This window comes from Danio rerio, chromosome 19 (assembly GCF_049306965.1).
Source record: "Danio rerio strain Tuebingen ecotype United States chromosome 19, GRCz12tu, whole genome shotgun sequence".
In the NCBI taxonomy this organism is placed as follows: Eukaryota; Metazoa; Chordata; class Actinopteri; order Cypriniformes; family Danionidae; genus Danio; species Danio rerio.
In genome coordinates this window covers 12,605,100-12,749,278 of record NC_133194.1, presented here as the reverse complement: position 1 = coordinate 12,749,278, position 144,179 = coordinate 12,605,100, and the positions used below count along the sequence as shown (strand labels likewise).

The 144,179-nt window shown below is 37.6% G+C and overlaps 2 protein-coding genes across 5 annotated transcripts in view; both read left to right on the top strand.

Annotated features, from left to right (window-relative positions):
• ctdp1 (CTD (carboxy-terminal domain, RNA polymerase II, polypeptide A) phosphatase, subunit 1) overlaps positions 1-15,323 on the top strand; it is a 216,512-nt gene extending 201,189 nt beyond the window's left edge. Inside the window, exons 13-14 of one of the 2 annotated variants that reach the window (XR_012394537.1) lie at positions 13,271-14,493; positions 14,673-15,323. Coding sequence is in view for 1 of the 2 variants with exons in the window: in NM_001002873.1 (NP_001002873.1) it covers positions 13,271-13,430 (160 nt within the window). In the remaining variant the exon portion in view is untranslated. 2 annotated transcript variants of the gene reach the window in all.
• Positions 15,324-83,486: 68,163 nt separating this feature from the next.
• kcng2 (potassium voltage-gated channel, subfamily G, member 2) lies at positions 83,487-139,965 on the top strand. 3 transcript variants are annotated; one of them, XR_012394937.1, is made up of 4 exons: positions 83,487-83,649; positions 99,798-100,680; positions 136,597-138,024; positions 138,864-139,128. XR_012394937.1 is itself a non-coding variant. In XM_685808.9 (3 exons), the coding sequence occupies exons 2-3, from the start codon at positions 99,877-99,879 to the stop codon at positions 137,431-137,433; spliced, it is 1,641 nt and encodes a 546-aa protein (XP_690900.2). In that variant the 5' UTR covers positions 83,487-83,649; positions 99,798-99,876; the 3' UTR covers positions 137,434-139,965. The 3 variants fall into 3 exon arrangements, 1 of the variants encoding a protein (XP_690900.2); XR_012394938.1 differs by having other exon boundaries at positions 136,597-138,072; positions 138,854-139,128; XM_685808.9 differs by having other exon boundaries at positions 136,597-139,965.
• The last annotated feature ends 4,214 nt before the right edge of the window (positions 139,966-144,179 follow it).

Sequence of the window (144,179 nt, the reverse complement as noted above, 5' to 3'; positions counted from 1 at the left end):
GCTTGTGTCTATTTGGACTCTTTTTAGATTTGTTCTGAGCTGCGAGCTTAGTTTTCTCTTTGATCTATTTTTCAGTTCAAGCTGTGTTTCTAACAGAAGCTTTCTTCCGAATAATTGATAGACCGCAGTATACACAGTCTGTGTGTCGACTGTCTTTGTGAATGCTGCAGTAAACAAAATGTCTGAAGTGATCGCCTGAATAGAGATCTCAAATCTTCATTCATGTTATTCTGATCTTTGCCCGTCCTGACCTTGTGTTCAAGCTGATTCTTGAGGAAGCATCGGAACAAAACGTGACACTTATTGACCGATGCTGTCTGCTACATCCATGTATGACCGTCAATTAGCCCCCCTCCATCTTCAATCAATGCAGCCCATCACGGTGCTTAACACACAGCCGTATGAGAGCAAATGAAGCCATGTGGATTTAATCGAACACACATCATTAAACCTCCAGGGTTATTGAATGCCCCTTTTTGTGGCTTTAAAAGGATAGTTCAACCCAGCAAAATAAGCCTCTGTCAATGTTTTTTTAATCTGGATGATTTTCTTTCTTCAGTTTTCCACATTTCTCCTTTTGAGCACGATATTTGCTTCTTTGATAGCAGAAAATGCAGGTTTGGAAAAACAGGCTGGGGAGCAATTAGGTATCAAGGCTTGACCAGTGTTGGGCACGTTCCTTTAAAAGAGTAATTAAATATAGTTACTAGTTACTTCTTACAAATAGTAACAGAGTTTCATCTAAAAGTAATTTATTACCAAGGAAAGTAACTAGTGCTTTACCTTTAAAAATAATCAAATTTGTCAAATGACTATAGAATAAATATGGCGGCATGTGACGATTTAGAATTACTTGTCACCGATGCAGAGAGTCGAGAGAAAGTCTTATTTTTCCTAGGCATAAAATGCAGGATACATACCCATTCTTGCCCTTCATCTAACCAGGGAAAAGTAGTGCTCATATTTCCACTTTACAGAAGCTACCTTTGAACTTGTTGGATTTGACATCGTTCTGACTCCAGGTCATTGGTGTGTACGACTGACTGTGCATGTGCTTGTGTGTGAACATCCGCACTACTCTGTACTCTAAGCCGTAAATGTACTCACTACATGTACTCTAAGCCGTATGGAGCTAATAATATGCCAAAACTATCTAAATTATCAATAATCATAATAATAAATTATGAAAAATCTTGAATCGTTGACAATTGTAATTTAATAGATCTAAAATTGTATATGCTGTTAAAATTGTTTTGAATTGGAATTTCATAACTTCAATATTGAACATCTGCAATTGAAGACAACTGAATTTGAATTTTTTTATAGACGTACAGTATCTTCAAACTTCTGATTTTTGGGGTTCTGAATTCCTAGACTGCAGATTTTCAGTTTGTAGAAATACAGTTTCAAGTTTTCAAGATGAAAAAATTCAGAACATCAAATTGAATATTCTAAAATTAAAAACCAGAAATTCAGGCTGTGAAATTCAGATTCAGCAGAAAGTAGACAAAGACGATGACCGAAAAGTCAAACTAAGAATCACTCACCTCTGCTTGATTCATGGTTATGGACGAATTGCAGGGTGTGAATTTTGAAGGAGAACACAAAAATATGTTTGAAAATCTATCTATAAAAGATTCTGCCTTGAAAAATGCAGTTGGTTTAAATTGCAGATGTTCAATTTTCAAGTTAAGAAATTTAAAATCAAATTAAGAAATTCTAATTAGAAATTCATATTCAAAACTATTTTAACAGCATATAAAAATTCTGAGTTATTAAATTACAATTGTCAATAATTCAAGTTACACAATTCATATTGTTTTGGCATAATATTAGCACCATAAAGCCTGGGATTCTCAACCAGTGGGCCGCGGCTTACTAGTGGGCCTCAGCAATCCTGCAGGTTGGCCGGGAGATGGCTTAAAATTACCTCTCAATATTAAACTGTCATTTTTAGATTTCGTTTATAATATGCTATATTAAAATGATCGAAGTAATGCACTTTATCCTGTTCACTAATTGATTACTTCAAACTTGGCTGCAACTACACATAAGTCTGTTTATTCACAAACTATTTGTGAAGTGAAAGTCTCTCTTTGTGTATTTTTGTGTGAACTGTTTATTATATCCGCATAGTTGTCCAAATTAATGTCCTGTGAGTGTTTCATAAAGGACGTGTGCACAAACAGGAGGATCTAGTGAGGCTCAATGGTGTTTTTGACATAGAATGTAAAAAAACTTGCAAATGAGCTTTAGACATGATCTGGCAGAGCTGTTCACTGTTCCTGTCAGCGATCTCCCAATAATATCCATCTGCAAACTCAACCACTATTAGATTAACATGTCTTAACAGATTTAGGGTGTTTTACCTTATTTTACATTTGTCTGTATATTTTTGAATAGTAGATATTTAGTAGTGGATATTCAGTCAGTCCAGTTTAAAGCAGAAGCTGATCTTTTGCAATCTCTGTGTTGACCTGTGGTTCTCTTTGGATCTGTGCATGTTTTTAAAAATATATAATATATAAAAAGTTTTAATATATAATTACATTTCATACAAACATTTTAGAGAAAATGCCAGGCAGGTGGGCCTGCAAAAATTGATCGGAGGAAGAAGTGGAAAGAAGTGAAAAGGGTTGAGAACCCCTGCTCTAATTCAATCATCACTTAGTTACTCCACGTTCACAAACATCAATCATCATTACTGGTTGATTATGTGTCCCACCCCAGCCCTGAACACACCCACCCCAGAGAAAGAGAGTTCATGGCTGAGAGAGACACTCTCACATGAAAACTCCTTAAGTCTTCTCAATTATAGTAATGCACATTAGTTATAGTAACGTTAATAAAATGTTTATTGATATTGTCTTTTTTCCCATCACTGGTCTTGACACACATTGATTTGATTTCAATTCACAAACTTGCTGTTTGATTAAATTCAATTCTCTTTTCAGTTTGATTCAATATTGATTCATTTGGATGTATACCATTTACAGTACACATGAAAAAATGATAGATGAAGCATGATAATATCAGTACAATATTGATGGTTAAACTGAACAACTAAAATGTCAGTTGCTCATGAGATGTTTTGGATGTTTTTGTACTCAGTTTTCTATATTGAAGGATTTGGTTGCGATATCTTGCTTTACTAGCATAGCATTGTAAAATACTCTTATAGCCTTTTCTTTACTCTCTTATTTTTTTTTTTTAAACTGATTGATTACATAAGTTGCAGTATATTTCATTAAGTCACACTGTTTTTTTTTTTTTTTTTTTTTTGGTCTGATTTTCCATTTGTTTATTTAGTGCCCTTACTAAAGAGGAAGAGATTATCTGTCGAGCTACATTAAGGATTGTCAAAACCACATCATTTTGTTTAAATTTGTGATAACAATGGAGCTCAATTTGATTCAAATATGAAAGCTAAAAATTTGGTAACACTTTATTTTGATGATCCATTTAAGTATTTTTTTGACTTTCTACTTAATATCTGTTGATACTGCTCCTTCAACATACCTTGTTCTTTAACTGACTATAAGAAACTTTGCAAGTACATGTCAACTTACACTAACCCTAACCCCAATAATAGTCTACTTATAATCTAATGAGAAATAGTTGGCATGAAGATGCAATGTAAGTTAAATTCAACAAACAAACCATCAAAATTAAGTGTGGCCAAAAAGTTTGTTTGTGTTTTAAGAATCAATTTGGGTCATCAAAATCCTAATCAGAAATAACTGTTAAATTTCACTCTAGTTTTGTTGAACTCCCCTTTCATGTGTGCTGTTGAGCTGATGATTTTATTTTTTCTGTAAATTTCTCTGTTGTCCTTTTCCTTTTGTCTTTCATTCCTTGTCACTACACTTGTTTCTCAGCTTTGAGGACTCCCCAAGGAGTCTTTCAGGTGCATTCAGAGGGAACAGAGTCGGAGCGGGCCGAGTTTCAGTAGCTCTGCAGTCTCCTCATCCTCCCACAAGCCCATTCTCTCATTCTCACAGCCTTTTTGCTTATGTAATCTGTTTCTTGTAGACAGCGAGACACTGAGTATATAAGACAACTAGTGAGAAATGGGGAGATTCCTTCCTTTTATTCTTTCATGCCACTCCTCCATTAGAGACGAGTCTATTTACGGTCTAAAAAGAAACCTTCCGTGTCCCGCTGGTTTTTCAGCTTGACGCCAGTATTCCCTATAGAGAGCGTGGTCTTTTCTGAGGCATCTCAGACATGAATATTATTTTCAGACTTGTGATGTTGTCGAGTCAGCGGGTCACAAGCAGCTGTCAGATGTCAAAAAACTCCAGACTAATCTAAAATACTGCATTTCTTTGAAGTCTGAAGTTGCAGGTTTTTGTGCAGACTGTTAGTTTTATTTTTAATTGTGCAGATGCGAGTTTGTCAGCAATAAAACCTATTTGTCTCGCTCCAATCAGTGTCTTTTGTAGGGGCACTTTTTTTTTTTTTTTTTGCTTTCTTATAACTTGCCATTTGCATAGCACTTGCAACACCAATGTCATGTCCAATGTTCAATGTATTTATAAAGCAAGTGTTAATACAACAAAAGTTAACCACAGTGCTGTACAGAAACAATAAAAAATAACAAATTAAATCTCTTTTCTTACCTAAAACAGTACAATAAATACCCTAATAATACAATTCCACTTTCACTCAAGCTCACATCACACAGACCACAATTTGATTAATACCAATCTGTCATGTTTAAAGTAGGGCTGGGTGATACTGCAAAAAAAAATAAATAAATCATGATTTCATGTTTCATATAATTCGATATCGATTATTATTAAATATTTTTTAACAGTACATTTAGAAATGTTAGGATTTCTTTTAACAACTTTAATGTACCAACATTACTGTGGCATAGTTTTAATTGTCAAAAACTAAAATGTTTAAGCAAAATATCTGATCTCTTTATAATAAAATAAACATAAGTGTTAAAGAGACTCTGATAAATCATTTTTGATAAATAAAATGATAGAAAGTGTGTGCAATGGTAATGGTAGATCAACATTTGTAAAGTGAGAATAATAATGATACAGAAAACCTCAAACTCTGTAAACAAGACAAATAATGATAATCAAATCTGAGCTTTAAAGTAAAAGAACCAACCATCATTATTTAAATACATACTGCAACATTACAAATTTAATGATTATATTACCACCTATGCTGAAACGTCATTCAGATGTGGTGTTAGTGGTTGGGATGCACAAGAAAAGAAACCAAAAAGCCACTCAGGTGACATCCTTACATCCTTTTTTATTTTCAATCTTCTCACTGCTGCTATACGACACTCATGCTCGCATGTGTTGTTATTCTGACATAAAGTGGTAAACGTGTGGCTTCCTTTATTTTCTATGACGTCTCTCATAATTCAAATTTAGTTTGTTCATCAAATTTGATAGAGCTATCAAAATAGACCCCCAAGTTCTTCACCAAAGTTTAAGCCAGTGGAACTAGAAAAATTAAAGGATTAAAAAACTCTAATCTCCATTTTTGAAGAAGAAGAAAATAAAGAGAGTGATGGGACACGAGACATTTTTGCGTTTTTTTTTTTTGTTTGTTTGTTTTTTGAGTAAAAAATAAATAAAACAGATTTCCCCATGGGTCATGGAATATTATGGAATTTTAAAGCTCTATTTCAGATATTGTAAGTCAGGATATTATTTGGTCCAATTTATGGAATATCAGGGATTTTTGTTAGTCATTTCGTATTATTGCTGCCAAAAATTACTGATTTAGAATGACTGGCAAGCTATACAAAATATCATGTGATGCAACTGCGATGGTCAATTTGCAGATAATCATATTAGTAAGTTGTTGCAGTTGTGTGTTTGTTAGTCACGTTAAATCAATGAAAACATTTAAATCTTCTGTTTATTCTCAAACCACAATTGGGATTTAGACAGGACAATCAGTTTGACAGGAAACAAAAAAAATAGATAGAGAAGGCTTCTGCTGAACAGTATTTATTGGCTAGTTTTCACTTTCATTATAGATGACAGTGAGCTTCTATCTCAATTTTAGTTTTGACTGTACGTTTTTCTTTTTGAGCTATATGCGATGCCAGATTTACCCAGATTAAACGGCACGTAAAGAGCAGGGTTGTATAATAATGACAGTCTGAATAACACTGCTGTTCTTTGCTCTGTGCTTTTGATTAAAGATATAAGACTCCTCTTATGAAGTCCACATTTGTGTTCATTCTCATCGTACAGTACTTGCATGATGGAGAACTGCTTTGAGACCTTTTTGAGACCAATTCCTGCTTGTATTTCTTCTAATTATGCTAGCTACGTGGACACAAAGTAAAATTATACAAACTCAACGCTGAACCTCACTTCCCTCATTCTCAGTGCATAAATATCAAACACATGGCCTGTTTCATTGTCTGGTTGACTTTCTTTCCTAATGTTTTCCATCTTCTGTCCTCCCTTTGCTTTTATCTTTTATTCATGTAGTCAGACTGGTTCTTTATCAGCAGGTGGTAGTGGATTCATCATTACACTAAATGGGAGACACACACACACTATCCAGTGATCAAAGCAGCTGTCTGTACCATCAGCAGATATAATGACAGTCTCGCTTATTTTGCACTGCTAGAGGATTATTATATCTGACTTTTTTAAAACTTGCTTACAAGGTAGTCGTGTGTGTGTGTGTGTATGTCAGTGTTAATGCGGTCGGCTTTCATGCATATGAAGCTGAGGTTCCTATATTGCAGGAAGGGTCAGCCGTATATGAATAATCCAATTCTTTCCAACCCAGTATATATATATATATATATATATATATATATATATATATATATATATATATATATATATATATATATATATATAGATATATATATAGATATAGATATATATATATATTTTTACCTTCATGCAACAAAAAAGCACCATAAATGCTTCTAATGCACTGTATTATGTCTTCTGACATTAAGTGAATCACATAAATGCAAATATTTTAGGCTGTTTCTCACATTAAGTTCCCAAAATGACTAAAAACATGTTAAGCTTTTGTTTAACAAAATAAAATCTATTATTTAAGTATCTTATGATAGAGGTTTAGAATGTGAGTATGAGTGATTATGTTATTATTATTTTCATTTGAGTGAATTATGACTTTAAGTTCTCATTATCTACTCATAGAAAGATCCATTTTAAACTGTAATGTTTAAATCGAGTAACATCTATTATTCATGCAACAAATCCATTATCAAGCATTACTTTAAGGTCCATAAGTCTGCAGCTTTTTTGCAGAATAAAATGTACCTTAATTTTATATATAAAGCCATTTTTAAGATGTTGTACTTTATTTTAATTTATTTTATTTTAAAGCTGAATTTTTTTAGCATCATTAGTAAAGCAACTAAATAAGTAGGACTGTGCAAATAATCGAAAATGCGATTTTGATTTTGGCTTCTGATGATTATGAAAAACCATAAATCTAAAAAACGATTATTGCTTCATATACCGCCCCCTTTCCAGTTGTACACATTTGTTGCTCTTAAAAGCTCAAAAGACCGCGTGCTTCTAGGTGTGTGCGGCGGGCACACACGGTCAGAAGCATGCGGTCAGCATTCGGTCTCATTCGCACACTGAGACAAGCAGAGCGCACACATCTAAAGTCATCTTAACGTGAGTGATTTAATAGTCAAATAGGTGTCAAAACGCAGTGTTTAGTGATTATTTATATTAACCCTCATTTGTGTAATAAACAAATGAGTTGAGGATCAAAAGACACTTGAAAGAGAAACCATTCAAGTGACAGTGCGCGATATTTCTGCTGCCGCCTGTTTTTAAAACTAATCAAACAACAAAAGGAGAAAATCCCTCACTGCTTTTGACTGAAGGACTTTTGCAGCTAAAGCTTTATTCTTACAGTGAAGATGCTTAAAGCACAGTTTGTTTCTTTCCTTTGCAGAATGGAAAATAAATGTATATATGCAGTTAAAGTCAGAATTAATAGCCCTCCTGAATATTAGCAGCCCTTTTCCTCTCCAATTTCTGTTTAATGGAAAGATTTTTTCAACTTATTTCTGAACATAATAGTTTTAATAGCTCATTTTTTAATAACTGGTTTATTTTATCTTTGCTATAATGACAGTACATAATATTTTACTAGATATTTTTCAAAATATAAGCATTTAGATTCAAAGTGCAATTCAGAGGCTTAATTAGGGTAATAAGGCAAGTCATTGCATAACACTAGTTTTTTTCTGCAGACAATCATAAAATATATTGCTTAAGGGGGCTAATAATATTGACTTTAAAATGGGTTTCAAAATATTTAAACCTGCTTTTATTCTAGCCAAAATAAAACAAATAAGCCTTTCTCCAGAAGAAAAAATATTAGAGGAAATACTGTTAAAATTCCCTGCTCTGTTAAACATCATTTGAGAAATATTAAGTAAAAAAAAAATTCCCAGGATTGCTAATAAGTAATTTAACTGATAAACGTTTTGAATAATTGTCATTATATATATGACCAAAAAATCGTGATTATGATTTTTCCCAAAATCGAGCAGACCTGCAAGAAAGTAAAGTTTATTTATTAAGCACATTTAACTTTAGTTTGGCACTGACCAAAGTGCTGAACAAAACCATAGCACACAGTCTAAAACAGTAAAATAACAATAAAATTAATAATAGGAATAAGAGGATTACAGCAACAAAGCACAATAAAGATTGAAAGCCTGGGAAGGCAATAGAATAAAAATGTGTCTTAAGTCTAAACTTAAAATATAGAGAGAGAAGAAACCCTTGTAATGTCCGGTGGCAGCTGGTTCCACAAACATGGAGCAGTGACTGCAAAGGCCCTATCTCCTTTCCGTTTAAGTCATGACCAAGAAATTTGCGGTAAAATTTGACGACCAAAGAGACTGATGAGTTGACTGTAGGTTCATAAGTTCTGATATAAAAGAAGGTGCTTGCCCATATAGTGCTTTAAAAACAATAAGTAAAATCTTTAACTTAATTCTAAAATTAACAGGAAGCGAATGAAGGGATGCTAAAACTGGTGAGATATGAGCATGTTTTTTGGTGCCTGTAAAAAGTCTAGCTGCCGCATTTTGAACCAACTGCAATTGTGCCAATGAAGATTGAGGGAAACCAACATATAACATTACTCAATTTACAATTTTTAAGAATGAATGCTGTACTTTATTTTATTTTATTTTATTTTAAAGCTGAATTTTAAAGCATCATTACTCAATTTTTAAATCTTGCGTGATTAAATTCTTTTTAATATAATTGATGCTCAAGAAACAATGCTTATTATTATTATTAATGTTGAAAACGTTTCTGCCACAAAATAAATAAAAAAAAAAACTTTAAAAAAAAAAGACAACTTTTTATCTCAGAATTCTGACTGATAAATCAGCAATCTTAAGGTCTGACATCTTTAAATCATGCAATATTCACTGTTAGAACACACTCTCCATGCAAGAAAAATAAAATCTAGCCCTGGATGCCAGATCCTGTCAGAAAATGATTTTCTTTGAACATTTAGACAATAGCCAACAGAACCACCCAGTACCCAAACCTGTTAACCGTTATTCAGCTGAATGACATTCTTACTATCATTATAGGATTTGATTGAAAAATCCAAAGAAAAACAAAAGCAAGAGACAAAGGAATGATGATAAAGAAAGAGCAGAGTTTAATGAATAATCTTTGTTGTGTATGATTCAGTGTTTAGACTTTGTCTGGCCAGGATAAATGCAACAAGTGTTATTATACCACAAGCAACAGAAATGGAAGATTACTGCTTCACAACATTGTCCAGAGACAATACAGACCTTAAATGGAGACAATCTTTTATCTCTTACTCATGAAAACAAGTGTCGCTTTAATCCACAGTCATAAGATTATTACAATATGGAAAAATGAAATAATAATTAAGCAATATTCATAGGAAAATAGTCAAAACAAAATATAAAAACATAATGAAATGGCAAAGAATAATCAATAATAATAATAATCAAATCATTAAGTAATAATCAATAAAATGATATAATGATAATTCTATAAATGACTAATAATCAAACGTTTAAATAAAATTATAAAATTAATAATACATGAATAAATGGTTGCTTTCTTAAAGCAACACAGACATGGATTAAAGAATCCTTGTTACAAGTATTTTCAAATCCTTAGTTTCTTCATCACCATATATATATATATATATATATATATATATTTTTTTTTTTTTTTTTTTTCATCTTGTGATACAGTTTTTTTTTCCATTTGCGAGACCGTATAAACTTGGCAGTGCATATCATAGAGTCAGAACTGAATCCTTTTTCTCAGTATTGCAAGTTTGTGTTTTTCAAGTCGGACTTTATAACACACAATTGTAAGTTTTGAAGTTAAAACGCTGTCGAATAGCATATATTTGACAGCAATCTTTTAAAACTTAAAAAATTTTATTTCCTGTCATTTTTCATCAACTGAACGTGCCCTTGCTGAATATAAGAGCTAATTTCTTTCAGATGTTTAAAAAAAAACCTTCCTGACCTCCACTTTTAAACCGTATTTCTTCCAGACAGAAACCGTCAGTGATTGATGGGCCCTTTGAGACAATTAGCATTTTAACCGAATCCTTTTCGCTTATCAGCAGACCATCACATTTATTATGAATCATCTGTTCAGGACTGTGTTTAAGAGAGCAGCATTCATTCGGTTGTGAGCAGAACAGTGTTGCATCATCTTTCTGTCAGAAGCACTTCAATGCAAATACATGAGAGAAGATGCATTATTTCATGGCCAGACATACAGTAATCTCTGTGGTTGATTGTGTGATTGTAAAAGGGAGTGATTGGAACTGCTAAGAACATTTGCATTTTTGTATTTGCGTTATTTTTAGTTGGTGTATCAATAGCACTATTGTGATCAGTAGCACTTTCTAGCAAGTCCAGGTGTTTATATGTAGCGGTAAGCTGCTTAACCCTAGTGTTATATGTCTACCTCAGGAAGTCAAACTATTGGCCAGCACAGGAGTGTTTGATTCTGATTTGTCAAATGCAAGTCACATTTGTGTGTAAAGTTATGCTAAACACAATAGCTTTAGATACATATGGTGTGCCATTATATTAGTTATGGAAGGAAATGTTATTCAAATGCATCTCTTGTTATTACTTGTGTTCAGATTTCATCATGAACTTTCACTCTTACTTTGTCACAAAAATAAGACTGTCACACTCTGCATTTAGATAGCTTGCTGTAACCATGAGTGTAATCGACTGAAATAGGATTGTATGCAAATAAAGATTTCGAGTGCAACTCTTCTGTTTTTCTGCAACACAGCCAAAAAAACAAACAAACAAACACTCTGTATTGGTGTACAGTAAGAGATGTTACTTTGTTTATTCTATAACTCAAGCTGTGGATTTTTAAATGTGTAAATAATATCTGACTGCTTGTTTGTTTTTCCAGAAATGTGTCTATCGAAATGTAAAATAACATTTAACACTTGTTGTAACAAGCCAATAAAAAGTCTGAAAATCAATTAAATAAAAATGTACAGTACTTTGTTCAGGGTTTGTTTACCTAAATATCATGAACCACAGAGAATGATATCATTTAAAAAGAAATGATAATGGTTAATAACGGTTCGTAGATTGCTAGGCGACCATCAACCGTTTTCTCAGAGGATGACAAGCTGACAAAACATTGCTGTCACTCTGATACAAGTTTTATTTATAGAGAAAATTCCAAAGCACTGCGGTGTTCGTGTGTTCTGTGTTTGTCTGAGATAATTAGTCTAATGAAATGTGTATTCCATACAAGCTGTAGCTGATTGATTAGTTCTTGTCACTTGACTCGTGGGATTCATTCAACTGGGTCGTCTGGAAGGCCTGAGCACATCACACCTTTTGCGTGAGCAAGCTGCACACCTCCATTGGAAATAATGAATTGTGCAAACTCTGGAAAAGATGCAGTTTGCGAACGGCCCCTAAAGGCCACCATCATTTGCGATCTCCAGCAGTTGATCTTTTTGCGCAGACATGGTGGATTCACTTAATTTGTTGACAAATGAGTTGCAGATCCATCCCTTGGCAAGTCCTTCACTGGGCCTTTTCTCTTAGCAAAGAAACTTTCCAAAGATGTCTGTTTCTTACTAATTTTGCTGCTTGTGACTTGAATTTGGGCTCTCAAGTGACTGAGATGTAGGCGAGAGAATACGATCATTCAGAAAAAAACTTTTGTCAAAATAAAAGATTGTTCAGACTCGGGTAATAAATAAAATGTAAATAATTAATGATTTCTTGTGATACACGCTGCCAATTGATCCACGGACCAGATAGTAATCCGCAGCCTGGTGGTTGAGGACCACTGATTTAACAGATATATTTGTCCAAAGCAACTTACAATTGAGAAGGAATTCAGCATTCAACAAGAAGCAGTAATACACACAAGAAGTGCTAGTTCTACAAATGCATGGTTAGTGCTCAGAGAATTTTGTGCTCTATTAAGGAGAAGGGAGTTTTGTTTTTGTTTTTTGAGAAAAAGAGGTGGTTTGTCAAACCCACTCACCGGTGTGAAGCGTACTTCATAAATGCAGTTTCTGTGATTGTAAGTGATTGTAAAAATGTGTCTGGTGCAAACTAAAACTGGTGCTCATTTTGCACAGCATCTGAATGATAGTTTTCTCCAAGCCATTTTCTCTTTAACATAATAATAAGTTGCTCGGCATCTCCAACATCTCAATCTCAACTCAAATAATGTCTAGCGTTAGTGTTTAGTGTAACCTAGTTGTTGTTGAAATTAAGTTACTCCATTATGAGAATCGATTAATTTTGACTTCCAACATCTGGCTGTTTTCCTTTCCACTTTAAAATTTCATATTTAATTGTTATTTACATGTTATCTTTTTATGGTTTCCTGATTCTTTTTCTCTCCAGTTTCTGAGTTCTTTAGATTTATTTATGAAATGTACCCCCACGTTCAGAGTGAAAATAGTTCTGAAGCAAATCCTCCACCAAATGTTTTGGAGTGTATGTTAGGATAGCATTTTGAGTTTTGAAGTGCACTAGACTCCTGGCACCGATGCTCTCCACTGGTGCCTGTCAGATGCAGGTGCAGATGGTGACATGTGGACCAACAGCCTGCAAACCATGACAGAGAGCTGCAACCAATCACTGTCAACAGCACTCGACACTGCCATGCACAACCCTGGCAACTAAACGGCTTTGAACCAATGAGCTTCTTTGACTGACCAACGCCTCTGTGCTTTCTATCTTTAGGGGCCATAAAAGAAAACTGGAGGAGGCCAGAGAGGATGAAGATAAGGATGAAGAGGATGGCGACTCCAGTAAAGACTCCAATGAAGACGATGAGGGCAGCAGTTCGGAGGCCGATGAAATGGCTGCTGCGCTGGAGGCGGAGCTAAATGACTTCATGTGAGCTGATTGGGCGACGATGCAAATGAACTAATGTGTTCTCATGAGGTACCTGAGACAAAACATGCATTTTTGTCGCTGTTATACAGCGCAAATAAATGTGTTCGTGTGTGTGTGTGAGTGAAAACAAAAAGGTTTACAAAATAGATAGTCATGTACAAATTTGTACAGAGTTTTAGTAGAACAAGTCCAACACAAAGTTGTTTTATTGTGAATTTACAGTACGTAGCGGTGTGGGAAGTAGAGCTTCTGTGTCTGATTGATCTTATTTTGTTCCAGTTGCGAAACTCATTTTTATGTCGGTGTAAATGAAATGATATATTTCCGCTGATTGGTGACGAATGCCAAAGAGTCTGAAACGACCTGCAGATGAGACCTGTGAGCAACAGATGATGTTTGAAGGGGTTAATGGTCTTCACCAGCAGTCAAACTCAGACGTCCCAATGTGTCCGGTCATCTATTTTTTTTTTTTTCCTTTTCGTTGTGTGCGTCGTGCAGTACCACTGATGCCCCTGTGTGACTGACACTGTGCTGCACCAATCCCAGAACACCAGCACCTTTAGACACACCCACAGCCATTATTACCTTAAAAACACAGCAAACAAGATTGGTGTTGTTTTTGCAAGTTAAAGGAATAGTTCACAAAGAAACTGTCATCATTTACTCATGCTTATGTTAGGAATCTACATAATGAGATGAACTGTTGTTTTTCATACAGTGAACATTAATTTTGAACAGTGAAAAACAACCTTATTATGACGTATACACATATTTTCAAGCCATACAAGAGATTTATTTGAGAAAAGTCATTGTTTACTTCAAATCAGGGGCTTTTGTAGTGGATTTGACATCGTTTGATCAATAGCCATCGATTATAATGTCAGTGCACCATTTTTATAATCCATTTGACTTCTTCAGTCTTTTTTTTTATTTATTTTTTTTTAGCTTTTTGGAGTGGAAGATTTCTGTTGTTTATTGTATATAAAAATGTATGGTTTTGACCACTAGAAAGTATTCTCATGAATCATATGGACCACTTTTATTAATATTTTGTTGTTGTTTTTCTAGCACAGGGGTGGCCAACCCTGTTCCCGAAGACCCACCTTCCTGCAGATTTCAGTTGCAACCCATATCAAACACACCTGCCTGTAATTATCACGCTGTTCAGGTCCTAATGGTTCAGGTGTGTTTGATATGGGTTGCAACTGAAATCTGCAGGAAGGTGGCTCTCCAGGAACAGGGTTAGCCACCCCTGTTCTAGCAGTTTGACATAAATCACTATCCAATTTTGTTGTCGATAAAAGGGCTGCTCAGACATTTAAGGATTTGTAATTCTGTTTCACAAAAAACAGGAAATGACACTTTGGATTGGCATGAAGGGCAGTAAAGGATGACAGATTCGTTGCGTTTCTGTGAACTAGTCCTGTAACTGTCAAAATTTCTGTTGGTTTTTTTTTTTAAGACTTTTCACTTTGTGACGTCATCAGCATACGTACATCATCATCAACATCTTCATCATTCAGCTTCAGGTGCTGATATTGAACACTGTGGCAGCATTAAACCGGGTGTTTGGTTGGCTTTCGCGCCACCCTGAACCGTCACTGTACACACTGGTCAGATCTGGACCTGTAAAACTCCCATCAAGACTGCTCGTCTAAAGGCCAGTTTTTGGATTCATGCTAAACTTGTTTGAACCACTAGACGTCCAGATCTAACACGTTTTGAGATGTTTCTCCGATTGTTTGTGCAGTTCTGGCACCTGTGATGTTTTTGACTGATGGGTTTTCCTTCTGTTTAATTGTGTTGATGTTTTCGACAGTGTAAAGTATTTGTATATTCTATTTCGTACCTGACAAAGAAATGCTTTTCATTTAATAAAGATTTGTTTTATAAGCCAGTGTTTTGAGCTTTTTTGACTTGTTTTGTTTTTAATAATAATTTACATTAAAACAAGTGTGCAATAACACCAAAAGTATTTTGTTCATCTGTTGTCAAATTATTTACCACATTTGTTTATACTTCAGGACTCTCATATGTATTTAAACCAGCCTGATCTCACGAGAAAACGTAAGTATTTTACGTTTTGCCAGTTTAGTGGCTAATTCGTACAAATTCGTACAAGTTCAGTCGTATGAAATTGTACGATTTTAAAAAGGAGGCGTGACACCTAACCCCACCCCTAAACCCAACCGTCATTGGGGGTTGAGCAAATCGTACTAAATTGTATGAATTAGATCATACGAATTCATACGAATTAGCCACTAAATCAAATTGTTACGAATTGCCTTGAGATTGTGTTGATTTAAACGCTACATTTTATATTACGTTTTATAAATAATGTTGAGATTAGTGTTTTATTTACATGTGTTAATTTAGCAGATGATTTTATGTAAAACAGTTCATGTCAGAATCAAAGAATCATTTCAAATCATTAGAGAGCAGCATTATATAAATGCTATGACAAAGTTTATGTTGGTTTAAAAACAATCTTTTGAGCATACAGAAATGAGAGAGTACTGTACTGTATGTCTTACAGATTGTTTGTCAAGGGCACTTACCTGTGCTTGAAGTGTGCAATGTTTTCAATGTGGTGCTTGTAAAAGGGTTTCTGGTGCAGGAAAAGTGTGTTTACTTAAATTTATCATAGGCATGGCAAGTTTATTTATATAGCACATTTCATACACAGTGGCAATTCAAAGTACTTTACATAAACAAGAATAAAGACAAAACACTTTTTTTTTTTACCAAATTGTTAAAGCAACAGCCAGCAGAGAAGTCCACTTGGTTTTAAAGTCTTCATTAAACTTGTTATTGTAAATTGTCATTTTCACAATTTGTGATAGCATAGCAGTCAAACTGTAAACTGGTCATGTATAGGACAAAACAAACAACAAATTCTGCATATTTTACAATGGGGTGTGTAGTTTGAACTTGGAAAGGAAGGAATAATGAAATAATATAAAAATTAACGGAGGAAAAGAAAAAATAATATATAAATGAATATGAAAGAAAATGAATGAATATGAAAGAAAATGAATGAATGAATGAATATGAATGAATGAATGAATGAATGAATGAATGAATGAATGAATGAATATGAAAGAAAATGAATTAGAATGAATAAATGAATATTAAAGAAAATGAATGAATAGGAAAATGAATGAATGAATGAGATAGAAAAATAATAAATTAATAAAGAAAATGAATGAATAAGATAGAGAATGAATGAATATGAATATAAATGAATAAAAAAGAAAATGAATGAATAAATATATATGAAAGAAAGAATGAATGAATGAATAAGAAAAATGAATGAATAAATGAATAAGATAAAAAAATAATTAAGAAAGTTAATGAATAAGATAGAGAATGAATGAATATGAATGATTGAAAAAGAAAATGAATGAATAAATATATATGAAAGAAAAAGAATGAATGAATAAGAAAATAAATGAATATGAATGAATGAATAAAAAATAAAAAGAATGATTGAAAAGAATGAATTAATAAGATAGAAAAGAAGGAATGCATGAATGAATAAGATAAAAAAAATAAAAATGAATGAATAAAAAGAAAATGGATTAATAAATAAATAAGACAGAAAAGAATGAATAAGAAAGAAAATGAATGAATAAATAAGATAGAAAAGAATGAATATGAAAGGAAATGAATGACAAGATAGAAAAGAAAGAATGCATGAATGAATAAAATAGAAAAAGAATAAATGAATAAGAATGAATGAATAAGAAAGAAAATGAATGAAAGTGTAAAGAAAATGATTGAATAAGAAAAAATAATGAATAAGAAAGAATATGAATGAATAAGAGAAGGAACGAATACGATAGAAAAGAATAAATGAGATAAAAAGAATGAATGATTAAGAAAAATAATGAATAAGATAGAAAATGAATGGATGACTAAGAAAGGAAGAATGATTGAGAAAAAGAATGAAAAAGAAAGAAAAAGAATGAATGAGAGAAAAGACAAATATCACACATTACATATGCAAGCCTTTAAACATGCATGCAGAACACTACGCTGAAAATGACTTTTTCGGCTGGAATCATGACTTTCCTATTTGAGTTACATGTCTCAAGTGCATATTTGCATGATTTGTTATTTGCGTTTGCCATCTGATCAGTGCACCCGGAAACAGTGACATTAGATTTACCAAGCTAATAGTCTAATAAATATAATTTATACTAAAGCATTACAGTAGAATTGCAAAACCCTCATCTGTCAACATCAGTGCTGATGAACTGCAAACATGTCCTTAACTTTTATCCCTAACAGCTTTATTTTCTCATTGCTGTCATTTTGTTGTTGGTGTGTGTTTTTGTTAATGAGTGCACAGTGGACTGCACATACAGTATTAACATATTCATCTAAATGTCGCTCTGAGCAGCAGCAATATATTACATTTCCCAAAGCAAAGATGAAAAACAACTTTACTGCTTGAACTGAACATTGCCTTTTGAGATGGACAGTTTAAAAAGAATATTCTGTCATCATTTACTCCTCTTCCACTTTTATCAACCTTTTTTTTCTACTGTTAAACACAAATGGGGGTGGCTTAGTGTTTAGCACTGTCACCTCACAGCAAGAAGCTTGCTGGTTCGAGACCCGGCTGGGCCTGTTAGCATTTCGGTGTGAAGTTTGCACCTTCTCGCTGTGTTGGCTTGGATTTTCTCCGGGTGCTCCTGTTTCCCTCACAGTCCATAGACATGCGATGCAGGTGAATTGAATAAGCCTGGCTGTAGTGTATGATTGCGAGAGTATATGGGTGTTTCCTAGTACTGGGTTGCTGGAAGGACATCCACTGCATAAAACATATGCTGAAATAGTTGGCGATTCATTCCGCTGTGGCGACCCCAGATTAATAAGAGACTAAGCCGAAGGAAAATAGATAAAAGATATACTGAATACTGAAGATATACTGAATAATTCAACACAGGGTCATTGTGAAAATAAACCCTTGCAAATTATGTAGCCAGAGCTACAAATGGCTGTTTCGTCTTTGAAACGAAGGCTACAAGTCGGTATGACACCGCTGATGGCTTCTGTTTCTTTTCGCACTACCAGCTGACCGCTGTCCTCCATGTGAACGGCTTTTCCATTGTTACCAGTTTGCTCAGTAGCTCACCACGTACAGCGGCCGACTTGAGATGCCGTGAGGAGTTGACCATGACGACTGGGTTTGAGTTCTGTGAGGAACGCTTCCAGAAAGCAGGTAAAAAAAACCTACAAAAAGCAAAAATTTAAATAAACAAGTAAATAACAGGGTAAGAACATTGTAAGATCTGAAAATGTGGTAAAATCAGGCAGCCATGAAGGCTTTTTTTGGATAGCTTTTGAAACACTGTCAGTTGGGTTTAGGGAAGGGGGTGGCTGGGTGGATCGGTTGGTCAACGGTGGCCTCTGGTGCATTTATGTGAGAACAGCATGCGCAAATGGCACTCGCAAAAGAAATTTGAGATCTGAAAATGTGTACACTAGAGATCTTCTCCGGGCTAAATTTTGAATCTCGCCCGCACCCGCCAGGTTCTAGCCCGAACTCGACCGCTCCAGCTTATGTTCAGCATTCGCTGTCCCGCTGCCTGACCCGCTCCCGTTTTATACCCGCCACGCCCGTTTCTGCTAATGGGAAGAGGGGAGAACAAAACCGAAAACCTCCCAGCTATACAGAGTCCAGACAGCCTATAACACACTGTCTGTATAAACACACACACACACAGCGCCAAGCAAGTGACACACACAGACAGCAACACCGCGCTCTCTCATTTACACACACACATACACACACACACACACACACACAAAGCACCAAGCATGCCAAGCAAGTGACACACACAGACAGAAACATCAAGCTCTCTCATTTACACATACACAAACACACAAAGACACACACAGCACCAAGCAAGTGACACATACAGACAGAAACATCAAGCTCTCTCATTTATACACACACACACAGACAGCAACAAACAAGCTAAACACAGCATCACGGTGTCTCATTTACTCACATACATACGCGTGCTCGCTCGCTCGGGAGTCGGGAGCGATATTGTTAGACCTCCCAGCCTGATCTCACGAGAAAAGGTAAGTATTTTACGTTTTGTTAGTTTAGTGGCTAATTCGAGTTCAGTCATTCGAAATTGTACGACTTTAAAAAGGAGGCGTGGCACCTAACCCCATCCCTAAACTCAACCGTCATTGGGGGATGAGCAAATCGTACTAAATTGTACAAATTAGATCATACGAATTCATATCAATTAGCCACTAAATCAAAAAGTTACAAATTGCCGTGACATTGTGCTCCCGTCCAAAAGTACAAATGTTACTGACCGCTCCCACGCTTTATTCGGAAATTTATTCAGACCTCTAGTGTACACCGCGGCCTCTGGTGAATTCGCGAAAACAAAAACTGCAAAAAACGCACCTCTTGGGATGTATTTTGCACTCCAAAATGTATATGTATCAATAATGAGCCTGGGTGGAAAGAATTGACATGGGGAATTGACTAAAATACTATTTTTTGTTTCTATTGATGATAATGGCTGCATTTTTCCAAAATATATTATTTAGTGTTCAACAGAAGAAATAAATTAATGAAAGTTTAGAACCACCTGAGTGTGAGTAACGTGTGGTGAGTGATTTTTAATTTTTGGCTGAACTATCCCTTCCTAAAACAGCTAGCCTAATTAAATGAAGACCAGTCATAAAAACTATTGTGTATAAATAAATAGCCTCAGTTGGCTTTCCCTAAAGTAAGATTATCTGAAAGCTGCTGTTTCAGTTGTGGTTTGGACTAGTGTTGTGTTGTGTTTGATGAGATGCTCTGCTGTTTCTATGATCCCGTTTCATCCACCCGCTGAAAAAAGCGTTCAATAAAACACACTCGATAGTCTCTCAGTCCAGTGAATGTAGCATTACTGTGAACAAACACATCTGGAATACTGATGATGTTGACTTATGTTGCTGTCCGACGAACGAATTTCTCAAATGTCTCACAGGTCTGAAAACACTCCAGTGATTTTGAGGATTGCACTTGAGTTTCAGCGATTTACTAAAGATCTCACTGCTTCTATACTCAGTGGTCTGAGGTTTTGCTGAAATCTCATGACACGCCAGTGAATTAATCCTGAGATTACGGATTTGATACCTCAGTGGGCTTTTCAGTCAGATCATCCTCTCTGAATAATCATCGTAAGCCCACTAATCTTTTAATTGTGTCATCTATGAGATGAGAATTAGCTTCTTTGTGTTTGAGTTTGAATATAATTAAAAGCACAGGGCACAGTTTTGACTTTTCTCTCTGCAAATGCTTTCATATATAATGGATTACTTTACTTCTAGTATAGTGGCCTGAAAGGATTTAGACACTTCAAGCTGACTTGAATCTCTGAATGTCTTTGCATTATGGGTTTAAAATAAAAGACAAACATAGACACATGCCATACTGTATGTTTTGAAGGATTATGCACTTTTCAAGTAATTCAAATGGCAAACTAATAATAATAAATGTAGAAATATATACACAGGGAGATTCTTTTTTCTTAGCTTTGTTTTATTGTTATTTGTATCAAAATAGGGTAGCACGGTTTCACAGTGGGTAGCACAATCGCCAGTTCGAGCCCTGACATGGCCAACTGGCATATCTGTGCGGAGCTTGCATGTTCTCCCCATGTTCACGTGGGTTTCCTCCGGGTGCTCTGGTTTCCAAAGTCCAAAAACATGTGGTATAGGTGAATTGGGTAGGGTTAGGAATGAGTGTGTATGGATATTTCACAGTGTTGGGCTGCAGCTGGAAGATATGGGCTTGCGTAGAAAATATGCTGGATAAGTTGGTGGTTCATTCTGCTGTGGCGACTCCAGATTTTTAAAGGGACTAAGCCGAAAAGAAAATGGATGAATGACTGTATTGAAATACCACTGCTAATAAAATTATTTGAACTATGATTTATTCTTCTAACTTGCAACTCGGCATCATTACTCCAATTTTCAGTGTTATTGTTACTGATTAATATTATTACAAAAGCCTCATCATCTGATAATACATTCAAATATCTGATTTTAAGGTGGCATAGAATGCAGTGATTCAGTATTTTAGATTGTTGTCTAATATTCACATTGTAGATATGTGGTTTAGGTGTGTTTTTTTAATGGTTTTAAATACTTATTTATAACCTAAGGAATTGCCCCTAGAATTAAAAGTTTTGTTTTGACCATATTTGGAATGGTCATGAATATTAATGAGGTCTGCTCATGTCCTCAGCTCATGTCTGCCTGCACTCTCTCTCTCTCTTTCTGTTTCTCTCTCTTTCACACACACTGTGATATACTCTAGGGGTGCTTTCACATCTGTGGTTTGACATTGTAGCATTTTTCTGCCATTTTTGGGTCATGTGACAAAATCCACATCACTCATTGGCCAGATGTTATTGAAAGTATTTCCTAAACTGCTTTTTGATTGGTCAAAATTAATGGTTGGGAAATGCCAGTGGAACTCCTGCAAGTAAACAAACCAGCAGACACAAAATGTCGCTTTTTTTCTATGGAGGGAGGACTGCGCTGGCTGATTGTATTTCTGCTCATAGTATACTATGTAGTTTGTATACATTACATTAATGCATTGCAAATGACTAAGGCGCATCGCTAATCACTTCAGAAGGAGGCGTGAATTAATTTAGCTAAACTGGGACATGGTCTACTTTCGGAAATATTACCAACAATCCATCGCGTAATGTTTTTCCTCTCTCTCTTTTTAAAATTGCTGGTAAAGCGTTGTCAATTAATATTTTTCCCATATTGCAGAGCGCATCGGACTACGGCAGTTTTATTATTCTAAAAGGGCGCAGTACCTTTTGCAGTTGGGTCTGTTTTAGTTTGGATCATGTACACAACAAACAAACTGCTCCAGGGTTTTGTTTTGTTTTTGAAAGCGTACCGAACCCCAACTCTTCAAGGAGGTCTTGTTATGCTTTTTTGGTCTGATTTTGGTGCGCACTTGAGTGTGATGTCTACATTTACACCTGCCCAAATAAACCATACCAAGAGGGGGAATAAAAACTCTAGTGCGACTAAATGAGGCTGATGTGAAAACACCCTTAAATACACATGCCCAAAAATAATACTTAATTTTCATTCGTTCATTCATTATCTTCCCGGCTTAGTCCCCTTATCAATCCGGGGTCGCCACAGCGAACTGAACCACCAACTTATCCAGCACATTTTTACCCAGCGGATGCCCTTCTGGCCACAACCCATCTCTGGGAAACACACACATTCACACACAAACTCATACACTACGGACAATTTAGCCTATGCAAGTCACCTGTACCGCATGTCTTTGGACTCTGGGGTAAACCAGAGCACCCGGAGGAAACCCATGCAAACACACGGAGAACATGCAAACTTCACACAGAAACGCCAACTGAGCTGAGGATCGAACCAGTGACCTTCTTGCTGTGAGGTGACGCCACTACCTGCTGCTCCACTGTGTGGCCAATACTTAATTTGTCAAAATAAATAAATAAATTGAGTCGATTCATTGTAAACTATTATTTCAACCAAGGTCGTGATGTTTGTTTTACGCAGGAGTCAGTGAGCTATCCACCAGAGTAGCCTAGTTTGCTCCCGAGTTGTGTTTTGGATTATATATGGGCTTAAATACAATTGGACTAAAGGGACCAGCGGAGATGTACTTCAAATAGAATGTTGAAGTTTTAACTCGTATGTAAACACATGAAGGAATTGATTTCAACCTCCAAATAAACAGATGAGTTTAATAAAGTTTATGCGAGTGCTTTCACTCAAGAAAAATCACAGTAAGAGCTACAGTAAAGGATACATGAAAACTTACTTTAGCAGTTTACATGTGTCTGTTGCTCTATTACTGTATAAACAAACACTTGTATATGTTGCCTCATTACCAACATTCGAGGCAAATTTCACATTATACCTGTTAGACTAAAAAAAGATACATTTAAACAGATCATCTGCTTCAATTGATGCTGAATAAATGTGCAATCTTGATATCCTGTGTTTTGCATTCTGTTGAGCTGTGAACACATTTAGGTCATGCATGGCTGCCTGTTTCATAAAACAGCTTCTTTTCAGTCTCTCTGCCTTTCCCATTTGCAAAATAAGAGTCCCACATACATAGGAAGTACACATACTGTACAAACATTGTAATTTTGATACAAACTTAGATAAGCTTGGATAAGGCAAGGCAAGTTTATTTATATAGCACATTTCATACACAATGGCAATTCAAAGTGCTTTACATAAACAAGAATAAAAGAAACAAGTAAAATAAAAATAAAAACAAATAATAAAAATGTGTAAAAACAAAACAAAACATAAAAACAGGTAAAAAGTGATTTAAAAGAATGAAGAAGAAGAGAAAAACATGATAGTGCAATCTGTCGGACGCAGCACAGTGCTCATTCAGTAAAGGCACAGCTAAACAGATGTGTTTTCAGTCTTGATTTGAATGTGCCTAATGTTGGAGCACATCTGATCATTTCTGGAAGCTGATTCCAGCAGCGAGGAGCATAGTGGCTAAAAGCCGATTCACCCTGCTTTGACTGAACTCTTGGAACTTCTAGTTTATATGATCCTAATGATCTGAGTGATCTGTTGGGTTTGTATTCAGTGAGCATATCTGTAATGTATTGAGCTCCTAGGCCATTTAGTGATTTATAGACCAGTAATAATACTTTAAAATCTATTCTGAATGTAACTGGCAGCCAGTGTAAAGACATGAGGACAGGTGTGATGTGCTCTGATTTTCTGGTTCTGGTTAGAATTCTGGCTGCAGCGTTCTGGATGAGCTGCAACTGTCTGACTGTCTTTTTAGGAAGACCAGTGAGGAGTCCATTACAGTAATCCACCCTGCTGCTGATAAAAGCATGAACAAGTTTTTCTAAATCTAAACTAGAAACAAAGCATCTGATTCTTGCTATGTTTTTGAGATGATAGTATGCTGATTTACTGACTGCTTTGACATGACTGTTGAAACTCAGATCTGACTCCAGAGTCACACCAAGATTCTTGACCTTTTTTTTTGTCGTTTGACCTTTAGTGCCAAGGTACGCATTTACCTTGAGAACCTCATCTTTGTTTCCAAACACAATCATTTCAGTTAACATCTGCCTTTATTTTAAGGGCAGCTTAAATAAGCTTAAAGATAAGGGGGTATTAATGTTGTAATCTTTGCCTGCATATTCTATCCTATGTGGATTGTCAGAGTCTGCATTTGTTCATATTTCCCTGATACATTCATTGGATTTACATGAGAAAGAGGATGCAATGATGTTTGAGACTCAATGGTTTTTCATTTCCATGTACTGCTGTATCCAGATATTCGTACTATGGCACCTTTAAACGTTTGATATAACTGTATGTCTGTATTATTGCCTTTGTTAGGTTTTCAAAGACGTGGTACATCTACCCTTTCTTTTGCTGTTTTGGTCTGGTCTCAGAGGTTTGCTGTGGTAAAGGTCAGCATGGTCCAGCTGAAGCAGCTGCTTCATGTTTTGATGGACAGCTGCATGAATGGAGAACTGCTGCCTCTCATCACTGATTTTCTGCCTTGTAAGCTTGCCAGTTTTCACTGGGGAAATATTATGAATGAAGCTAGAAAAGCCAATAAAGATTTTTGTGTTGTTGATTGGCAGGTGAGGGTCGACTCTCCTGTCATGTACACTGGCAGTGCTGCAAATCCCTGATGACAATAGAAATGATTAGATCCAGACAGGTGGGATTTTTTTTTTTTTTTTGGTCCAATTTATGATTTTTGAATTTTGCACAACAACATTGTACCATGGGAGCCGATCACATTTCTTGCGGTACAGGAATACATTTCCGAATAAAACTCTGTATCGGTCAGTAACTCTGGTGTAATTTGAATCGGAGCGGGCAGTCTAACAATATAGCGTTTCCAAGTCCCGATGTTATTTCAGAACAGCATATCTGTGATTTCCTGAGAGCACCGGTACAGCCAGTACTCATGACTGTTACACATGAAGAACGTATCACCAGTGCTTTCTGCACAGGGAGACCCGGGAGGTACGTATTTTTGCAGTTTTTATTTTCGCAAATTCGCAAGAGGCCCCTATGTGCACTTTTTCGCATCTCAAATGTCTCTTGCGAGTGCCGTTCACGCACTGTTCTCGCTTAAACCCACCAGAGGCTGCTTTCGACCAACTGAATGATTGACTGGATGACTGGCCAATCGACTGACACACCCTCCTCCTTCCCTAAACACAACCAATTTTACGATTGACTCGTCCACTCACTTACTTTCCCTAAACCCAACCGATGGTTTACAAAAGCCGTACAGAAAAAGAAAATCCCTCATCTGATTTTAACCACGTTTTTGGATTTTACCACATTCTCACTCTCGAATTGAGTATCATCTACATAGGAGTGAACGCTGTATAGTAGCTTGTATATTGTAAACAGCAAAGGGCCTAAAACAAATTCTTGAGGCACCCTATACTTTACTGGTCTGACTTGTAAAAGCTGTCTATTTATATTTACAAACTGGTAATGATCAGTTAAGTATGACTTAAACTATTGTAAAGCCTGTACCTGGACACCTGTAAAATTTAAGCGATTTATGAAAATATCATGGTCGAAGTGTCAAATGCAGCACTGAGATCAAGTAAAACTAGTAACGAAATTCAGCCTCTGTCGGCGGCTAAGAGTAAATCATTGGTTATTTTTACTAACACAGTTTTTGGACTGTGATGAGGCCTAAAACCTCACTGACCCACTTTAAAAACATTGTTTATCTGCAGAAAAGAGCATAATTGGCCAGAAAATGTTTTGCCCAAAAATTTGTGGATTTATGTAAAAAGAGAAATCGCGAGAGAAATGAGATCATCAAAAAGCATACACAGCAGCCTCTAGTGGATTTGCAAAAACAAAAACTGCAAGAAGATGTACCTCCGGTTATGGATTCCGATGTCCCCAAAAAATGTATACCTGGGTACAGCAATTAGCATAGGTTGATTTTTGAATAGCGCAGACTAAACCAACTAAAGTTAATAGCTGTATATTTTACAGAAATTTTAAGAAGTCATTTAAACAAATATAAAAGAAACGCTGAAAGAATTGTATTTTATCTTCTTACTAGACATAAACAGTTGAAGTCAGAATTATTAGCCCCCCTGAATTATTAAACCGCTTGTTTATTTTTTTCCCCAATTTCTGTTTAACGGAGAGAAAAAATTTTCAACACATTTCTAAACATCATAGTTTTAATTACTTATTTCTAATAACTGATTTTTTAAATCTTTACCATGATGACTGTAAGTAATATTTTACTAGATATTTTTAAACACACTTCTATACAGCTTAAAGTGACATTTAAAGGCTTAACTGGGTTAATTAGGTTAACTATTGTCACACAACCAGCGATCGCTTCCCAGAGGATCGCTGGTTCTCACACGAACTCTCATGACTACATTTCCGCATTTCCCAGGACTACATTTTCATACATGCACTGCTCCCAAACACGCACGCCTGCTCATTCATCTATCCTGATTGCAATCACCAGCTGGACCTTGTTCACAGACTGATATCACTCCATTCATAAGCCACTCATTCACGCTTCCAGTTTGCCGAGTCTTGTTTGCATCCTTGTGACATTACAACGCATTTCCCTGTATTGTTTTCTCTGTGTTAGACCTAAGCCTTGTCAACCTTGTTCTCTAGTTTAGCCGCCTGCCTTTTGACCTGTTGCCTGTTTATATCGACTACGATTCTGGATTGTCTGTACATACCCGTTTGCACCTGATGACCACTGCTTGCCTGACATTGAATAAACTTGCATATTGGATCTTACCTTCTGTTGTGAGTGTCACTCCCCCCAGCCGTGGTAACAACTATGCAGGTTAGGGTAATTAGGCAAGTTATTGTATAATGATGGTTTGTTCTGTAGACTATCGAGAAAAAAAAATAGCTTAAAGGGGCTAATAATTATGTCCCTAAAATGGTGTTTTAAAAATCTAAAACTGTTTTTATGCTAGCCTAAATAAAACAAATAAGACTTTTTCCAGAAGAAAAAAATATTATTAGACATACTGTGAAAATTTCCTTGCTCTGTTAAACATCATTTGGAAAATATTAAAAAAAGAAGAAAAAAATGTGAAGGTGGCTAATAATTCTGACTTCAACTGTATATGTCAGTGGTGTAATTTCCATCACATAGCACAATTAAAACTTCAAATCAGATCACTCTAAAGTGTTATTAACAAATTAAAAGTTGTATATAGCATGGTGCATGGTAGGGATGGAAATTGTGACACAAATCATTGTCGTAAATTGCTCTAGCTATTATAATAACGTTATTATTATTGTTAAATAACAAAATGCATATAAAAAGGTTTTTATGTTTCAGAAATGGCATGTCATATTTCAGCTACATAGACAAACATGTCAGTTCAAACTCTACTAATCTATAATTAATCTATTAAACTCTAATAATCTGTTAAACTTTATTAATCTACAAAGCTAGAAAAGTGGTACACACTTTATTTTGATGGTCCGTTTGTTGAATTTAAGTTACATTGCATTTACATGCCAACTAAATATCATTAGATTTTAAGTAGATTGATGTGCTTTTCTTATAGTCAGTTAAATGTCTGTTGAAGAAGCAGGATCAACAGATATTAAGCAGACTAATACTTAAATGGACCATCAAAATAAAGTGTTCCCGAAAAGTGTAATTATTTATAATGCTCAACACTGCAATAAAAAAGGTGTAAAAGGAAGGTTTTACAAACAAATTTGTAAAAAGCATTCACATCCCAGTAAAACTCACTGCAAACTTTCTGACTTGTACCACATGACAGTAGATTCATTGCAGTTTAACCACACAGTATACTTTGGTCATGCACTTTTCACCTGTCTGCTCACTGTTTTTGTGATGCAATTTTTGATGGTGCTTGTACGACTAAAACAAAATGAGTACAGTAGGTGATACTAAGACATCTGGAGTTGAGAAAACTTTTAGTCATAGGGAATTAATTTTAACTCAAGCAAATACCATCCTGAAACATTAATGCTGCTTCACGCAAGTGACTGACCTATTGACAAACCACCTGTAGGAGACGCACTCTATACATTGCTGCTCTCTGGTGATTGAAATACTTCTTTTGAAAAGGGTTTTCTAAATGAATCAATATGTGACATGACTGACCGATTGTGATCCGGTCAATGCAATCATTATTACCAGGTGAAATGTGTCCTAACAGCATGCAACTCCACTGTATCATCACTAGAATATCTTAGGGAGCATCCATGAATTCTTGTTTGTTTCTGGGTTCTTGTTTATTTGGAACTGGTGTAAATTTCATGTAATTAATTTGATTCATCCTCCAGCATTCACAGACCAGCCTTTTCTCTCTCTCTTTATTTATCAAATGTAACTGCCTGACAAATCAATCACCAAGTGGTTGGCCAGCGTCCCATTCAGGACATTGAAAAGTCACAGCGTGTTTGCGCCGTGCTGTTATTTATTGCCTCTGTTATTATTCAGACATACAAGTCATGAATGTCTGCATGTGATATTTAATGGTGCCTCTGCGAGAGGGTTTATAAGCAGTGTTTTTAGTTATGCTGTGGGAGATCATAAAGTGGCAGAAACGCTGAACAGATTCTGTAGTAGCTCCCCCAAAAAGGCGAATGGAAATAATGGTGAAAGTCAATTACCCCACCATCACTCATAAAGATAGTGTATATGGCCCACGGCTGTAATTTCCTGAAAAAGGGAAAGACCGTGAACTAATGAATTCAGAACCACTGTTCTCAATATACTGTTGAAATTTCACAAAAACCTCCCGTTTGAGGTCTTTCCCACATTCTTCTACACACACACACACGCATGCACATGCATGATGGCCACTTTATTAGGTACACCTTTCTAATGCCAGGCAAAGATCCATCAAGGTGTTGGAGACATTTCTCAGAGATTACATGAAGCAAATTTCCTATTCTGTCACATCTCATATGTGCTTCATTGGTTGGAGGTTTGTTGTCTGTGAAGGCCATGTGAGAGTAGCGAATTGTTGCAGTCTCAAAAAATAGTTTGAGATCATTTGAGCTGTGCAAGGGCGTACTCACACTATGTACAGTTGCCTTGAACCGGGCCGAAGCATGTTTGTCCTCCTCTCTAATCTTACCTGACGGCCTGCACTCACTGGGCACGTTACGTCATCGATGATGTGCAGTTCAGTAAGCGATGTCGCTTAGCACAGTGGATATTTCTTTATATTGTTTTAGACGTTTGGGATGTGGTCACACGCAATCAAATACTTCGCCGAACAGATCCGCCACTTTTGACGCTCATAAACAATCAAAAACTCCTTCTGCTGCATGAATTAGGAGGTTTGCTAAAGGTGCAGCTGTTGTGCAGTAAGGGGTTTGCGTCTTTAATAATCTACGACAGTTTGCGTTTATTGAACAGTAAGAATGATTAATAAATGCCTATGAAACAGTCCCTTAAAACTCACATCTCTCTTTCAGGTTTGGGCTCAAGCGCGGTACGTTTGTGTGTGAGTGCAAAACGGGCCTGAGCCCAAACCTGAAAGAGAGACGTGAGTTTTAAGGGGCTGTTTCATAGACCAAGTAAACCGTGCTCTGGCACACCTCTTCCAATCGGGCCAGGGCCAGGGCTGGCCAAGTGAACCAGGCCTCAGCCCGATTCAAAGCGCTCACACTTCTCAAACGATCCTGGAAACAGGCATGGGTACGGTTCGGATAGCATAGTGTGAGTATGCCCTTAGTTGAGCCGCTATCCTGGTGGAAGCAGCCATTTATGAATGTGGTCATAAAAGTGTGAACATATTCAGCAACAATTTTGCTATGCCTTTAGCTACAATGGGGGAAATAAGTATTGAACACGTCATGTTTTTTTGCTGGGAATAAAATTTCTGATTTTGGTAAAAACCCAAACAATACAAAAATAAAAATAAAATAAAAACATTGTTAAGTTTAATAACAATGAAGTGACATAAGGAGGAAGTACTGAATTACTGAAATGTGTTTAATGCTTCATATAAAAGGCTTTTTGGGGATGGCAGCCTAAAGACAACTCCCATATGGAGAAGGAAGTCACATGAATTGCTCAGGTCTGAGCTGACTTCAACAACGTGTAAAACTCTTAATGGTTCTGTGTGTCTTTTCTCTCAAATCTGATAATTCTTTGTATTTTATATTGGGTTCAAATCAGGTAATCGCGTTCACCATTCTACAGTTTGATTTTCTTTCTTTAAAACCTACTCAGAGTTTCCTTGGCTGCATTTTGAATCATTGTCTTGCTGAAATGTCCACTCTGGTTTCATCTTCGTCATCCTGGTAATAAAGAGGCAAAGTCTTGCTGAAATAACTACTGAGAGATTTCTGCTGCTGTCTGGGCTTTTACTACCGTTCTGCACCTCCCTTTCTTCATGTGTTCAATATGTTTTACCTGTGTCATTTCATGTTATTACACATAACTTAATTGCTAAACTAATATATGGATTTCTTTGCTTGTTACCAACATCCAGTGAACATTTTAAGTCTACAGCACCTTTAGAAATATGCTTTCTGAAGAAAATGTTGACATGTTCAATACTTATTTCCCCCATGGTAAGTGTAAATGTTTCATTTATACTAAAGACACATAGCCTGATCTGTTTATTTTTATTATTATCATTTCTAATCAGTATTTGAAATTAGAAATAGTATTTGAGTACGGTTTCACCCAAACTCAAAATTGATTCTCTGTTTTTAATCTATCCAAAAGCACACTCACACAAACACACTTTGTGAGCACATTCCTGGAGCAGTTATTGCTTCGAGATAGTTCTAGTGCCCAGGGAGCAATTAAGGGTTAGGTGCCTTGCTCAGGGTCACCTCAGTTGGGTATTGAGGAGAGGAGAGTGTTGTTCATTTACTCCCCCACCTTCAATTCCTTCCAGGACCAGGAATCCAACTTTCAACCTTTGGATTGCAAGTCCAACTCCCTAAGCCATTAGGCCACGGCTGCACTCTGGTCAGTATGGCCAACCGATACTGATCAAGATCTATGGTTTTATTTTTGCAGCGATTTCCTACCATCTAAATGTTGCACCAGACTCGTCAGACCAGGCAACATTTTTCCACTGGCTTGTTTTCCAGTTTTGGTGAGCCAGTGAGAACTTTTAGCCCCAGTTTCCTCCAGTTTTCAACTTGACAGTCTTTCCATCAGCTCAAACCAGTCTGGTCAGCTCTCCTCTGACCTCTGGCATTTTTTCCCCACAGAACTGCCACTCACTGGAGATGCTGTCTTTTTCTCTGTAAACCCAAGACATGGTTGTGTATGAAAATCTGAGTAGATCAGCAGTTTCTCAGATACAGGAACAGCTTGTTTGGCTCAAGCAGTCATACCACTTTCAAAGTCATTTGAATTTCCATTTCTCTCTCATTCTGGTGCTCGGTTTGAACTTCAGTAGTTCTTGGCATGCCTAAATGCTGCAGTCCGATTGGCTGATATACCTAATTATTTTAGCAGAAGTTCCTCATATTTAACATGCTTTTACATTATTCAATTGACCCTTTGCTAAGCCCTGCCCTCCTTAGTTACTGTTGCTAAGCCTGTCAAGCTTTCGTGCCTGGCACATCTATTACAAAGTGTATGCGCCGATGTCAGACATTCCCAGGCATATAATTAGTCATTTTTGGCGAACAGGTGAGATATCTGAGAAAGACAGACAAAAAAGGACTGCAGTATGCATTACAGGGGTATGTTCACCACATAATAGGCTACCGATTAAAAATTAATTGAATGAAAATTGAAGCTATGTTAGCCTAGCCGCCTCATACACCGAGCATTCGACAGCTTAGTTCATGCACAACAGAAGGTGAAATTTAACCTAATAATAAATAATTAAACCGTGATTTCTCTTTTTTAGGCAAAAAGCCTGATAAACTATTGTTGTTCAATGAAATATATCGTTACTAACAGACAAGGAAACACGCATGGACAGTGCTTTTACATCATTCACAGAAAGAGCTGGCAGAAAGGAGCGGGGAAACTGATGGATTTGTGCTGAATATTAGCATCATTGACTCATAACAATGCACAGTACAGCACATATAACTGTCAGTGTGTTTATACAGTTTCTTTTCTAAAATGCAGTTAAGTGGAAGAAATAAATAAATTGAACTGCAAATCAAAATATAAATAGCGGAAGTGAACAAATAGATTTTTTCCTACTAGCAAATATTAGTATATGTATATAAGTAAATTGATCGCAAGTGCTCAATTTGTGATCACATCTCTGATTTGTTCTGTTAATATGTCCTTTTAAATATTCGTAGCTTGAAACAGATGAAAATATGATTGCTATTAGTATGACTACTATGGCGAGGGCTTAAACGGAGCAGTGCCCATAATATCGAAAAGAATAAGACAGCTGTGAAACATAACCAGCTTTGTATTTTTTGTAGGAAACACAGTTTAGATCTGTTTAGGGTAAGAGGTGTGTGAGTTATTACCATTGGTTCTAAAACTGAATTTGAATATCGAAATATCGGTTTTGAAAAGGGAAAAATTTCCACCACCCTGTCCAAACTTTAAGGATACCGGATATCAGATTTGCACAATCCATATGTACAGAGCCCCTGTGCATAGCTCGGGTTCCTAAGCCTCGATTGGTGGGTGGCGGTTTTTGGGTGTGGCTTAGCGAAGGGTCAATTCAATTCATGTTTATTTCTCTAGTGCTTTTACAATGTAGATTGTGTCAAAGCAGCTTAACACCAATCAATACGCAGCTCCACAAGTCCCAACCAAGCAAGCCAGTGGTGAGGAACAAACTTTACCAATGAAAGTGAAAGTGAAAATGAAAGAAAAAAAACCTAGAGAGAAACCAGGCTTCATAGCGCTGTCAAAACTGACCGTTGGAGGGGCGTGATTAATGTGTTAGCTCCACCCAATACCTCAAACAGACGTAATCTGAGAATTTAACTGAAAAGAAATAGGAAGTGCAGTTTAAGATTTCAATTATAGATTAAAAGGGCAAAATAATTTTTATGGCTTGCACAAATGAATTATTAACCTTAAAACTATGTGAGCTAATAAAATCAATATGTTGGATTTGATTCAACCCAGGCTCACTCTGGAAACCCGCGAGGTACGCATTTGTGCAGTTTTTGTTTTCGTGAATCCGTGAGAGGCCGCTGTGCGCGCTTTTTCGCATCTCGAACGCCTCCCGCGAGCACCATTTGCGCTCCCGCTGTTCTCGCGTAAAGCCGCCGGAGGCCGCTGCCGAATGATCGTCTGTCCCTAAACGTAAGCAACGATTTACAAAAGCCATCCAGAAAAAGTAAAGCCTTTGTCTGATTTTGACCACGTTTTCAGATTTCCCCGCATTCTCGCCCTATTATGAACTCATGCGTTTTTTTTTCTATTCTATTTTTGTCTTACGTGATTTCTGAAACCGATCTTCCCCGTACTCGAACTCGGTCGTCGCCATTGTCGCGGCCAGTCTCCGCTCCGCCAATGTTCACAACGAGCTGACCGGACAAACTGGTTGTGGTGGTAAAGCTCTTCACACGTAGGTGAGCCGTCAGCCAGCGATCGCTAAAAGGAGCAGCGTCACACCGCCTCGTAGCGTTTGCTTGAAAAAATGAAATACAGCCATACGTACCTCCGGCCACGTAAATCCCGTTCTCCAGAAACTTCCGCAGGACTACATTTTCACTGTTTTGGCAGCACAATTTCATGGTGATTCGTAACTTTTTGATGTAGTGGCTAATTCATACGATCTCATTCGTACAATTTATTACAGTTTGCTTATCTGTCCAATGATGGTTGGGTTTTGGGGCGCGTTGGGTGCCATGCCTCCTTTTTAAAATCATGCATTTTTGTATGACTAAACTCATACGAATTTGTATGATGACAAAACGTAAAGTACTTATGTTTACTTATGAGATTAGGCTGGTTTTGGACACATTTCATTGCATTGTTTGTAGCCATGGCGATCATTAACCGTAGAATTTAATTTGCAATGTACTTGGATCTATTACCATATAAATAAATTCCAGTATCATACTATACAGTGGCAACTGCAGCAGTTTGGCTGTACGCACTGTGCTTACCTACCGAGGACACAAATTAATACCACTTTTTTATTTATTATTATTTTGTTACATAATTTAAATTGATTATTAAACAGTATACACCACGATAGTTTTTCCGCACACTAATTACAATTCAAATAGCTATTGTATAAAACATGGTTCAAAATGAGTAAACGCTCTTTAAAACAGCTAAACTTAACGAGACATTTGCCAAAAGGCCTAAAACTAATGAGACAAATATTGCTGCCCCACACAGGGTGGAGACTGCAGTCTCATCAGCACCTGAGCCGGTGGAACTCCAGGCTCAGCCCGTGTCTCTTTCATCAGAAACTTCAGGTCCAGCTTCCAACTGCGCAGCCTCTGCTACCATTAAAGGTGTTTTAAACAATTTTATTGACAGACTGGCACAAATAAGCAGATATCTCTATTCTCACAACGAGTTTCTGAGTTCCCTCACTCTTCCAATCGAGTTCGTTATTCTGAGGTCATCTGGGAACACGTTCAGTGCTCCTGTGAATACTTTGTAAATGCCTATCCTGCTTATTCAAATTACTTACTTGATTAAATTAATTAAATTGTAGTTGACCGGCACAATGGATGGTTTTGTCATTAACAGTGAAAACAGCTTAATACAGGCTTCTCAGAAACTGTGAATATTTCACTTTCATATTATTTAAGCTAGATTATTATATTATTTAACTAACCAGTTCATGGTTTGGCACTGAAGCAAATAGCAAACTTGTTTTGACGCACCTTAATTGTTATTTGTTCTTCTATTTTATCTGGTAGATAACTGACCAACAAAAATATAGTTAAATTAACATACAAAAATAGTTTTTCCAAGTAAAAATATGCAAATTATATTTTTGTTTGAGCCTGTCCACTTGGCTACTCAACTGTGTTGGAGAATGATTTGTTTTGTTCAGTGGAAAATAAGGATTTAATTAATGCTTTACTGCAATTGTTGTAGGCCTATCACAAACATGTCATATATTTGCACATTTTTAACATGTCATAGTTGTAAAGATTACATCTTGAGCATCTGATTTTTTCTTGGTGCTGATGTGCTTTCATTTTCTCTGTGTTACTCATGGCAAGTTCAGGTGAGGGAGTGTTTACGCAACTAAGGCAAATATCTTCATATTAAAAAGGAAAGAAGTTTGATCCTATTAATGTTGTAACAAATGCCCTTAAATAATGTTGCCTTTGACAGCAAGCATAAGTGTTTCTTGAGATTGAAATAAAAATAAGAGATGATGGGGCGAGGCGATGCTGGATATGTGCGTACATTGGTATAAAAACATGCAAACACCCCTGGTATCAAATGTGGCTTGTTTTTAAAATGTAATGTGCAATCAGTACATTATAAATAAGTCTGTTTGTCAGTATTTCATTTTGGATTCTGACATTCTTCTTAAACTGCAGACTTTGTCTGGTCCTGAAACATTTATAAGTGTCTCCTTTATAGGATGTAATCTAATTAACCCAAAGACATAACCAATAAATGTTTTCATTTATTGTGTTGGGAGCTTTTCTCTGCCCACTCCCCTCTGCCCTGATGGTGATTGAGTTTTGGCAGATGCCATGTGTTTATCGCTCATCTCTTCCTTTGCCAAACCAAATTACACACAAGCCACCTCTGCCTGAACCGACGGCTTTATTACAGGACTGCTGGACCCACACAATATCCGTCCGCTCGGTGTCCTCATTGAGAATATGTGCTGATGGATGAGTTCTCCCTCTTAGACCCTGTTCAGGAAATCATCTTTTTAAATGGAGCAATATACCGCAATATAGTTGATGCATTTTATTAACATATGATGATGAGCAGGTGCTCCTGTAGCTATATCACCATATATAACAATAACAGCACAACAATCATTGTCAGCAAGCAATTTTATGTTCATGTTAGTCAGCTTCTGATGTTTTCATCTTGTCATTCAACTAGAAAATAGGCAGAGGGATATGAATTTAGTGATTATAAAAGGTGACTCCAGGATCTTTGGACAAATGTGTTTTAGATTTTCATTCACTGATTTCTCAAGGTTCCCAGCTCTTCGTTGAATTAGAAGCATGCGGCTGTAAATACATTTCTTATTGATGTTTATTTGCACTTTGCACCACTGGCAACTTGTTGACAGAGTATGTTATTAAAATTAGACTTCATTTAAAGCATATATGAGACTATAGATTATCCGGCTCTGACTGTGTGAGATTACATTGATTGAATTTCTCTCTTCTTTAAATCACATATTGACATTACAGTGCTGAATTGCTCTTTCTTTATTATCCTTAAGATTGTAGGAGCATTTAAAAGTACGTGGAAATGTCATATCATTTTAATTTCACAGAAAAAAATTATCATTTTGATATTTTAGTTGTATTTTTAAGGACACCTATGATAGAAGTCAAATGTTGTGAGCTGTTTAGACAGAACTGTGTGTATGTATAGTGTGTCCACGCTTATATTGGAGTGATTTAAACCCAACAAATCTGTTTTTTTTTTTTTAATTTCCTGACGTTAAAATAGGACACAAAATTCATACACAAAATCCCAGTGATTTTGAGGCCCACCGTGACATGACATAGGAGTGTGGTTTTCCCTGCTCACCGAATAGATTGACAGGCACCATGTTTCTATAATGACATGTATACACACGTCCACACAACATTATTTTTTGCAAATAAACTGGGATTAAAATATTTCCTCCAACTCTAACTGTGAATTTTATAAGTTTAAATGTTTTTAATGCAGAGCATGTTTGTAATAAAGACGTATCATTTCAGAAAGGCTTGAATAAACTCCACCATAAATACATCAAATAAACTTACTTTTTTGACTTATGAGCTGTATTTTAGCTTTATCCGAGTCTGTCTCTGTGCTGTTTATCTGACGTAACGCATGATAAGAAGCAGACATGCTCGTGGAAACGGTGGGCAGGGAGAAGCAACTCATTTTCATTGCAAGCCACAGGCTACAAAAACAGCTACAATATACTCCAAAATGGGCAGATTGTGTAGGCTATAATACATTTTCTGAGGTGTATTTTGAGCTGAAACTTTACAGACACATCCTACAGACACCAAAGGCTTATCTTACATCTTGTAAAAAATGGGCACATACTATAAAGAAAAATAGGAGAATGTAAGTTTAAAATGTGATACATAAGGCTTTTAAGGAGCTTTTGCGTCAGCACCTGTTCCGATCAGATTTCATTGAAGCATTCACAATCCTTTGACATTTTTTCACTCACTGCAGAGTCCGAGTCAACGGCTAATGAGATTAATACTTACTACTTCCTACAGCCATACAACTTTTTATTTAAGGATGTTTTCGCGGACACCTTGTTACGTACCCCTGTGGTGGAGTGATGAGGGGGTGTTTTGGTCTCTAATTGATGTGACTTGATCTTCTCCTTGCCTATACAGTATCAATGTATGTATGGTAAATCATTTTTTTAAGGGAGGTGTGTTAGGACTGCGTTGTTTTAGTTTATATTTTTGTATCTTTTTTTTGTCTGTTGTAAGTTGGGGTGTGACTTCAGCGCACATGATGACTCTCATCGCACATGATGACTCTCATCGCACATGATGACTCTCATCGCACTTATTTAAACAGTGCGAGAGTTTGTTTGGGCCGATGTTCCTTCATTGTTTGGGCAGTATTTTGGACATTATGTTTTGTTTTGCATCTACGCACTAGAATTGACTTCACTTACCATATCCATTCAGTTGCTTTTCACACTGATTGAACCTGCTGATACTGTTTTGATTGATATTTTTAATAGGGTATATGCAGAAGTATGAGGAAGGACTCTTAATTTTTCAGTAAACTGGGCTTCTGGTGAACTGTCTGCTGTTACAAAATCGGCGAATTTAAGGTCTGCTTTCTTTAAAAATATGTGATCTTCACTGCCTGATTGATATGCAATATAAAGTGGGTCTCAGAATGTACAAGAAGCACTGCATTAAATTAAAAATGTTCACGCCATGTCTTTAAAATATGAACATTTAACTAATTTTACTGCAGTATATTAAATGTAATTTAATATATGTAATTTATTAAATGTAATTCCTGCTAATCCTCACGAGTGCGTGCCTGTAAATAGCTTTTCATCTCGTTTAAAACTTGAACAACTAAATGAACACTGAAGTTTATTTAACTGGCTGTATTTAACTACATTACAACAATAATGCTGTAAAAGGAACCGTATAAAACTGCAAAAAAATCACATTACCTGTTCACCTGAAGTTTATCAGTATGGGATGAAAAACTAGTTGTGCATATACCCTATTGTGTTAGACTAAATATTATGTTTGACTTTATTTAGCTGTGTCATCTCCCTTTGTTTCACATCTTTGAGCCAGGTGACACATTTACATGACTTAGCTCATTAAACCTAATTGGCTTAAGAATGTGCATATAAACACAATCGTTGTCAAAACATTTCATGTGACTTCAGGGGTTCAACTATAATCATACACAGCTCCAAGAACCATTTTGTGTGCCAAAAGAAAACTGTAAAAACAAATTTGGTTGCCATTGTCTCCTGAATCAGAGTGCACCTTTACTTTGGATGATAGCTTGCGTGTTGACTCTAATGGCAAACATCACACTCCCTGTAGTATAATTTGGGTGGTGGTGGTGAGCCCAGGTGTGAGGTCCCTTTTATCGCTGCCTGCAGCTTTAATGTATAAATTGTAATTGTTTTAAAAAATGTAGTAGAAATCTCTTCATATTCGTATGGAAAAGAGCAGCTCAGGCATGGCAGAAGACTGAACATCAAACTAATTTGGAACTACTTGATTCTCTGTAGATTACAGATAAAAAATCTATCTCTAAAATTCACTGTTAGCGCTGCAGGATTTAAAGCTTAGTGATAAGAATGTGTCGCTTTTCACCAGTATCTGCCATCAGTAGCAGAAGCCAGACACTGCTAATAAATCATTCGGAAGGTTTCATTTTCATTTTAAAGATACTCCGCGTGTTTGATTCTGGAGATTCTCTGCTGTGACTCCAGGGACTTGTGTGGTTATATTTGCTTTTGCACTAAACGGTTATTCCAATCTGACAAGCAGAAACCAGTGGTGAGTATCATTTGAAATTCTATCACTTATCTTAAACATAAGACCTCAACCCATATTTGTTATGTATTTCTCTTGAGGTGTGTAAATTGAACTGAAATTTCTCTTTCTGACTTCAGGGAGTGAGATTACAAACCTTTAAGATGCTAAAAATAATTGAATATGTATCCTGTTACATTATTTTGATTTGTTTACTACATTACTACATTATTTTGATTTGTCTACTGTTAAAAACGTGTTTTGTTTCCTGGCAACATGAGATAGTTGTATTAAAAAGATGTCGGTGCACATATATTATAATAGAGGTTATACAATATACTTTGACTGAACTTTAAATCTGTTAAATCCGTTAAAACTGTTTCTTTAAATCTATTATTGCATCAAATACATTTAATATGATCGTATTATATATAAATGAAAATGTATATACTTTTAACAACAAAAGCTTGCATCTCAGAGCTAGTGCCTTGTAGACCTTATGTGGATTGTATTTAATATATAATCCATATAATGGTGCCAGATGGGCTGGTCTGAGTATTTCAGAAACTGCTGATCTACTGGTATTTTCTCGGACAACCATTTTTAGTGTTTACAGAGAGTGGTCAGAAAAAGAGAAAGTATGCCCCGCAATGCCTTTTTGATGCCAGAGGTTAGAGGAAAATGGCCAGACTTGTTACAGCTGATAGAAAGGCAACAGTATCTCAAATAACCACACGATACAACCGGGGTGTGCAGAAGAGCATCTCTGAACTCACAACACGTCCAACCTTGAGACAAATGGGCTACAGCAGCAGAAGACCACTCCAGGTGCCACTCCTGTCAGCTAAGAACAAAAAACTGAGGCTACAATTTGCATAGGCTCACCAAAATTGGACAATAGCAGAAGATTAGAAGAATAGAAGATTGTAAAAACGTTGCCTGGTCTGACGAGTCTCGATTTCTGCTGCATTTAGATGGTAGGGTCAGAATTTGGCATCAAGAATATGAAAGAATGCAATCATTCTGCTTTGTACCAATGGTTAAGTCTGGGCCCATTAGTACCAAGTGACCATCGTGTCAACACCACAGCCTACCTGAGTATTGTTACTGACCATGTGGTATTCCTTTATCTCAATCTTCTGATGGCTATTTTCAGCAGGATAACGTGCCATGTCATAAAGCGTAAATCGTCTCAAACTAGTTTCGTGAACATGACAATTAGTTCACTATACTCTAGCCTCCACAGTCACCACAGCTCAATCCATTAGAGCACCTTTGGGGTGTTGTGGAATGGGTGATTCGCATCATGGATGTGCAGACAACAAATCTGCAGCAACCGTATGATGCTATCATGTCAAAATGGACCAAAATCTTTGTGGAATATTTTCAATACCTTGTTGAATCTGACCTGTATTTTACCTGTGTTTCCTTGACCTGGATTGTTTAACCTTTTGAAGCTCCATTGAAACTGTTAAATGTGGAAACTGTTATATTTTTCCCTTCACTTCGTCAATTGGTGAAGTTTTATTCCTCGCAACTGTTGCCACTGGCTTGTTGGATCGGGACTTGTGGATCTGTGCATCGATGGATTTGCTCTTCAGTGTTTGGACCTTTAGCAGTGAAATTTAAACCACACTAAACTGATCTAAACTTCAACCTTGAAATCTGGATTTTACTACAGCTATGTTAAGTTGCTTTGACACAATCTCCATTATAAAAGCGCTATAGAAATAAACATGGATTGAATTGAAGTAAATTAGGACAGATGTTAACTTTTTTTGTTAGGTTTTTATTCCCAGTCACTGTCTTCAAAAAGAGGTGCTGCACTGTCAGTATATGGCGTTCAGCCTTTGATGTTGTGTCATCCTTTTTGAAGTCTTTGTAAAATTCCTTTGAAAAATTATTTGATTTGTTTATTTATTTATTTATTTATTTATTATTATTATTATTATTATTATTTTATACCTTTGAAATCTACAAGGCAGGGATGGGTGGGAGTGGGTTTTAAATTTACACTTGTTTTTTCTTTCCGTTTTATATTGTTTCCTGAAAAACTCAATGAACAGTTGTTAACAAAAAAATAGAGGTGGTGCAGTGATAGCGCTGTTGCCTCAAAGCAAGAACCATTTCTGTGTAAAGTTTGCATGTTCTCCCCGTGTTCGAGTGGATTTCCTCCGGGTGCTTCGGTTTCCCTCACAGTCCAAAGATGTGCTAAATTATCCATAGTGTGTGTGTGTGAATGAGAGTGTATGGGTGTTTCCCAGTAATGGTTTGCAACTGGAAGGGCATCCGCTGCGTAGAACATATGTTGGATAAGTTGGCGGTTCATTCTCTTGTGGCAACCCCAGATTAATATAGGCTGAAAAGAAAATGAATGAATGTCTTTAAAAGAAGAAAACACACACCAGCAATGGTCCCAAGATGAAGAACTCCAGAAAAGAAACCAAAATCAATGTCAAAATATTTCATGTGACTTCTGTGGTTCACTTAATTATTCTGTATAATAAGCTTTCATTATGTGATTACTAACATGAACTGATTATGAACAATACATCTATAGCAGGGGTGTCAAACTCAATTCCTGGAGGGCCGATGCCCTGCACAGTTTAGTTCCAACCCTGCTCCAACACACTTACCTGTAGGTTTCAAACAAGCCCGAAGGACTCAATTAGTTTGATCAGGTGTGTTTAATTAGGGTTGGAACTAAACTGTGCAGAGCTGCGGCCCTTTTGGAACTGAATTTGACACCTGTGATCTATAGCATTTATTACTGATAGTTCAACATTTACTTATGCATTTTTAAAATCCAAATTTGAGCGTGTTAGGATTAGTCAATGCACCGAGAGTTACCATGAACTAACAATGAACAACAGAATTTTCACTAACGTTAACTAGCGACTACTGTAATAATGTATTATTCACTGTTATTGTTAGTGAATGCATTAACAAATGCAACCTTATTGTAAAGTGTTATTCTAAGCTCCAAGGAAAAAAAGAAATTTATCAAAAAACTCTAAAAATGACTCTGAAATACTGTGTCTAAAATAAAATATCCAAAATATTCTAGTTTGTCTTTGAAACTTCGATTGGAACGACATGAGGGTGACTAGTTTTTTTTTTTTAAAGTGTAATGTATCATGAGAGCTAGCAAGTGTGAGTTTGCTTTTAAAGTGAGATTCTGGACAGTGTTAACTTGAATGTCAGCCAGGATGTGATTTTGGTCAAATATAGCTTTATGTTCACTCCATAAAGCAGGTTTATATAAACTCACATTTTTTGCAAGCACAAATGCGTGCATGAACATACATTTGACTGCAGTTTTTAGGTAAAATGAATACTACCGAGCAGTATGACACTTTTGACACTAATGATATTTAATGAAATACAGATAAAGTCTGTAAATAAGTTTTTTTTCACATTTTTAAACAGTTTTAATAACTTATTTCTAATAACTGATTTCTCACTGCCATGTTGAAAATATACAATATTTTACTACATATTTGTCAAGATATTAGTATTCAGCTTAAAATGCAATTTAAAGGCTTAACTAGGCTAATTCGGTAGGCAGCTTAGGGTAATTAGGCAAATCATTATATAACAGTGGTTTGTTCTGTAGACTATCGAAAAAGCTTAAGGAGGTTAATAAAATTGACCTTAAAATGGTTCAAAATAAATATAAACTGCTTTTATTCTAGCCGAGATAAAAAAATAAGGCTTTTTCCAGAAGAAAACATATTATTGGAAATACTGTGAAAAGTTCCTTGCGCTGTTATATTCACAGGAGAGCTAATAGTTTTAACTTCAAATGTATATTATCAACAAATCAAGGATTTTGTGCAGTATTACACAACACTTAATTAATAAAACAAACAGGGGCATAGATTTTGAGTGGACAGAGTGGACGTGTCCCCACCAATATCCACCAACTATTGAAATGTCCCCACCAATAATTTAATTCACCTAAAAAAATTGCGCTGTCAATATTAACCTACATGCTGAAGAGGTTAAATCACGTTCTTGAGTCGCACTGCCCCCCAAACACATATGAACTGTGATTGGCTGTGCCTTTTCCTGCTGTCATGTGAGGTTGTACTCTAGCTGCGTTCAGATGTAACAGTGCCAATACTGTGCAAGTGAATTTCCAGCTGATCTCACGAGAAAACGTAAGTATTTGACGTTTTGCCAGTTTAGTGCCTAATTCATACGAATTCATAAGTTCAATCGTACGAAAATTGATTTTAAAAAGGAGGCGTGGCACCCAACCACACCCCTAACCCCAACTGTCATTGGGTGATGAGCAAATCGTAGTAAATTGTACGAATTAGATGGTATGAATTCATATGAATTAGCCACTAAATTAGGGATGCTCAAAATAATCGATTAACTGTTAACCGAAAGGGTGCGTTTGTAACCGATTAATGCTATCAGTTAAACGATTAAAATTATTATTTTATATATTTTTAGTTTGACTGCATAAGGGGCCGATTGAATGCGCCTTTGCGTTAAGAGGGGCATCTTTTGCACGCAGCTCATCCCAGAGCAGCAGTTTGTGTTGTCAAGACAACTACATAGAACTTTTAAAGAGCATGGTTTGCGCTACATTCATTCTTCCATGGCGGGGACCAAAATGCATCCCTCTACGGCTACATTACACATTCAAAACATTCAGTTATTGTTGTTGATGTTTTTAATCGCGGATTATAATCACCGTTTCGCTTTACTTTAGGACGCATTAATGCCGCTGTGAAGGTCTAATCGCTGTTTTAAGTTATCCAGAGCTGTATGAATGTACAAATCTTGAATATCATAATATTATTAAATATTACAATTTTATCAACATATACAGCAACACTTTTGCACAATCGATACCCAGCTGATTCAGTCGTTTCATAAGAGGGCCGCGCTTCGTCTCTTCCTTTTTCCTTGTCAACATAAAGGCAGTGATGTGCGCCTCGCGTTTTTGGAATGGAAAAAGCACTTTATCTGTGGTCGGCCACTTGTTCAACTGCAAGACATAGCCTACTTAACTTGCGGGATGATAACGTATAACCCGTGCCTACAGACACATTTGCCAAAGAAGCAAAATGGAAGAAGAATATTGCTGTTTGAAACAGACGTGTTGATGCCAAAAAAAGCGCCGATGTTGACCTGGATCTGCATCATAAACGCAACAAATAGGCTTTACCTTTTATTTTACAGCTTATAAAGCATGTATGCACATTAATGCAATATCATATTTAAACAACAAAACTGTTTACAAAAAGTTAACATGCGCGCGTTGTTGTCTTTTCATCACACAGCGCGCACTTGAGCCGTGATGGAGAGAAAGGAAACCATAAGACATAATCTTAAAAATGTAAAAAGATTTTTTGATTATAATAATACAAGCGGGGCATTAAATAAATGCATATTTTCTGTGGAGCGGGCAATTTGAGGAAGTCTGCTATTTTATTTGATGGAAAAAAATATATGATTGGAAAAAAACAGCCTATGCTGGTTATTAAAAATAATCAGTCAGTGTTTTCAATTTGTAATATAAATTAATTATTTGAGTGGAAAATAATTTAGGGCAGTCCTATTTATTTTATACGTTTTATTTAGTTTATTCTGTTCTTCTATGCTAAATACTGCAGGTGCGTGAAAATGCTCTGTTGTATTGTTCTATTATTAATATGCTAGCATATAAAAATAAATCAGTATTTTAAAATGCAATATTTAATGTGTCAGACAAGTCAATTTGTTTAATATAAAATTAATAGTAATCTGACCAGTTAACCGTTAATAACCGATTAATGAGCGGCGGTTGTCGGTTAGCAAAATTAACCGAAATGAGCATCCCTACACTAAATCAAAAAATTACGAACTGCCATGAGATTGCGTTGGAATTTCCTGTGCAAGAATAAGGTGTGTGAGGTGTGTGACACACAAGTGAGGATGGCGGCAGCAAAAAAATAGGTGGACAGAGGAACATTTTTCAATGAAAAGAGTAAGTTACATAAACGCAAGTTCGTATCATAAGTCCATCATGATAATGCCATTAATGCTCATGTTTTACCCTGCTATAGCTGTTTTCCTGTTATAGCAGGCTGATTTAGTATGTAAATAATATGCCATGAAAAATATTTCACCTATTTACCCGTCCCCAATGTCAAGAGCAGGGGTGCCCAAACTTTTTCATATGAAGGGCCAAAGCCAAATAGAGAGAGCTGTGGACCACAGGTATTTATGCCAAAATATGTTACATTAAAGTTGCCATGGGAAATTTCCTAATTAATTTTTATAATATTTCAAAATAAATAGAAAATGTTACTTTAAATGATCTAATGTAGTAATGTCAAACTTTTTAAATGATTACTTCTTGCAATAAAAACAAACTATTACATATTATAAATACTCCATTATAACACTGTGAAGTTCAGTGCTGAATACATAGGTCAAACAGAATCTGTCTTTAACTTGATTTACTCGCCAAATTCTCTGCATTGTTTGGTGTCAGCAGTGGCGGTTCTAGTTTAAATGGCACCCTGGGCGAAACCACCCCAAACATACCCTCTCCCCATCCCCCAAGAATTAAAGAGACTATGTGGTTGACTTTATATATATTAAATATTTAAATATATATTTTAAATATCTACATTTAAAATAATTACTATAAATACACTTAAATATATTTATTTATTTTCATTAAATATAACTATTTGTTTACTATTATTGTTATTATTACACAATTATTATTATCATACAATTATTATTCTAAACAAATAACAAAAATCAATCCTAAATTTAAAAAAAAAACAAAAAACTATGTAAAGACACAACTAGAGTAATATTCTAAGACTTTTGCATGTATAGTAATTGACATTAAATGACAGTTCTGTAGAATACAAAAAAATATATGTTTTATAGAGTTATCTGTTGTATTAGATTCGATTCATGACCGAGAATTAATGTATGAAGTCTTAGTTACCTCCCTGACTCATTATTTCTCCTTTCTGCTTCACAGCCATGCTTAGTCAAAGTAACATTATCGTAATATGATTAAGTTTGTCAACTTGCATGTTGATGCATATCGGCATGCATGTAAACAACCAGGATCAGGACCGTCTCACCATGCCCCCCCATACCACCCACCCCCAGCAAAATGTCACCCTGAGCGTTCACCCATATTGGCCATGCCTAAATCGGCCACTGGGTGACAATATGTACAATTAGACAAAATCTGATTAATTCACATCATTTAATTGAAACATTTAATTTCAGTTGGCTTTAAAAAATAACAATAAAGCAAACAAACAAAGGTTTACATCAAATTTGAATTGTCAGTCTGAAAACCATCTCCATCACTCTCCCTCAGATGGAATGGTGGGCCAAATCAAACCCCCAGGCCCTAGTTTGGGCACCTACGGTCAAGAGCAAACCTACGCCTTTGACCACAAAACAACTTAATAATCTCTATGATAATTGAATATGTTTACCTCACCATGCTAAACCCAGCCTTCTTGTAGACATGTATAATAAGTTGTGGATCTGAAACGTACAAAAGCCTACAACAAAACCTACACTAGTTAATACATTTCACATTCGCACTAATATACACAGCGCCCTCTAGTGGATTTGATATATGAAACTTGCAGTGAAACGTACCTAGAGCAACGTTTTTACTTTTTGCAAAAATGAAGGCCAAGGCATGTATTTCCAATAAGCTGGTTTTATCTTCGTTAGACCCTTTCCTTTCAAAAAATCTTCATGTTTTTTTGCTTTCAGCAAGCTATAACAAACTCAAAGAACTGTCCTTCTTCAAAATGTCTTTCTTTGAGCTGTTGAAGCGTAAAGGCCTCATGTGTGCAGCCCCATTGGCCTCTCGCTCACATGTCTGTCAATTATCCTTCAGGCTCAGTTTAATGTCAGGCTTCTAGCACGTATTTATCATTTTCTCAGCACAGCCCTCACTGCTCTCTAACAAGATGGTTCAGCTGTACAACTTTCTTCAACTTTTTAACCACTAACAATTTCATCTTTACGCTCCACAGGCAACTTCCTGATCTTCATGACTGCTTGACTCAGTGTAACTGTGGTTTTACTTCAGTTTCCTGATAGTTTTGGTTTTGGTTTGTTTTTTTAAACCAGTGTCAAATGAACTCCAGAGCCAATGATCTCAACTTACTTTCATTATATGGGTTAAAAAATGGATAGAAAATAGAAATCATGCTGGAATGATCTCTTATTGGCATATCATTATTTAATGTAGGCTATCATTTAGAAAACACCCGGCATTGATGACTATAAAGTACATTGTGATGGTCAACTAATTGCGATTTTGTTTAAATTCTAAGGCAGAGATACCTTTAAGGATGGATGGATGGACAGAATTGAAGGCAAAACCTTATTGGCATTTAAATTATTTTTGTTTTAATAATTTAGATTAGATTTTTTTCAACATATTTTTTAATAGTACTAACTTGTAGTAACTCGTTTCACTTAGCAAATAAATAATATTTTGCTAGTTATTTTGTAAGTTATAAGAACTTATAGTGCAATTTAAAGCTTTCACTACTAGGCATGGGACGATAACCTGTTTCAATGTTTACCGTGATTTGACAAAGTCAAGGTTTTAAAACCCCAAAAAAATCTGGTTATACCGTTTCTAAAGTAAATGTAAGATTTTTTTCAACATGTTTTTTTTTGGGTTTTTTTTTTTACATGTATCTATTTTTGAGACAAATGAAAAGTCAATGATTTCTTAGAATTATTTAGCCTGACATGTTCATTACTCCAAAATATTTTAAATGTTTCTCAAACTAAAATACATTGTGCTTAAAGGGGAAATCATTTAGTTTTTTAACCTGACATTTAAAAATAACTTATTTTAGAGCAGAAATCACAATATCATACCATCAGACTCTTATACTGACCCATGCCTATTCTAGAGTAGGTTGTTAGAACAAGTCAATGGACAACAGTAATCACAAGTAGGAACTGAATTTTCAGTGATTTAAGCCTGTGGTAGCAAACAAAAGTTTTTTTCAGTTGGGTTTGTGTGTAAAAAAAATATATATTGCTATGTACAGTTGAAGTCAGAATTATTAGCCTCCTTCAAAAAATTTTCTTCCTTTTTAAATTTTTTCCAAATGATGTTTACCAGAGCAAGGAAATTTTCACAGTATGTCTGATAATATTTTTTCTTCTGGTGAAAGTCTTATTTGTTTTATTTCGGCTAGAATAAAAGTAGTAATTAATTTTTTAAACTCCATTTTAGGGACAAAATTATTAGCCCCTTTAAGCAATTTTTTCTCAATAATCTATAAAACAAACCACTTTTATACAATAACTTGCCTAATTACCCTAACCTGCCTAGTTACCCTAATTAACCCAGTTAAGCCTTTAAATGTCACTTTAAGCTGTATAGAAGTGTCTTGAAAAATATCTAGTAAAATATTATTTACTGTCATCATGGCAAAGATAAAATAAATCAGTTATTAGAAATTAGTTCTTACAACTATTATGATTAGAAATGTGTTGAAAAAAAATTCTCTCCGTTAAACAGAAATTGAGGAAAAAATAAATAAGCGGCCTAATAATTTAGGGGGCTAATAATTCTGACTTCAACTGTATATAACAATCTTTTAATAAATGTATGTGTGCATGCATAGATTTACTGTGATGTGCGTCTGTGACAATTACAGTATGCAGATTAAACCTTCAGCTTAGATTCTTCAAAACATGGATTTTAATTATCTCTACATGAGTTAGTTTGTCCCTCTAATAGGACTTATGTTTTTTCATTTTTTTGGTGAAACTAATGGAGCAGAAATGACACACTTCACCTTTTAAATCTCTCTCTCTCTCTCTCTCTCTCTCTCTCTCACACATCATGCTGATAGATAAATTTTTTATTATTCAAAAAAGCCATAGGAACAAAGAGTGAAATCCACCTGACTCTTGCAGAACTCTTGTCCTGCTGTCTGAAACTCTGGACACCTGCAGCTTCTGCTGTTTGTTCTTCATAATACTCTCCTGAGAGAGATTATTGACAGAACTTTTCAGCCCTCATTAATCTCTAAACCAGCTTTACATTTAATAAAACGCTCCCATTTCAAATCAAAGGAGTGCTCCATTGAGGATTACCAAACAAAACTCCTCTTTAAAATCTAGTTTCTATTTTCAGAAAGAGCTTGAACAGCAGGGAAAAGAGACTTATTCACTTAAAATTTTTAAAGCTCTTTTATCATCTTCTAAAGAAGTGTTGAAAGTCTTTCTAACAGGTTTTCCAAATAATCCCTTCCAACCCATCTCCATTTGTCTTCTTAGTTAGATGTTACCCCCTTTTTAAATCCAATTTTGGCGTGGTATTTCTGAGAGGCAGGATCACCCTACTGTCAGACCGATATAAAGAGAGCACAGACACTCAGAAGCAATAACCTGTTCAGTCGTGCCTGTATAATGAGCACATGTTTCATTTTCTGTGCCTAATGCGATGGAACAAAAGTTCTGCACAATGTCACTATTAAGACAAATGCCACTAAAACAGATCCTGGGGTTTAAACTTCCCATGTTGAGGAGACTCCAACAAGTATGAGCATTTTATTTAACAAACATATTTGTAACTAACTTTTGAAAGCTGTTTGGACAGAAGGTGTAGGTAAACTGTGTTCACAGTCTTTCATTCATTCATTTTCCTTCGGCTTAGTCTCCATTTCAGAGGTCGCCACAGTGGAATGAACGGCCAACTATTCCAGCATATGTTTTACGCAGAGGATGCCCTTCCAGCCGCAATCCAACACCAAGAAAAACCCATATACTGGCCAATTTAGTATATTCAATTCAAGTATAACGCATGTCTTTGTACTGTGAGAGAGACCGGAGCACCCGAAGAAAACCCACGCAAAGACTGGGAGAACATGCAAACTCCACACAGAAATGCCAACTGGACCAGCCAGAACTCAAACCAGCAAACTTCTTGGTTTGAAGCGACAGCGCTACCCATTCCACCACATTGCGCTACCCTGTTATAGAGAAATGTTCATTTATTCATATATTTTCTTTTCGGCTTAGTCCCTTTATTAATCTGGGGTCGCCACAGCGTAATGAACCGCCAACTTATCCAGCATATGTTTTACGCAGCGGATGCCCTTCCAGCTGCAACCACCCAATTCACTACCCAACTCACCTGCACCGCATGTCTTTGGACTGTGGGGGAAACCCCCGTGAACGCAGGGAGAACATGCAAACTCCACACAGAAACACCAACTGACTCAGTCTAGACTAAAACCAGCGACCTTCTTGCTGTGAGGCGACAGCGCTACCCATTCCGCCATATTGCGCTACTTTGTCATAGAGAAATGTGTATTTTAACCTCAGGTGAGGAAAGAGTTAAAGTGACTCATTTGCTTTATGCCTTATACAATGTCAATCACTCCACATTTCCATCCGCCACGTCTCATTTTAGCTCCATCAAGATGTCTGTAAAAGAGCGGAAATCAGTCGTCTGTTCACCCTCAAGACCTCCGACAGGAGACTCAGAAGCAGCCTCATGAAAGCACTCAAGCGCAGAGTCATTATGAATATGACATTTCCCCAGAGCGGAATGAAAAGGAGTGAAACAATATCGCACGGTGAGGACTAAATGGCCATTGTGTTGCGTTACTGCATTATGCTGATAAATTGCACGTTAAAGCATCTTTATCTAATAGTTTTAGAAATCTCCCACTGTGCCACTGAATGCAACTGAAAATGGAAACGAAGTGAGAAGGATAACATATTTTTCCTCCATATCAAACAATCATACCATCATGGTCAAACATGTTTGTTTTGCATATTTATATATGTGTGTGTGTCTGCATATAAATATGAATTTACTGCATATGATTACATCCAGTGGGCTACCATTGCATTCAAGATACACATTCTTTCAGATTTTTTTTATTTCTTGGGATTCAAAGCCACGACCTTGGTATTATTATAGAATCTGCTCTATTGTTTGAGCTACAGAAAGGACTTCACAGTAAAATTAATAAGCAAACATGCTTGAGACATCTGACCCAGCAGCTCAGTCAGTTCAACAGGAAACTAACCAATGTTATGAAGTTACGTAAGGGCGAATTATTCATTAGCGCTCGTTTAGGTAAAGTGCGCCCTAATTAGGGGGATAATTTGATCATTTCAGAGCAGACGCTGAATTAGAAAGGAGAGACCTGAGTCATATCGAGACCAGAATAGCATAGAAATTTGGATGGGTGTAATAGTACACAAAATTGATGGTTTGATACATTCTCTGGCTTCAAAAGTGCATACACCACACAAGTAAAATACAGATACTCATCTTTAAAAATACTGGTAATATACAGTAATTGATGCACTGGTTATACTTTTTACTCAAATACTTGAGTAAAAGCTTGGAATCAATACTATCTGTTTTAATCTTGTGTTGTTAATTATTATTTTTGTTTAAAGGGACTTATATTTGAAACATTGTTAGGCAAAAAATCTATTAGAAATGTAAAACTATTAAATATGGACGTGGACATTCCAAGCACAAAATAGGTCCTCCTAGCATGGCAGAGTTTCTCACAGTTCCAATACACATCACTGCCAATTGTCTTACAGAAACCATGTGCTTTTCACTATAATTCATCTGCTCGTGATCTTTTTTTTTTTTTTAATAAATTCATCATGTTTGGTGTCTTTTGGCAGTTTAAGACAAGCATTGTAGTGATGTAATCAACAAAGACATTGATGTATTTCAATTTACAATTTGATTACTATTGTTTACTGAGGAAGGCTTTGTGCCGAAACGTCTGTTTGTCTGTTATCACCTGTAAAATGTAAGAAAAAGTAAAAATAAAAACAGTATGAAGCAATTGAGTGTGAATCATTACCTTCTTTTGAATAATAGTAATGATCAGATTAACGCACCAAACCAAAGAATAACTAAAAAAACCGCAAGTGCGCAGGACAAACTTCAGTAACTCATTACTATTGTTTAGTCATGGCCTGAGGAGAATACTGTATGTTAATCTACCTCTCTCCTACTTTATCTCCTCAACTTTGCTTTTTTATGTTCGGCTGATTTTGGGGGTGGGTGTTTCACTCATGTTGCTCAGGGTATAAGAAGGAAAGGTAACTGTTGATGGGGGTGAATCGCTGTTACCCATATGCAGTTTCAATGTCTTTATTACACAGCAGTTCATATGTTACAGTTAAGTTTCTCTATACAGAATATTAGTTTGTTTCATTCAACTGTCTTTATATTCAAAACATGTAACTTAATAAACACCTTTGCCTGTTTTAATTGGTTGAGATTCTTTCTCTTTATCAATGTTAATAAGTTTAATGGAGTCAGATTAATTACATTGCGGTCAGATGAATGATTTAAACGCCATTCTTCAACTGCTTTCTGTTTTGATTGTTGGTCCTCTGGCACTTTCAGAGCCTGTGGCGTAGAGCACTGATCCTGCGAGCTGGTACACATACGGCCATAAGTTAATGATATTGGTGTCCGTGTCTCCGCCAGGGAAAGAGCAAACCTTTTTTTCTCCGAGTGGACCTTCTCAGGGGCGCTTCACTGTCTGTACCAGACTTAGCGGCGCCCTGAAGCAGGGGGCGGTAATCGTCTGTGGGGTGCTTATCGCTGCCATTTAACTGGTGGAATGGACAGAGCAGATTTTGGAGACATAAACAAGCACCCTCGGCAGGGAGCAGCCAAAGTCAATGGGGAAAGCCAGCCAATGGCACTTGACTGCTCTTTCACCGTAGTGAATTCCTGGGTAAACTTCCCCTCGGTGTCGCCGAACAGGCCAGCCTGGGATGTGGATGTGTTAAGAAAGCGAATTTTGTCAACGTCACAAATATTTGCCAGGTTTTAGCCAGAGGTGGTGTTTCTGGACCACTAGTGTGGTCATCGTCCTTGCCTGGGCACTCGCAGCCGACTCGAGTGTTTTCAGAACAAAGTTGGTTGCAGTGTGTAAATTAAGCCTGGGTTGGAACCTTCCCACTGGGCCAACGCCTGCGCCGACCATAGCAAGCAAACGTAAGCAGCCTTGCCTGCAGCAGTGTGGACTCCGGGCCCGAGGGACACAGATAACCTACACGCTTTGGACAAAACCGAGGCTAACCATGCCAGGAAGGGGCACCACACTGGCAATATTGACCGTGCTAGCACCCTCGTCCTAGGAATTCGCCTTATGCCTCCTGACTGCTCCATCATCAAGAAAGGTGAGGGTGGATCGCACACAGACCGGGTGGAAAAAAGTGCCCTCAGCACTGCGTGAACTTATTGTGCACCTCCAGGAAGAGGGGGATGGGAGGCTTAGAGGGTTTCCCCTTTTTATCCTCCACGTCACACTGCTAATCGGTCTGTAGGCAGAGCTGGGGGACAAGCCATCTCTTGCCTCGCTTACTGAAGCAGCCCGGGTTAGCACGGCCATCATCTCAGTTCAATATCCGAACACTTACCACCCCTGAGGGAGGGAGCAGGTCCGAATTGTCATCGAAAAATGAAAGCCCAACCTCCGATGCAGCAATGGACATCGATGACATCAGGTGTGAGGGCGATCCTCCCAGAGAAAGGAGCATTTCTCTCACTCGAAGCTTGGATAGAGTGTGCTGAGGAATGGGAGATCCGCAAACCCGATGTTACGAACCCTTTTTTAATCAAATCAAAAAAATAATTAAGTCATGAAGGGAACGCAACATAAAGAGTACACATGAACTAAGTTGTCTAAATTATTAAATTTATTACAACCAAAACAATCCAACAAATCATGTGTCACAACTAAATAAGAATGAATAAAGAATCAATAACTCACGTTCTCCAACAACATACAACACTAACCAAAGACTAAACAACCCAACAATTAACAAATTAGAGCAAAGTAAGACAAAACAGTAAATTAAAGAAACGAAAGAAGCTTGATGGCTGGCTGTAAAGTCTCCTCTGTCTCTGCTCAAGGATGGTCCGTATTTATAGCCAATTTCAATAAGCGCAACTCGCCGCAGGTGCGCAAAGGCGGACTCTATAGGAAACAAACAGTGAGTGACGTCATGACACACACGCAAGCACAGAGACAGGCACTAAAGAGAAAAGGCAACAGCCGTAACACTCCCCACCTAAAAGAAAAATCCTTTTTCCTAAAGGAAGAGGATTCTGGGTGAAGCATCCAAGCCAACAAGAAAATAATAAAATGGAAAAAAAACGATTACCTTTTTTAAAATATTTACCCCCTTGAGAGGGCATCCGCAACGACATTATCACGCCCCTTTTTGTGCTGGATCTCAAGATTATAACGTTGGGCCATCAACGCCCAGCGCATTAATCTCTGATTCTGATTGTACATCTTATTTAAGAAAACAAGCGGATTGTGGTCAGTGTAGACCATGACGGGAGAAGAACTGTAGCCAACATATACATCAAAATGTTGCAAGGCAAGCAACATCGCCAGGGTCTCCTTTTCTATAACAGAATAGTTAATTTGATGGGGATTTAACTTGGCAGAGAAGTAAGACACTGGGTGAGTGATACCATCAGCACCATCCTGAAGCAGGACAGCTCCAACTCCAGTCTCGCTGGCATCCACCTCTAACTTAAAAGGTCGATCCACAGCAGGGGCAGACAAGACAGGTGCACTACAAAGGAGAGACTTATCACACAAAAACGCATCCTGACATTCATCAGTCCAAATAAATGCAATTTTAGAGCTGCACAATTTCGTAAGTGGAGCTACCACGGTTGAGAAGTTCTTACAAAAACACCTGTAGTACCTGGCCATCCCCAGAAAGCGTCTCAATTGCAGCAGATTGACCCCCACTGTAACACCTCAGATCTGCCTGAGTGCCAACCACTACTTGCAGGGTACAACAGGGGTGGTTCGCCCTTTTGCATGAGCGAGCCATGGTCTTAGCTGCGCAACAGACCTGCCATAGCAATGATACCATGAGCTGCCCACGAACACTGCATTAACATGCTGAACCCCCAGACATGCAACACAGTGCTCGTTCCCATCATCAGTAGACAGGGAACCATTGCATCCAGAAAGGCACAATTAGAACGACGTCTTTAAAAAGACATGCTTCATGACTGTGATTTTTTTTTTTTTTTTTTTTAGGCAACTTGCTCCATATAAATACCGCTCTAGACCGGACCTAGAGAATGCCCAGGCAAAGGAGATTAGCCCAGCTTGACTGTCTGCCACTGCGTGTCACACACTCTGGAACCAGGAGAAGTAGCCTGTTCAAACACCGGCAGTTTTCTCATTACACGCAGCCATATTGACAATGATCGGATATTTCTGTTTTGGGGACACCGTTTTATAAAATTAAATAAATAATATGACTCTGCATACCTACACTGTTAGCTATTGTTTTAAATACACAGTATTTAACTTTGAATATTCTGTCAAAATTACTGTAAATTTTACAGTAAATATATGCAATACCATAAATCCATATACAGCAAGATGAATGGTGCTGTAATTCATTTACAGTAAGTTACTGTAGATTCTACAGGAAATTGTTAACAATGTAACCAGAGTGGTGGCATCACACATAGTGTCACACACTCTACCAGTCCAACACGTTTGTATATTAATCTTGCCATATCGTGCTGTACCAGGTTCACATGGAAAGACAACTGAAACCATATATGACTGTTCTTAGAACTGTTCAGCATGATAGTGAAAATCGGCCTACAGTATGTTCTCTGTGTTGAATTATAAATTCAAAAAGGCATGAGAATCTTTGACTATCAAAGTCAAAATCAAAAACTTTTTAAATAAAAGCAGATGACATTTTGACTGTTGTGATGGATACATTAAAGTCAGCAAAGCATAAATCAGAAAATTTTATAACTTGCAGTATAATTTGCTGCTCGTGTACTTGTGTACTTGTGATTTACATTGGCATTTGCCAGATCCATTTGCCAGTCCTCTTGATGTGAAGCAAGGCAATTGACATTAATTCCAGTCTACAAGCATCAAAGTACTTGATCAAGATTGCATTTCTATGTTTGTACCCATTTCTTCAAATGAATGGGGGGGTTATTTAAGCTTACTCGTTCTGCTGAAGCGAACATCAAACACAGAGACTCGTAATGCATGAATGCAAATGGAGGGCTGTTATTTAGGGATAAATCTGTCAGATCTTTCAGTCTGAATTCCTCTAAATTAGAGGAAGTCCATTTGCTCTGTCAGGTTAGACTGTGTCCGGAAGCCTGACATCTCCGTCCTGCACACACACACATGAACTTCTGAGGTTTGACACACTATTTCTCCTCTTTCCATGTGTATATTCACTGCAGGTTCTTGTGGTTAACATACAAATGAGATGATAAGCTCGTTACAGCTGAAGTTCCCTTCGGCGCTGGACTTCAACTTCATATTCTGTTCTGCATGACAATATTTTTGAGAGTTTTTTTTTTTTATAGAAAGACAGATAATTAAACTGCAAGAGATTCACAGTTCTAGCAAAAAAAAAGATTTATTAAAAGCAAAAATATCCATTATTCATTATGCATTGGTATCCACCAGAGTGAGGCTAAAATTGTATTTACACATGAATAGCGTGTAAATGATGTTTAAATATTTATGATAATTTGTATAATAAACACAAAAATAACAACATGGTAATGTTATTAACATACTTTTAAAAAATATCAGCCGATTATAATGTTATCACTCGATTCAATGGGCATTATCAGTGGTTATCAGCTGATAGATAGGGGCCAGTAAGAGCCTTCTGCGCCTACTAGTAGGCTCAGAAAGCTGTTATTATCCATCCACATGGTTAATCAGCTATAGATTACATACGGCTGCAGCCAGAAGTTAACAAGAAATATTTATATTATTCATTCAATTTTCTATTGATTGTATTTTATTAATTTATTATTGACCCCTACCCCAACCCTAAACCCAACCGTCACAGTAATGTAAAAACAGATCTGGATCTGGAGTCTGCTCTTTAAGTATTACTGATTAGCCATGTGGATGGATGACAGCAGCCTTCTGAGCCTACCAGTAGGTGCAGAAGGTCATTACTGGTCCATATCTATCAGCGGATAACCACTGATAATGGCCGTTCAGTCGAGTGGTAACTTTCAAAGCGTGTAAAAAAATAAGATTTTTTTTATTGGTATCAGTGATATCCATTGATCCTTCTATTCCACAAACGGCTCTTCACTGCTAAAATGCTTTTCTTAATTAGAGTTTTTGTTTCGTATCTAGTCTAAATATTTAAAAATTCTTAAGTCGCAATAGCCAAGAGTTTTACAAAAAAAAAAAAAATCTGTTCATCCAGCCTGATCTCACAAGAAAACATAAGTATTTCACGTTTTGCCAGTTTAGTGGCTAATTCGTACGAGTTGAGTCGTACGAAAATGTACAATTTTAAAAAGGAGGCATAGCACCAAACCCCACCCCTAAACCCAACCAGTTTGGATGAGCAAATCGTACTAAATTGTACGAATTAGATTGTACGAATTCATATGAATTAGCCCCCAAAAAAGTTACGTATTGCAGTGAGATTGTGTTGGTTCATCAAGGCGGCATTTATTAAATGTAAAAAAAAAAAAAAAGTTAGATTGTTCAATATTCATTACAATTTTAACTAACTGCTTTCTTATTGTATGTTGTCTCAAGGGAAATCATTACTTCAGTCATTATTGCTTTTATTACCATTACCAATAGTAATATTAATCGTCATTATTATTATTGATAATACTAAAGTGATATCTGAAGGATCATGTGACTCTGAAAGCTGGAGTAATGACGCTGAAAATTCATCATTTAAATCACTGAAATAAATTATTAAATTAAATGATAAACTACTTTTATAGCACAATAGCATTTCACAATTTTACAATTTGGACTGTTGTTTTTTTTATGTGAACAATTGTTTTTATTATTTCAGATTTTGTTTAATATAGAGAGCATACAGAATATGACCATATCATTAAACAACCCCGAATCCACACCCCCCACCCAGGTAGACTTAGACCAGGTAGCCAAATACAGAGTAGAACTTAGGTAAGTACATAATTTAGACTGTATTTTTGATTAAATAAAAGCAGCCTTGGTGAGCAGGAGAAGCTTAATTTAAAACATTTAAATATCCTACTGACCTTAAACTTTTGACCGGTTGAGTATATTGTCTTGTTTTTAGAAATAATAAATAAAATTTTGCTCTTCCTTTGAACAAGAAAAATAATATGCCAATGTGATCAAGAGCATAGCACAACGAAAAGATTTTTTAATGTCAAATATTTATTGATTGTTAGATTATGGTTTTTGATGTTAAGTTTGTTAACTTGCTAGCGGACTAACCTTATGGGAGTCTAACCTCATAGAAGTCTAACCTCATTGACTTTCTGAAATGAAATGTCTCTAAAAAATTAATAATAGTTGGTTGCTCTTTATACTGTTGGTTATTATAATTTTTTTTATTTACTAGGATTTTAAAAAATGTATTTTTAGTAAAAAGGCTACATTTATTTCATAAGGAAAAAGCTGCTACATTATGAAATATTATTACAATTTAGACTTGGTTTCTGTTTGATTATAAGGGGCTTTCCACACCATTAACGTTTAGAAAATGGTCCTACTGTATATCTCCTTTGATTAAAAATAATGGGTTGTGTAGTAGCCATAATATACAAAAACCTTTTAACATATGTCGTTATGAAGTCTGAAATGAGTTCCTGCAGGAGGAAAATATGTTTTAGTCGCTAACATCTGTTAAGATAGAAAAAAAAAAATTAGAAAACACAAAATGTGCAAATCTGGAAACCAGGCTACTGTTAATAATTATATTATTCCATAAGCTGCAAATCCGGAATAAATAAATCTTAATCTTCATAAGCCTGTGTGTGTTTTTAAAGCACAATATTGATGTTTCAAAGCATTCATGTTGCTTTTATGTCCCTAGTGAAGGGTATATAATGGTCAGCATATCTGTCATGTCCACCGTGACTGTTCACAAGACACTGCTTTGTCACTACCGTGAAAACATTTGACAAGCAGAGAGCGAATTAACAAGCATGGGAGACGCTGTACAGCACATTAAAACTGCACGACATCCCACAAGCAATGGCAGAGCGTTGTGATCAGAGCATGAAGCGCATGACAGCATTCTGACAAAACACACTTCATCAGCTTCTCCACAGCTTCTCGCCCACTTGCAGGACCGCACAGTACATTAAAGCAACTGTGTGACTGTAAACTAACAGCGGCAGACCCTGATTGTTCATTATGTGAATGCAAATGAGAGGGTTAAAGTGCAAGCTTCAGGGAACTACAGCTATTTAAACCAGAAAAAAATCCTTAATGAAAATTCCAAAGCCTCAACCAGTCACAATCATTAAATCTTTATATAATACATGTATATCTGAGAGCTATATGCTTATGGTAAACGGAAAGGTTCATTATATAACAATAAAGATTCCAAGATATTGATTCCATGGGGGGGGAAATGGAGTTCCGCAAAGAAAGTGGACAGATAAAAAATATGAACATTGCGATGCTCTAAAGCAGGGGTGTCCACTCTCTGTCCTGGAGGGACGGTGTCCTGGGGAGTTTAGCTCCAACCCTAATCAAACACACCTGAACCAGCTAATCAAGCTCTTACTAGATACTGTATACAAGAAACTTACTAGCATGTGTATTGAAGCAAATTGGAGCTAAACTCAGCAGGACACCAGCCCTCCAGGACTGTGATCGGATCTGTGCTCTAAAGGCTGTTGAATAGGTAAATAATAGTAACTATTTAAGGAGTATCCATTTTATAAATACTATCATGTTAGGATATGAATTAGTATCTAACGCTGTTTTGTAATTAATAAAGTACTGTCTAATTACAGTTTTTCTCAGTCGCTTTGGTGCATTTCTCACAAGTGCATTTCTGCACAACAGTTAATGCATTTCTCAAAACAATTAGTAGCAAAACCTAGCTGATACCCTGCAAAAACGCGTCACATGCTCAAATCGGATATTTAATTCCTCAAAAGCAAGTATTCATGTCAATGAAAGTGTCAGTGTCATCAAAATGAAAAGTCCTGACAGCATTGTTTATGAACAAGATAGTCAAATGGCTTAGTCATGTTTTCATTATGACAGTTTACTCTGTACATTTTTTCAATGTAAAAAAAGTCAGATTTTGGTGACACCTCCTGAAAATGCTCAAGACAGCCCTATATACTATTAGCACACCCATTTGAAAACTACAGTAATGTTAGCCATCACTGCTTAGTGAGGTATGTGAGTACGAGACACTGAATATGTATGTTTCACATTTTTTCTGCATATACTCTTTGCAATTTTAATTTATTCACATCATTGTGCAAAATAATAAACACCCTTATTTACAACAAACATAAACTTCCTTTAGGTAGAGCTGTGCACAACTGTAAACAATATTGCAGAACATATTGGAACTGAGCCTACAACATACACAGGTCTGTAAATCATTCATCAAATTGTTTAATTTTTAAGACATTTTCAGGTAAATAAAGATTTTTTATATATAAAATTAGCTTGACAGATTTTGACAACTGGTCTAACATTTTTGTATATAATGACTCAAGTAATGAAATAATGACTATTAGTTTTATATGGAATGACTATTAAGCATTTACAAGTTTAGTTCATTTTGACTGACATGACATAAGCAAATGATAATGTTATAAATAGCAGAGAGTTGTAGTTGTATGAAAGCAATTGATGCATGTCCAAAAGCATTTGCAATGTGTTGGAAGGAATGAGAAACTGCTACTAGGATGTGCACAAATGACTAAATGTTTTGAGAAATGCATTAACTTTTGTGCAAATGTAAATAGTGTTGTGAGAAATGCACCAAAGCGACTGAGAAAAACTGTAATAACATATCTAACAAAGAAGACTGATTAAGAACTATACCATCTAATAATAGCAACCCAGGCTCATTCTGAAAACGTAGTCCCGTGGACGTTTCTGGAGACGCGAAATACGTCCCGGGAGGTATGTATTTTGCAGTTTTTGTTTTCGCGAATCCACGAGAGGCAGCTGTGTGCGCTTTTTTGCATCTCGAACGTCTCTCGCGAGTGCCATTTGCGCCCGTGCTGTTCTCGCATAAAGCTACTGGAGGGCAGCTGTCGAGTGACCGTCTATCCGACTGACTGGCTGAATGATTGACTGGGCGACCGGCCAATCAGCCGACCCACCCTCCTCTTACCCTAAACCCAACCTGTTTTACTGATTGACCCGCCCGCCCGCTCGCCCGATTGCTTCCCTGAACCCAAGCATCGATTTACAAAAGCTGTTCAAAAAGAGAAAAGCCCTTGTCTGATGAAACTGAACTGAACTTAGACACTAAAAACTGAACTACCCTGATCCAGTTACTATGACCATTTATGTGAAGCTGCTTTGACACATTCTACATTGTAAAAGCGCTATACAAATAAAGTTGAATTGAATTGAATTTTGACCACGTTTTCGGATTTCACCACATTCTCACCCTGTTATTCACTCGTTCCTTTTATTTTTTGGATTCTGTTTTTGACTTACCTGATTTCTGGAACCGCTCTTCCCCGGACTCGAACCCGTTTGTCGCTGTAATCACAGTCAGCTCCTCTACGAATCTCCACTCCGCCGATGTACACCACAAGCTAACTGGACAAACTGGTTGCGGCGGGAAAGCCCTCCACATGGAGGTAAGCTGTCAGCCGGCGAGCGCGAAGAGGAACGGCGTCACACCGCCTTGTATGGTTCACTTAAAAAATGAGATGCAGTCATACGTACCTCCGGCTACATAAATCGCGGTCTCCAGAAACATCTGTGGGACTACGTTTTCAGAATGAGCTTGGGTTGAATAATAGGTACTATAGTATTTCAAAAATTAAATAGTGAATAATGATTAACTGTTAAAATTTATGCTAGTCCATACACTATACAGTACCAAAAAGTAATTTTAGTTGCTACTCAATTGAAACAAGTGCTGGTATCAAATGAATAAGTACTAATATATATGTAATAGCATTGACTATAGAATACTTAAGACATGTCACTCGTATAGTTTTGAATGGGGAAAAATGCAACGGTCAATATGGCTGCTCTATAAGGAAACACCGCCTTCTAGTCAAGGAGCCAATCATCAATCTCTATCGACAAACAATTCTTTGGAGGAGGAGCTCAGTCCAGCCATATGTTTTTTATGACAGTTTCTACCGCTTCATGGATATGAATCCTCTGGGGTCGGCAAATATGTTGCTATCTCTGTGAATACTTGCCTCACAGACATGAGAAATATATCTACATAGCTTGAAATCTTTACTTTAAAGGGTATCCGTCATTACGATTCAATCATACAACAGCATGTCTCTGTTTGTGGATGTTAAATCAGGTTTGTTTGTATAGCTTGATGGATCTACATACAGCATTTGCTGTGTGTAGATGTACAAAACAGTGCAAAGTTAAACATCTCTTTGTGTGTTGCTCATTCATCTTTGCAGAAAGGCTTGAGTAAATTTTATTAGGAAATGTCCTGGTTCAGTCTTACTGTGATATTCTTGACCTGGAAACTGGATGTCTTCTTCATTTGTCTGTCTTTGTTGTTGTGCTGTGTTTATCTGATGTGACACAGGAAAAGCACAAATGCATGTTGGAATGGTTGGTGTTGGTAACCAGCTCATTTTCATTTAAAGGCGCAGGCTGCAAAATAATCAGGTAATAACCATTCGTTCATTTTCTTTTCGGCGTAGTCCCTTTATTAATCTGGGGTCACCACAGCGGAATGAACCGCCAACTTGTCCAACTTATGTTTTTATGCAGCGGATGCTCTTCCAGCTGCAACCCATCTCTGGGAAACATTCACACACACTTATACACTACGGACAATTTAGCGTATCCAATTTACCTGTACCGCATGTCTTTGGACATGGAGGAAACTGGAGCACCTGGAGGAAACCGTCACAGGGAAAACATGCAAACTCCACTCAGAAACGCTAACTGACCCAGCAGAGGCTCATACCAGCGACCTTCTTGCTGTTAGGCGACAGCACTACCTACTGCGCCACTGCGTTGCCTTATTGTCTATAGTGCAAATATAATCGCATCATTGCCCACAAACATGAAAGCAAAGAGGTGTTGTGCCTTCCGGTCATTCCATTAGGTAACCATGCTCAGTCTCGAGGTTTTCAATACCAGAAGAATAGACTTTAATAAATAAATTATAAAAAGCTGAGAGGCTTAGAGCAGAACCCCAGTGCAATCTGAAGTGCTGAGCACTCTTTATCCTGTTTTTCACATCAGATTTACTGTTTGCAAGATTAGCATAATGTTTTACATTCCATGCCCCCTAAATGGAAGCTCCTCCTCACCTATACAATTTATGCTTGCATTGCAGTTCAACATTGTGATCATTACATTATATCACTTCGGATTTTGTCATTGTCTCAGAGGCCTCTTTGCTGTGAAATTTCATTTAGTTGCCATTTTCCTGTTAGCTGTTCTCTCCAACACCCTTTCTTTTCAAACCATTTATAGTGGTTCTAATTCTTCTATTAAGAATGACAAATTGACAGTGAATTTTGTATCCCTACAATGCATGTAAACTACCTTGATGTCAAAATGACAATCTGACATTTAGCGTTGGTGTCAAAAACATGTCAAATATTGATTACACGTGTCAAAATTCTTTTACAGGTGTTTTTGATGCCAAAGGTAGAAGTTTGATGTGAATTTGACAGGAGTTAACTGATATCAAATCAATTTGCATCAAATGTCTTTTTGACTTCAAGTTGTACAATGGGTTGCATCGCCCAAAGGCATTTCCAAGTTGGCTGCAAAAACAATTACTTGCCCAATTACTTGAGAATCTAATGAATAACTACCAGTTATAGTAACTAATAAATTAGAACAATTATCTAATGAATAAGTAATATTTAATAAATTATCTAAGTACAAGCTTTGTTAAAAGGGAGCTAGCAAAACTGTACAGCAGTATTGTTTAATGGAAAACTAACTAGTATCTAACAAAGTGCTTGTAGCATAAACATAGATACTAGCATGTTTTATACAACATTTTGTTGTGAAACTCTAGCAGATCTATGCCGCCTAGACCAAACATTTCCATATACATACTCATTACAGGTGGCACTGTGGCTCAGCACTGTCACCTCACAGCAAGAGGGTCGCTGGTTCAAATCCCAGCTGGACCAGTTGGCATTTCTGTATGGAGTTTGGATGTTCTCCCCGTGTTTATATGGGTTTCCTCTAGGTGCTTCGGTTTCCCCCACAGTCCAAAGACGTGAGGTATAGGTGATTTAATTAAACAAAACTGGCAGTAGCGTATGAGTGTGTATTGATCCAGCAGGAACAGGATTTCAATATGACATCAGATTAACATTGTGCCCCAACATCATGGTATGTTGCATTTTGTTTGGAAATGAAAATCGAGTTGACGTCATAACCCAAAATCAGGCTGACATCAATGTCCAACATCTTCAATACTTTCCAATTCATCCTAAAAACCACCAAAAATCAATGTCTAATGATGTTACAGCTTGATGTTGTGTGGACATTACCAATATGACGTCTATCAGATGTTGGATTTTGGTTGCCATATCTGACAAATAAATGTCCCTATTTGATGTCAATATGATGTTAATTTAAGACGTTGGCTCCATGTTGGACACAACCTAAAATGAACAAAATATCAACTTCATTTCATGTCATTATTAGACATCAAAATAACTTTGTCCTTGTACATATTTATTGGTACAATTACGGGTATTATGGATACAATTACTGTATGGGTCGCAGCTGGAAGGGCATCCGCAGTGTAAAACATATGCTGGAATAGTTAGTGGTTCATTCCACTGTAGCGACCCCTGAAATACTAAGATGAAGGAAAATGAATGAACGACTGAATATTTAATCCTGTACTAAATTTCTCTGAGAGTTTTCTTGAAAGATATATTAAATGTAAAAAAGGGCTTTCAAACATGTTGGCAAAATGTATTAAGCAAAAGTTGTTGGCAAAAAAGCGTGACGCCATTTTAAAGTACATTAGAAATGTTTAAAACTAGAAAAACAAAACAGTTTTGTCAACATGTTAATTTGATTAAAAATTGGATTGGAGTGTAAAGTGTTGTCTGTGAATTGTTTTCTGCAGTCAGTAACCTTGGCAATGTTTCTGTCAAAAAGACACATTATTAATTTGTTCTCTCTGGTTTATGGAAACACAATCCGTCAGCCAGTGCTTACATTCACAACTCACAACAAAAAAGCAATTTCCTGCTAATTGTGTGGCAGGAAAATGTTGTGACAATAGATCAAAATTGACAATTTTGAATGCATAAATTATTATTAGAGGTGGTATAAAGCTCTAAAACAATACAAATGCTAATGAATGTTACAAATGTTAATCAAACCCCATGTTCCTGACACACGTCACATATCACTTCACATTGCGTTAAAACCCTCACAATGTTTTCTGTGTTCACTTTAATTGAACAAGATTGCAGCCCTGAAGAGACACAGCGGATTTAATCATGCATTTACATTTACTGTGACAGTCAGCACACGCTCACACACATCCATCACTGTTCAGTCTTACGCAAAATTCATTAACCATTACAGCACAAACCATCAGTAGTAAGACTAGTAATGGTTTCTCCTTTGATCAGATATGTCCTGCTTCTTATCCAGCAACAAATCATACTCCTTATACAGTTTCTTATAAAAGGTTATATAAATATAGGGATGGATAGTTGGTAAAGTAGATTTTTATTTAATAAACCTATATGAAAACACATTTAATTGGCTGAGTGGAGGGCCCTATGAATCTGCCATTATATGTCTTTGAAAACAGGTGACAGGTTAAGGCAAAAGGGTCATAAAAGAGCACGACAAAGGACTTGGGGATACAATGAGAACCATCTGTGTCAGAAAAGCATGAACTGTACACAACATATGTAGAAACTGTCATGTTTATTTGAAAAGACACAAACTGTATAGAATAGAAGGGTTCAGTTTAGATGTTTGAAAACATGAACACTAGTCATGATTACCAAATGTGAACTGTATGTGGAAAACCAGTGATGACTATATTAGATATAAACATTATAAGGGCCAACAAGACGAGGGGGCTTTAAATAGGGGTCTGTTGAACCAGTAAACAGCTCTGAAAACACAAAGGTGGGAGGAAGCAAGGATAAAGGGGATAGCAAATTTGAGGGACATTGAATTTGTCCTGGGGAGAGACTGAGATGGGTCTGCTCCAGATTGTCTCTGCTTTTTTTTTTTAAATATTCCAATAAAGTAAATTTTTCTTGATATTCATAACCTCCAGACTGAGTTTTATTCATTAAGAGAAAAGCTAAAAACCACAACGATGGATGGATGGATGGATGGATGGATGGATGGATGGATGGATGGATGGATAGATAGATAGATAGATAGATAGATAGATAGATAGATAGATAGATAGATAGATAGATAGATAGATAGATAGATAGATAGATAGATAGATAGATAGATAGATAGATAGATAGATGGATAAATGTTGAAATGTTATATATTATTTATTTAACTGTGAACAAATTGTTTGTGTTTTGTTAAATTCCTGACATTCACTTTAAATTTCGATAGATGAAGTATATTTTATCCACCCTTCTTCCAGTAAGGTTCAGTAATTCCTTTACATTAAACATTAAAGTGGACCTTTTATGCAAAAATCACTTCATAAGTGGTTTCATCACTGTTGTGTGGCAACAGTGTGTGAATACAACCTGCTTCTAATGGTAAAAAATGTGTTAATTTTATGGATTAATTAATTTTATGTTTTACTTTCACACTTGAAAAAAGAAACACTTTGATTGACATTGTCCCAGCATTGTACATCATCAGAGGGGAATGTCCCTTCCATTAGTGACCATCTTCCCACATTAGCAAAGGGTGTTAGTCTTGTTTTTGAATCTGTCACTATGCTGACATTTTTAGCTCTGCCCTCTTTTAAAAAGAGAACTGGGAGCACAATCTCATTATTGAATTGAAAGGCACAGTCACCAAAATGGCACAGTTAGAATCAAAGACAAAAGAGAACAATTTCAAAAAAGAGAGAAAAACAGTATTTGTGGGGTATTTTGAGCTGAAACTTCACATACACACACACACACACACACACACACACACACACACACACACACACACGCACACACACACACACACACACACATTCATTCATTCATTTCCTTTTGGCTTAGTCCCTCTATTATTCTGTGGTCGCCACAGCGGAATGAACTGTCAATTTATCCAGCAAATGTTTTACGCAGCGGATGGCCTTGCATGCAAACTTCACACAAAAATGCCAACTTACTGAGCTGAGGCTCAAACCAGCAACCTTCTTGATGTGAGGTTATCACATGAGGTATCCATAATTTGTATCCCTCTAAGTTTGCTGGGCAACAGACCATTACAGTAATCCAGCCTAGAGGTCATAAAAGCATGAACTAGCTTTTCTCCATCTGAGATATACTTTGTAACCTAACCATATTGCTCAGATGAAAGAAAGCGGTTTTTGTGATATCGGAGATATGATTTTAAAAGTTAAGTTGCTGTCTAAAATGACATTTAAATCTTTTACAGTAGATCTAATAATAAATTTGTATTCCTCTAATTGCAGGTCGAGTTGTGAGATCTCCTGTGTACAGGATTTAGGTCCAATAAGTAATTTAATTTAAGAAAAGAAAATTGTTGGTCATCCAGTCTTTAACATCTTTAATACACTCAGTTAGTTTAGACAGTTCAGATGTTTCATCAAGTTTTGTTGAAATATATAATTGAGTATCATCTGCAATGCAGTGATAGTTTTTTTCCCTTCACTTTCGTCAATTGGTGAAACAAAAAGTTTGTTTCTCGACGCTGTCGCCACTGGCTTGCTTGGTTTGGGATTTGTGGAGCTGCGCATGGACGGATCAGCAGTGAAATTTAAACCACACTGAACTAAACTAAACTGAACTTCAACTCTGAAAATTTAACTGACAGTTTTAATTTACTAGAACTTCAATGTTAAGCTGCTTTGACGCAATCTTCTTTGTAAAAGCACTACTGTATATAAATAAACATGAGTTCAGTTAAATGCCATTGCATATGATGAAGACAATATTATTTCACAGTGTCTCATTACTAGTAATCATTTAATCTATAAAAAGTAACTGTACATTTTAAAATGCAACATAATCTAATTACAAGTATGTTTAAATTTTGGAGTAAGTTTTTATGTACTGTAATCTGTTATTAACTCTGACTGCTTGTAACAAAGTCCCTTGACTCAGTTTTAGCATTAAGCCAAGCAAAAAATTGTAGTCTTAAAAACCAATGTTCTTTAGCGACGTGATGATGAATGTTAATTTTCAATACATAAAAGTTTCTTTACAGTGATTTATATTGTAAAAATGTTCATCTCGAAATGAAAAAATGGTTCTTTGATGAGGTTTTCACTGAGTGAAGTTTATTTATAAACTAATTTCTAGAGGATCACGTGCTTATGATTTCACCCGGCCTCGCATTATTCAATTTATGATTCACCAATCAGACGATTCCTAAGCCACTATAAATACCCCAAGTTCCATATGACAGCCATCTTCATTTTAAAGAATCCCCCTTCCACCCCTGCTTCTCCTTCTTTCCTAGATGGGTGGCACGGTGGCCCAGTGGTTAGCACTGTTGCCTCAAAGCAAGAATGGCATTGGTTCTAGTCCTTACCAAGCCAGGCGAAGTTTCTGTGCAGAATTTACACGTTCTCCCCATGCTCACGTGGGTTTACCCTGGGTTCTCCAGTTTCCTCCCACCGTCAAAAAAAACATGCAACCTAAGTTAATTGACTAATTCAAATCGGCATCATAGACATGCTACTAGTAAGTAGTTATCTCTTAAGAGCAATCAATTTCTGTTCATTAGCTACTACAGCAGGGGAGTTCTCAAGATGTACCTGAGCTAAAACTCCCCTCTCACCTTGCAAAGGGGAGGGAGCCTCGAGCTCGAGGATCTTATGAGCTCAGGGCTCTCTCTTGGGACAGCATGCCAAAAAAGCTCAAACAAGTCATCAGCTAAATGTGAACTCTTGAAAAGAGTCTAAAAGGTTCTTGGTGGTACTGTACAGTATCACTGTGAAAACCTTTGGTTCTCCTTCACAGCTTATTTTTCCGAGGCCACTAAAATTAACATTAGAAATAATAAAATCAACACTAAATGTTCTCTGGATGAACTAGGCCTACTTTTTGATTGTAATCCTTATTCTGCTACATCAAGTTGTTACATAAAACTGATTTAAATATGCATAATTAATTATAACTAGTTATGATTAATTATTCATGTTTTCCCTTTGAGCTAATTTGCTAAAATTCTAATCCTTGACTCTCCCTGTAATACCAATAACCCCAATCTGATATCGCCTACAGAAATGAAACGCTTCAGCTCGGAAACTCAGAAACCATTCAGCAAGAGCTCAGGAATGAGAAATGAGTTCTGCTTCGGGGCTTTAAAGTGTTTTTTGTTGAGCTGCAGAAGATTTTGAAGTCCTCAAACACGCAGGTATAGCAGACACTGAAGAGACATGACGCGAACATCATCTAGCAGCTCGAGGTGAAGAAAGAGATGAACACGTTTCCTCTACAAGAAGCGTCAGCGTATGTAATCGTATGTAATCACATTTTACGGCTGTCTAAACATCATATGTGGCCTACTTCCATCAACATACACCATTATCGATACTACGACAGATACGCCACCGGACTCTCTTGATTGAATGTTTGTTTTCGGCCGTAACACTTGCTTTCTCCGTGTGTCATTAGCCTGTGTTTGTGACATGAGTGAAGCCCTCCTATCCACAACACCGCTCCTCATTATGACACCGTCAGCGGGAAACATCGCTGTCAGAACTTCAGGAGCAACATTCGGGAGAAGATTCTGCGTTTGCGTCACTTTTGGTTGTGTGGGCAAGTACTGTGCAGCTTCCAGACAAAGCTTCATATCATGGCCTGTAGCTGTACATGTGTTACTGCAAAACCTACGAGGCAGATTCTGCTTCATACGCTTTTTTTTATTGCAGAGGACATTTAAATACTACTGGCATTGCACATTTTTATGTAGGTGGTCAGAAATTACGAATAATATTCATTAATTACCTGATTGATTGACTAAAAGAAAAAGAAAAAAAACTTTTATTTAATTTGAAATACAGTAATAAGAGTTCATTCATTCATTCATTTTCCTTCTGCTTAGTCCTTTTATTCATCAGGGGTTGGCACAGCCAAATGAACCATCAACTTATCCAGCATATGTTTTACACAGCGGATGGCCTCCCAACTGCAACCCAGTACTAGGAAACCTTCCCAGCAGACACACAATGTCATAAAACATTGATTTACCAGCGTCTAAGGACAATTTTATTTTGATGTCCAATAATCACTTAATGATTTTGTTGACTTTAGGTTTTGTTGGAAAGTGACCAAAATCCGACGCCAAGCCAACATCGTTAATCAACGTCATATTGACATCAGATACTTACATTTATTTAACGTCTGATAGACGTCATATTGGTAATGTCCACACAACGTCAAGCTGTAACATCATTGTTGATATTTTGTTGTTTTTAGGTTGCTTTGGAAAGTATTACAAATTCAACATCCCGACGTTGGGTTCTGTCGTCAACCCAATTTTATTTCTAAACAAAATGCAACATCCCACAGTATTGGGGTACATAGTCAGTCTGATGTCATGCTGACATCCTTTGGGTGCTGGGTCGATACACATTCATACACAGACGTTACGTTTAGTTTATTCAAATCACTTATACCTTATGTCTTTGGACTGTGGGAAAAACCGGAGGAAACCCACGCCAACACGGGAATAACATGAAAACACTGCACAGAAATGCCAACTGACCCAGCCGGTGTTCAAACCAGCGTCCTTCTTGCTATAAGGCGACAGTGTTAACCACTGAGCCACCCTGTTGCCCCTAATAAGAGTATATTTTATTCCGGTTTAAGATTATTATTTTCTATTTTAATATATTTTAAAATATAAAGTGATTTTAAGATCTTTCAAAAAAATGCTGTTTCTTGGAATTTTCTATTTGCCAAAGAACCCTTGAAAAAATACACTGTAAAAATGATCTGTACATCAACAGTTTTACGTATTTTGTTAATAATTTATGTTTTTGAATTGCATTATGAGACCTCGATCTTTCCCCTAACAACTTTTGATGTCGAAAAGTTTGGCAAAGTGACATGGAGATTTTAGATTGGAGTAAAATATTATCTGGATTGGTGAGGTACTCAACATTACGATACAAAAACTTGGTAATAAACTGCCAGTTATTTTATGGACTTAATTCTACATACAATTTCTTATTTGATATAGTGACTCAAACTAGTAAAATATCAAGAAAAGTCTTATCAAAAGTTGACAGAGGGTGGCATGGTGACTCAATGGTTAGCACTGTCACATTTCTGTTTTCCCCCACAGTCAAAAGACTTGCGGTATAGGCAAATTGAATAAGCAAAATTGGCCGTAGTGTAAAGGTGTGAATTTAAAAATGCACCCCTGATGAATAAAGTGATTAGGCAGAAGGAAAATGAATGAATGAATGAATGAATGAATGAATGAATGAATGAATGAATGAAGTTGACAGCAAAGATCAAGGTCACATAATGGAATGTATACAGTACATACAGAAAACACCTGTGAATCACAAAATACGGAAACTTAATACAGTGTATATGTATCTTTACAACATTAAAAATAAGCAGTACCATTATTAAAACTGAGCATAAATTATCAATGTCTTCATCATGAATCAGAAATAATCTAAAAAAGAAATAAAGAAATGTGACAACAAAGACTGGGGTAATAGATACTGAAAATTCAGCTTTGCATAACTTAATTACATCCCAAAAATATATTTTTTGAACAACATTTTTTTTATTTTAAAACATTTTCATACAGGTTTAAGAAAATATACTATAATTTTTAGTTTTTAGAACTGAATTGCATCCTCCCACTGTCTAAAGACATGCGCTATAGGAGAAGTCAAATTGTCCTGTAGTGTATTTCTGTATGTCCTGGACAACCAGGTGGGGGTTGAGCATTGGGCTAATGACCCATCTTATTAAAATAAGAGGCCCTGGAAGTAAGTAGGTAGAGTAGTGCATTTTTTGTAAAAATGTATTTGCCCTCATAATCTTTAATCAAAAACCATAACCTTCCTTCTCTGATAAAACGACTTTTCTTCACTTCTGGTCACATGGAAAGCCTTTAGGGTGGAGCTATCCCTCCATGTCTTGTTTCTGATCTGCATCTGATCTGTCTTCATCTACTTGTAAATCTTCTTTCATTTTTGTTATAGAAACACCCAACTTCTAACAATCCAATCAGTTCGCAAAGGACAAAATTGTGCACTGGCCAACATTTCAGGACTTTTTTCTATTTGATGTTGGTCACGATATGAAAAAAGAACAATCTTAACTTCTGTTTCATGCCAACTTCTACAAATATATAAAAAAATAAATACACACCCGTGTTAACGTGGGTTTCTTCCAGGTGCTCCGGTTTCCCTAACAGTCAAAAGACATGCGCTCGACTGTAGGTGAACTGAATGAACTAAATTGGCTGTAGTGTATGAGGGTGTGCATATGAGAGTGTATGGGTGTTTTCCAGTACTGGGTTGCAGCTGGAAGGGCATCCACTGTGTAAAAAATATGCTGGAAAAGTCGGCGGTCCACTCCACTCTGGCGACCCCTGATGAACAAAGGGAGCAAGCCAAAGGAAAGCGAATGAATGAGACAACAAAGAGTAATAAAACATAACATTACAGCAATAACATGTCCATCAATTCAACAAAAGATTCATATTTTATCACTCTAAAGAGTCATGAAACACTTTCCATATGGACCAAAACATGATTTCAAGAGCTCATTCCCTTTATTTACTGAAAAACACCAGGACTTTTTTTTCCCCAAGAACATGCAATTACATGCTTAGCTTCAAGCAAACATGGAATTAACAACCATTTTTCATGCTAGGTCCCTTTGAAGTTCAGAGGACAAATATGTGTTCCCCTTCGGTTGGGGAACTTCAGTGCCATGAATGGGAGGATTCGGATCAGAAGCCGCTTATCTGGAGAGTATTGAACGGGCCAATGAATGAAATTAATTGGCAGCGTAAGCTTGCGCAGGTGTGCGACATCTGCCATTATCTCAGCATATAAGCACACCTGAAGCCAGCAGACGCCATTCTTTTCGCTTCAGATCCTTTCTGAGTGAGTCGATGAGGGTTCCTCTTGCTGATCAGCACTTCAGAGCGAACGAGTGTGTCTCCCGGTCCAGAGTGGGTCTTCGCGGTGGCAGACGGTCGAGCTGGGTTACTCCCTTGCCTGCGGTTCTTTGGGTCCGGTCCTCCAGAGCGGTGCGTATAGTTGCAACTTTCCTAAAAGAGCAACACAGTCGTGCAGCACGTCCTTTTCAGGATGGCGCTCCGACTGTGCGTTTCTGGATGCGGGGGTGTCCTGTCTCCGGATGATGGACACGATCACTGCATTGCATGGTTGGGGGTCCAGCATGTTAATGCGGTGCTCGCGGGCGGTTCATGTCGTCATTGCAATGCCATGACCGTTGCACAGCTAAGATCGCGGCTAACTTTCGCAAGAGAGCGAGCCACCCCAGTTGCCTCCTGCTCTAAAAAAGCAGCGGGCGCTCGGGCAGATCTGAGGGTTTCAGCGGGAGCTAATCCGCCGCCCACGGGCTCGCGGACCTCTCGCTCCTCACGGCGCTCCATCCAAGCTTCGGGTGGTGAGAGTGATCCGTCTAACCAGATGGTAGCTCTCACACTCGCTGACACCGGAGATCAGATGTCCTCCGCGGCATCGGAGGGTGGGCTTTCACTGTCCGACGAAGATCCGGACCCGCTCGCCCCCTCCGGGCAGGTGAGCGCTGTCAAATCGGATCCTGAAGCGGACATGTTAGCCGTGCTTTCCCGGGCTGCTTCGGCCGTGGGGTTGGAGATGGTTTATCCCCCAGCTCCGCGGCCGGACCGACTAGATGGGTGCTACGTAGAGGACCAGAAGGCGAAGCCTTCGAAGCCTCTCGTCCCCTTCTTCCCGGAAGTGCACAGTAGGCTCACGCAGTCCTGGAGGGCACCTTTCTCTGCCCGTGCTGCGAGTGCCTCCGCCCTCACCGCCCTTGACGGCGGAGCTGCCAGGGGGTATGAGGCGATCCCGTCAGTGGAGCGCGCTATCGCGGTCAATCTTTGTCCGCGCGGCGCCTCTACGTGGCGGGGTTTGCCCCGCCTCCCGTCCAAAGCCTGTAGGTTGTCTGCCTCCCTCGGAGCCAGAGCTTATAAGGCTGCGGGCCAGGCTGCTTCTGCTTTGCACGCGATGGCCACCTACCAGCGCTACCAAGCGCAGGCGCTGGCCGAGCTGCACGAGGGCGGGTCCAACCCAAGCTTATTACATGAGCTGCGCACCGCGACCGACTATGCTCTTCGGACTACTAAGTCCGCCGCGTGTGCGCTGGGGAGGACGATGTCCACACTTGTGGTTCAGGAACGCCACCTCTGGCTAAACCTGGCCGATATGCGCGACGTTGACAAAGTTCGCTTTCTTGACTCGCCCATATCCCAGGCTGGCCTGTTCGGCGACACCGTCGGTGAATTCACCCAGGAATTCAAGGCGGTGAAAGAGCAGTCGGATGCGATGGGCAATGTCATCTATCGGCGTGGCCGTAAGCCCGCTCCGCCCGCCGAGCCATCCACTTCCGCTGTTCCTCGCCGAGGGCGCCCGCCAACGAGTGCTGCCCCGCCCCCGCCTGCGCCTCCGGCCAAGCGGGCGCGGCGTTCACCTCGAAAGCAGGCAGCCCCTCCTGCCCAGGGCGCCGTTAAGTCCGGTAAACGGACCGCGAAGCGTCCCTGAGACAGGCCATCCGGAGAAGAGGAAACTTGCTCTTTCCCCGCTGGAGGGCGGGGCCCCGATAACAACGGTACTTTTCAGTGCCACCAAAACATCAGTAAAAGAGCACTTTTTCCCTTCCCCGGATGTGACTGCACGAGTTCTGCCAGTCCGGGACACGCTGCCTTCCGGCTCGCAGACTCTACGTGCTTCGCCAGTGGCTCACGAGCGCTGGGGGGACGGTCTCCCTTTCCTCAGCCCTCCAGCCCCCTCTCCGGAGTCAGGGTGCGGAGCCAGAGCGAATCGTTCTCCTCCAGCTCTTCCGCGGGACCCTCGTGCTTCCCGGATCAGCACACCCACTCCGCGCTGCCCCACCGCTGGTACGTCAGCGATTGTAGCGATGACTCCATTAGCGAGGGCTCTGCCTGCCTGGTTAGCGCGGGCCAGCCCCTCGCGGTGGCTCATACGCACAATCAGACTCGGTTACGCGATTCAGTTCGCGAAACGGCCCCCCAAGTTTACGGGCGTGTATTTCTCCAGGGTCAACCCCCTGTCCGCCCCTGTCTTGCGAGAGGAGATTGCTGCCCTCCTGGCGAAGGGTGCAATCGAGCCGGTTCCTCCAGCCGAGATGGAGAGTGGGTTTTACAGCCCATACTTCATCGTACCCAAAAAGAGCGGTGGGTCACGGCCAATCCTAGATCTGCGCGTTTTGAACCGCTGTCTGCACAAGCTGCCGTTCAGAATGCTCACGCAGAGGCGCATTCTCCAATGCGTTCGTCCTCGAGATTGGTTTGCAGCCATAGACCTGAAGGACGCGTATTTCCATGTCTCCATTCTTCCACGCCACCGCCAATTTCTGCGGTTTGCGTTCGAGGGTCGAGCGTGGCAGTACAAGGTCCTCCCCTTCGGGCTCTCTCTGTCTCCGCGGGTCTTCACCAAACTCGCGGAGGGTGCCCTAGCGCCCCTTCGGCTCGCGGGCATTCGCATGCTCAATTATCTCGACGACTGGCTGATTTTAGCCCACTCGCGGGAGCAATTGATTATGCACAGGGACAAGGTGCTTCGGCATCTCCGCCTACTGGGGCTTCAGGTCAACCGAGAAAAGAGCAAACTCGCCCCCGTGCAGAGGATTTCTTTTCTCGGGATGGAGCTGGACTCGATCACCATGGTAGCGCACCTCTCCGAGGAACGCGCTCGCCTGTTGCTGAACTGTCTGAGGGAGCTCGACAGCAAACTAGTGGTCCCACTGAAGTTCTTTCAGAGGCTCCTGGGGCATATGGCATCCGCAGCCGCCGTCACGCCGCTCGGGTTGCTCCATATGAGACCACTTCAGCACTGGCTTCACGATCGGGTCCCCAGACGCGCATGGCACGCGGGCACACACCGGGTCTCGGTTACTGCGCTGTGTCGCCGCGCCCTCAGCCCTTGGAACGACCCCTCGTTCCTACAGGCCGGTGTGCCTCTAGGACAGGCGTCCAGCCATGTTGTTGTTTCAACAGACGCTTCCAACACGGGTTGGGGGGCCGTGTGTCGCGGGCATGCGGCTGCGGGCCTCTGGAAGGGTGCCCAGCTGCATTGGCATATCAATCGCCTAGAGCTGTTGGCAGTGTTCCTCGCTCTCCACCGCTTTTTACCGGTGCTGGAGCGGCAACACGTGCTGGTCAGGACGGACAGTATGGCGGCGGTGGCGTATATCAACCGCATGGGGGGTATGCGCTCTCGCCGCATGTCTCAGCTCGCCCACCGTCTGCTCCTCTGGAGTCACCCGCGGCTGAAATCGCTGCGCGCCATTCACGTCCCAGGCACGCTCAATCGTGCAGCCGATGCGCTCTCACGACAGCTGTTACGCCCTGGAGAATGGAGACTCCACCCCGAGTCTGTTCAGCTGATATGGGCGCGATTCGGGGAGGCCCAGATCGATCTGTTTGCTTCCCCCGAGAACGCTCACTGCCAGTTGTTTTTTTCCCTGACCGAGGGCTCTCTCGGCACGGATGCACTGGCCCACAGCTGGCCTCGGGGCATGCGCAAGTATGCGTTTCCCCCAGTGAGCCTGCTCGCGCAGTTTCTGTGCAAGGTCAGGGAGGACGAGGAACAGGTTCTGCTAGTTGCGCCCCTTTGGCCCAACCGGACCTGGATATCAGAGCTCTCACTCCTCGCGACGGCCCTCCCCTGGCGGATCCCTTTGAGAGAGGACCTACTCTCTCAGGGACAGGGCACCATCTGGCACCCTCGCCCCGATCTTTGGAACCTCCACGTGTGGTCCCTAGACGCGATGAAGACTTAGGTAACCTACCGACTGCGGTGGTTAATACCATCACTCAGGCTAGAGCCCCCTCCACGAGGCGCGCCTACGCCCTGAAGTGGAGTCTATTCACTGAATGGTGCGTCTCTCGCAGAGAAGACCCCCGAAATTGCCAGATTAGTGTTGTGCTCTCTTTCCTTCAAGAGAAGTTGGACAGCAGGCTGTCGCCCTCCACTCTCAAGGTTTACGTGGCCGCCATCTCCGCTTATCATAGCGCGGTAGCTGGCGGCACCGTGGGAAAGCATAACCTGGTCATCCAGTTCCTTAGGGGTGCTAGGCGAATTAATCCATCTCGCCCCCCTCTCATGCCCTCTTGGGATCTCGCCCTCGTTCTCACGAGTCTGCGATCCGATCCCTTTGAGCCACTCGAATCAGTATCTCTAAGATTTCTGTCCCTGAAGACAGCTCTGCTGGTTGCGTTGGCCTCCATCAAGAGGGTCGGGGACCTGGAGGCATTTTCGGTCAGTGACTCGTGCCTGGAATTCGGGCCGGATTACTCTCACGTCATCCTGAGACCCCGCCCCGGTTATGTGCCCAAGGTTCCTACCACCCCCTTTAGAGATCAGGTAGTGAACCTGCAAGCGCTGCCCCCGGAGGAGGCAGACCCAGCCCTTTCTTTAATTTGTCCAGTTCGCGCTCTGCGCATTTATGTGGACCGTACTCAGAATTTTAGATCATCTGAGCAGCTCTTTGTCTGTTATGGCGGTCGGCAGCAGGGAAGTGCCGTATCAAAACAAAGATTATCCCACTGGATTGTGGATGCCATTTCACTCGCTTATTCGAGTCGAGGTCAGCCGTGTCCCCCGGGAGTTCGTGCACACTCCACTCGGAGCGTTGCATCCTCTTGGGCGCGTGCACGCGGCGCCTCTCTAACAGACATCTGTAGAGCTGCGGGCTGGGCGACACCCAACACATTTGCAAGGTTTTACAATCTGCGAGTGGAGCCGGTTTCCTCAAGGGTATTAGGTAACCCTTTGGTGATTGAGGAGACAACTCGGTAGGGTGTTGAAACACGCTTGCGGCGCCATTCTCCCTAACACGGAGGTACGTGCGCCTTTTTTATCTGTCAGTAAAGTTCCCCGTCAGGTGAGCCCTGCAGATTCCTCCGTGGCCCCCAGCACTGACTCAGCGGAGGAGTCACTTGCTGGCCCACTACGTTGTAGGTCTGCCCGCTGGTCAGCCCGCGTTTTGGGTATAGGTGCCTGCTATGCGTGATCCCCACTAGGCGATCCCATATGCTTATTCCGCCACGGTTAAGTCCCCCCCCTGGGTGGACCCGTGTCTTCCCTCTCCGCTAACCACTCTTTTGCTATGCGTACTCCCCCTTTTTAGGGCTAGTCCATAGGTAAATTCTGCCATCTATCCCCCCCTTGGGTAACGGATGGCCTCCGCAGCGTCCTCCCTATCGGGATTGCACGCTTCCCAACGTACTGTCGTATTTCCTAGAATTATCTAGATGCTCACGACTTCCCAAAAAATATATCTAAATCCGTAAAACTTCTGTTGAAGTAGGATAAATTAGGGCCAGGGACACGTTGGAGGACCGCGCCCCCCATGATGTGGGTGCGTCACGCTTGCTTGACTATCTCCTCATCGGGGGTGTTGGTAAGGTGCAGTCATTATGGCGCTTTCCATATTCTCCCATTCATGGCACTGAAGTTCCCCAACCGAAGGGGAACGTTCGAGGTTACAGAAGTAACCCTTCGTTCCCCGAGGAGGGGAACGGAAGTGCCATATTCCGTCGCCATAATGACTGTCCCTTAGCTGTTTGAAAGTCTCTTCAGCTTAAAAGGATGGCGTCTGCTGGCTTCAGGTGTGCTTATATGCTGAGATAATGGCAGATGTCGCACACCTGCGCAAGCTTACGCTGCCAATTAATTTCATTCATTGGCCCGTTCAATACTCTCCAGATAAGCGGCTTCTGATCCGAATCCTCCCATTCATGGCACTTCCGTTCCCCTCCTCGGGGAACGAAGGGTTACTTCTGTAACCTCGAACGATATGTACAACACACTGTCCTCAAGGGGACTTTCTTCACCAATTATTTGACTTACTCTGTTGTTCAGTACTTTATCTCAAAAACATACTTTACTACACTCTTATATACAATGAAATGAAGTTCCCTTGTTTACAAGTATAGCGACATTCAGTTTAAAGTGATGTAACTTAACTTATTCTGTCTACTTAGTCATTTATACTGAAGCAATCTCAAATGGGTGCTTGTTGTCACGTTGTAAAATGAATTTAAATAAAAAATGGCTATTACATTTATAATAATATTTAAAGATATATGCGACACGGTGGCTCAGTGGTTAGCCCTGTCACCTCACAGCAAGAAGGTTGCTGGTTCAAGTCACGGCTGGGTCAATTGCTTCTTCTATGTGGAGTTTGCATGTTGTCCCTGTGTTGGCGTGGGTTTCCTCTGGGTGCTCCGGTTTTCCCTACAGTCCAAAGACATGCACTATAGGTGAATTGAATAAACTAAATTGACTGTAGTGTATGTGTGTGAATGAGTGTGTATAGGTGTTTCCCAATACTGGGTTGCAGCTGAAAGGGCATCCGCTGTTTAAAACATAAGCTGGATAAATTGACGGTTCATTCTGCTGTGGCAACCCCTGCTAAATAAAGGGACTAAGCAAAGTAAAATAAATGAATTTAAAGATTTTTTTATTGCAGTTTTATCAAATAAATTCAGCTTTCAAAATTCTAAACCATCAAAAATCCTTGTTATTTCACATTTTTTAAAAAGTCTGTGTAATTTGTGAGTGCATCACTGGTAAAACATAAAAATAATAGAAACTGCTGAGTCACTTTGAAGGCTTTAAACTTGCTTAGAGAAGCAATGAAACATTTATAGGCCATCTAGATCTCATCAAAAATTTGTATAGTCACATAACGTCAACTTTGCAGATACAGTACAAAAGAAAACCGACATTCAACATCGCTACAAAAATAAACAACCAGTTGGCTCTCATTAAGCTCAGATGATCTGCATAATGTTGCCTGTTTGTCTGCTATGAAGTAAACAAGTTGAGCATCTGACATGGAAAAGTCTTTCCACATTTCAGCTTTCAGTCTTTAATTACAAAGCTCTCTCGACGTGTAGTTAATTGTGATTTCTGTCCGAGCAAAGCAACATGATTGTGAACATGAAATACACAGTCCATCTTGAGCCAGTCATGGGAATCATTATTTCACTCTTTAAATGTGTTTCACTGACAAAATGCTTATTAACTGTGCCTTTGCGTCTGGCTCTATTTGCAATTAGCTGCTAAAACCATACTTAACATGTTCATATTATTACCTGACTTGATGGTCTCAGATGATCCTTGGGTAATGAGCAAAAGTCCAAACATAATTAAAATGACTGTAATTTTTTATAGGGATAGTTTGCACATTCTTATTTAACTGAAATTATTTGAAGACAATTCTTTTCCTGGTGGCATGGTGGCTCATTGGTTAGCACTGTTGTCTCACAGCAAGAAGGTGTAAAGTCCCAGCTGGCCAGTTGGCATTTCTGTGTGGAGTTTGCTCTCCCCGAGTTGGAGTGGGTTTCTTCAGGGTGCTCTGGTTTTCCCCACAGTCCAAAGATATGCGCTATAGGTGAATTGTACAAACAAAACTGGCCGTAGTGTACGAGTGTGTGTGTGTGTGTGTGTGTGTGAATGTGAGAGTGTAAGGGATCTCAGTTCTGTATTGGGGCTAAAAGGGCTGCAAAATCTGCTGTATAAAACATATGCCAGAATAGTTGGTGGTTCATTCTGCTGTGGTGACCCCTGAGAGACTAAGTCGAAGGAAAATGAATGAATGAAAGAATTCTGCTCCAAATCTTTTGACTTTCTTTTGCTCATCACAATGAAGCAGATATATATAGGATGCCCTTCCAGCTGCAACCTATCACTGGAAAACACCCACACACACCCATTCATACACAATTTAGCTTACCCAATTCACCTATAGCGCATGTTTTTGGCCTATGGGAGAAACCTGGAGAAAACCAACACAATCTCACGGCAATTCGTAACTTTTTCATTTAGTGGCTGATTCGTACGAATTCGTATGATTTAATTCGTTACGATTTGCTCATCCCCCAGTGACGGTTGGGTTTAGGGGTGGGATTAGGTGCCACGCCTCCTTTTTAAAATCGTACAATTTCATACGACTTAACTCAAACGAATTTGTACGAATCAGCCACTATACTGGCAAAACGTAAAATACTTTCGTTTTCTCGTGAGATCAGGTTGAGAAAACCCACACGAACACGGGGAAAACATGCAAACTCTAAACAGAAATTGCAACTGACCCAGCCAAGGCTCGAACCAGCGACCTTCCCACTGTCACCATGCCGCTCATATGTATATGCGTAAAAACGTGCTGGATAAGTTGCCGGTTTATTCCGCTAAGGCGACACCGGATTAATAAAGGGATTAAGCCGAAAAAAATGAATGAATGAATATATATATATATATAATTAGATACAATACTGCATATTGTAGTTTATATACTTTGTATATGGTTAAACTTTAGGACTTTAGAATGCAATCACATAGATAAATGCATTTTAGCCAATGGGTTAGTATCTTAAACATGCATGTTAATGAGCAGCTACGTAATTGAGAATGTCTTTTCTCTATACCCAAATTAGTATTTTGATGTTAAAAAAAGTAATGTATGCTATTTATTTATTTATTGCTTCTGTTTTCTCTTAAAATTTAATGTCAAAAGTAATCTAAAAGTAGGCTGATCTAAAAGAAGTTAGTTAAAATGAGTAGATTAAATTGATACTGATAACTATTTTCACCATGTCATTTGTTATCAGGAACACACTAAAAGTGTGCGTAACCTACCCAGCACGCTGGCAATGATCACAAAAAGAAGGATGTGAACATGAGGGGACAAGTGGACATTACGAGGCATTGATAATAAGTGTGATTGAAGAACAAACTTCTCTGTCTCCCCTCAGTGGCCAGACCGTGTCCACTTCACAAGAGATGAGATCTGAGGAAAAAAACTAATCAGCGAGGTTTCAGTGATACAATTATTCAGTTAATATTTTTAACGCAATATACTGTAGTTAATATAATGTAGTTTTCTAATTTTTTTTAACTTTTACATATCCACTTTAGCACCTCACTATATCGTATTTGTTTTCACTATTTGAGAAAAAGTAACTATTTACAGTAGCTATAAATATAAAATTGTTTTAGTGTTAGGCGACATTAAAAATGTAATAAAATAATTAATTTATAATTTCTAATAATTAGCATATTAGCAATTCGCTGGTTTTAGTGATGAATTTGTCATCCAACTAATTTACATGACTAATATGATGAGACATGGTGTGTGTGATGCATGACGAGCAATAACAACTGATCTGATGTTTTGAAACTCAGCTCCTTCAGATCCTCTCAATATGCATCCATTCTCAACTGGGCTGTTCTGCGGTATGGGTTACACGTAATGGAGATAATTAACTTAGTAGCCTAAACTCTTGAAATCGGAGAGTGCAGTGTATGAATGTATTTCTGCATGGTAATAATGCTCTGTTATTAGTAAGCAGCCCGGCTTGGGGTGAGACGGGGACTCGAGCTGGTGCGTGCGCGCGCGCCAGAGAGAGAGAAACAGCAGAAACACCCATCAACACATCCGGATCTGACACGATGAAGACTGAGCAACTTCAGCAGTTGTGGAGGAGCTGCAAGAGCTCGAGTCAGTCTGAGGCTGGGGGAAAACCGTAAAGCCATGCGGAGAAAGGAAGAAAAGTAACTGCAAATGCAGTGAAGCACAATTTACGCGTACAGAGCTGAGAATGAACAGCACAGATTCAGTGGGCTTTAAACGGGTGAGTCGACTGTTGGTTATTAATTTTGGAGTTTGAATTTGTTTGTAATGAGTCTGTTTATATATGCAGCTTGTTTATGTGTGTTTTATTATTACTCTAATAGTATCCAAATCGCGTCAGGTTGTGAAGCTGCAATTCTGGTGTTCTTATATATTCGCAAAACGCATGGTTTTCTTTCTACTGCGTTTTATTGCTATTACCTGTACATTATTTTATGTGGAGCTGAAATGGTGATGACACCGAGTTCATGTGACCAACTATAAAGTTAGCCTACATATAGGCATATTGACGATACATTTATAAACTGAGTAAATTTGTTAAATTAGAGCAATGTTTTTTTATTAAACGTTTATAAAAACATTGCTCGATTTTACCAAATAATTTATGAATATATCAGTTATGGCAAAACTGTAATATTAAGAATTAATTAAAAATCTGCAAACTCTAATTTTTTCACTTAGTGTGAGCTATATGAATATTTTAAATCTTAATTTGATTAAATGTGATCCAAACCATCCACTCAGAAAAAAGCTTTAATATATATATTAAAGTATATATATATATATATATATATATATATATATATATATATATATATATATATATATATATATATACATATTTATTTATTTATATATATTTTTATATATTTTAATTTTTATATATTTTAATTAATATTTTCATTTGTTTTATATTTTTTATATATTTTAATATTATATAAAATATATAAAACTATATATATATATATATATATATATATATATATATATATATATATATATATATATATATATATATATTTTTTTTTTTAAATAAAATAAATATCTATGAATATTTTGGTAGACAGGATCTTACTGGGTTATTCTGTTAATATGTCTTGTACCATTTCATTAGAGTTTGCCTAAATTCTGCTCCTGACACATCAGCTAATTAATGTATAAAATATAGTTTAATAACTCTAAGTCTAGTTACCAGTGAAATGGTTGTCTGATTTTCTGCAAAGAAAATAAATATAAACTTAAACTGTACCATACAAATCTCACGTAAAGGTTTTAGACACTGCATCAGTAATGTGATTGATTTTATTTGAGATACAATTGGTTAATAAGTGCATTTTACATTTGCTCACAAACTCTGTTACAATCACCCACACCGCACCAAGGGGACAGTTGTAGCTCTCGGACTTCTTGATTTTAATTTATTATTATAGTCTTGTCCTTGTGTAAGTATTTTAACTGTATCCATAATTTGCGCACCTATATTGTATAAAAAAAATTTGACAAGTGTATTTCAGGTAATCTGTGAGTTATGAAGAAAACCTAAAGAAAATGTTACAAATGCATCTCGTTCCCTCTAATGCTTATCAGATAACTGCTAGTTTGTTCAGTTGTTTAAGATGCTTTAATATCACATTTTCAGAAAAAAATCTACATAAATAATTGCCTATTATGATGTAAAAAATACGTGTCGTACAACAATAAAAGTGTAATATAAAGTAAATATATAATTAAAAGTGTGTTAAAAGTGAACAAATAGCAACATATCTGTAAAGTAACAACAGGAATCAGTCCAAGGCACTCAAAAAATGTGCCTTGGACTGATTCCTGTTGTTTTGATGATTACCCCTGAGCGCTTTTTGTTTGTTTTTCTGTAATAATGTCTATAAATTAATTTTGATACATTGTTCTGCATGTCTGTTGATAAAGTACTGCACATTCGGAAAGATCACTAACCTCCTATAGCGTTCCAATTCAACTAATGCTGATTTTGGTAGATTGGATGGGTGGACGACAACTACAGTAGATCAATCAGTTAGATGACTATGACAACTTAGTCTGACTCATGACTTTAACATTTAGTACACTGGCTTTTAACAAACAGCATAAACAGCTTCATAAGTAATGCTCTGTTTGAAATATGTCTGAAAATGATTTTTAAAAATAGTCTTTAACATCTTAGGATCTACTGAATGGTGCTGGAATGAATATAACTTTTCTTTATACCACATGAGTCACATTAGCTGTGAATTCAAATGTTGAAAATGAATAAGAAAGCAACTCTTGTTGACATTTGTTTTTTTCTGTCAAACGTCATGTATTTCATTAAGTCATAAATGTTTTTAACCCAAGGAATTGGCATTTGTCTGCATTTCTGCTGCAGAGTGAAATGGCCCCTTAATCAAATGAATTTGTACTGTCCGGGTCAATATAATAGTCTTACTGTGATATGCACATGTTTGCTTTCTTAACTTCTCTTCTGAAATATAGAGGTAGCAGAGTTATTATAGTTAACCACAATTGTAAAACCTTTAAAATTAAATGAAATAAAATACATATATTTTAGCTGTTAGGAAATCAATTAAATTAAGTTTAACATTTTGTTTGGCTAACATACTGTATATAACATACATAAACTGACAGAATACTGAAAATTGACAACTTTTAAAATTAGTCTGAAATAAAACAAAAGTTAATAGAAATAATAAAACAAAAAAAATCATTCAAACTTACTCACTTTCTTTTGCCTTTGCTATATCAGAGATTGCCACATCAGAAGGAACCACCCTCATTCAAAGTATTAATACAAACTATAAAACAGTAGTATCTTAGAAATATAAAAAATGCTAAAATACTGGGAGTAGGGCTAAGAAATATGTCTAAAAATATTACTAAAAATGTAAAAACAATATATTTTACTTTTTATATTTAATCTCAGATCATTGTCACTTGTGCACATCAGAAAACTAGTTCCTCATTCCTTTGAACAACATCTGGTTTTACATGCAAAATGGCTGAACAATTTGTCAAAATATTTCACCATAATGCAGTTTTTTTATACAAATTTGTAAGACTTTTTTCTAAATCTGTCTACAATTGCTAAATTTTTCTCAGGTGATTTTTTTTATAATGAAGGTCTAAAAAGGAGATTGTTCTATGCTCACATTTCTACTTTTGTTTATTTTTTCTTTGTGCAATGTAGTACTGTATTTTCCTTTATGTATCACAATGACACGATCAGTTCAAACAGAAAAAATCAAATTTTCTTTGCCATAGTTTACATCAGAACATCCTTCCAGTGTTGTATTGATAAAATGACGATGTAATTAGGCTGCCTTATCCATACACAATGACACATTGTCACTCTGATAGCACTGACTTATTCATTGACACAGTTTTGAAAGAAAAACTAAGGATTTTGAGCAAGAGTCTGGCTTTTGCAAGGAATCTATGGTGTTTTGCTATTTGTAAGTGTTGTTTTTATAAATGCACAAATTTCAGTACTGATCTGAGAAATGTACCAAAGCGACTGAGAAAAACTGTATTATTTGTTATAGAATTGTTATCATTTAAAGTAATTTTCTAAATACTTTATTTTGTTACATTATATTATGGATTATCTGTTTTATGATTAAACACTAATTTATAATCTAAATGGTTTAGAATTAAATGAATGAATGAATTAAACGTTAACAGTTAAGTCTTTTTAAAATGAAGTCAAATGAAAAAAAATTAAGCATATTTTAAACATTGTGATATTATTTTAAAAATCTTATTTTAATAAAACAGAGCTATATAAATGTATTCATTATACATTAAAATATCTGTGTTGTATTATAATTTTACTCTACAATACACAAAAATATTATGAAAAAATATATGCAGTGTTCAGCATAATTAAGTACACCCCATTTTAAAAATGAATATTTGTATTCATTTCAGTAAATATGGGCAATGTATTTTGGTGCATTTAAACAAAACAGATTTATTAAACAGATATATTTAATAAAATAATTTTTTAGTCACCAAACATATTTAGAAATTGAAAAATAATACAATTAAATTCAAGCAAAATATTGCAACAAAAATTACAAACTATTTGTATATTTTTTTAGCTTCTCTTGATGTTTCCCCTTTTTAAAATTTGTATTTAATATTTTTCTAGAAAAAATAAATTTGGGTGCACTAGTTTTTGGACCACTATCATAAGTTATTTTGTTGGATAAGCTTCAGATTTGGCTTCAGTGCTGACTAACTAATGTATATGCACAAATATAATCTTGTATAGCTTCCTAATAAAAATATGAATTTAAGATATGGATATGTAAGGGGTGTACTTATATATGTTGAGCACTATTTTTAATTTTGCTGCCAGTGTAATTTTGAATAATGTTATGTTTTACCGTATCCAAATTATCAAGAGGCAGTTTTATCATAAACACAGAGGGTTGCCTAGCAGCATAACTCATCGCTGCAGACATAAAGCAAAAAACTGAGTGACAGAAAAACAGCATGCGCATTGTCTCTCCATTGGTTTTATAGTGCAGTGATGTGAATAATGTCACCATCTATTAAGAAAAATCACAAATACCTCATATTGATTCATGAGTACCTTTATAGGTCTCTAACTCAAAGTGGCATAGCAGAAATCGCCCATCAGCACTACTGAATTTGATGTTTGGCTGGAGACGCAACTCTTATCATAACTCACACACACACACACACACACACATGCATGCATGCCGTTCTTCATCTCTCTTCTGTGCAGAGAGTTGTGTGGCTCTGCTTTAGTATGTCTATAAGGAGACCTTCAGCCTCCTGTGGGCTGTTATGAAGTTCACAAAAAGGAAATCAATGTTACAGGCATCTTGGAATGGATCTGTGCTGATTGCTAATAGTGATGACAGCCTCCGGGGTCTTTAGTCATTGCCTCTATAGAACTACAGATCAGCCTTGCTCTTCAATTCAGACACACAGGATTCAAGGAATTATCTAGATTCTGTGGATTCATTGAGCTTGATTCATAGATTCAACAATAGCAGGAAAGAAAGATCACTCTTACACTTTTTGCCTTTAGGGAGATCCATCTACTGCTTTCACTTCTTTTATGCGTATATGCGTGTACATGGTTGCATTGTACAGTAAATCTGTTTAGAAATAGGGCTTATGTAATGTATTCTATACTGTTCAAAAGTACAGAGCGGTAAGACTTTTGAAACAAGACTGTTATGCTTAAAAAAGCTACATTTATTTAATCTCAAATATGATTAAATATTGTGGTAGTAATTTTTTTACTTGAATATTATCCAGTGTTTAAGGCACAGTTCACCCAAAGATAAAATGTCTGCCTTTATTTAGTCACCCTTCCCTTGCTTAAAACCTTTCTGTTGTAGATTTCTATAGTTAAATACAAACATTTCTATAGTTGAACACAAAAGAAGATATTTTGAAAAATGTTCTTGCTGACACCTTTTGACTTCTACAGGATGTGTTTTCCTAGGACAGATTTAGTCGGTGGATTTAGTTTCCTACTTTGATAAAAGTGATGGGTGCCAGCAACCGACATTCTTCAAAATATCTTCTTTTGTTCAACAGGGAAAAAAAAGATATTCACAAAGATTTAAAACCACATGAGGGAGAATTAATCAGGTCATTTTATTTTTTGGGTAAACTACACCTTTAAACAGCCATACTATTTAAAAAAAAAGTGAAAAAAAAATGCAATGTGCTCTCCAAAGGTTTTATTCTTTGTTAAAATTTTTCAGATTTCTTTTTGGAAATGTATGAATTATAAATGTAATGAATCCTCACAAATCTTTATTTGCTATTTTGACAGAAACCATAAGATCAGTGAGCTCTCCATCAAAATCTCACAAAAAAATCTGCCCATTAGGCACACAACATCATAAGACATTAATATTAGGTTAGATTTAAGTCAGGTGACCATGTCTAGCCAGCGTCTAAGGTCTAAGTTTTTTTTTGACATCCAATACCAAGGTCAATTGATGTGTATATTTAGTTGATTTTAGGTTGGAAAATGACCAAAACCCAACGTCATATTGTCGTCACACGCTTGACATTTATTCAGGTATGTCAACCAAAATTCAACGTCATATTGGCAATGTCCAAGCTGTAACATTATTGGATGTTTGTATTTGCTTGATTTTAGGTTGGACGTTGGACATTGACATCTGACGTTGGGTTCTGACGTGAACCTGATTTTCATTTCCAAACATAAAGCAACACCCCTAAAATGTTGGGGTCAATTTGTTGTCTTGCTGATGTCCTGTGCCTGCTGAGAGATTATTAAGACCACACCAATGAACAGATTGAGCCAAAATGGCAAGTCATTTGCTATGTATACACAAAATCGGTTGCAGTAAAGTTTCCACAAAAATAATTACATTCCATTTTTTATACAATGTATTTTTGCCATTTTGGGTTTTATTAGACAGGACAATAGGTTGACAGGAAGTAAAGATGGAGAGAAAGGGAGGTGGGGGGTAGGGGTAAGATCACAAAAGGTCTACAAGCCTGGATAACTTGGGAGGGCCAACTAACTACTGGGCTATCATGCCGACATTACATTCTCATTTAATTAATCTATTAACTTTTAACAGTGAACTAAAACAAACCAAATGTAACCATCATTACTTAAACTTTCATTAAAATGAAAATAATAACTAATTCAAGCTATTATTACAACTAAAAACTAAAACCTAAGAAAAGAATTCTCAAAACAAGTGAACTAATTCAGGGCCAATTTCTCAAACAAGGCTTAGTTTAAGTTAGGGCTAGGGCTTCTGTAAATTAGGTAATCAAGCAGCTTGTATGAAATGGCTTAAAACACATTACTGTGGTGTGCCTTGAAACTATTCTAACGCATTGACATATTTATTATTTATGTCACTGCAGGTTATTTTTAGTTAAGACAGCTCATACTTGTAATTTAAAAGACTTGCCTCAGAAACCACAGGTAAGCAAATATTTAAAAATTAAATTCATACTTCAAAATGAAGTACAATTTAGTTGAAAGTATAAATGTGCTTCAGTAACTTTATAACTTTTATAAATAATAATGATGACTATACACACATACTGTACAAATTAAACAGTTCCTTCATTATAAAATCACAGTATGCACTCTGCCATACAAATCTTAGTAGATTTTTTAGTGCACTTAATGTCTATCAAATTCAGTGAACCTTCAGTAATGATGAGTGAACTGGAGTCATTTCAATTAAACTTATTTCACTTTCCCACTTCACAGAACTCGACTAAAATAAGCCTGGTCTTGAGTGTTGTGTAATCTTTCAAAAGTTATTCAAACACTGTCTTGCTGCTCGAAGAAAAACGTCTATTTCTTAACCATGTTGAAAAGAGTTGCCCTCTTTATTATTTTGTGAATAAAACACTCATAAGACATTTTTTGTCACATTATAAGTTATTGTAATTCAGTTTTAAATAAAACTTTATCAGTGGAAAAAACTATTAGTTATGTTATCTAAAAAAGTGAGTAAAGCTGTTGCTTTAAAAGGTGTGAGAATAAACCCATTGAAACTCGGAATTGTTATGTTAAGTTTTCATAATTATAAACATGGGTTATTTACTTAATAATTTATGGCCAATGGCTCTACTCACTTTTTCAAGTAAATCCCTTTAAGTGCAACATGTTTACACTTTTTTTATTTACGTAAAGTCAACTAATAACTGCACTGATATAACACAGCACTGCAACATATAAATTCACTGATTCCAACCCTCTGTCTGGACAGAGAAACCGGCATTCAATTCAGAACCGCTTTGAGACACAACTGTCTGATCACAGAGCGATCCTCAAAAACCACTGCAGTTCAAGCACTTCCCTTGAGCGCTCGCTGACATAAAGAAGCAGAGACTCTTTTACACATTCTCTCTATTTCTGACCTTTCTGTTACCCCCCAAATCCACACACATCGCTTTAATAAAGCAGCTTCCTCTGCACTTCCATCCAGAATTATTACAGTTAACGGGACAGCTCAGCCAAGCATGAAAATGTAGTCACTTGTTTACTCACTATCAAAATATAGCAAGCCTTTGTGAGTTTTTTTTTCTGTTAAACACACACAACCTTGTGAAAACATCATTCTTATTGTTCACTCAAAAAAAAAAATAAAAATAAATAAAATAAAATAAATAAAGCAACTTAAGAATAAAGAGTACATTTTAATTCTTGAGTGACTGTTCCTTTAAATTAAACTGAAACCATACTGGTCCAACAGCTGAAATTGTATTTGTTACTTGTAATAAAATGTAAAAAAAAAATCCTGCTTATTTAAATTCTATATATAATTCACATATGAAAATTCTAACAATATTTCATAAAATTAATATATATATATATATATATATATATATATATATATATATATATATATATATATATATATATATATATATATATATATATTAGGGCTGTAACGATACACGATATAAAATCGAAATCGCGACACTCAGATCTACGATCCTGTGTCGCGGTGTGATAAGGGAGAATCGCGACACACCCCGTGATACCTTTCCAATAACGTCACGCGTGCCTGCAAAAGTTGAGCTAATTAACACTTTTTTTCGTTCGACATTACGAGCACTGCTCCGTTTAAGCCCTCCAATATTTAGCCGGGTGAGCTCACACGGAGCTCTTAGTAAGGGACCGTCTGAATGGGATATCAAAAACAAAACCAACTTAACCCCGCTTGACAACCGACAACGCCAGAAACATTGCCAATGCTGTCAAAGCGGCCGGATTTTCAGCGCATATATGATGATTTGTTCACACTGTTAATGTGGCTGCGCAGAGAGGGATGGGCGTTCACCAGATGTCAGGTAACAGCGCAAACTTTTCTGCAACCGTGCTGTGCGCTTTCTGTTTGAACCTTTGAGAGTGCTGACTGACAGGTACTTTCAGTTAAGATGAACACAGTTTCTACAGTTATACTTTATTTAGAGATAAAGGTATATGGCTGTGCATACAATCACTCTATCTTGCTGGAGTTTATAGCCGTTTCGCTTTACTTCAGGACGCATTAATGCCGCTCTGAAGGTCTAATCGCTGTTTTAAGTTATCCAGAGCTGTATGAATGTTCAAATCTTGAATATCACAATAGTATTAAATATTACAATTGTAACAACACAGACAACAACACTTTTGCACAATCGATACCCAGCTGATTCAGTCGTTTCATAAGAGGACCGCACCTCTTCTTTTTTCCTTGTCAACATAAAGGCAGTGAGGTGCACCTCGTTTTTGGCCCCTTGTTTAACTGCAAGGCATAATTAATTAGCGGGACCATAACATGTAACCCGTGCCTACAGACACATTTGCCAAAGAAGCAAAATGGAAGAAGAATATTGCTGTTTGATACAGACCTGTTGATGCTAAACCAGCGCTTATGTTGACCTGGATCTGCGTAATAAACGCAACAAATAGGCTTTACTTTTTATTTTACAGCTTATAAAGCATGTACGCAGATTAATGCAATATCATATTTAAACAACAAAACTGTTTACAAAAAGTCTGAGCGCATTGTTGTTGTCTTTTCATCACGCAGCGCGCGCACTTGAACCGCGAGGGAGAGAGAGGAAACCATAGGCTATATCAGGACATAATCTTTAAAATAATGATTTCTATTAAAATGTAAATGTTTTTGTTATTATTATAATAACAGCGGGGCATTAAATAAATGCATATTTTCCGTGGAGCGGGCAATTTGAGGAAGTCTGCGATTTTTATTTGACGGAAGAAAAAAACATATGATTGGGAAAAAAAGCCTATGTCGGTTATTAAAAAGAATCAGTCAGTATTTTCGTTTTGTAATATAAATTAATTATTTAAGTGAAAATAATTTAGGGCAGTTATATTTATTTTATTCATTTTATTTAGATTATTCTGCTCTTCTGTGCTAAACACTGCAGGTGCGTGGAAATGCTCTGTTGTTATGTTCCGCTATTAATATTCTAACATACAAAAATAAATCAGTATTTTAAAATGCAATATTTAATGTGTCAGACACAAAATAGACACGTCAATTTGTTTAATATAAAATTAATAGTAATCTGACCAGTTAACCGGTAATAACCGATTAATGAGCGGCGGTTGTCGGTTAGCAAAATTAACGAAATGAGCATCCCTAGTAGCCATTTAATTTACTTTTTCTATGTAAGAGAACTTGATTGAAAAAGAATTTTCAACATGCTTGAACCATCTACACAATGGAGTTTAGTTCTGTTTGGTTTTTCAACAGTATTTTGTTACAAAGAAAACAGAAGTGAGCTTTGGCAATTTATTTATTTTATATATGGCTATATTTATATTGTTAATAATTTGCATAGTTAATATTGTTCTTTGATGTTTAGTTTATAAAGATTTTTCAAATGTTATTTAATAAAAAATAGTTTTAAAAATCTTTTTTTTCCCACCCCACATGAAAAAAATAATAAAAAATCGTGATACGAACCGAATCGTGGGTCAAAAATCGTGATACAAACCGAATCGTGGGTTTGGTGTATCGTTACAGCCCTAATATATATATATATATATATATATATATATATATATATATATATATATATATATATATATATATATATATATATATATATATATATATATGTAATATATATATTTCATAATATATAATGTATAATATATAACTGCAAACCTAGTACGTATAGCTGACTTCTTTCAAACTGAAAGATTTGTTTAAGATTGGACAGCTGATGGTGAAAAGGTTAACCCATGTTAAGAATATTTTCCAGTTATCTGAAGTACATTTATTTGATTTACTTGAACATGTTGTGTTGAAATCATTTATCACTGTTAGATGTTATTATATTGTCATCGTTTGACAATGAAAAGTTTGCCTCATTTACATTTTTAAATGCCTTGGCACCTACTTTAATTGGTACATTGTGTGCAGTTTGAGCTTCATGCAGGAAATGCTGGGTCATGTATTGACTCATTGACTGAGTGTGAACACATGGCATCTTTCTTCTGTTTCAGTTAGACAGTGACTCATTTGAATTTTTTTAGAGCCCTCTGGCCTCAAGCAACATGCTAAGCAATAAAATTAAGCTCTAATGAGACAGAAGCGGCATCTAACAAAGTTGGAAAATTTTAGACATTTAATTTTTCTTAGAAATAATGTAATCTTTATCTTATTTTAGTTGTGACTAAATCATTAGTTAAACAGTGTTTAAAAACAATGAACTCCTTTATTTTGTGGTAAAAAGGGTCTAAAGTTGGAGAACAATAATGACTGTAACACAACAAACAATTACACCAGATATTTCTAATGGTTCAGTCAGAAATCATCACTAGTCGCTCGTCTCCCACAGGGCATTACTAGTTTTTCTCCTGTGATCTTGATCAGCTCTTCTTCAGTCTCTTCCACAGTTGTGGTTTCTTAGTCATAATATTGTTTCTACTAGAGATTTTCAATCAAGTTTAAATCAGGACTCTGTGCAGGCCATTTTATTATTCAAGCTTTTTCAATTTAAAGGTAATGCTTAACCCATTTTATTGAGTGATAGGGGTTATGTTCCTAAATGAAAATGGCTGGCTGACTGGGCAATGAATGAAGGGAACTGCATGTTGACAAAAGAGCTTCTGATTAGCATTTACATTAACTCTGCCATCTACTTTATAGGCCAAATCCTGCTGCAGAAAATACCACCAAACCAAGACTCTTCCTCCTTCAAGTTTCCTTGACTTATTTACACATTTTAGGGTTTATCTTTCATCTGTTTGACTCTGAACATAATATTTCCTAATGGACCCTTATAAATAAAACCTGGTTTTATGACAACAGTGAACTCCAGGCCAATTCTCTGTCCCCGCAACATATTTCTCTGCAAAGCCTTATGAATATTTAACTGATAACAGATTTGTCTTTCAGTCCAAATTCTTTTAAATGACAAGACATTGGACTGTACATAAAGATACTGATTTGTTCATTGCTGAACTGATGGTCAATTCCAGTTGCTGTGTAGAACTGATTATCCTCTTTATCCTGTTCTCTCTCGCGTTGGACTGAGATTGTGAAGATGCAATATTTTATTCACAAACACTATATCAAAAGACACCAGCTGACCCGCTTTTCTTGGTAGGGTTAAAAAGAGTCAGTTTTGTTGGGGCATTTCAGGCACAGACCAAAATTCTTAGATTGGTGCTCCCACCTTGAACACCATGCCAAAAATGTATAACTTTCTCTCTAATTATATGTAACGTTGAGCTCATGAACGTTCAGTCATATTCACTGGGATAATTTCTAGCATAATAGTAAATATCATGATGAGGGAGACAGCATACTGAAATTACTTTTTGCTTTTTGAATAGATTATGTTTCAATTTAACAAAATGTTGAACAGCCTTTGTAAGACGTAATGGATGATTTTCAGAATTACAACCTGAATCCTCTGGCGTGAGAAGGTCTGTTTCATAAATCTCCTACTGCAGTCAGACTAATTATACTCATGTTCATTTGAGAGCACTGGACCTTGTGTGGAGAATATGGCTCATTTAGGAACTTAGCCATGAATAGAAAAGAATACATCATAATTAATTCCCCCGCTTTGGGATTCAGCTTGTGTTGTGACATGAATTTACTGCATCCTGAGACTTGTGAGCAATTAAGACTTCCAAAGCCACGGGAGCACCTATTTTCACCCCTGTTTGATAAAATATAAATATGGAGTCAGGAGAATGTGACGTATTAGAAAGTTAGTAGGAATTTTACAGCATGATTGTTGATGTTTATGTGTTTGTCTGTAGGTATTTTTGTTGAGAAGGATTGCCCTTAATGATCATCATTATGAAGCTGCTTATCATTTTAAATCTAGAGCTCAAGGAATAATTGATTATGTAAGGTGGATGGATGAAGTTGCTAAATTCTGTACACTTTCAAGTGTTTACTTGTTTTCAATCAACATTTTAAGTAGAGTAGCATTTCCCATTCATTTACATGACAATGTTTTAGGGGCTGCAAATGCAAACTTTGAAAGCTAGTTTCAAAGAGCAAACATAAAAATATGCCAGTTAGATCTCTATGTAAACTACAAAAAACATGATATTGCATAATATACTACTGCCCTGACATGAATAATACAATAATTTTTTCTAAATCAGTGTTAACTGGCATCATTTTGACAGAGTTGTCATCTCTACACAAAACTTGCAAGCAAAGAAAAAACCTTTTAGCATGTCGTTGTGTAATTGTACCCTTTTTTGGTGGTGGAATTCATTTACATATTGGTTATAATTAGGCCCACATGGAATCTGCGCGCACAGAATTCCACAGATTTTCTGCAGAATTTTGCAGATTTCTGCAGATTTTTAGCCCATCATTAATTCTGTTTATTTACTTGAGTAAATGTGTAAATCAAAAATTATTAAGGTTTTATTCAGTAATTTATTACTTTTTATTTTTATATATTAAGGTTTTAGTTATGATACTCCGCTGGATACTCCCAAAATAATTCCGCAGAAATCCGCAGATTTTTACCAAAATTCTCTGCAGAAAAAGCAAAAAACGTCCGCAGATTCCGTCTGGCCCTGGTTATAATATAGGTAAAAATGTTGCCCACTTTTCAATGCAAATAAAATCAACATACAAATGTGGCAAATGCACAATTAAAATATCCATATGACTTCCATATTTGCATGCTTTCACAACTTTCAGAGGAGGGTCCAATCTCAATTCGATTTTGTACCCCTTCCCCTTTCCCTTGGCCTTTGAAACAGAGTGTGAAGGGGAAGCACTTCAAAGTTTACCCTTAAGAAATGGGACAACACTACAACACAGACACACGTCATCATATGTCATTGCAATAGATCTGCCAATCGCGACTGCTGTAGTTATTCCAGTTGCGTTATTTTTTGGTTTTTATCTTCAGGAAACCACTGAAGGCAACGATATCATGTTATCATTATGATAAAATGTGGCAATAAACTTGTAACTACTGTGTATTTACACTGTGACCATATTAATCTACTGTATGTAAACACATGAAAATAACACTAACGTTACAGCATACACTGTAAAAAGCTCATTTCCAGCCACTAGACCTTTCTGACAGGGGATTTGAGTGTCATCGAGTGTCAGATGTGAAAACGTTTTGTGGGACTACTATACGGGGGTTATTATTATGGTTTATAGATAGCGAAAATTAGTGGCTTTTGTTTTAGCGTTTTTTTTTAAGTGGTAAAACTTAGACTCTATTATGAATGTATTAAAACATACTTATTTGTTATAAAAATTCATAATAATGACAAAAAATACTAATTTATGCATCTCTTTACTTCCGTGTGCAGCCATGCTGCCGTTGTAGATGGTGTATTCTGGGAAATATTCTTACCCCTCGGTTTCAAGTGTGGTCCTGAAAAATCAGTTTCAAGGGGTATCTAGCCCTTCCCCTCAGCCCTACGCCTTCAAACTAAAGAAAATTGGGACACCCATACCCCTTTATGTGAATGCTCAAAATCTAAGTATTGATTAAATAAAGACTGAAAGAGTTGTCAAAAGCTTTCTGATTGTGACACTGTAGTTATGAAGTTGATGTATTTCATTTATTGTTTATAATCTTTCATTCCCTTTTTGCCTAATGAATGTTATATTTAAGCCTCAAAGGTTGTGTTAATTTGTGAAGATTATCCATAAAATAAGTGTGTGTAAATTATAACATTTAGATTTGCAACAATCCAAAAGCTAATGAAAAAGTGTATATTATTATTATTATTAATTTTTTTTTACTAGGAATTCAGAATCAACTGAAGGGCTGGACCACAAACATGTGTCATCACTCCAGTGATTTTATTTAGATCAGCAATACAAGACAACAAACAAAGATATACTTAAAAATAAATAAATTTCTAAAACATTTGTAATGTGGTGTCTGAAAATGGATTTATACATCTGAAAATTTTTTGTTGTTTTTTTGTGTTGTTATTATAACAGTTTCTTTTTTATTTTATATTATTAAAACAAATGTTCTTAGTGGTTTGCGTAACAAAAACTATGTAATTTGTAAATACTGTAAATTTGTAATTTGTAAATCCAGAGACACTGAAAATTTCCAATTAATTACGGTTGTATTTTCACCTGTTGTTTGTGTTCTTTCTTCTGTGCTGTTTTCTGAGTAAATCCCAGCTCACTGTATGAACTGTAAGATCTCAGTTAACATAATGTCAGACTGAATGAAAATCAAAATGTGCCAAATACATGCAAGGCTCATCTGAAGTTTGCCATTATCAATCAACACATCATCAATCCATGACACATTCAGTAATCCAGATTCTGAAATAATAACACAGCAAACATAAACAATCTGTAACTTTAATTTTACTCATACCTTTGTTTTTTTCGACATTTTCCAGCAATGGTTTGAAGTTGTCTCGCTGATTGCTTAACTGAAGTCACACTGCAGGAAAGTGTCTGAAATCTTCTGACACTGCCAGAATTTCATTCAAAGAAAAGTTTGATTTGAACAGCTATTAAATGCCTGTCAGTGAATATGTCAAACATTCAAAGACCACAGATTTTAGGCCTGCTTTATTGGAATCTTTTAGGATTTCCAAAATTTGTCTCAGAAAAATAATGGCCGAAATTGCACATTGTGAGCTGGAACTATTGACCATATTCTTCACAAATGAGTGGGCGCAGCCATTTGAACCTTTTTGGCTCGGGACTTCTGGCCTCATTCACTTCCATTCATTTATAGACATTAAAAACAGCTTGTTCTGCTGCTTGATGTTTCAAACAGATATTATTCTACTTCTTATGTATAGTCATGTGCACACTTGTTTGTAGAGCAAGTAGTTTGACCATTTTCTGCCGTTTAATATTCCTAGTCATTTCTCCTGTAGGAAACAAAATCGAAATTTCTAAAACATTCTCAAAAACCAGCGCACTTCGAAGAATAAGGTCAATAGCAGAAGTGCTAAATTCAGTTTTGGGGAGTCACTGTCCTGTAGAGTTGCATTCCCATCCAAATCAAACTTATCTGAACTGGGTTTCTTTAAAGCTACAGGTAGTTTGGACCAAAACTCTACAGCACAAATGTCAAATCCAGTTCCTGGAGGGCCGCAGCTCTGCACAGTTTAGCTTTAACCCTAATTAAACACATCTGATCAAACTAATTGAGTCCTTGGGGCTTGTTTGAAACCTACAGATAAGTGTGTTGAAGCAGGGTTGGAACTAAACTGTGCAGAGCTGAGGCCCTCTAGGAACTGAGTTTGACACCTGTGCTCCTCAGGACCGTGGCTCTCCGAGACCAGACTTAGCTTGCCTTGAGCCATAGCATAACTCTTTATTAAAACCTCCCTGTTTTATCTCTCAGAGCTCAGCCATGATGAACACCATGACCCGGTAATCTGTGATTCTGTGGAGTGTACAGCCCACACATCCATGTGGCAGAGATGTACCAAGAGGTCGCTTTCCTAGCAGGCAGCACCGATCATCAGTTTACCTCCTTCCACTTTAACCCTTTGGAAAACAAGCATGAAATCAGCAGTAAAAAGGGAGTGTTTTACAAGCGCGCACAAGTGCAACGCAAGGCCACAGCACAGGAGGACGAAGTTCACAGAAATCGAGGAGCTGGAGCAGACGAGGGTTCTTTATTTGACCGTACTGCCATCATCAACGTAGGTGGCATTCGTTATCGCATACCGTGGTCCACTCTTGAGGAGTTCCCATTGACACGTCTTGGGAGGTTGCATAACTGCAACAATGCCGAGGAAATCCTGGACTTGTGCGATGACTATGATGCTCGCTGCAACGAGTTCTTCTTCGACCGAAGCCCCAGCGCCTTCCGGTCCATTGTCACGTTCCTGGCAGCCGGGAAGCTTCGGCTCCTGCGGGAGATGTGCGCACTGTCCTTTCAGGAGGAGCTGTCGTATTGGGGTGTGGAGGAGGCCAGTTTGGAGTGGTGTTGTTTGAGAAAGCTCCGTCTGCGGCAGGAGGAGCAGCGGGAGAGACTACGGCTAGAGGAGGAGGAGGCCGAGTTGACTTCTCCCCATTCTTGTGAGGAGGCGCCAGCAGTTGGGAGCCCAGAGGAGGGTCGTTTGTCGGGCTGCATGCACAGCCTAAGAGATATGGTGGAGAATCCTCACTCTGGTATTCCTGGGAAGATATTCGCATGCCTCTCTGTGGTGTTTGTGGCCATTACTGCGGTTACACTGTGTGTCAGCACCATGCCTGACCTAAGGGAGGAGGAGGAGAGGGTGAGTGTACACTTCAATGTTCTACAAACTATGGCTTGTGTCACTACATGTGTTTGTTCAGAAAATAGACAGTCTAGTAGATTATGAGATGCCTTGTCTCTCATTCTCGTGCTGTAGATGCTCTGTTTCACTGTTTCCTTGCTATTGAAATGCTAAGTTTTTACACTTACACTTATACTTTACATCATGTAAATAGCAAATGCACCATGGCGCGATGCAACTGACTCTTAAAGGTAATGGGAGATGAGACTCTGATTGGTTTATTCTCAAAACTCATTAATAACTCATTAAGAAAATAAACTCAACCCATTTAGACCATGCGCCACGGCGCAAAGCGGATTTTTCTGTCCTTAAATTAGCAAAAGTGGATTCTGACACGCCCTGAAAGCGTTTGCACCCTGCTCTTTGCACATGGACCGTCAAAATATAGCCCACAGTGTTCATATTGTTGTGTTCCTAACATATAGATCATCACAGAAAAGTTATATTTTGTATAGACAAACACTATGTGTGTTTCTATTACAAATTATTTAGCAAATCTTTAGCAATTATTTTAGCAGTCTATAAGAAAAAACTTTGCAAAATGACAACATTACCATTGACCATTGGTTGGTGACTAAATTTGTCATTAGGTTTATTTACACAACACACACCATTGAGTTTTCTGAATATTACATTTCATATTTTCAATTTTCAATTTAAATTTGTGCTATTTGAAGGGTAAAGGAAGCACATCGACTGATGTCTAAGGTAGCAATCGTTTGCAGTTGTAGTTACTATTAGTTACTCCTAATGGTAACTCAAACCCTTACCTGAAAATCCTATAATCCCTAACCCTACACTTACATCAAAATAGTAATTGTATGAATTTTTAAGAACAAAATCTAGTCATAATAGGTATGGCAAAAAAGCTAGTCACGGTCTTGTAGGTACAGTTGAAGTCAACACTGTTGGCCATTCTGTGATTTTTCTTTTTCAAATATTTCCCAAATGGCGTTTAAGAGAGCAAGGAAATTTTCACAGTATTTCCTATATTTATTCTTCTGGAGAAAGACTTATTTGTTTTATTTTAGCTATTTTAGCTAATGTAAATATCTCAGCTAGTATCATCAATAGTCTGACAATCTTGAAGTGTCTTTTATCAGCCGAGAAGTGAAATCTCTACATATCTACAATGATGCAGGTTGCATTGACATAGATGGTGCAAAACAGACATGTCCCACTCACTTACAGTTTCTATCAACCTCCGAATTGCACATGGATACTTTCTGGAGTCTGAATAAATTTTGAAGTTTGGAATCTTATTTTTTAAATATGGTTGGCTTATATTGTTGTTTGTGAAAGCAGTTATTCTATTCCAAATGTATTTGGCTGTTACAAAAACATAATGACTGATAGTTCTCTAGAGCATTTTGAAGTTGTTGCCATATTAATGACAGACACTAGGCATAATACAATTCTGTTAATTAACAATTAATAGGATAGTTCAGCTAAAGATGGTGAATGAGTTAGTGATGTTCTAAAGAAGCAATATTCTGGAAATTATACATTTGGATTGACTAACTTGGTTGAAAAGACAATAAATTTTGCCTTCATCTGATCAACCCAACGTAGGCTCATTTTGACAACGTAGCCCTATATACATACTGGAGATTGTGATTTATAGCCATGTATGGCTGTATATCATACCTTCATGCACCACTCCTTTTCTTGTTTCCCAGCTGACCACTTTCCTCGGTATAGACCGCTTTTCCACTGTTACCAGTTTGTCTGGTAGCTAGACATGTACATCGGCGGGCTTGAGATGCAAAGTGGAGTTGACCCTGACAATGGGGTTTGAGTCCAATGAAGAATGATTCAAGAAAGCAGATAAAACATAAGCCAAAAAATTTAAATAAACAATCAAATAATGGTGAGAACGTGGTAAAAGTCAGGCTGCCATAAGCATTGTGTGGTTGAGTTTAGGAAAGGGGGTGGGTGGGTCAGTCTGTGCTTTTTAAAGCACTATTGGTTGGGTTTAGGAAAGGGGGACGGTGGGGGATCGGTCGGTTGGTCAGTCAGTCAGTCGGTCAGTCAGTAAGTCGACAGCGGCCTCTGGTGGGCAGGCACGAATGATACTCGTGAGAGAAATTTGAGATCTGAAAAAGCATTCACAGCTGCCTCTGGTGAATTCGTAAAAACAAAAACTGCAAAAAAATAAATAAATAAAAAATACCTCCTGGAACGTATTTTGCTCTCTGCACAAATGTATATAGGGCTACGCAATCAGAATGAGTCTGGGTTGGATCAACCTGATGTTGGAGGGTTTCAGTCATTTTAGGAGGCTTCCCATCTTGCAAAAGTGAAGAATGACTAGAATGTTATGCTACCACTTAAAAAGAGTTTGTCAGATTATTAAGGACATTACCACTAGCTGCTGATTAAAACCTGTAACTGTACAGTAAATAAAGAAAGGTTTTTGATTAGATTTTTTTTAATTAAAATAATTTTGTTTTCCCTTAAATAACAACATTATTTTGCTTACCCCATTGGCAAATTATTGTTTAGGGAAAAACTCACCTAATTTTGGCATTTTAATTATTAGAACAAGACAATCTTTTTTGCTTGTCTAGAAAATGCTTTTTGATTTAAGGATTTTTAGATGTTTGGACTTGAAAAAAGACCAAAAAAAGCCTTTTTTCAGCGTGTGAGGGTCTGATAGTGTTCTCCTATTTTTAATTTGTAATAATTTTTTTATCATTTTTTATACTGTGCTTGAACAACTTCATAGCACTAACCATTGACCTTGAAATTAAGGAAATTAGAGTAAATGGAAAAACGACATTAGATCCGTGTCATCCTTTTTTTGCGCATAAAGACAACCTAAACCTCCTAATTTAGAGTATATCAAAACAAGTAAATAAAAAGTGCCTTTAAAAAAGAAAAGGAAATAAACAAAAGAAACACATTAAAATGAATACATACACTGTAAAAAATGCAGGGTTGCATATATTTACAAAAAGAAAAATATACATTGGAACTAACCAGTGGTTTGACATTTTCCCAGTTTGACAGTCGTCAGGTACAGTAATTGAATAATAAAAATAAAATGAATCATTATTAAGTTTACAAACAGGACAATTTCTTATTCCTGAATAAATTTAACGCATTATACAGTCACAGGCCTCAAAAGCACATACAAATGATAAATCATAAGACAAGCTCAACATTGCATATCCTATGATGTGACTATTGTGAATGATCACATTGCAATATCGATGCTGAAACGATATATTGTGCAGTCCTGATAGGTCATTAAGGTCATCAAATCAGTCTTTTCTGTCAGTACCAAGAACCTGATTTAATTGAAAAAAGGGATCTGGCTTTCAGTGTTATTACTCCAAAGTGCTGTAATAAGCTTCCACCTCACATTAGACGTGCTTCAACCTTACGGGCTCTATTTTAACGATCTAGGCACAAAAGCTAAAGCGCATGGTGCAAAAGCATTAATCCAAATGCACTTTTGCTATTTTAAGGACAAAAAAATACACTTTGCGACGCAGCATATAGTGTAGCAGGGTTATGCTTATTTTCTTTTGAGTTAAGGGTGTGGTTTGAGCATAACATGCAGTAAACCAATCAGAGTCTCATCTCCCATTCTCTTTAAGAGTCAGTTACATTACGCCATGGTGCATTTGCTGTTTACATGGCGGAATTTGTAAATGGAAGAACTGAACGCTTCACAAGCGAGAAAGCAGTTAAACAAACCATCTGCAGCACGAGAATAAAGAACAAGCCTCCTCCATTCGGCCTGTTTACTTTCTCTTTACTTTTACTCTTTACTCCTATACTTTAGTGGATAAGGAAATGGTGTCGTACGCACTCCACTGAAGACATCTATTAGCTTACATATTTAATTTCATTTGTTAAGCTCAAAGATTTGTTTAAAACCTATTTCTGAATTCAGTTCTAATTTTCAGCAAACTAATAAATGAACAAAAATACCAGAGTGTGGTTATATCCAAACGCATGTCCTATGCCCCATATGGTGATGCACATCCCAACAGATGGACAAATCTAAACTGGTTTTTATTAAAACAAATGTAAATATGCAAATACTACTACTAATAATAATAATCACATTATACAAAAGCAAATTGTTATGAATAAACTGAAAAAATCGCCCCAGACATGAAGAAGGCATGGAGGCAGTGGTTTATATATTTATGTAGAAAATAAAACTTTTTGTAATATTTTAATCCTTTAATTCTTTTTCATTTGTAAAGATATTTGCATATTGCGCTTAAGGCACACAATTAACTGCACTGGACTTTAGACCTGCTTTTAGCTGGTCAATTGCTCAGTCTATTTTAGTTCCTCAAAATAGCAACGCACCAACAATGTGCCTTAACATACCTCCTTTTAAGACCAGAACACCCATGAGTCCACAAAGCGGTGCAAATAGGTTTACTATTTAAACAACGTGGTGCAAAACGGGAAAATTAGGGTTGCTCTGGTCTGAAAACAGCAACAAATCGCGCCAAACACGTCTTGCACTAATGCAATCATTAATTTCATTTCATTTTCTTGTCAGCTTAGTCCTTTTATTAATCCGGGGTTGCCACAGCGGAACGAACCGCCAACTTATCCAGCAAGTTTTTACATAGCGGATGCCCTTCCAGCCGCAACCCATCTCTGGGAAACATCCACACACACATTCACACACTACGGACAATTTAGCTTACCCACTTCACCTGAACCACATGTCTTTGGACTGTGGGGAAAACCGGAGCACCCAGAGGAAACCCACGCGAAGGCAGAGAGAACATACAAACTCCACACAAAAACGGCAACTGAGCTCAGGTTCAAACCAGCGACCCAGTGACCTTCTTGCTGTGAGGCGACAGCACTACCTACTGCGCCACTGCCTCGCCATGCAATCATTTGTTGTAAAAAAGTGCTATATAAGGAAAATACATGCTTGCATACATAGAATTCATTTTACACATAGATATACACTGAAAATCACTCACTTACTTTACTTCGCTGATCTCCTTCTTTATCAGGGGTCGCCAAAGCGGAATGATTCAGTCACCAATGAGCCAATTCACTGAAAATAAATTGAAGAAATTCATGTGATTCAGACTTCACTGATAAAAGTTTGTTAAACAAAACTTCAGAATTTGCTTAAAGAGCAAAGATAATGATCTTTGAGTTAAAGTAGCCATTTAAACAGCCCTGGACATAAAAGCAGCCCTCACTTTGGCCTTTGACAAACACTGAGCTCTCCTTCATCTCTGCATCCCTCTGCGCTTGATGATGTGAATCATTTTCTCTGTAAACAATTGAGATACTTGAGATGTTTGCGTAAGATGTGTGTGAGAAAGGGAGAGACTTTCTTACTAGCTCAACTGTGTACTGTAGGGGGATTTTTTTTTCTGACAGAAACAGGCATGACAGCCTGGGGGACAGCATCTCAAGTCCAGGGCCCAATCTCATGAATACCAAATTAGCCATATTCCACAGAACTATTGTAAAAGCCTGGCAGCTGTTCCTCTATCACACACACATGTGCCTACTCACTTTCACATAAACACACACACAAACACACACTCAGAAAACACACACAGACACATACTAACACATACATGCCAACACTCACCTGGCTTTGTTTCAAAATATTCCTCAGGACATCCTAGTGAGTTGTATTGCATAAAGACAATTATTAAAACAGACTAAACTGTTTATCATTTAGACTTTTAATTATGTATTTACTTAATCAGTTTAGAGATTGTGGAGGACATATCCAAAGAGTGTTGTGTTAGCTTCAAGGACAGTTTTTTTTGACAAACTATGAAAGATTACACACATTCTTTGATTTAAGGAATGCTTTATAAAATCATAATTGTTTGTTTGTGTGTGTGTGAGTGCGTTTGTGTTTGCGCAATATGCACCCTACCCCTAACCGCAATCCTCAAATAACATTTTTATCATTTTTACATTTCAAAACAATTATCCTATTTTGTTGATGTTAATCAACAAAATGTCCCTGTTGGATAAAACATGATTCATTGTTTTATAATTGAATATTTTACCAATTCGAGGTGACGCGGTGGCGCAGTAGGTAGTGCTGTTGAGCCTTGGTGTGTGAAGTTAGCATGTTCTCCCCGCGTTCGCGTGGGTTTCCCCCGGGTTTCCCCCGGGTGCTCTGGTTTCCCTCACAGTCCAAAGACGAGGTACTGGTGAATTGGGTAGGCTAAATTGTCCGTAGTGTATGAATGTGAATGAGTGTGTATGGATGTTTCCCAGAGATGGGTTGCAGCTGGAAGGGCATTTGCTGCGTAAAACATGTTGGTGGTTAATTCCGCTGTGGCGACCCCAGATTAATGAAGGGACTAAGCTGAAAAGAAAATGAATTAATTAATTTTACTAATTCTTGTAGCATCTTCTTTTATATTTATTTAATGTTTACTCAACTTGTAGCAGGTTATTTTGGGTTTGCTCTATTTTTCCTATTAACTATTGTATCTTTAGGACTCTGCCTTAAAGTTTTAAAGAAATCAAAACTAACCATATGATTTTGCGGTGGACAATCCATCTGTGCATGTCATTTTTAAAAAATAATTGTTTGCCCTTATAATCTTTCATAGAAAAGGGCTTCCTGCTTTTTTTTTCAATTTAACTGTCAGATTACATATATCTTAGGAATTGGGCATGACTACCATATTTAGCCACACCCCTCCAACTGTCCAGTTTTAACAACAAACAGAAATGGTAAGAAGGAAGTTGTAATAACTCTCACCAAACCCTTTTCTAAATCTTTCAGAATAAAACGCCTACTTTACTACATCCATTCAGCCAATGTCTGGAAAAACAAGCCACGCCCAATGTTTGCTCATTTAATATTCCATTTCAGGAACTGCATCACAATACAAAAAAAGATTCTGGTTCATGTGGACTTTAAACGTACTAGGTTTTTGGAACAGATCTTGCATCTACTGTTTACATCTACTTATAGCACACTGACTGGCCACTTTTTTAGGTATACCTTCCTAATGTGTTTAGATCCACCTTTGGATTCAGAAAATGGCACAAATTCAGTGGGGGTGGGGGAATAAATTGTGGAAAAAAAATTTTTTTTAATTTTTTTGGCTGTTGCTTCGGTGTGACTGAGGAAAGTTGAATGTGCTGTCCAGTTTGTGTTTGCCTTATAAATGACAATAGGCTAGTTTTTAATTTAAAACTTGAACAGCATCCCTTTTTGTTTCGATAAATAATGTAATAAATCAAAGTATTATTCTCATTTTTTTTCTAAATCTTTAGGAAATGTTTTTGGTACATCAAAAAGTGTGGTTGATGACCATCTGACAAGCTAATCCAGCAAATAATAGTGGTTAAAAAGTATTTAAACCTCATAATTAAATAGAAAATGAGGCTAATAACTGCAAAAAGGTCAGTTGGTATTTCGCTCCGGGTGCTCCGGTTTTAAGTCCAAAGACATGCTTTATAGGTGAATTGTGTAAGCTAAATTGTCCTTCAAGAGTTCACACTTAGCTGATGATTTACAAAGCTTATTTGGCATGCTGTCCCGGGAGAGAGCCCCGAGCTCAAGGGCTCCTCGAGCCCGGGGCTTCCTCCCGTTGGCAGAGCAAGAAGGCAGCCCGAGCTCGGTGGACCTCAGAACTCCCCTGCTGCTGTAGCTAAGGGAACGTAAGGGATTAGACAAGCTTAATTGTTATGTATGTTGAATGTCTTTGGATGGTGGGAGGAAACCGGAGAACCCGGGGAAAACCCACGCGGACACGGGGAGGACATACAAACTCCCCACAGAAACACCCACCGGTCCTATGGAACTAGGGCCGGCAGTATTCTTGCTGTGTGGCTCGCAGTGCTAACCACTGGACCGCCGTGCCACCCAATCACAGGTAAAGGAGGAGAATAGGGGAGGAGGGGGGTTTCTTCCAAACGAAGATGTGGCTTAGGGCTCATATGATTGGAAGATTAGTGATTAGCAAATGCGAGACTGGCCGTGATAAATCATAAGCACGTGATCCTCTCGAAATTAGTTTATGAATAAACTTCACATAGTGTGGGAATGGGAGTTTATGGGTATTTCCCAGTGATGGGTTGGTGCTAGAAGGGCGTCCATCCAACATATGCTGGATAAGTTGGTGGTTCATTCTGCTGTGGTGACCCCACATTAATAAAGGGACTAAGCTGAAAAGAAAATGAATGAATGAATGAATGAATAAATGTTTGTAATGTACAGCAAACACAATGCAGTATTTGATTATACCTGAATTTAGCTAGAAGACATCTTTATTATTTATTGATTTATTATATCTTAATTTGTATCTTTTTCTTAATGAATGTATTTGTTCTTGTCGGTTGTTTATTATATTTTATGCAGAGGTACAGAATCATTCCAATCAATCTAAAATGATCAATTCTTCCAAAAAGTCATCTAGTGAAATTGTTATCACAATATGTATATTACAGAATGAAAAAGTATTGCATTGTTGGATACTTCAAATATTGTGCAGCTCTACTGTAAATCCATAATTGAAATTTCTCATTTCAGTACATTACATTGCAAAAGGGCTTTATTCTGAGATGAGATCTTTTGACAGTTGAAGCTCAATATAGTGAACTAACTGTCATGGTAAAGAAATCAGTTTGAGATGACTTGAGCATTATGACAGTACATTATCCTACTGGAAGTAGACATTACGAGAATTTGGTTATTAAAGGATTAAAATGATAGGCAAGATTAATAATTTAGGCTGTGGCATTCTACAGAATTGAGTTGAGATACTAATCGACTCAACGTGCGCTATGAAAAATACCACAAATATTATAGAAATATCTTTTGATACAAGGCAGGATGAATACTGTACATCTGTTCATGTTTTCACACAGTATTTTGACCTTACCATTCAAATGTTTTAAGCTAGACACACACACCACAAGATAACTTGTCTGATTTCCGACAATCTTTGATAAACTCTCGATTATCTTAGTGGTTCTAAAAATGATCTTAAAGTATTCTCCTGTGGTGTGAGGTGTTGACTGACTTAATCTGCATGGAAAGATGACAGAGGCACTCGGATGATGAAACGTGAATATTTCACATGTTCAATATTTATTATCAGTAATCCTGATGCGTCAAGGGAAGCCGAAGGACAAATGTGCAAATAAGCCGGAGATTATTACCTGAAATGACTCAATATCCAATATTGACAGAAGCATAACAAACACAGTCGTGGTTCAACACAAAGTGAAATGGATTTGTATATCAGCCATCAGATTTTAGGGGATAAGTTCAAAGTTCATGTTAAGTTTAGATTTACAGTTAGGTTTATTTGCTCCTTAATTGCTATACAACTATTGTTTCCCTCTGGGGATAATTAAGGTAATTGCACACTGAATCTGAATTTTTTCCTGTAATTTTCACATGTTAACAAACACATTTGATGACATGTTGGGTCAATTGTGTTTACACATAGCCTCCGAAACATTCTCCGGACAAAAAAATGAATCGGTTGTATTTGTTTCTGTTTTTTGCATCCACAAAGGTGTTTTGAGATGTGTTTTGACAATTAAGGTTTGCCATACAAGCAAAAGGCAAAATCCAAAAGGCATTGAAAAAATTTATCCACATGGTGTCAACACAAATCCTATATTATCTAAAATGCATTAACAGATTAATTAATACACATTAATTGGATTCATTAATATGCATCGGACTTGGGGTGCAAGCACTGTAAACACAAATAAGTTGAGACTACTCAAATGATTTAAGAAAAGTGATTCCCTCAATTCATTTAAGTAATGGAAAATCGACAACTCAATTTATTGAGTTGACCAAATGTGGTCTCTTCATTGAATTAACTTAAATGTTTAATTATAGATGACTTGAAATTGGCTAATAAACTAAACTTTCAAATCAGCTTTTATACACTTTACTCACTTACTCCCTGGGCCGTTTATATCGAATTCGATATTTAGCAGCACTATGTTGATGTTTCGTAACAACAGATTTTTACAAGCTGAGTTGTTAGCCCAACGCTCAACCCCGAACCTGGAGTATCAGGATATACAAACATACACTACGGACAATTTAGCTTAGACCCACCTATAGCACACGTCTTTGGACTGTGGGGGAAACCGAAGCACCTAGAGGAACCCCACGAGAACATTTCGACTCCACAGAGAACCGGCGACCTTCTTCCTGTGAGGCGACAGTACTAATCACCGAGCCACCATGTCGCCCCTGTGTGTATATCATTCATTCATTCACCTCCAACTTATCCAGAATATGCTTTTTACGCAGCAGATGCCCTTCCACTCGCAACCCATCACTGGGAAACATCCACACACACCAGTTGACACACACACTATGGACAATTTAGCTCACCCAATTCACCGCCACCTTGTCCTTGGACTTTTTGGGGGAAAGTGGAGCACCCAGAGGAAACCCACGCTACCGCGGGGAGAACATGCAAACTCCACACAGAAACGCCAACTGACCCAGCCGAGGCTCGAACCAGTGACCTTCTTGCTGTGAGATGACAGCACTACCTATTGCGCCACTGTTTCACCCCTGTGTGTATATCAATTAAGAAAAATGTATATAAGGATTTAAATCTCTACTTACTAATTTACTTTTCTCTTTCGTCAGATGGGTTCAGTTTGTGCCTCTGTCCTGCTGCGCTTCAGCAAAATTCAGCATCACAAGCAAAATGATCACCGTGTGTCATATAAAATATAATGACCAATCAGCGTGGTTGTCAAGGCAGAATTTCAAGTGCAACCAATCATTTTAAACAAAGACATGGTGAAGTATTTAAAGAAATTAAAATGTTAATTAAAATATTTTTTGCTGCCTAATTAGTTTGTTAAATACAGCTGTTTAAGTTTTAATGCCAAAACTTTAGGTAATGTCAAGTTCATTCATTCATTCATTTTCTTGTCGGCTTAGTCCCTTAGTCCCTCAGGTTAGTTTTTACGCAGCGGATGCCCTTCCAGCTGCAACCCATCTCTGGGAAACATTAACACACACACACACACTACAGACAATTTAGCCTACCCAATTCACCTGTACCGCATGACTTTGGACTGTGGGGGAAACCGGAGCACCCGGAGGAAACCCTTGGGAATGCAGAGAGAACATGCAAACTCAACACAGAAACGCCAAGTGTGCCGAGGTTCAAACCAGTGACCCAGCAACCTGCTTCTCTACCTGCGCCACTGCTTCGCCTGTAGTGTCAAGTTATATTAACTTAAAATCTTTAGTAATGACAACCCTGGCATTGACAGTAATATTTGTGCCCATTTTTTTAAAAGATTTGAATAGGAAAAAAATGTAGCCAAACCTTTTGTACTTCAGTATGCAAAAATCTTTATAGTTAGGGTTTAGGTACAAATTTCATTTTTAAAATAAAATGATCTTCCTGGGTAAACAAACATTTAAGTTTTAAATGTTTTAATGTGTACCCAGCTTTAACAGAAATTGAGACTCAACAGGCCAGACAATGTTTTCCAATTTTCCATTGTCAATTTTCAATGAACTTATGTGAATTGTGGTTCTTGGCTGACTGGAGTGTCTCTTGTCCTATTCTCTGCTGCTGTAGCTCATCTGCTTCAAGTAAAGTTGACGTTCAGAGAGGCTCTTCTTCAGATCTTTTTTATCTATTTGAGCTTCAACAAGTGATTTTTGCCCACAGAACTGCCACTTACTTGGTATTTTCTCTTTTTCAGACCATTCTCTTTAAAATCCAGTGATGATTGAGTGTAGAAATCCCAGGGGATCAGCAGTTTTAGAGCAGCCCGTCAGATAAAAACTACCAAAATGACTCAAGTGACCTTTCTAACCCACTCTGATTCTCGGTTTGAACTTTAGCAGATCGTCTTGACTATGTCTGCATGCCTGAATTGATTGAGTAGTTGCTACTGTATGTGATTGGCTAATTGGATTTTTGCATATTTGCATAAATTAGCAGGCATAGGTAATAAAGTGGCAGTGGGTGTTTTTGCATTAAAGACCCCACATATTCACCTATTTTTGACGAGTAGCAACAGCGTAATTGTCCCCTAACAGTTTAAAACATTAAGCTTTTAAAAATGTAGCAGCATTGAACTTTACAACTCAAAAACACTATAAATAACATATTAATCAAGCTTAGTACATGTAATAACATAATTATGACCCTATATCTGAAACCCCTTGACTATTAGTGATGGTACTGACATCAGATGTGATTAGAGGTTAAGGGGAAGCCCAACAAACATAACAATTCTCCTGTGCCCAGAGCATTTGTCAGCCTCTGAGTTCTGAATTAGGAGTGTTTGTGTACTGAAGCACAGCCTTTCGCATGACATCAATAAAGATGGAGAGATTAAAGCAGAGAGAGAAAGAAAGAGAGAGCGAGTGAGCGAGGTGTCTTCACAATCAAAGGGCCACACTGAAGAACAGCAGGAGGAAACCAGGGAGCTCTTTATCTTCAAAGAGACAATCAGTCACTGCCTGCAATGAATTCTGCTCCGGAACCTCTCTCTCAGCACACACACTGAAACAGATCTTCTGTATGAATATACATGCAGACACATGCATAAACAGTCACAAACACAAGCACAGGATACAGGCAAACACACAGTTGTCTCTTATAACCTGCAGGAACGGACTGTGAGGCATATTGCAGGGCTAATCAATTATAGTTCAGAGAGGTCCATTTTCTTTATTTACTTCCCAGTGAATGTCTGGAAAATACATTGTGGTTGTTGCTGTTGTTGTTTGAATAGTTATACATTTTAGTATGTGTAAAATAAAGAAAAAGGTAAACTAAACAGTCAAAATAATCATCAAAAACAACACTGCTCAAAAATCTGTGCATCATCATCCTGACACAAACTCACAGAATTCAGCTTTTAGATCAAGAAAAACTACTGCCATTAATGTCCATTCATACACTCTCAAAAAAAAAAAGAAGCCTTTATCTTTACAAATAATAAACATCTTTAATTAACATTTAATTTTGTCCCAAAACTTTTTTTACAATGATAAAAATTATATTATTTTACTTAATATATTTTAATATTTGGGGCATTTGGCTAAAGCTGCTTCATTATTTTCAAAACTAAAATCAAAATATCCCATGTTTTAGTGTTTCTTCATTTTTTTCAGAGTATTGTGGATATTTTCTTTCATAGCTACAGTCAATAATGCTGTTAATACATTTATTCTACGCAAAAAAAAAAAACATCATACAAAGGCCTCCAAAACTTTTAGCTTGAACTTTTTTTATCGTGATGAATTCCTGATGCTTTTCACTGTAATTTTATTCATAAATCACCCAGTGCAAATATTTTTTATGTTAAAATGTTTGTTAAAGTAATTTAAATAAAGACAACAGTAAAACTGTATAAATCCCGTATTAGGAAATATTATTTAAAATTAAATAAATAAACCTCAATGCGTACAGCATTCATAAAGGATTTAACTGTTGAACTGTACAAATGTTGACAAAAAAAGCACATGATTGGTAAAAAAAAATTTTTTCGCAGTATTACATTGAAAGATTTATTCATTTTCTTTTCGGTTTAGTCACTTTATTAATCTGGGGTCGCCACAGTGGAATGAACCGCCAACTTCCAGCTGCAACCCATCTCTGGGAAAATCCATACACACTTATTCACACTCATACACTACAGACAATTTAGCCTACCCAATTCACCTGTACCGCATGTCTTTGGACTGCGGGGGAAACTGGAGCACCCGGAGGAAACCCACGCAAACGTAGGAAGAACATGCAAACTCCACACAGAAACACCAACTGACCCAGTCGAGGTTCGAACCAGCGACCACATTGAAAGATTAATTAACATTAACTCATTCAAATTTATTTAACATTAAAGAGCAAACACAAAGTGAGCATTGTGAAAGACACCGTTTACGCTGGTGCGTTTTTTTTGTTTTACACTATTTTGACATTTTAGACTCCAAAAAACACTGGCTATGTTACTGGATCTAATCCATAATGGTATTGAATGAACAAAAACAATCAACAAACTGAAAAAAAATTTAGCAAATTAACACTGAAAATTAAGAGGAGCAGGTGAACAAAATCTTTAACCATGGTAGCAGATTTTTAGTTGGGGAAAAAATGAAAACAAAAGAAAACTAAACACCTACATACATACATAAAGTACAAACAAACACTAGCTGTTTCCCTATTCAAAAGCTGCATCATTCGAAGGGAACAGGCAGTGTCCAAGATGTAAATTAAAAAAAAAGATCGTTGCATTATTATTGTCAAAAGGTCTGAGTATTTTCTAAATATGTGACGCCATGAGCCTTTTTCAAATCCAGCCACTTTGCCGTTCCCAGAAATGTTTTTGTAGCAGCTTAAATTTTGAACCCTGTGCCAGTACAAAAGCCAACTCAAAGCCTGACCAAACTCTCAATTCATTCATTATACAACAGCAAACAATTACATTATCACAACAGAAACATTATCTGTGGCCTCTGAGGAAACCTGCTGTTATCTGTAATGAGTTTGCGATGTGCTATAATGCCTCAATTAGAGAATTAGTTGAGCGACTCAGAAACAAACTGAAGAGAGAAAACACTTGAGTCCCGTCAAAATAAATGTCATGTTTTTTTTGTGTTTTTTTTTTAGCACACTTGATTATTGCACAGATTGAAGAAGTGCACTTGAAATGTTAAATAGTGTTTCTACTGAATGTTCCTTCAAATAAAATACTTGAAATAAAATTAAAGCTACTGAGAGTTAAATATTTACTCTCAAATATTTAAATATAAATATTTACTCTCAAATATTTACTTATCATGTTAGCTATAAGTCTCCTTTTTTTGAGCATAGAGCTTATAATGACATTTTCAAATTGCTATAAATCTTGCATTTATTGAACCAAAAAAACTTATTTTGTTCTCATTTTAGATACTTGGCAAATTATGGTAGAATTAAGTTAATTTTTTAAAGAGAAAGTCTTATTTGCTTTATTTCGGCTGGAATACTCTACTGCAGCACCCGGAGCTCGAACACCATTTTAAGGACAATATTATTAGCCCCTTTAAGTTATATTTGTTTTCGACAGTCTACAGAACAAACCATTGTTATACAATAACTTGCCTAATTACCCTAACCTGCCTAGTTAACCTAATTAACCTAGTTAAGCTTTTAAATGTCACTTTAAGCTGTTTAGAAGTGTCTTGAAAAATATCTAGATAAATGTTATTTACTGTCATCATGGCAAAGATAAAATAAATCAGTTATTATAGTGATGAGTTATCAAAACTATTATGTTTAGAAATGTGTTGAAGAAATCTTCTCTGCGTTAAAAATAAAAAAAATAAACAGGGGGCTATTAATTCAGGGGGGCTAATAATTCTGACTTTAACTGTATATATAACTATATGTTTTTAAACGTCCATGTAAATAATATTGTTTTTATAAATTTTTTGTATTTTATACATATAGATAATGCACACATATACACTTACTGGCCACTTTATTAGGTACAACTGTACAACTGCTCGTTAATGCAAATTTCTAATAAGCCAATCATATGGCAGCAACTCAATCCATTTAGGCATGTACACATGGTCAAGATAATTAGCTGTAGTTCAAACCAAGCATCTGAATGGGGAAAACTTTAAACGTGGAATGGTTGTTGGTGCCAGATGGGCTGGTCTGAGTATTTCAGAAACTGCCGCTCTACTGGGATTTTCACGCACAACCATCTACAGGGTTTACAGAGAATGCTCAGAAAAAGAGAAAATATCCAGTGAGGAGCAGTTCTGTGGGCGCAAATGCCAGAGGTCAGAGGAGAATGGCCAGACTGGTTCCAGCTGATAGAAAGGCAACAGTAACTCAAATAACCCATCACAGCCGAGGTATGCAGAAGAGCATCTCTGAACGCACAACACGTGCAACCTTGAGGCGGATGGGCTACAGCAGCAGAAGACCACAGCGGGTGCGACTCCTGTAAGCTAAGAACAGGAAACTGAAGCTACAATTAAAACACGCTCACCAAAATGGACAATTTAGAAGATTTTACAAAATAGAAGATTGGAAAAATGTTGCCTGGTCTGAAGAGTCTGGATTTCTGCTGTCACATTGGGATGGTAGTGTCAGAATTTGGCGTCAACAACATGAAAGCATGGATCCATCCTGCGTTGTATCAATGGTTCAGGCTGGTGTTGATGGTTTAATGGTGTGGGGCATATTTTCCTGGCACATTTTCGACTTATAAGTACTAATTGAGCATCGTGTTTACGCCACAGCCTACTCAAGTATTGTTGCTTACCATGTCCATCCCTTTATGACCACAGTGTACACATCTTCTAATGGCTAATTCCAGCAGGATAACGCACCATGTCTTAAAGTGCGAATAATCTCAGACTGTTTTGTTGGACATGACAATGTACAATTCACTGTACTTAAATGGCCTCCACAGTCACCAGAGCTCAATCTAATAGAGCACCTTTGGGATGTGGTGGAACGTGAGATTAGCATCATGGATGCAAAATATTTCCAGCACCTTGTTGAATCTATGCCACAAAGGATTAAGGCAGTTCTGAAGGCAAAAAGGGGGTCCAACCTGGTACTAGTAAGGTATACCTAATAAAGTGGCCAGTTAGTGTATATTTTATAAAAAAATACTTTTATTTTGGACTTGATTAATTGTGATTAATCTTTGCTTTGCACAAATTTTTAAATGCAAAATGTTATATAGAAAAATGTAGTATTACAAAATAAGTAAAAGCATACCAAAGTTGTCATTTTTTCTCATTAATTGGTGTGGTTTCCATTTATAACTTTGAAATAAAAAGGTTTGAATGAAATTTGTCAGTGTACTTGAGTTTCAAGCTTTTTACCTCACTGCATGTATACACAATTTACAACAAGCACATCAGAACTGTCGTAAACATTAATTTAGCCTTTAACAGGGATCTCAAAGTGCCAACTAATGTTAAGAGTGTTAACACTCAAACAGTTATCGACAAAACGAATGATTTTGCACTCTCATGCCTTTTTATCACGGGCGACTGATCCCATCCATCTCAGTTTAAATGCCCCTCTGAGATCCTGGACCGACTCTCTGACAAAGAGGAGAGAGCAATATTAGAGTTGTCAGTCTATTTAGCCTCTAACGGAGTGCTTGACCCTGAGTTATGATGTCTAGCAGCTGCTGAAACTGAGAAAGCAGGACAGAAGGTCTCACCCAACATTTTGTTCTCATGTCATTCTAAATGAGTGTTGACAGAATGACGCAAGCGACGCAGTCATGCTTGATGAATGTTACAAATATTGATGGTATGATTAAAGCAAGAGGACTTAATTGCTTCTGTCAGTCCTCTGAATCAGCTCGTTAAGGAGTAACATACTGTTTCCGGCTTCATGCCATGAATTGAGAAAACTCGTACCACCCATTTACAGTATGACCACTCTTTAGCAGTATTCACACATTACCCAATCTTTTAAAAAAATCATGGTCTCTGGATCTCTGGATTTGCTGCATCCCAAAATTTTAATTAATTATAAAAGATAAATCAATTAGGCATGCATATCCTGTTAAAAAATACAATTTTGATTTTCAATTATATTACAACCAGTGCTGAGAGAAATGCATTAGAAAAGTAATGCATTAGCTAATTAGTTTTTACTGTAACCCAATAACCCAGTGGCGCAGTAGGTAGTGCTGTCGCCTCACAGTGAAAAGGTTGCTGGTTCAAGCTTCGGCTGGGTCAGTTGGCGTTTCTGTGTGGAGTTTGCATGTTCTCCCTGCATTCGCGTGGGTTTCCACCGGGTGGTCAAGTTTCCTGCACAGTCCAAAGACATTTGGTTCAGGTGAAGTGGGTAGGCTAAATTGTCCGTAGTGTATGAGTGTTTATGGATGTTTCCCAGAGATGGGTTGCAGCTGGAAGGGCATCCGCTGCGTAAAACGTGCTGGATAAGTTGGCGGTTCATTCCGCTGTGGCGACCTCGGATTAAAAAAAGGGACTAAGCCAAAAAAAAAAAAAATGATTGAATGAATGTAACCCACTAGACTAAAGTAAGACCAAACTGATCCAAACTTGGTAATATTTCACCTAGTTAGATTTATCAATAAAATATAAACAAACGTTGTGACTGCTGTTTAATGTTTATCAGTATTAATTATAATCTTTAAATGTTGCGCATCCTAAGTGAAATGGAATGGTGGTTGAGTTCCCACTAACATTGCTGCTAGTTATTGTCCAACTAATGCATCGTTTTCACATCCAGCACAACATAGGCCTTGTTTCCACTGAGTGGTACAGTAAATAATTATACAGTTGGCCTGCAGTATGATTTGGTCCAAGTCAGTCTAACATGTGAATGTGCACAAAAAATGAACAACGGAGGACATTGATTCTTTTCTTGCTTCTTACCATGTGGCTTATTTTATTTTATTTTTGCAAAATATGACTAGCTGAAGATTTTTGCTTTGTCATGCAAACCATGCTTTGTTTAAGCATGGTTTATTGCTGTGTCATTGTACTACTACAGTGTTGTTTTTTTGCTGAGCATTTAAAAGAATGGCACTTGTGTTGTTGTTCTCCTGCTTTGTTGTATGTGCTATTGACGATTCTCTGTTAACTATACAGCATTCAGCAACAAGTCTAGCTCCACTCTTTTGGTACTGTACTGTTGTGCTAGATAGTCTTCTGTGGAACTCAAGACCGGTGTGTCACACAGGTGACACTCATCAGCATTTTTGTCTGTTTCCATGTTTCTCAATATGCATTTTTAAGGGACCAACTGCCAAAATTCAGTTCCAAAACTCAAGAGCACAAGCACAGAAGACACGTGAAGAACCTGGATGCATTTTTGATTTTAAGGGTGCATTGATGCAGACTTGAGTGTAGTAGTCCCTAAGTCCCAGATGTCATTGTGGCCAAATATATAGGAGGTGAAAAAATGCAGCATTTTATAAAACTATTTATTATTTAAGTTTAAAGATATAAGTTATTTATCTCAGTAGTTTGTCTAATTCAGATGGTGAACAATCATAACCCTTTGACGCACAAGATATAAAATAGGTATAGAAAAAAAACCTACTATGCACTTATGCGTAGTGCATCAAAGGGTTAATAAAGGCATAAACACATTAAGGGTGTTTATTAGCTTAAATTCATTTTAAAATATGTTTTGTTTGTATTGTGCAAAGTATATTTGCAAGAGTTTTGTGCATGTTATTGAAAAGAAAAAAACTATAAATTGTTGTAATGTTTATATAATGTTTTGTTAAAATGCATAAAGGTCACATGATTATCAGAAAAGAACACAGAATCGCATTTCTCAAAGGACGTGTCTTCTGCGTTTGTTCTTCTGGGGGAACTTGGGAAGAACGATCTCCATGCGGATGTGTCCATTCTCTGCATTCTAGGGATTGAGAAACAACCCATAGCTTTTGGCAATGCCCCTTCCCCTATTACCGTATAAAAGATTATTATTGTTTAAACATGCCTAATGGACAGTCATTGCATGTAACAGAGGCCCTGTTTATACCTGGTTTTAGGATGCATATTTGACGACCTGATTGCAAGTGGAGAATGCTAAGTACAGATGTGAATAGTGTCTGAAATGTTTTGAGATTGTCCACCTTAAAAAAAATAAAAATAAAATAAAAAAACACATTTGGTCAGATTGCTCTTATAGTTTGAATGCACATGTGGTTGAATGTGGTGGAACAGCCTCTAAATACTGCACTCTGTCTGCCCACTGACTGCGCATGTCATCAGTGTGTGAAAATAAAATGAAATGAAAGTGCTCGCTCTCCTCGTCTTTCTCCATTGTCTTATTTTATGATGATGTGTTAGTTGCACGTTTTGTCCACTGGTTTGAAATAACTGAAAAAATCCGATACGTAAACATTCTCAGTGTGTTGTGCAGCATCTTTAAGACTAACAACACTAACAGCTGCTCTCTGTGGTAATATTACTGCGCATCAACGTGACCCTTGTGATTCCCTCCCCCTCTAATGGAAGAGAACCTCTCCTCAATAAAATCAGTAGAGAAGTGGTCGAAAATGAGCAGAAGACACACAGTTAAATGGTAGGTGTAAACGCTAATGTGTCTGCTTTGTCTTTGGGATTGGTTCGATAAAAAACGCGTTTTAATACCAGGTGTGAACAGGGCCAGAATTACCTATTTGAAGTAATATGACAAATAAAATACATGTCTAATTATTTTATCATTATTGGATCTTAAAGGTTCAGGACACCCTGGAGAACTTTTTTTTTATATTAACAGATTTGTGTGTGTTGAGCATCAGTTAAGACAATGTTAGCACCTGTCAGCTTTAATTGTGGGGAAAACTGGATAATTTTGAGCTTTTGTCAGCTAATTTCAGCTTTCGGGTTTAAAATGATTTTTGGGGAGGGATCAAAATCGGCCACGTAGCGCAGTACTGCAAGTGCAATGATGACGCGTCGGTTTCTCATTATTATTCATAGCGGAGTTTTCTTATCCTATGAGAAGAGCCGGCTGCTTAATTATTCATGAGAGCACGTGCTTTCCGAAGGCAGACCTGCCAGTTTCAAGCAAGCTGTGAGTGAGACGCAGACCAACGGCACGCAATAGCCATTCATGAAGGCTCGTATGTGTTTGTTTCCATGATCCACAGGGTTTGTTGCATGTTTTTCCCTGCGATCTTGTCAGGGCCGATCATAAAGCTGTGTGTGTGCTACAAGGATTTTTGTCGGGAGAGCAGTGCGAGAATTGAAGAATGGCGGACGTTGACTTTTATCAGGAGTTCGTTCGCATTCAGACACATCGCCGTGCTGCTGTGTTTGCCTAAATCCTCTATATTACCAGCAGGGCTAATGGTTAAAATAGGCAGGTCAGGAGACCTGCTGCACTGAGTCTGCATTCAAGATTTATAATTTAGACCCGGGGATCGAGGAAGAATCCTCATTTATAGTGTTTACATGAACACACTTATCTTTATAATGTTATAAATTATGGTTATGTGTATATGAAATTACGAATAACAAATGTAGCAGGGCATTAAATTACTGTTTATTTCTTTGCATATTAACTTTGTGAACTATAAACTCATGCGTCTCCTCACGGTTTGTGTCTCAGTTTGTGAGCTAACTGTCAACAAAGTTGTTCGCTCCCCTTCTCCCCTGCTGGCCACACCCACTCCTGCCCGATGCTCGCGGAGCTCCACGCCCATTAATCATGCATCTTTTGAAAAAATTCTGAAGTAGACTTTAACCGAAAGTGGGGGGTGTCATGGCCCTTTAAGGGGAGTGGGGGTAACACTTTAGTTTAAGCAGCAATTCTGACTATTAATCATAAATAAACACAAATGAGTAGTTTATTGAGGCAAAATTCAAAGTTAATGGTTTTTTAATAGCGAACATTGTACCTTTAAATAAAATGTGACGTGACTAGAATGGGAGATGAAACTGTAAAGTGGTTTATTCCATGTTTCTCTCAAAATATATTTATGATTCATGAGAGATAATTCACCTAAACATTGAAAATTCACTTATCATTTACTTACACTCAAGTGCTTCTAAGGTTTTATGAATTACTTTCCTTTTTTGAACAGAAAACAAAATATTTTGAAGCTTGTTTGAAGCCAGCAGCCATCAACAATCCAAAAAAAAACTTTTATGGAAGTAAATAGCTGCTGCTTTCCTACATTGTTCAGTATATCTTGCTTTGTGTTTAACTCAAACTGGTTTGGACAGCCTTTTTGGACCATGCACTTGGAGCACTGACTGTTTCTTTCCATTGTTAAACTAGCAGAAGTGCATTCGGATATGTCCTTAGTGAACCTGCACTATGCACTTCAGACTATGCACTTAGATTAAAATAAGGCCCAGTATCTCTATGCGGTATAGGACAGGCCAATCATATTGATGGGCTCTAGAGTTCCAAAATCCCGCTCCGAGCACTCAGACACTGAAGCCCACACACTCAGACAGAAGAGCACTGGAAACACTGACCCTCACTGAGAGAATGAGAAAAAGCAAGAGACTTATGAGAGCACTGTCAAAGATGATTGCCGAATTGCTGCCCGATTTAGAAGGAAATAAAAAGGCGATGATGGACAGAGGGCTTTTAATCCTAAGAGCAGTTATGTAACCACAACAAACTGCTTCTACCTGAGCAGATCAGGACAGTCAGATGTGCTGTATGTACTGTACGACCAGATTTATCAAACAGTGAAAATTAGTGTGAGAAGTACTGATGAAATTGGAGAACTCTGCAGATGATTGACTGACAATGATAGGCTCATTTCCATTATACAAATACAGTCTACAAAGAGTAAAAACGCAAAAAATTGTGGCTTGATCATTGATGGTATGAAGCAGAAACTGACAGGCTTGCAGATTCAAAAGTAGTTTATTAAAGGCAAGGTGAGCTTCAAGAACTGTCATAATGTATACAATCTTTTGTGTGAACCTCCTATGGCCAAGCATCCTCCAGGGAGGAGGATATTGAAATGAACATTTCAAGTGATACTTGGGAAGAGAGGCTGAAGCGTATTCATACCTGTTCTAGTAATGCAAGATTACAACTCATACAGTTTAAAGTGGTATAGGCTACATTATACCAAAACTAATCTCAATAAAAATTTCCCTTCAGTTTCCCCTTTTCAGTGACAGATGCAAGATCTAGGAGGAAACGTATGCTCATACTTTTTGGTCTTGCTCTGAGATCTCCGAGTTTTGGAATAATATTTTTCAGTTTTATTCAAATATTTTAGGAGAAAACATTAGTCCAGATATTGAATTATCCCTGTTTGGGTGATCTGACCCTGTGTTAGCATGGTCACATAATCAGCAAACATCTATTGTGTTTGGTATGGTGGTGGTTAAAAGAGAGATCTTGATGGATTGGAAGTCCACTTTACCACCTACTTTTCATAAATGGCTGACTTAAATGGTTGCTGCTCTTAAACTTGAAAGAATTTTTGCTAGGGCAGATGCTTCTAAAAAGTTTTTAAAAATCTGGGGCTTCTTCCTTGCTTGTCTTTTAAAGTTGAAGGTAGGGCGCTTATATTGCATGGACAATTTTACTCTGGGTTTGATCAAGTAAAACTTGATGTATATTATTTACTCTATATGGTGCATGTTTGGGGGCGAGGCAGTGGCACAGTAGGTAGTGCTGTCTCCTCACAGTAAGAAGGTCGCTGGTTCGAGCCTCGGCTCAGTTGGCGTTTCTGTGTGGAGTTTGCATGTTCTCCCTGCCTTCGCGTGGGTTTCCTCCGGGTGCTCCGCTTTCCCCCACAGTCCAAAGACATGCGGTACAGGTGAATTGGGTAGGCTAAATTGTCCGTAGTGTATGAGTGTGTATGTGAATGTGTGTGTGGATGTTTCCCAGAGATGGGTTGCGGCTGGAAGGGCATCCGCTACTTAAAAACTTGCTGGATAAGTTGGCGGTTCATTCCGCTGTGGCGACCCCGGATTAATAAAGGGACTAAGCCGACAAGAAAATGAATGAAGGGTGCATGTTTGGATGGATTGGTACTTGTTTTTTATTTATTTTATTATTGATTCACTTATTTATTTATTTTTTTCGTCTGTATTTTTTCCTTATTTTTATAATATAATATTTTTTATAATTATTATAAACTATATTTTATATTTTTATAATTATAAAAATGTTTTTTAGATTGTATAAATGTTTTTGTTCTGTTTTGGACTTATAAAAAACTGTTATAAAAAAAGTAATAAAAAATAAAGGCAAGGTTGTACAGGAAATGAACAGGAACAGGAATAAATCAAAAGCACAAGGGTAATCCAATGGTCGTGGTCCAAACACAGGCGAGAGGAAAGACTAGGTGGCTATGAATCAACACGAGGAGCTGGGCAAGAATCAAAACATATGAAAAGAAACTGGAAAAACCGATGCGTAATGTTCAGTAATAAAACAAGACTCGGCAATGTGTAAGTGGAAGTGACGTGTACTTATAGTCCTTATAATCAGTTCATCATGAGCCACAGCTGTAACTGTGTGTCAGCTATTGTATTATTGTCAGCTGCTGTAAGAGTTGATGAGAACAGAGTTTTAGGAGTTGTAGTTTATTAAGAATTAATCTCTAACAGAGACAACACCGCTGGCCATTACAACAATTGATATGTTGAATAAATGTTTTTTTTATTCGCACGACCATGAAGCATATGCCTAGTGGAGCATCACACCGCTCACATGTTCTGGCTGCTACAGTATATCAGTTCAGTATGTTCACTATGTTACATAAGTGCCCCCTGCTGGTCATGTCTTTCTTGTGTTAGACCATTTTGTGCTGTGCCGCGCAGCACTGCAGCACTGCAGCACTGAGTGTGGTAACGTTCCTTCACTTGCATATTATCAGTAGCCACATCTGTATCTCTTTTATTGTGTGTTGCCATACACCTAAGGTTTTTTCAATGATATGGCCGGGTCTGTCCACACCACCACCCAACACAGTACCCCTCTACCCTCGTGAAAACGTACCCCCATATACATTTCTGGAGAGCGCGAATTATGTAGCCAGTACTAAGTATGGGTGCCTTTTGTCTCTGAAACGAATGCTACAGGGCAGTACCACATCACAGCTGGCTTTTGTTTCTTTTAGCGCTTCCAGCAGACCGCTTACCTCTGTGTGGATGGCTTTTCCACTGTTTGCCCAGTAGCTGGCCTAGTACATCAGCAGACTTGAGACACAGAGAGGAGTTGACTACAAAGACGAAGTTCAAGTCTGGTGAAGAACGGTTCCAGAAAGCAGGTAAAACGAAAATAAAAGGCAAAAAATTAAATAAGTAAAAAGCGGGGTGAGAACATGCTAAAATCTGAAAAGGGGGTAAAAATCAGGTTGCTGTGAGGGCTTTTCTTTTTCTGGATTGCTTTTGAAAGCACTGTCGGTTTGGTTTAGGAAAGAGGGAGATCAGGTCAAGCGGTGCTTTTTAAAAGCAATATCAGTTGGGAACTTCCAAAGAAAAAAATTAGATCTGAAAAAGCTTTGCAAAAGATTCACAAAAATCACAACCGGAAAAAAAAGTACCTCCTAGGACTTATTTCGCACTCTCCAGAATTGTATACAGGGGTACAAATCAATAATGAACCTAGGTTGCCACCGCCAGTGTTCAACATCCACCAGGATGATGTGACGGCATTCACAGGAAAATGTCGCCAATGCTTTCTCCACACACCTGCTGCAGGTGGAGAGGAGAAACAGTGGGAGGGCCAATTCAACGGATGGGTAAAGATTAGGAGGTTATGATGGGTGAGAGCTGATGGGTGGAATTTGGCTAGGACAATAATTAAGATTACAAAATAAAAGTACATATGTGCATTAAGGCTGATTTATACTTCTGCGTCAAACGCCGGCATATGCTACGGCGCTGACGTATAGCCCTTCGCTGTGGCCGTCGGTGTCACTGACGTGCACCTCTCAAAAAATTTAACTACACGTCACAACGACGCGTAGCGCAAGCTCTGTGATTGGTCGGCTTGGTAGGGCTGACGAGTCTGGGCGGGACCGAGACCTGCGTGAATGGTGCGAGCCTGATGGAGCGATTGTTTACAAGTGTGGAGTCCCGTGAAGGAGCTCTGGATGGAAAGTTTTGTTTTATGTTTACCTCATAGTTAAAGTTGTTGCATGTCCGCCGGTTCCTGCCTCAAAATGAGCGAGTTTGAGCCACTTGTACATCCCGGAAGTGTTCAGGAAAAGCAACACAGCAGCGAAGAAACTTGACACAGAGGAACGTTTACACCTCACTGCCAACTAGCGTTTCGGAAGTGTTAATGCAGACCAACAGAGACAGCGCGCAAAAGTATAAATGCATAGCTACGCGCGTTGCATGCGCCGTGGGTTACGCCAGTCACTTGACGCAGAAGTATAAACCAGGCTTTACACAATTATTGTTGAATTGAATTGAATTGAATTTGTAAAAACTGTCTATTTTACTTATGCGAATACTTAATTCCACATTTGATGTGAACCTAGCTTAACAGAAAGGAGAATTTCCTGATATTTGTTCAAACTACTCATTACCAAGACAGGGACAAACAACAAGACAGACCCTAAATTGCCTGCCCTCGAGGCATTGTGCATGACAGAAAGTGAAGAAAATTTATTTAAAGCGGAGAGGGAAAGTAATTGATTAATGATTGTGATGGCACAAGAATTGACTTAAAATAATGAGGTTCATAGATGAATCATCCACAAGAATCAACAATATTTCATGTATATAAAAGAACTGTACATTTTGATTTCATGGTGACTTTAAGTGTATAATTTCCATAATCTTTTGAAACTCAGACTTTTCATATGTCAGACTACGGCAACACGCTGACATTCTAGGTGACAGTTCAATTTATGCAAAAAAAAAAAAAAAAACCTTTATTCATAACAAATGAAAAGCAAAGGCTTTGCAGATATTCTCTGAAGTTTGGAAATGAAATTCAAGGAAGTTGTTAGCGGCAGCTCTTTGAATCTGAAGTTGACAGGCTTCAGAAAGCGTGGGGAATGTTAGAGGGCTGTGTGATTGTTTCTGCTGGATCTCATGGCGAATAACAGTAATTAAAACACTGCAGGGCCAGACTCTTACATCCGTTAAAAAAAATAATAGCTTCCTCTCAGTAAAACGCCATTTGATTCATTGTTACTGCCTCACATGGAATGCAGATACTGACACATGTAGGTGTGATTGGGGTTGTTACTCCAGGCGGTTATTCTCAAGTTATAGCCACATGCAGTTCTCTGAAGTCTTTTCTACAAAAACAAGCTTAGGAATAGGTTATAGTTTATGATTCCACTTTATATTATGTGTCATTAACTTGTCGAAAAAAGTTATAATTAGGTGCATCGCACTTATCCTGTTCAGGTTGTATTGCAAAACAACACTTTCTGCTATCTGCTATTATTGAGGTGGTATTCACGTAAACTTAGTAGCAGGTCTAGTGGTTGGGTTAGGTTTATAGAGAGGGGTCTGCATGCAGACCTGGTTCAGTGCAATCTGAGCTGCATCCAATGCTTTTTAATGACCTCACCTAACCCCACCCCTTACCCTACCAGTCACAGTGATGTCACTCACTCCATTGAGTGCATTGTGACTGGCATTGCATCGCTGAGTGATGCAATCTGAGCTTCCTGTAATTATGATGCAATGTGAATGATTGATGCTAAACTGTTTTATACAGCTGGGAAAAAGAGATGAGTGAAGTGAATTAACTGAACATATGGTTGATGATATTGATGAAATGCGTTACAGGCCTGTGGTGGGGAAAGTGCTGGATCAGCATGTGCCTTCAGTTCAGTTATGTTGAATTATGGCCTCTTATCCTGTAAACTCCCTCACACAGGGAAATGTCTGATTTTAATGTGATCAGAAGTTCAGAACAAAAGAGGAAAAACGATCACTTATTCAAAAAGTTTCTGATCAAAGCGACACAATCTATTCATAACTTAAGAACATTTGGTAACACTTTATAACCCTAGTAGCAAAGAATTCTGGCCCAGATTTGGCATAAAGCTGGCACAGCAGGCATTCATCCGGCACTGGCATACAGCATGTGGGCCAAACATGGCCCGGGTTTGGCAGAGGTGGCACCGTCTTTAAGGCGGCACGCAAGATTTGGGCCAGATGAAAAACGTAGTATTTCGCCCAGATTTAAAAATTTGATAAGTGGGTCATTTGAGTTTGGCCAGTCTTGACCCACATTTAAAATACACTAAAATCATTTTTGAGTAAAGAAAAAAAATTCTACCAATCAGGTCACTTTGAGAAAAAGCGTGCCCATAGTGTGCCTAAAGTGCATCACTCCATGGGTTTATCAATTTCATTGCAATCGTGACACACCAACCTATCTGGCCCAGTTCAGGCCCAGTTATGAGTTATTAACTTGGCTGAGACTTGGCCCAGATATTGTCCGTGTTTGGCCCTTGTCTGGAAGCCAGATTTGGTCCAGTCATGTACCGTAATTCACTGCGGCATGTGGGCCAAGCAAAACCTGATTGTGTGGGCCAGAGCTGGGCCAGAGAAATTTTGCTATGTTGGAATCTATGAATCATTCATTAGGCACTGGCAAACAGTTTATTCATCATTCATTAAGCTTTAACTCTACATTGATAGACATTAGTAACAGTGTTGGGAAAAGTAATTTTTGAAAGTAATGCATTACAATATTGAGTTACGCCCCAAAAGAGTAACTAGTTGCGTTACTTAGTTACTTTTATGGAAAGTAATGTGCTACGTTACTTTTGAGTTACAATACTTCTTCATAAAATGCCTGGGGCTTGATCTCTTTCAGAACTTGCAGAGTATTTTTCTTTTTTTTATAAAGGAGCTTTGCATTTAACGACACACTGTATTCATTTACCTTAAAATTAGTTTTAATTAAATGAATTAAAGGTGCAGTAGGTGATCTGCCAAAATGTTAATCAGGTAGCATATTAGCTTTGGACGGCAGGGACGGACTGTGTTTCAAAGCTACGCCTCTTGAAAACGCGAGCGCGCCCACCGCGACCAACAGCAGACAACCCATTTCATTCGCAGTTAGAAGTGTATGTAGTGGTTGGCCGGGTGGCGTGCAGGAATTTCACTTATTACTAAGCCACACTTGCAACCTGGGCTCATTGTCGAAATGTAGCCCCGCGGACGTTTCTACGCACAGCGAAATACGTCCCGGGAGGTACGTATTCGAGCAGTTTTTGTTTTCGCGGATCAGCGAGAGGCTGCTGTGCGCGCTTTTTCGCGTCTTGAGCGCCTCTTGGGAGCCCGCGCCGTTCACGCCCGCGCTGTTCTCGCATGAAAAGCCGCCGGAGGCCGCTGTGGAGCGACCGTCTATCGGACTGACTGGCTAAACGACCGAACGATCGACCGGGCGGCCGGCCGATCGGCTGACCCGGCCACCCTCCTCTTCCTCCTCCTCCTTCCCTAAACCCAAGCGACGGTTTGCAAAAGCTGTTCAGAAAAAAAAAAGCAAAAGCCCTCGTCTTTGATTTCGAGCGCATTTTCGGATCCCGCCGCGTTCTCGCCACTTATTTTTTGGATTCTGTTTTTCATCTTACCTGATTTCTGGAACCACTCTTCCCCGGACCCGATCCCGGTCATTGCCGCGGCCGGCTCCTCCTCCTCCAGGCCTCCGCTCCGCCGACGTAACGCTGCGAGCTAAGCGGACAAACTGGTTGCAGCGGGAAAGCCCTCCACACGGAGGCGAGCCGTTAGCTGGCGAGCGCGAAGAGCCGGAGCGGAGCGGCGCCACATCGCCCCACAGCGTTCGCTCGAAAAAAAACTAAACGCGGCCGTACATACCTCCGGCCACGTAAATTGCGGTCTCCTGAAACGTCCACGGGGCTACGTTTCCAGAATGAGCTTGGGTTACACGCTCACATGCTATTTCAGACTGAATATTCAGAGTAGCGGTAAACAATATTGGGAGCGCGTCAAAGGCTGTCATTGCACAGAATTGACCCAATCTGAATATTGTTTGACACATTATCCATATTAATATCTCAGGGATACATATTAGAACCTAAAAAGTACAAAATTGTACCTCTTAAATGTTTTAGGTACTAATATATACGTTTGAGGTACCAATATAGACCCTTTAGGTACAAATGTGTACCTTTTGAAAAGGTACCACCCTAGTGACAGCTCTCGTACCTTTATTTCTGAGAGTGTAATGCGTAAGTAAATTATTAATAAACTATTCAAAATTAACATGTATACATCTTCTTTTTTCAGGCATGTAGTTAGTCTGTATAAATGCTTTACTAACACAATTTCACAAGTTTTGTGACCTTAAGTAAGGACTATTTATTTATTTGTTTTATACTTAGAATTTTCTTTTGGTAATATTTTTGTATTTATAAAATACAGTAATAAATGAAATGAAATGAAATAGTAATGTTCCTGATCCTGCAACATAAAATGATTTAAAATAACTTTTTTGACTCAAATTTTAAGCAGATCATTATACATTCAATACATTTCTTTTTCAGCTTGTTTAAACTAATTTAAAATGAGTTGAAACTACACAATAATTATGTTTTAGGACAACTTAGTTGTTTAATGTTCAATTCACTTGATTTTGTAAAAAGTATTAAGTTAACCTAATTGATTTGAGTTGGGACAACATGAAGAAATTGCATGGAGTGTTTTTTTTTATGATGCTTTTATGATGCTCTTTGAAAACTTAAATGGTCAACCATTCACTTTCAATGTATTTAAACAAGCAGCTTGAACATTTTGCTAAATATCTTCTTTTATTTGACAAAAAAAATGTTTTGGGGCATATGAGGATATAAACTATAAAGATATTCCTTTTAACTTGGGAAAACTTAAATAACAAAACAACCAAAACATACTTTCCATCAACACTTTCAATTATTAGGCAATAATCACATATAATTATGCCTTTAAATATTAATGAAGTTCATTACCTGCTTGCAAAAAGCTGATTATTCCAGGGGATGCTGTGAATCATGCAGGGCTTATAAGAAAATGAAACCTTTTATAAATTAGCCATGGTTTTTCGAAGTGCCTGTCTGATCCGTGACAGGAAAAACATATTGTCTGGATGAAGCTCATTAATACATCTCCATCAGGGCTTTAGAGGGAATTGATTCATTTTTGTCCCCAAAGTAATTTGTAATTAAGCAGGATTGCCTGCAGGATTGTAGTCTATTCCCTCAGAAACAGCATTACATGCGTCAAACAGTTCAAGTGCGACTTTAAGGTCTGCAGTGTCATTTTTAATGTGCCCATTAATGCAGAAATGGCCGTTTGATCCACTAATCAGTTTACAGTGTCTGTGTCGATAATTAGAGTGTAACAAGCTATTTAATAGTTAAATGTTGGTTGCTATGGGGCAATTGATGATCCTCTGAAAAACATACAGTACCACTACTAATTATTATTATTTTCAAATATTTAATTGCAAATTGTCATATGCGTTTTCTGATAGTACACTAAAATATATATATTTTTGCTACTTGTTCAAACTACTTAATTAAAATAATATTAATCAACACAACTGTCAAGGTTTTTTGGGGGTCAATTTAATTGTTTATGTTCAGTCTACTTATATTTGCAGACAGTGGCAGATTTAGTGATTTTGGGGCCCCAAGCAGTTGCAGCCATGTGCCCCAAGAGCCCTGAAATGCACCATTTGTATTTATTTTTTATGTATTTATTTTGTCTTTTTTATCACTGAATTTGTTTTTTTCATGTTTTATCTTAATGAAATCTTTACATTTTAAGTGATTTGTTTTCACTCAAAAAAAATTATTAGGCTCGTCCAAACTACTTTTTAAAAATGAGCTGAATCAACACAATTTCAGTGGGACAACTTAATTTTTTTATGTTCAATCCACATAAATTTGTTAAAAGTGTTAACGTAGTCAGTTTGTGTTGGGACAACATGAATGAATTGTGTGGAACCCTGCATTTTCTTACAGTGTTCTGTGAATAAATAAATAAATCAAAAATAATAAATTGTTCTTAAATCTGAATCTTTAGCTGACTTGTCTGCTGGACTTCTCCATGATTAGGGGTGTGTGACAAATTTGAGTAAAGGTTAATTACGATAAAATTTAATATGTAAGACCCTCACCATACAAAATATGATAGAAAATGATGTTATGTGTATAATTTAATCTTTTAGCTATTTATTGGGGGGGCCCAAATTTCCTGAGGCCCTAACACCCCATTCACACGGGGCTTCAGCGTCAACGCTTGACTGAAGGCGTCTCTGAAGTTGGGGCTAACGCAATCATCATAGCAGCATCAGCAAATTAAATTCAGTCACCAATAGGCCACTGTCTAGCTGGTGCATTTGCATACAGCAATCTGATTGGCTGACGCTTCCGTCGGCGCTTGAAAAATTTGAGCTAGTCCCAACTTCTGCAGCGAGCAACGCCTCTGAAGCGGTGCCGACAGATCCACAATGCAGTTCGGCAATGCTTGACGTCACCCATTCAAAGTGAATGGGAGCCGTTAACACTGACACCCTGTGTAAATGGGACGTAAGCGGCTGCTTATTTCGCTTATTGGTTAAATCCACCCATTTGCAGGAACAATTGAGTAAACTAAATGATTTGTGTTAAGACAGCATAAAGGAATAAAGTTAAATTAAATCGGATTGAACATAAAAGAGTTAAATTGGCCCCCCGAAACTATTATGTTTGTGTTGTTTCAGCTTGATTTAAATAAGTAGTTTGAACAAACAGCAAATGTCATTTTTTTTAAGTCTAAACTGAGAGCTTTAATAAATATGAACTCTGTGAAATATTTTCCAATGATTGACATGCTCCGCAATTACTCTAAACAAAAACAAACTATGTAGAAATTTTTTTTAAATAAACATTAGTTCAATTTTTACCCTATTCACCATCAGTGTCTTCTTCTTCTTTTTTTAATCCTGCTGCATCTATAGAAGTCTGTGTGCTCTTCACTCTTTTCAATTTATCATATTGTGTTCTTTTCCTTGTAGCGTTGAAGCCAAACTAATCTAAACTGTGGAGAAAGATGCCTTTGGCAAACTTTAGGCTTGGAGCCTTTCCTCTAGCCAGCCTCTTATTCAAGCCAGATTTCTGCTGTTTCCCCATGCACAGTAGGAGAGTTATAACTTCTTTTGAGTTGACTTAAGTTCAGTTTTGTCCTGATACTGGTGGGTGGTCAGATCTGGGCACATTTACTGTTGTTTCAAATCTTTATATTCTCTCACACATTCAATGATGACCTTCACTGCTATTGAAACTAAATTCAGGGTTATTAAATCTGTCTGGTGTCCAAGAAGCTTGTCTTCAGCATTTATTAAATATTTTCTGAAGTGTATTTATTCAGAAATCAAGGGCAGTACGACAGCTGCAGACTTCAAGTGTTCAGTAATTACAAGTTATTCAAGTTATACAAAAGCTTTTAGAATTCTGTACTTTTTAATGAATGTGTTTGTGTAATGAGTTTTATGAAAGTTGAGAGCAGACTTTTAGAAATAGGCTTTAATGAAGCTCAGACATGTAAACTAATTCTAAATTTTATCTTAATGTTTGCCTAAAAGATTACTTTACTTACCTACATCAACAATTTCTCTGATATCTTATAGTAAATACTGCAGTGTTTTAATCATTTCATACTTACTCCCAGGGCCATTTATATCGAAGTTGATATTTAGCCACACCATGTTGGCATATCGTAACATCTACTTTTTACGAGGTTGGTTGTTAACCCAATGCTCAACCCCCTACCTGGTGGACCAGGACATACACACATACACTACAGACAATTTAGCTTACCCAATTCACCTATACCGCATGTCTTTGGACTGTGGGGAGCACCCGAAGGAAACCCACGCAAACTCTGGGAGAATATGCAAACTCCACAAATATGCAAATTGACTCAGTAGGGGCTCAAACCAGCGACTTTCTTGCTGTGAGGCGACATTGCTACATGCTGTGCCATAAAACAGTAATATTGAAAAAGAATATAGATAACAACAAAAACAAGTCTTCAGCATTTACACACCCTAACTTACCCACTTTAACCAAACAGAAAAATACAAGGTCAGTGCAATACAAGGACAGTGTGTTTCTATACCGAACATATATGTTGTAAGACCTCCATGAAGTTGGCACTCCGTAAAAACAAATAATCCCCAAAACTATGCCATTCTTTTGTGCTGATTTGTGCCACAAAAATAAATGCTGGTTTGGGGTCTGAGAGATTAAGATTAACACGAAACTAATCAGATGGCGCTCTGTGGCGCGGCTGAAAAATGAACTGCGTCCTGAGCCGTCGCCGGGCGCCGCCGACAGCCGCCGACTTGCGGCGCCGGTGTGTGTATCCTGATAGAAACCTATGATTAGAATTCTAAAATACATGGCGCTGCGTGGCGCTGCGCGGCGGGCCGCCAAGCGGCGCTTCTGGTGTGCGACCTGCTTAAGTCGCACCAAACTGGTGTCATTCGTTTGTGCTCGATTTGTGCTGGTTTGTGCCGTTAAAACAAACCCTTGGATCTTTTTTCGTTGTTAAGATATATTTAAAATATTTCATTAGTCGTGATTTTACTTTCTATCCCATTTCCTCTAGATCACACTAAACTGGTGTCATTCATTTGTGCTGATAAAACAAACACTTGATCTGTTTTTGTTGTTTAGATATAAATAAAATATTTTGGGAGTCGTTATGTTACTCTCTACCCCATTTCCTCTAAATTGCACCAAACTGGTGACATTCGTTTGTGCTCGATTTGTGCTGGTTTGTGCCACTAAAACAAACACTTGATCTATTTTTGTTGTTCAGAAATAATTAAAATATTTCAGGGGCGAGGCAGTGGCGCAGTAGTATAGTGCTGTTGCCTCACAGCAAGAAGGTCACTGGGTTGCTGGTTCGAACCTCGGCTCAGTTGGTGTTTCTGTGTTAAGCTAAATTATTTGTTGTGTGTGAATGCGTGTGTGGATGTTTCCCAGAGATGGGTTGCGACTGCAAGGGCATCCGCTGTGTTAAAACTTGCTGGATACGTTGGCGGTTCATTGCGCTGTGGCGACCTCGAATTAATAAAGGGACTAAGCCGACAAGAAAATGAATGAATGAATGAATTAATAAAATATTTCAGAACTCGTGATGTTACTCTCTACCCCAGGTTGTTGAAAGTCACGTGACATTTACCTCTTCAAATCCCCTGGGGATGAAAACAAAGAGTATCAACAAACAATCTCAAACGAAGAAAAAATAAGTAAAAATAAACAAGATGGCAATATCAACTTTGACAAAGCAATAGAAAGTAACAAAACAAAAGAAATAAACAGTAGGTTTTAAGGACACATATAATGAAAATCGTCTTTTGTAAGCTGTTAGTGTAGGTATAGTATAGTATCCACAGTCATATTGGGGTGATATAAAGACAATAAGTCTCTTTTTTTTAATTTCCTGACGTTAAAATAGTTTCCAAATCCTTCCCATTTTGAGGCCCACCGCAACTTGCCATAGAAGTGCAGTTTCCCTGCTCATTGAATTGATTGACAGCCATGTATTAACATGTCACCGTAGTAACGCGTGTAATCATATCAACAAGACAAGACGTGCGCAAAGCAATTGGGATTAAGAGATCTGTTGAGCACTCTGTGATCATCCAGCATCAACAAATGTGATCTAGAATGAATTTTAAAAGTTTTTTAAACAGAGAATGTTTGTAATGAATTACAGCGATTTTGCCGTCTTTATCACCACATGCCAGTACAATTTTTAAAGAAACACACTTTAATTCCAGTTTGTGGACGTTAAATCAGGTTTATTTTGTACATCAACATAACGGATGTCTATACAGCAGTTGATATTAACGTGTATCTTGTCAAATTTGCTGTGCAAAAACATTGCTAACCTAAATGCATGCGCTGTATGTGCGTGTCTGTATGTGTGTAAATGTTGTAATGACATTGTGTGTGGCTCATCATTGCAGAAATGCTTGAATTAACTCCACAACAAATACATCAAATAATCATTGGGAAAGTTCTTACTGTAGTATTTCTCATAAAACGTTACGTGAGATCTGCTTCCTTCATGTCTGTCACTGTGCTGTTTATCTGAGGCAGAGTGGCACACTCTGACTGGCATGTGCGAGCGGTGGGCAGAGAGAACTAGCATTAAAAGCAAAAACAGCTACATTGTGTTCAGAGCAGAAATCCCACATTTCTGAAATCTATAAAAAATAATCTGATGGGTATTTTGAGCTGAAACTCACACTCTGGAGACACAAAAGACTCATATTAAATCTTGAAAATGGATAAAATGGGTGCCTTTTAAGAGTGATCCAATATGCTGAGGCATGTACACTACAAAATAACCCTCATATAACAAACCTTAATGATTTCAGATTTGTCAGAGTTTTAGCAGAATGTGAAACCTCAAGCCATAACCTCACTAACGTTTGTTTTCTCTTTCAGGGCGAGTGCTCCCAGAGGTGCTACAACATCTTTGTGCTGGAAACAGTGTGTGTGGGCTGGTTCTCCCTGGAGTTCCTGCTCCGCTTCATCCAGACGCAAAGCAAGTGCACCTTCCTGCGCACACCCCTGAACATCATTGACGTGGTGGCCATCCTGCCCTATTACATCACTCTAATAGTGGACTCGATGTCTGTGGGTGACCGTCCTGCCGGCTCTGGAAACAACTACCTGGAGAAAGTGGGACTGGTCCTGCGAGTTCTTCGAGCGTTGCGGATTTTCTACGTCATGCGTTTGGCACGTCATTCTTTGGGACTGCAGACACTTGGGTTGACGGTTCGCCGCTGCACTCGAGAGTTCGGACTCCTCCTGCTGTTCTTGTGTGTGGCCATGGCCCTGTTTTCTCCATTGGTCTTTCTGGCCGAGAGTGAGCTGGGTGCCAAACAGGAGTTTACCAGCATCCCTGGGAGCTACTGGTGGGCTGTCATCTCAATGACGACGGTGGGATACGGTGATATGGTTCCGCGCAGTATTCCTGGCCAGGTGGTGGCGCTCAGCAGTATTTTGAGTGGAATCCTGCTCATGGCGTTCCCAGTCACATCCATATTTCACACATTTTCACGCTCCTACCTGGAGCTTAAAGAGGAACAAAATCGGGCCACAAGACACAAGCCTGATTCGCAGGACAGCACAAAGTCCCAAAACAGTGAGGATTCACAGGACACTGACAGTTCTATACATGGGATCACGGAGACCACCGCAGTCAGTGCACTCCACCGCAGATCTGTGGCTGTGGCAAGTCAAGGAGCGCCACAGCTGCGGAGATCACTGAAGTCATAACGCAAACAGCTGACTGTAAGACTGAAGGAAAAAATGTGAGGCCATATTTAGTACCTGTATGATCAGGTGACTTGACAATTATTGATAACAGGACCAGGAGAATTACAAGGAAATGTTTGTATGTCCAAAGCACAATCATTTAAGGTGTTGGTTTTTACCTGAAAGGAATATTCTGTCATTTACTCACCCTCATGTTGTTCTTGATGACTAGGGCCAGACAGAATCTGCTCACTTTTTTTGCTATTTCTGCACAGAATTTTTGTAAAAAGAAAAAAAAAAGTGCTAAAGGTTTTGTTTTGTTTTTTTTTTTTTTTGGTAAAAAAAAATAAAAAATCTGTGAATTTATCCAGAATGATTTTGGAAGTATCATAACTAAAAACTTTATATGACAAATACATGAAAAATAATGCGGTTTTTACCTTTATTTAATGTTTACAAAGCAAATCCAATTAGAAAAACAAATCTACTAAATGACAGAAAACATTACTTCACAAACTCTATTGTAAATGAATCATATGAACATTTTCATATTTGTCAATAATATTACTGAAATTAATTATTTAACTGAATTAATATATTAATGACAAATGCATTCACTTATTAATCTTCTTTTCAGCTGAGTCCCTTTATTAATCAGGGGTGGCCACAGCAGAATGAACCGCCAACTTTCACAGCATATGTTTTACGCAGCGGATCCCCTTCCAGTTGCAACCCATCACTGGGAAACATCCATACACACTCATCCACACTCAAACACTATGGACAATTTAGCCTACCCAATTCATTTAAACCACATCTTTGGACTTGAGGGGGGAAACTGGAGCACTCGGAGAAAACCCACGCGAACACAGGGAGAATATGGAAATTCCACACAAAAACGCCAAATGACCCAGCCGAGGGTCGAACCAGCGAGCTTCTTGCTGTGAGGCGACAGCACTACCTACTGCACCACTGTGCAGCCCTAATTACAAATGCAAATTAAATACACATTTACACAACTAAATAAATATACTCAATGATGGGCTAAAAAATCAGCTGGAATCTGTGGATTTTTGTGCACCCAGATTCCATGTGGGCTGATGACATATTTTCTTGAATGGAACACAAACCAAAAGTGATTGGGGCATCATGGGGCCGCAGTGGGTAGCACGATCACCTCACAGAAAAAAGGTTGCTATTTTGAGCCCCGGCTGGGTCAGCTGGCATTTCCGTGTGGAGTTTGCATGTTCTCCTCGTGTTTGCGTGGGTTTTCTCTGGATGCTCCAGTTTTCCCCACAGTCCAAAGACATATGGTATAGGTGAATTGAATAAGCTTAAGTGGCCGTAGGTTTTGTGTGTTAATGCAATAGTGTATGCGTGTTTTCCAGTGTTGGGTTGCGGCTGGAAGGGCATCTGCTGCGTAAAACATTTGCTGGATAAGTTGGCGGTACATTCTGCTGTGGCGAGCCCTGATTAAGAAAGGGACTAAGCTAAAAAGAAAATGAATGAAAAGTGATTGCAAGCCATGAAGCCATATGGTAACTTTGTGGAGGAAAAGATACAAAGTCGAACAACATTTACATTTGTAGTAGTTTCCTCTCCACACTCTTCATACTAATATCCCAGCAAGCAAGTTGTGCTTAAAGACAATCAATGGATGTTTAAACACTGACATCTTGGCAAAATCAAGGCTAAATTTGGCTGTCAGTGTAAAACGAATACACATCTAATACACAAAAAACGAATACACGTCTCACAATATTCCAAACACACGTCCAAAAAATATCTGTGAATTAAAGTTTTTTCTTTTTTTCTATTTATGCTATGGAACCACATTATGGGACCTTGATCTGTCCTCCAACGTTTAATGTTAAAAGTAAAAAAAAAGTGACTTTTTAATTCATATTTTTAATAGTTTGTAAGGAATATAGCATTGATGGTGTTGTAAATTACAGCACAAAAACCTGGTAATAAATTGCCAGTACTGCTATGTTTAGTACTTTTCTGAACTGAAAAAGCCCATGAATATGGTACTTCTTAATTAAAAGATATTTTGACTGTGTAGACTAGTCATCAAACAGACATATTAGACAGAGGCTCCCTTGCATTATATGGAAATGAGCAGCATGAACATTGTGTTAAATGTCTTCTTTTATTTTCCACTGAAAAAAGTAAACCATTTGGGTTTTGAATGACATGAGGGTGAGTGATGATAGAATTTTCTTCAAGCTGGCGTTCCTGGCAGATGGATGCTTTAACCTGTGAAAACTGTACGACTGTGAAGACTGACATTTTATTTTGCATCCACCTTTACAGTAAAATGAGCTTTCCTCTGATGGCAAAGAATACAGTGTGTAACACTGGTCAGAAAAGCCTATTGAACTTCTTATTTATGCTCCTCTATAGCTAATTTGCAATAACCATGTTTATGAAAACACATTTACACATATTTCTGTATAGTTCTGCTTTTAGATGCCATAGCCTCAGGATCTGCTGGATGTAATAAACACAATGAAATACCCTTTAAACGAATAAAAGTTCCTTATTTTTGAATCGTCTCGAGTGATAGCTGGGAACTTGAATGCATTAAGTATTCTTAAAGGGCCATGAAACCCCCTCATTTCAGCAGGGTGTTTTCACACCTCTACTTTGGAAAAAGTCAGAAAAGTGGGCGTGTCCAGCTCTGTTTAGGGAGGAGTGTAGGAGGAACTAAAGTGGGATGGTGTGGAAGTGTCTATTTGGGCACGTGGGAGTTTCAGAGTCAAAACACACATACACACACACACACGGGAGAAAGTGATGGTGTTTACATGGACATCTGTAGTCGAATTATTTGCCAAATTATTAAATGGTGGACTTTAACTGCAGTTTGGCTCTTTCATTCAGGGGATTCATTCATGCCCCTCGCGACAAACGAGATATTTGATTCGAGGAACTGCTCTAAGCGTGGATTTTTCATGCAATGTTTGATACCGCACGGCGAATGAGAGAAAAAAAACCTCCACATTTCCAGGAAATTTAGATGCACTCGGCAGGTAGTGTCAGAAAGCCGCATGTGTTATTCCGGTCACAAAATGCGGTGAAAATCCTACACGAGGTTAAAGTTTGGTTGTGGTGCTAACATGTTTACACTCGGTGCAATAGTTAGTTCGATACGAACAAACTGAATAAACAAAGAGCACTGGTCGCTCACTTACCAAATCTGTAGAGTCAGGACAATCACCAGCAACTAGAGCCGCGTCTTTATTAAGAGAAGACAACAAGCGAATCCGGATCTCAGCGTTTGCAGATAAGAACAGCCTCAGGTAAACAATGTTCTTCCTTAGACACGTAAGTTATTGTTGTCGAGCGTCACGTACACTTTTAATCCACACGCGACTCCAGCTGAGCTCTCACAGAGAGAAAACGAAAACAAAACTGCAGCAAACTATAAAAGCAACAGTTCACGCTTGTTTTGCCAATACAACGTGGCGTCTCTGTCGTCTAAACACTGTGACAGTAATGAATGTTAATGAAGTTGCACAATAGAGCGCGCTGATTGGTTTGAACCAAGCCTTACTCATGCATTAATGCAGCACACTCTGAGATGTAATAAGGTCCTCTCTGGCACAGACGTCCAGTCTGCATGCTGGAATACAGGCTATTATCTCATGACCGTGACGCAGCTTCAAAAATTCGTTTCAAACCGGAAGTACGAATTTGCTTGAAATAACACAAAAACAACCAATTTACACTTTTTGGTGAAATATAGGTGTCCTAATAGTGTTTTTAGCAGTGTGGAACACATATACGACTGTCAACAGCTCAAAAAATGTGTTTTGGTGTTTCGTGACCCTTTAAATTAAAGTGCATCAATTTACATGAGATGAAAGTGGGTACACAAATTTAAACAGAAAAAAAGACAGGACTGCCAGATCATAAACATATGAGCCAAATACAAAATGTAAAGAGCCGTAGTACAGGCAAGGTTAACACAGGGACAGAAGGGAAAATGCAGGTAATCCAGAGAATGGTCAGTATAACAGGTGAATGGTTGAGTCAGGCGGCAAAACAACGTAAACAGTAAAATAAACAAGGGTCCAAAAACACAAAAGACAAGACAAGGAAAATACTAGGAAATGCTCACTTATGCCGCGATCACACTAGAGTTTAAGCATGCAAAATTCTGTTGTACGACGCTGTAAAAAGGGGCGGGATTAAGGATGATTAACAATTTAAAAAGCAAGTCATTGGTCAATATTTAAAATTACTGTACAGAGAGGTCATGTGTTGATCTTCAATTGGTCTTACACAATCACTTTATGCGATTTCACAGGTCAGAGATCACCAAGCTTGAACTTTGCAAAGCAGCAAACTGCAAATCTTGTCGCACGAGCGTGTGACCGCAGCTTTACAGTTAAAAAGACTCAGCAACTGTGTGTGTGTGTGTGTATGTGTGTGTGTGTGTGTGTGTGTGTGTGTGTGTGTGTGTGTGTGTGTTTGTGTCCTGTGTTTATTGTCCATCTGATTAGTCCAGCTTCAGCAGTGTGTGTTTGCAATCAAGGGGAAATCTGGGCCAGGTGTGTGAGTGAGGTGCATGATGGGATCTATAGTCCATTAAAGAGGCAGATTTGTAGTTTGCAAACGCTAGATCACTGGTGATCATGACAAAGTTGTTGAGTTGACCTTGTGTTCAATGTATTATTTTAGTATTGTTTACATATTCTAATGTCATGAGACTGTAGCATTCAAAATAAACTTCAGATGCACCTGATGACTGTTACCCTAATGAAGGCAGTTGTTTGCCAAAACGCGCAGGCGCAGTTTTAAGGAAGGGCCATGTCAATAAAGGCTTTTTAATTATTTCCACTTTTTTTTTAGTGCCTTGGACTGATTTTACAGATTTTTAAAAATAATTCTAAGGCGACAATGTCTAATAACAAACTCTGATTTTGGATGTAATGACATTGTAATCACATTGTTATAACATTGTATTTACATCTGAGATGTAATATGTAATTATAAACTTTTATGTTGTGTGCAATTGCTGTGTCATTACATTGAAATTGCATTGTAGTTACATCCAAGATAATATTTTATAATTGTAAATGTTTCTTTTTATATTGCATGTACAGTATTTGATTATTTATATACATAAATATAAACATTACACATGTTATTACAAACGTAATTACTATGTCATTACTTTGTAATTACTTTGCTACTACATTGTAATTTTATCCAATATAATATTTATAAACGTAAATGTTTCTTCATGTATTTAATGTACAGTATGTGTATTTATACATAAATATACAGTACATATGTAATTACATTTTTTTGGATATAATTACTTTGTCATTACATAGTAAATGCATTGCTTAGATATATATACACTTGCTATCACATACCAACACTGAGCATGCCTCAAATAGTGCCGTCACATTTGTATAGGGCTCCCAGGACAAATGTCGTTCAACCGCACTAAGACCGTGTGCCAATGTTAAGATGCTGGACTTTTGGGCTGCTTACGGCTGTAGTAATGAGCAAGCAAAGAAAACAAAGCATAAAGGCAGAACATTTCATAAGGTAAGCTTTCGTTTTTTTACATTTGTCTATGTTATGATTTTTTGTGCTAAACAAGTAATGATATTGATGATAATAGTCACTTACTGAATTCACCATGCAAAGTAGCGCTAACTTGCACTGAATACTAGGCTTATGCTAGTTTTGTTGAATAAAACAAGCATATAATGTAAATGAAATATGACAAGACATTGCAGTGCTAGAAACTTGTATTATTGTTGACTAAGTGAATGAGTCGTTCATAATGGGGATTTATTCACAAACGAATCGCTCCCTCCATTAGAGTGAGAAGCGAAAGCAGGAGAGGAGGTGTATTTCAGGACATGGATTAGATCGAATTAAACAGGGAGGGAGGATAATACATCTCCATGCACACAAACACAACTCTTTGTTGGCAATGCTCATGCGATCACTTATCCATGGATGTAGAAAAGTGATGTAAAATTATCATTTTCGGAATTATAAAAATATTTGCATACTGACTACTGGGAAAAGTATGTTTGTAAATTTGTGTAAATCTCTGGCTCTGGATGGCCACAGTCCTTCACTGCACCTTAGTTCAGCATTCATTTTAAAAGAGCGCTAGCCTGTACTAAAATGGCAACACTATTGATCCATTCCTTCCAATAGACAACAACAGGGAAGGCGACATCTAATGTAAATATATATAATTACATTGTAGTTACATCCAAGATAATATTTATGAATGTGAATGTTTTTTTTAAATATTGCATGTACAAAATTTGGTTATCACAAGCTGAATACTTAAATTTACACAGTACACATGTAGTTACAAACTTTTATTACTATGTCATTACATTGTAATTACGTTACTGTTACATAGTAATTACATCCAATATAATATTTATAAACTTATAATTACTATAAACTTATATACTTTGTGTATTTCATGTACTGTATTTGTGTATTTATATGTAAATATACGCGGTAGATAGGTAATAACAACTTGTTGTTATGAATGTAATTACGATTTAATAACATTGTTATTACACTGTAGTAACATTGTAATTACTCCATTGCTATAGCATTGTTGTTACTATATTGTTAAAACATTGTAGTTACTACATTGGTATAACATAGGTATAAGCGTTGTAATTGCATTGTTATTACATTGTAATTACATTGTTATAGCATTGTAATTACATCTCTGATAGTGATTACCGTTACAACACTGTTATAAA

Excerpts from the sequence above, each read along its gene's own strand:
- kcng2 (XM_685808.9), top strand. The coding sequence starts at position 99,877 with ATGTACCAAGAGGTCGCTTTCCTAGCAGGCAGCACCGATCATCAGTTT. Across the intron at positions 100,681-136,596 it reads TAAGGGAGGAGGAGGAGAGG|GGCGAGTGCTCCCAGAGGTG; the intron begins GTGAGTGTACAC and ends TTTCTCTTTCAG.